Source organism: Perissodus microlepis, chromosome 1, assembly GCF_051167445.1.
Source record: "Perissodus microlepis isolate ML-2025 ecotype Zambia chromosome 1, ASM5116744v1, whole genome shotgun sequence".
NCBI lineage: Eukaryota > Metazoa > Chordata > Actinopteri > Cichliformes > Cichlidae > Perissodus > Perissodus microlepis.
Genome location: NC_140461.1, coordinates 14,957,805 through 15,070,578, shown reverse-complemented (window position 1 = coordinate 15,070,578; position 112,774 = coordinate 14,957,805). Strand labels below are relative to the sequence as shown.

General features: G+C 41.6%; 6 protein-coding genes across 7 annotated transcripts in view; 3 read left to right on the top strand and 3 right to left on the bottom strand.

Moving 5' to 3' along the window:
- Positions 1-10,111: 10,111 nt before the first annotated feature.
- rab4a (RAB4a, member RAS oncogene family) lies at positions 10,112-20,296 on the top strand. 2 transcript variants are annotated; one of them, XM_084931495.1, is made up of 8 exons: positions 10,112-10,282; positions 12,217-12,297; positions 14,302-14,416; positions 15,066-15,128; positions 15,359-15,513; positions 15,637-15,732; positions 16,015-16,160; positions 17,447-20,296. In XM_084931495.1, the coding sequence occupies exons 1-7, from the start codon at positions 10,267-10,269 to the stop codon at positions 16,128-16,130; spliced, it is 642 nt and encodes a 213-aa protein (XP_084787621.1). In that variant the 5' UTR covers positions 10,112-10,266; the 3' UTR covers positions 16,131-16,160; positions 17,447-20,296. The 2 variants fall into 2 exon arrangements, with proteins under 2 accessions (XP_084787621.1, XP_084787613.1); XM_084931487.1 differs by lacking the exon at positions 10,112-10,282 and adding an exon at positions 10,829-11,738.
- A 760-nt stretch (positions 20,297-21,056) lies between these two features.
- On the bottom strand, positions 21,057-27,506 carry ccsapb (centriole, cilia and spindle-associated protein b). The gene is made up of 5 exons (XM_084931475.1): positions 27,396-27,506; positions 26,094-26,497; positions 25,181-25,240; positions 24,708-24,928; positions 21,057-24,626 (listed from the first exon to the last, which is right to left on the bottom strand). Exons 2-5 carry the CDS (start codon positions 26,470-26,472, stop codon positions 24,444-24,446), a joined length of 843 nt encoding a protein of 280 aa, XP_084787601.1. The 5' UTR covers positions 26,473-26,497; positions 27,396-27,506; the 3' UTR covers positions 21,057-24,443.
- An 879-nt stretch (positions 27,507-28,385) lies between these two features.
- Positions 28,386-32,386, bottom strand: acta1b (actin alpha 1, skeletal muscle b). Its single transcript, XM_084931461.1, has 7 exons — positions 32,258-32,386; positions 31,291-31,427; positions 30,463-30,787; positions 29,942-30,103; positions 29,347-29,538; positions 29,048-29,229; positions 28,386-28,886 (listed from the first exon to the last, which is right to left on the bottom strand). Exons 2-7 carry the CDS (start codon positions 31,417-31,419, stop codon positions 28,743-28,745), a joined length of 1,134 nt encoding a protein of 377 aa, XP_084787587.1. The 5' UTR covers positions 31,420-31,427; positions 32,258-32,386; the 3' UTR covers positions 28,386-28,742.
- A 5,952-nt stretch (positions 32,387-38,338) lies between these two features.
- On the bottom strand, positions 38,339-52,157 carry abcb10 (ATP-binding cassette, sub-family B (MDR/TAP), member 10). Its single transcript, XM_084931449.1, has 14 exons — positions 51,124-52,157; positions 49,245-49,451; positions 48,216-48,418; positions 45,507-45,641; positions 44,839-44,985; positions 44,099-44,234; positions 43,910-44,005; positions 42,388-42,597; positions 42,218-42,297; positions 41,898-42,078; positions 41,323-41,366; positions 41,132-41,166; positions 40,909-40,967; positions 38,339-40,808 (listed from the first exon to the last, which is right to left on the bottom strand). Exons 1-14 carry the CDS (start codon positions 51,557-51,559, stop codon positions 40,615-40,617), a joined length of 2,163 nt encoding a protein of 720 aa, XP_084787575.1. The 5' UTR covers positions 51,560-52,157; the 3' UTR covers positions 38,339-40,614.
- Positions 52,158-53,585: 1,428 nt separating this feature from the next.
- Positions 53,586-75,687, top strand: urb2 (URB2 ribosome biogenesis homolog). The gene is made up of 12 exons (XM_084931436.1): positions 53,586-53,759; positions 55,375-55,525; positions 55,614-55,790; positions 56,021-57,147; positions 57,246-57,384; positions 58,478-60,920; positions 61,647-61,807; positions 62,048-62,158; positions 64,855-65,097; positions 69,800-69,896; positions 71,577-71,710; positions 75,273-75,687. Exons 2-12 carry the CDS (start codon positions 55,400-55,402, stop codon positions 75,468-75,470), a joined length of 4,956 nt encoding a protein of 1,651 aa, XP_084787562.1. The 5' UTR covers positions 53,586-53,759; positions 55,375-55,399; the 3' UTR covers positions 75,471-75,687.
- An 8,398-nt stretch (positions 75,688-84,085) lies between these two features.
- galnt2 (UDP-N-acetyl-alpha-D-galactosamine:polypeptide N-acetylgalactosaminyltransferase 2) overlaps positions 84,086-112,774 on the top strand; it is a 77,331-nt gene continuing 48,642 nt past the window's right edge. Inside the window, exon 1 of the mRNA XM_084931405.1 lies at positions 84,086-84,627. Coding sequence (XP_084787531.1) covers positions 84,532-84,627 — 96 coding nt within the window. The 5' untranslated portion in view covers positions 84,086-84,531. The remainder of the gene's footprint in view (positions 84,628-112,774) is intronic.

Below are 112,774 nucleotides of genomic sequence, written 5' to 3'. Positions count from 1 at the left end.
CCTGAGCCTGGTTCTGCCGGAGGTTTCTTCCTGTTAAAAGGGAGTTTTTCCTTCCCACTGTCGCCAAAGTACTTGCTCATAGGGGGTCATTTGATTGATGGGTTTTTCTCTATGTATTATTGTAGGGTCTACCTTACAATATAAAGCCCCTTGAGGCGGCTGTTGTTGTGATTTGGCGCTGTATAATTAAAATTGAATTGAATTGAATTCATTATCAAGGCTTCAGAATCTTGAGTCCAGAAACTCTTTTGTCAAGAATAGGAATATGGCAAGCAGGATTTCAATTCAATTAAATTTTATTTATATAGCGCCAAATCACAACGGTAGTCGCCTCAAGGCACTTTATATTGCACAGTAGATCGTACATACATAGCCGATTGAAGCATTAATTAATGGCAGGACTTCTTTGAGCAGTTTTGTAGGAATGGCGTCTAAAAGACACGTTGATGGTTATTGAAGTTAACTAAGAAAGATCAATTGGAGAAAAAGAGTCTAAAAATGAATATCAATGGTACTAAATGTAGCTGTAGATAATATTGCATCTGTGAGATGATTATGGGTAATTTTTTCTCTAATGATTAAAATTTTATTTGTGAAGAAGTTCAAGAATTCATTACTAGTTAATGCTAAAGGTATAGTCGGCTCAACAGTGCTCTGACTTTTTGTCAGCCTGGCTACAGTGCTGAAGAGAAACCTGGGGTTGTTCTTATTTTCTTCAATCAGTGACAAATAGAACATGTTCTATCTTTACGGAGGGCTTTCTTATAAAGCAACAAACTATTTCTCCAGGCTAAATGATGATCTTCTAAATTTGTGACACGCCATTTCCTCTCCAGCTTATGAGTTATCTGCTTTAGGCTACGTGTTTGAGAATTATACCATGGAGTCAAGTACTTCTGATTTGAGGCCTTATTTTTCACAGGAGCTACAGTATCCAGAGTCATACGTAGTGAGGAGGTAAAATTATTAACAAGATAATCGACCTCTGTTGGAGCAGCCTTCAGGTAGCTGCTCTACAACCTGGATTTTATTTAAATCCAGGTTGAAGACTCACCTATTCTCAGCTGCATTTGAATAAAACACCAAATCCACACTTAAGCTTAAATTTCAAAACTTAAATTTTAACTACTGATTTTATCTGTTTTTTTTTTTAATCAATTTTAAATCATGCTTTATATTTGTTTTTGTTTTTAATGTCTCTGTAAAGCACTTTGAATAACCTTGTTGTTGAATTGTGCTATATAAATAAACTTGCCTTGCCTTACTCTGTGTTGGTACAGGGTATTGAAGATGATAACAGTGGGTGGATTATATTCTTAAACTTAGTTACAGCGCTTTCAGAAAGACATCTACTGTGATGAAGTCTACTCCCCACTGCTGTGTAATCAATTATCGTAAATGTTATTAGGAAATGATCAGACAGGAGAGGGTTTTCAGGAAACACTGTTAAATGTTCAGTTTCTATTCCATATGTTCAAACAAGATCTAGAGTGTGATTAAAGTGGTGGGTGGGTTCTTTTACATTTTGAGAGAAGCCAATTGAGTCTAATAACAGATTAAATGCTATGTTGAGGCTGCCATTTTCTTGCATCTACATGGATGTTAAAATAACCCACAATAATTATTTTATCTGAGCTGAGCACTAAATCAGATAAAAAGTCTGAGAAATCAGAGAGAAACTGTAAGGCCCAGGTGGACGATATATGATAACAAATAAGACTGGTTTCTGAGTTTTACAGCTGGGGTGGACAAGGCTAAGCATCAGGCTTTCAAATGAATTAAAAGTCTGTCTTGGTCTTTCGCTGATTAATAGGCTGGTGTGAAAAATTGCTGCCACACCGCCCCCTCAGCCTGTGCTTCAAGATTTCTGGTAGTTAGAATGACTGGGGGGTGTTGATTCATTTAAACTAACATAATCATCCTGCTGAAACCAGGTTTCTGTAAGGCAGAGTAAGTCAATTTAATGATAAATTTGTTGTGAGAAGAAAGCATGGTATTTATACAGACAATAATTGCTTTGAAGTGTGTGCATACAAGCAAGAATTCTGAGAAATCCCAAGATGAAACTAAAACTAGAGGTGAGCAGATCAATCAAAATATTGATGGTATTTATACTAATGCTGGTGTTAGTATTGGCTCTATACTAGCTTGATAGAGGATATAAGTAAAGTACCAATTCTATGTTCACCATGTAGCCCAGTGTGTTCAATCAGTTGTAGGACTTTGAGGGCTCAATAGGTTTACAGTAGCAAAAACCCTAGTGTAGTCCATCTGGTTCAGATCACTTATGTGGCCTGAATTGATTTCCTGTGCTACTAACAACATTTAATCTTAAAAACCAAACAGGTTATGTTGCTTCCTATTGGCCTGCAGGGTGCAAGGCAGACTGTGCTTCCTGCTTCAGTGAGAACTTCTGCATACATTGTGATCCAGGTAACTTCCTGTTCAGAGGCAAATGTTAACGTGCCTGTCCGAAGGGGCAGAAAACAATTCTGTGCGTATATAAAACAGGTCTGCGGCTCCAAACACTAGTAAAAGGACCTCTGGCCAATACGTTGGGTTCCGTGTCGGGCTCGTAGCCGAAAACTAGCTTTACTTTGTTGTCTGGGTCAACTTTGCTAGTGAGAGAGAGGCATTGAAAGGCTGCTCCGATAGAACTTATTGTTTCGGAGGAAAACAAACACAGTGTACAGTCGAGTCTTAATAGCTTACTTCAAACTGGGCTCACAGGCACTCTTTTTGGCTGCAGTGGTTATTATTATATTTACATGCGTCCATCTCCCGTTTCTTTGAATATTTCTTTAAAAATGTTCAGTTTTCTAGAGTACGGGTTGCGCCAAGCAAAACACACAGTAACTACAATGTCTAATTAAAAGTGGAAATTTTATACCTGAGCTGGACAAATCTATTTTTTCAAGGTTTATTATTTGTTTTAACCAAAACTATGTACAGGTTTAAAGAAGCCCTCTTTTACTGTGAAACACTCCTTTCATGCACACGGTGTGCAGCCACACCAGATCTGCCTCATTTGCACATAATGCAGAACATTTAAAAAGGAAATACATTGATGAACTTTCATAGTGTTATCACTTAGTTTGTTTTTCTTTACCCTTTCCTGCTTTTGTTTGTTTTTTTATTTACTATTAAATAATGTGTTATTTATGCTGTAAGGGCTGATTTATAGAACATTTCTATGCCAAAATGGTGGAAAGTGATTCATTTCTTATGGTGTCTTGTAATTGTTTGTTTGCTTGCTTCTTTAATGGAAATGTATGCACATTTGTGTGTTTTTACACAGAGGAAACCTCATTTGTAGAGGTAAAAAAAAAAAAAAAAAAAAAAAAAAAAAAAGGGAAAGAAAATGTTAAAATTTAAAAAACAAACTAATAGAAAAACTAATACAAAATACAAACAAACAAAACAGGGTTTTTTTTGTGACAGGTGAACACACCTATCAGGACATAATTTTCTACACACATTTACAAATGTGTTACACAGTGAGGGGCGGTGAGGGAAACATCAGACTTCACTCCATCTTAATTAAAGTAATTGTTTTATTGTCTCTTGCCAACATCATGCACATACAGACAGCAACTTCTCAAAATGGCTCCCAATCCATTTCCTGCTCCCTTTAAATACTCTAAAGACACGCCTTCTTAATACAGACTGGCCTATAAAAGAGCTGCAATTGAGGCAGGCTTCCTCTTTACTGGGAAAACAAGATGGCCACCACAGAGGTAACCTGCAAAACACTTTGTTACATAAATGCTTCCCAACATTACTCACTACCCCCCCTTCTGGTCGACACATCTCCGGCAAACGGGAAAGATAGTCAGCAATAAGATTGTTCTTACCCGGACAATGCTGGACGGTGAACTGGTATGGCTGGAGGGCTAGGCACCAGCGCAGTATCCTCGCATTCTGATGTTGCTTGGAGTGCATCCACACCAGGGATCGGTGATCCGTCTGAAGAATAAATTCTCTTCCAAGGAGATATTTCAACGAATCAATTGCCCACTTAATTGCCAGTCCTTCTTTTTCTACTGTAGAATAGTTTTTTTCCCCCCTGTCAAACAGCTTCTTACTTAAGAAAAGCATAGGTTTTTCTTCACCAGCTTCTCCTTGAGCCAGCACTGCTCCAAGTCCAACATTAGAGGCATCTACCTGTACAACAAATGGTTTGGAAAAATCCGGGCTTTGCAAAACAGGCTTCAGAAATCTGTCTCTTTAAACATTGGAAGGCATGTTCACAGTCGTCATTCCACATCACTTTAGAAGTGTGTTTCCTCGTGAGATCTGTAAGAGGGGCTGCCAAGGTTGAGAAATGGGGAATAAACCTCCGATACCAGCCAACCAAGCCCAGAAACGACCTCACTTGCTTCTTGGTTTTAGGTCTGGGAATTGTTTGTATAGCCTTTACCTTTTCAACTTGTGGCTTTATTTGCCCATGGCCAACAATGTATCCTAGATACTTCACCTCTTCTTGTGCCCAGGCACACTTGCTCACATTCAGAGTCAAACCAGCCTTCTGGATCTTTGCCATCACAACCTTTAGATGCTGCAGGTGTTCCTCCCAAGACTCACTAAATCACCACATCATCCAGGTAGGCAGCTGCAAACTTTGAACAACCATTAAGGATAATGTCCATCAACCTTTGAAAAGTTGCAGGTGCCCCATGAAGACCAAAGGGCAACACGGTGTACTGAAATAAGCCCATTCCTGGAATTTGGAAGGCTGTGTATTCTTTACAGGATGGCTCTAAGGGCACTTGCCAGTAACCCTTACACAAATCTAAGGTTGTAATGTATCTAGCTTTTCCTAGTCTTTCCAGTAGCTCATCAATCCGTGGCATTGGATAAGAATCAAAACAGGAAATACTATTTAGCTTTCTCATGTCTGAACAAAATCGTAGTTGAGGGGAGTCTTTCTTTGGAACAAGTACAATGGGGTTTGACCACTCACTCCTTGAGGGCTCAATCACTCCCAGTTCCAGCATCATCTGAACCTCCTTCCTCAACGGTTCCACCATCCGTTCTGGTATCCTGTAAGGCTTAAGACGAAGAGGTTTTGTGTCTTTCAAGATGATGTTATGTGTTATGACATTTGTTCGCCCCGGTGTGTCTAAGAACAAAGATGGAAAGGATTGCCTCACCTCATTCAACTGTTGCCACTGATCTTCAGTCAGATGTTCAGGAGGGTCTTCAGATTTGGGCATGCCTCTGAATGGGCTCATCTCAGCTTCTCCAACCTCCAGAATGCCACTGTCTTCAGGCCGAACATCTTGTACCATCAGGATTTGCTTCACACCTGGTTCTGGGGCGTTTCTTTCATGATACTCTTTTAACAAGTTTACATGTAGCAGTTGCTTTGATTTGTGTTTCTCTGGACAAATGACCTCATATGTCACTGGGCCGGTTTTTCTGGCCACAGTATAAGGTCCTTGCCACTTAGCCAGCAACTTACTTGGTCCAGTAGGCAAAAGTACCACAACTTTTTGACCAGTCTTTAGTTCTCTCTCACAGGCATGCTTGTCATACCATACCTTTTGCTGCGCCTTCTGCATATGGTCTCTAACCTGTTCTCTGTATGTTTCCAGTTTGTCTCATCTGCAATATGTAGGAAATGATGTTCATCGTCGAAGCCACTTCAGTAGACCCCGGTGCCACTCCAGCCACCCAGTTCTCCCTCAGCATATCCAGGGGGCCTCTAACCTGTCTTCCATAGAGCAGCTCAAAAGGGGAGAAACTAGTTGAAGCCTGTGGTACTTCTCTGTATGCAAACAACAGAAAAGGCAACCATTTATCCCAACCTTTGCCAGTATCATCAATAAACTTTCTCAACATTTGCTTTAATGTACCATTAAATCGTTCCAGACCGTCCGTTTCTGGATGGTAGGGAGTAGTTCGAATACCTTTTACACCAAGTTGGTCATAAAGAGACTTTATCAAATGTGACATAAAACTGGTACCCTGATCTGTCAGGATCTCCTTTGGAATGCCAACTCTGGAAAAAAGGTCTACTAAGCATCGAACAATGTGTTTGACCTGCAGAGAACGCAGTGGATAAACATCCGGATATCTTGTGGCATAATCACAAATGACTAACGCATATTTATGACCACTACTGCTCTTAGGTAAAGGACCTATGATATCCATAGCTATTCTCTCATAAGGTACATCCATTATTGGTAATGTTTGCAACGGGGCTCTGTCCGAAATTTTGGTAGGAGCCACTTTCTGACATTCATGACATGTTTTGCAGTAGTCAACCACATCTTTGTACAATCCTGGCCAGTAAAAACGTTGAGCAACACGATTATAAGTCTTTGCCTGTCCTAAATGTCCTGACCATGGTACAGTGTGGCCCAAATGCAGGATTACTGATCGGTACTCTTTTGGTACAACAAGTCTGGGTTTCTCCATGTCCGCTAGATACAGAAGTTTATCCTTTATTATGAAAGGCTCTCCAGTTACACTTTTAAGCCCTACATCATTTTCTTTTCCATCATCCACGTTACATGCTTTCTTAAAGAGGTTTTAAAGATGAATCATTTTCCTGTCTTTCTCTGAAATTATTGGGAAACTCCCACTGAAGATCAATAGGTGGAGACATTGGTAAGGTTGGTTCCCGAAGTTTTGCCCTACCACTGTTTTTATTTTTCTCCTGCCTACGTTGTCGTTTTGTTTTCCTGAGTTTACTCCCTCCTTCAAATAAGTCTTCATCTATATCAGGCAGTGGTTCTAAACCCCTTTTCATTGAACGAGTGACCACAGTACAGGAATAGGCTTCAGAGTTATTATGAACCAAACTGTCTAAGATTGGCAAGTCTTCTCCCAGAATGACATCATATGCTAACTGATCCAACACTCCTACAGTTAACATAAATGCTTGGCCCTCAAGTTCAATAGTGACATCTGCTGTTGGATAATCTTTTTGACACCCATGAACACAAGTAATATTTACAGGTTTGTTAAAGTCAGGTAATACATTGCTCAACATAGAAGATTTAACCAAGGTTTGTGAGCTACCAGTGTCAGCAAGAGCCTTTACTGTTCGGCCATTTATTGAAACATCTACCACATGTTTATGTGGCACTAAACCATCACCAGTAAGTTCCCCCTCAAGACCTGTGGAGGGAACTACACACAACTCTACTGACTTTGGTTTTCTTAGGGGACATAAAGAAGCTTTATGACCAGGCTGCTGACAGTAATAGCAAATGAGGTTGTACCTTTGACTGCAATGTATAGGCTTCTTACCACCCCTAGTGTCCAAGCTTTCAACACTAGTCACCCCTGGAGGTTTTACCTCCCCAAACCTTGGTCTCCCCACAGTCATCTTTGACTTAGAAGGTTCACAATGAGCAGCTAGGTAACATTCAGCCAGATCTGCAGCTTCCTCTCCTGTCTTTGGGTTGTTCTCTTTCACCCATGTGCGGACGTCTGACTGCAGCACGCGAAGAAACTGTTCCAAAATAATGGTTTCGCCAATCTCTTCTTTGCTCCGACTGTCAGGACGCATCCATCGCTTATAGAGTCCCTTTATCCGATTGTAGGTTTCACGCACACACTCTCCCACTGGTACACTGGTGCTCCGGAACCGGTATCTGTAGGTCTCCTCTGTTACATTAAACTTGGATAACACTGCAGCTTTAATGGCCTCATAAGAGTCAGACTGTTCTTCATCCATGCCAGCATAAGCTTCAAGGGCTTTTCCAGTCAATAACGTGACCACTCTAGCTGCCCATTCAACTTGCGGCCATCCCCACATTTTAGCTATGCGTTCAAATCGTACAAAAAAAACTTTCAGGATCCTCACCTTCCCTGAAGTCAGGTATTCTTGGCTCACCCCCACGGTGTATTTCTGCTCTCTGCACTGGAGCAGGTTGAACGACATGCATTTGAGACTGTGCATGCAGTGGTTGAGATGGAGGAGGCAGCTCAGCTTGGTGCTCAGTGGCTCCGTGAGGTGGCTGCACAGCTGATAGTGGAGCCAGTTGCCCAGCCTCTTGCTTTGGACAAACAGCCGCTGTAGAAATGTCACTCTGGACAGAAGGCTGAAGTTCAGAATGTACAACATGTTGCAGCCTTGGTATATTGTCACTCAGTTGTTTTATCTGTTCAAACAGTATTGCTTCTGTTCTTTTGGAATGCCGCATAAACTCTCTAATTTCATCAAAGATATCCGGTTCAGAAAGGTCTTTACTCACGACACCAACTGCAGTCTGCTTAGGTCGTACTACTGGTTCAAAATCATCCTCATCAGCCATTGCTCCTTCAGGTGGTGGACCTGGCTCAATTGTTTGTCCACCTTGTCTTTCTTCCATGTCAGCAAGGGGGTTTTTCCTTGTCCAACGGTTTCTTCCACATCCTACACCCCTCATTCAGCGTGTTCTGTCCCTCATTCCCAGGCGTAACCGAATCCCACTGCTGCCACCAACTGTTACCCGGTGAGGGAAACATCAGACTTCACTCCATCTTAATTAAAGTTATTGTTTTATTGTCTCTTGCCAACATCATGCACATACAGACAACAAGCGCCTTGAGGCGACTTTTGTTGTGATTTGGCGCTATATAAATAAAATTGAATTGAATTGAATTGAATTGAACTTCTCAAAATGGCTCCCAATCCATTTCCTGCTCCCTTTAAATACTCTAAAGACACGCCTTCTTAATACAGACTGGCCTATAAAAGAGCTGCAATTGAGGCAGGCTTCCTCTTTACTGGGAAAACAAGATGGCCACCACAGAGGTAACCTGCAAAACACTTTGTTACATAAATGCTTCCCAACAGTATGTATTATATCTTCTTGCTGCTGTTTCCTGTATTGTACATATTATTTTTATGTCAATCTTTTCACTTACTTTTAAAAAAATCTTTAACTTCATTTTTTTTATTATGTTATTTTATTATTGAATGTAAAAAAATTCTCTACATCAAATTATGAGATCTCCAGCATGGGCATGTTACTTTTACTTTGGAATGCCTGTCTGACATAAGAAGAGTTTCTTTTTGGGGGTTTATAAAAACTCATTTTTGGGTTTATAAAAACTCAAAACATTTACTGTCATGCAATATCATGTCTTGTTTTACCAAAGACGTGATAACATAACAGCAATATAATTTTATTATATAAACATGTATAAAATTAGTACTGTTAAACATTGTCGTCACTTCTGTGTGAAGTCAAGAGGAACACTCTTGAGGAACTTCATATGGTTTCTGTTGCTAGACTAGGTGAAATTGTAAATCATATGAAACCCTCAGTTAGTTTTGTGGTCTAATTTCTGCTTTTTTCTGCTTAACCATTTTGCTCTTAGTCTCAAGTAGAGCTTCCACAGATTGATTGATTTAATTATTTTTGTATTGTTGCATTGTTAACTTACGTTGTGTACTATGCTTGCAGGTGCAAAGCACTTTCAGATAATACACTTGCATTTATATAATGCTTTTCTGGTCTTATTGATGATTCAAAACACTTTCAACTACACATTTATGCAGGACTTTATTCTATAAACTTCAACTACCTTACATCCGTGATCTGTTTAGAATCACCAGTGCACGAACATGCATGTCTTCAGAGTAAGGGAAGAAGCTGGAGTACCCAAAGAAAAATATGTGAACTCCACACAGCTAAGCCCAAACCAGGATTTAAGCCAGCTGTGAGGCAACAGTGCCTCTTTACTTGGGAGTGAAGAGATTTGGGACAGGAGTGATGGGAACACATAGTTTTACCTTTATTACCACTGCCCCATTAATAATGCAGACAGGTATGACATTTTCCTTGATTTGACCTTCACTGGTGGATTTAAAGTTAATTTCAGTCGGGACAGGTCAAATTTGATTGGAGCAGTCTCAGTGTACAGAAATATGTAGCACATAAATTTTAAAAATATTTATTTTTTATGTTTTAGGGATCACCTTAGGAAAAGTCATCCAATTTCAAAATAAAAGAATTTATATTTATTCGTTTAGTCACATGTAAAAAGTGACCCAAACAGCAGTCTGTGTCAGAAGTCTCAAGCAGACACAGCGCCACCCTGCGGCTGCCTGAAGACTTTACAGTGATCCAACAGTTTTTCGGTTAGGAGCACAGACGGCTTTTATTTTGAAACAAACCGCGTACGGGAAGTCGGAGGGAAAAATCAGCTGGACTCCGCGGAAATCACCAACAGGAGTATTTTCCTTTTATTTAGCTAGCTAACCATCTGTCAACTCCCATTTCTCCCTCCCTTCTTTATTGCTGTCAAACCGCCACACTGGCGATGTCGGAGTCGTACGGTAAGAGAGCACTTTTGACCGGCGACCACCGTTATCATCCTCCCGTAGCCTCAGAGATGGGATGGGGCAGGTGTGCCCAGAGAGCTTTTTCTCATCGTAAACAGATAGCTGACAGGCTAACCGAGCCGCCGCTGAAGGCTGCTGGCCTTAAAAGTTGCCTCGTCAGCGTAAGGAAACCCACAAAGGCTGTACAGCAGAGTTTAGTGTCGCCGTGTGCAAAAAATGTACCCACGGTACAAGGTTACAAAGCTCCCCGGAGGGTATCGAAAAAGACAAGGGAAGCTGACACCTGGCTGGGGCTTGGTGCAGCTGTAATATCTGACTGAGCTGCAACATTACAGTCATATATGAGGCATTGTTTTCTTAGCTTGACCATTTTACACCAAAATAATGATTATTTTGCTAGTTTAGTGGTTTAATAGTGGATGAATTCCTCCGCTGCACAGAACAGCTGACTGTAGTTTTTGTTTGCCTACATCAAAGCCTCCACAATATTTTTTTTGTGAGGGGGGGGGGCTTAATTGTTTGTTTGTTTTTTATTAGGATGATACCTATATCAATATTTGAAAGCTATAAAATCAAGCAAGTAAAGCCATGCGCTGTTTGTTGTTAAACATCAGTTTATTATGGCCAAAGCATCACAGTATTGTGCAGCATATGCTTGAGCCTGACTGATAAATTGATTTTGGGAGCCGATGTGCAGTTTGTCACAGTTATATATCTGAAACCCATTTAGAACACCTGCCAAGAAAATTAAAGACAAAAATCAAATTTCTAGTTTACTACTCTTAAAATCATTCTATAATCCACAATTTAGTCTGTGCTGGACTGTGGTGATGTGGTGATATGATTTGTCTGCATCTTGATTTTGCATTGTACTTTATCGCAGGTGATTCTTTTCTGTCTTGTATGAAAAAATGTACTTGTCCTCTTTAGCTATAATAATACTACAGGAGTATATGCTGGTAAATGCGGGTGTTTGCAAGGCTACTGCAGAGATTACTGGATTTACTGGACTTCATAACAGTGACGGTAACTCTCCCCACTCAAGTGGGGGAAAACTAAATTTAAATGAGCTACAAAATATATGAAGCTACAGTTTCTGATTTCTCTGGAATATTTTGAAAGGTCATGTTTACGGAACTTGAGCCACACCCTCATTTGTTTATATTTTGCAAGGAAAATAAGAAATAGGTGCAGCACTTTCTTTGAAACATGCAAAAATATATGGAAATACAGAATATAAGGCAAAAACAGAGTTTGTAATGAGTGTGAAAGTCAGGATTTGGTATTCTGCCTTTATTTCTGATTTCTATCAGGATGATCCCAAACTGCCACTGAGTTTCAGTCCAGTTCTTGTGTAATTTGGCATACCTCAACCTTTTCTCTGTTTCCTTTCCTTAAGAACAACTGAGTTTGTAGATGGATCAACTGAAGGATGAGTTTTATCTCTCAGGTCAAGTTATTACAGTTCACTAAAACTAAACTAAAAAATAAAACTGATTTTTAAAGATGGACTAACTGACGTGACATTGACTAATTAAACTAAACTTGTTTAGTTTGTTGTCACATGTAGCTTCATTAGGCCTTGGTACATTTGGTTATTAAGGCTTGGAATGACTGAGCTAACTGCCTGTGTTTGTATTATGTGTTCTGAACCCCTGAAAAGCACAACCCAGATTACAATAAATAAGAAAGCTAGCACTGAAGCTAAACACTAAAATGAAATGAGCAAACTCACTGTGGAAGTGAAACTAAATTGACAAGAAAAAAGAGCTGGATATACCAAACTAAGACTACAGTAACTGAGCTTTTCCCACATTTTTCTTGTAATTTCCTGTCATTTTAGCTAGCGTCTATAGCAACTAGTTTCATATAGTCTGATAATAATAGCCCAACTGATGTAATGTGTGTCTTTGCTTTTCCCTTTGCAGATTTCCTCTTTAAATTCCTGGTGATTGGGAATGCTGGAACGGGGAAATCCTGTCTTCTGCACCAGTTCATAGAGAAGAGGTGTAAGTCTGAAAGATCATCACGCTCCTGACTGTTTACTGTAAACTACAGCACTACATCAGGGAATTTCTTCAGGCAAATGAGACAGTAAATATGCCAGTAATTTCCACATGTTAAAGATTCCTAGGATGGAAATCAAGTTTTCAACCTTCTAAGTCAATATTTCATGAGTGAAATAAACAGTCAAATTAATGGATATGACTGCATTCTTAATCCATGGATTTAACTGTGTGCATTTATACTTGCATTCTGAGTTTTATAGGCAAAACTAAGAAATCTGTCCTGTTAACTTTGGGTTAAAGCTAAGCTTCTCAGAGCTGGCAAGCTGGAAAGGGGGTTGTGTTAGATAAGAAAAGCATTTACATTTCTAATATTGTTGAGGATGATCCACTGTAATGACAAAACTATTTGCTCGTCCGCCTTCACACTCATATAAACTTGAGTCTCATCCCATTCTTAATCCATTGCGTTTAATATGTCAGCCCACCCTTTGCAGCTATAACAGCTCCAGATCTTCTGGGTAGGCTTTCCACAAGATCTAGGTGTGTGTTCATGGGAATTTCTGATCATCTTCCAGAAGTGCATTTGTGAAGTCAGACACTTATGTGGTTTGAGGAGGCCTGGCTTGCAGTCTCTGCTCTAATTCATCCTAAAGGTGCTCTGTCAGTTTGAGGTCAGGACTCTACAGGCCAGTCAAATGCTTCCATGCCAAACTCACTCATCTATGTATTTATGGACCTTACTTTGTAAGTAAACATGTGCAGTCATGTTGGAGCAGTAAGGGGCTATCCCCAAACTGTTTCCACAAAATAGGGATCATGAAATGGTCCAAAGTGTCTTGATATGCTGAAGCATATTTGCAGAGTTAGACAAGTGCTGTTCTCTTGGCAACCACCAAACTCATACTTGTCCACTGCTCTAGTGTCCAGTGGCAGTGTGCTCTTTACACCACTGCAACCGACGCTTTAAGTTGTGTTTAGTGATGTATCGCTTGGATGCAGCTGTGTGGCCATGAAGCTATCTATGCACTGTTCTTGAGCTGATCTAAAGGCCACATGTAGTTTGGAGGTCTGCAGTGATTGACAAAATTGACTTTTTTATTTCTAGACACTGTGTGTCTGAGTTGCTGTTGTTCTTAAATGCTTCCACTTTGTTATAATAGTAGTGAGAAAATTTCAGACTGGACCTGTTGGGCAGGTGGCATCCTATCACAGTACCACGCTGGAATTCAGTGAGCTCCTGAGATCAACCCATTTTTACAAATGTGTGTAGAAGCAATCTGCAGGCATAGGTGCTTGATATTTATACACCAGTGGGATTTGAAATGACTGAAACATGTACATTCAATGATTTTGATGGGGGAGTGAATGCTATCGGCAATATAGTGTATGTGAAATTTGCCAGTCTGAGCCAATCTGATATATCGACATGTGGTCAATTTCCCCTTGTTTTTCTTCAGAATGACTTTCCAGTTCAAACATGTAGAGCTCAAATACTCCAGTGTCAACTTGCCGTTGTGTAAAGTAGAGCAGTGTTAGTGTGTGAGCAGAGTCAGAGGTGAACCGATTTGCTGGAACTGCACAGCAGCAGGGGAGGAGTGGGTGTCAGTAGAGATTGGAATGAAGTTTCATATTCACAGATGCGAAAGGAGGCAAAAGTGTGAGTGACATCAAGCTACATCAAATTTTACACCAGGTTGAACCACATTTTAAGGCATGAAGGGATACATTTATGAAAAAACAACTTCTAAATGTGTGATTTTTATGATTGGTTCTGTTTTTTAAGGGTGAAACCAAAACCTACAACCAGACTTCAGGAGAAAAACTTCAAAGAAAATCATTGTCTCATCCACAAATGCTGAAATTGGTTTCTTTTTCATTGAAGTGCAGAAGCAACAGTTGTTTTTCTTACAGCCACACAGTGATAATCATATCATCACTATTAATCCCACTTATTTAATAATATTAATGCATTTACATGTTTTATTTTTTATTTTTTTTTCCTAGTCAAGGATGAATCTAACCACACAATCGGAGTCGAGTTTGGCTCTAAGATCATCAGCGTGGTCAACAAAATGGTCAAGCTTCAGATTTGGGACACCGCAGGACAAGAGAGGTTCAGGTAGGAAAAAAGCCCAACGTGAATATGCACTTTGCACACAAGTCATCTCTGTTATGCTGCAGACATTCAGCTAACAGTACTATAGCTTAAAGACCAGAGTAACAGACACAGGAGTTTTGGAAGGTAACGGAGAGCTCAAAAAGCTGCAGTTATTAAACTCTGCTGCCTAATTGATGTCCTGAGTAAAACAGGAATAGTTTTGTTGCTTCTGATTATTTTATTTATTCAATTTTCTGCTATAGCTGCTATAACAATTTAAGGCGAATCTGGTGAAGATATTTTCCAGAATTGCCTTTTTTTTGAGGTAGCGCACGCCAGGAATTGGTTCTGTTGTTTTGTCCTGGCTGAATGCAGCTGTCTGAACAGAGGGTGCACTGAGCAGCAAACATGACACCCACTCACTAGTGATGCATGCCCCAGACGGTTAGGTCTGTCTGTGCGTTGCCACAATCCAGCTCACGTGGACTGTAGAGCTAGCAAGTTAAAGACCAACCTGATTAAACTGCAGCAGACATTTATGTAGGTCTCTACAAAGTTCAGGAGTTAAATGGTTTTCACACATGCATTGATGTTTTTTCTTTTCTTCAGGGGGAATGTATTGTATACTTCCTGATTGTTCTCAATGTATGTCTACTAATCTGTGTGTTAGGTCTGTGACCAGGAGCTACTACAGAGGAGCAGCAGGAGCCCTGCTGGTCTATGACATCACCAGGTATCACACAATGTGATGCTAGGCTTTTCATAGTTCTCTAATTTGTTCCTCCTCCTCTCTCCACCCTCTTGCCTAAGACTAAGAGGAATTGAGGATGCACAAACTGAGAAATATGATAGGCTCTGTGTTTCAAGCCTCTAATTTATTTTTGTTTTCTAATTAGCTTCCACATCTATTCCAAACTGTAACATGTCATTACCTGCCATCCTTTCTATTATTTTTTGTTGCAGTCGAGAGACGTACAACGCTCTGACCACATGGCTGAGTGACGCGAGGATGCTGGCGAGTCAGAACATCGTCATAATCCTGTGTGGGAACAAGAAGGACCTGGATGCTGACAGGGAGGTCACCTTTCTGGAGGCTTCCCGCTTCGCTCAGGAGAACGGTAAGACCAGCAGCTGATTATTGGGAACGATTCCTGTTGTTGTTAGATGTGTAGACCATCAACTTCAAAGAATTATTGAATTGTTATTTATTATAATGTGTTCATTGTAAACTGATGTAACAGAACTGATGTTCCTGGAAACCAGCGCTCTAACAGGGGAGAACGTCGAAGAGGCCTTTGTCCAGTGTGCTCGGAAAATCCTCAACAAGATAGAGTCAGGTATGAGCTGTAGTCAACACCCTTAACTGTGTGTGCCCCAGCGCTTATTCTGTCAAACCACATGATTCTGTATATCTCTTAACACCACTACCTCAGTCAGAAACAAAATATTTTTACATCATTCAGAAGCCCAGACAAGGGCTTTTGCTTTTGCAAAGGGACAAACTCGGTGTACTTATATAGATGATTAAAGCCTTTTTTTAACTGTCAGTAAACTAAGCACAATAGGTGTAAGTTGGTTATCTCGCTGACTGTTCACTCATGTGATCTCTTGTGTTTCAGGGGAGCTGGATCCAGAAAGGATGGGCTCAGGTATCCAATACGGCGACGCTGCTTTACGACAGCTTCGCTCTCCTCGTCGTGCTCAGCCACAGGGCACCCAGGAATGCGGCTGCTAGTGGACGTGTCCTGTAACACATACAGACAAGGTGAGGGGGTCCTGAGTCTGTACTGTCTACACAGCATTAAAAAGAAAAAGGTTTCTGAGGGCTTTCAAATAAGGAGAGCCTGTGTTTAGAAGCTGAAATTATGCCTTCTGCTCCCTGCAGTGTCTCTTAGATGTGCAGACTCAGTAATTCTATATTTAGCCAGTGCCCATTTTTGCTTCTGCGCACTTGATCCACCCATCATTTGAAAGGAAGCCTTCATTATGATTGTCCAAGACAGTAATCATGAAGGCTGTAATCATTAAATCGTGTCATAAAGTAAAAGGTGGATGCTATTCCATTATTGTATGTTATTACCTACATATTACACAATAAGATGGACTTAGAAATTCTGGTGTCCATAACTATGTGCACCAGACTTTGGCTGCACTGATGCCTGATCGCTGATAGAAAGTCGTTACACCACAGTTCCAGCTGCAGTCTGACAGTTTTCCCTGTTTACATGTCAGATTATTGCTTTTGCCTAGATATTATTATTATTGTTATTATTGTTTTTGTTGTTATTATTATTAGCAGCAGAACACTATGAAGCAGTTTTGCTGATTCCTACATGAAGTCCAGTAAGTACTCCTCAGGGCGCTAAAAACCAAACCAGCAGCAGATATTTAAAATAGCTTGATTAATTGTGATGATCTCATCTATAACTCTCGAGTAAGTGGAAATGTTTAATGATTCAAGTTTTTTTGTTTTGTTTTTTTAATTCTCATTCCAGCACATGTATTTACATGAAGTGAAATTACAGTTTTAATTTTTTGGTCCCTGTTCAGGCCAATGAGGATAAAACGCATCAAGAGCGACAGATACAGAAACAAGAGCAAGAAGTATATTTACAGTGTAAATGACAAGTCAGTTTCCAAGTGTCAGAGTTGTGTGCGGTGGATTGTAGCTGAGGATCACCAGAGTTGAAGGGACTCGAGGGAGAAACGATCACTGAGTCTTGTGGTTCTGCTCCGCGGGGTCTTTAAAGTTACCGGAGACTCTTTTTCTGGAACTGCTGGTGTTTTACAATGAGTCAAAAAATAATTTGAGAGAATAACCTTAATTCAATTTTGACGTAATGTTTTTTTTTTTTCAGTGGCAGATTCAATTTTTTTGTAATAGCTAGTTGGTCAAAGCTCTGTAATTCTTTCTTGCTTCATAATGATGAGAGATGATTAAGATAACCTTTATTAGTCCCACAAGAGGGAAATTTGTTAATTACTGGGTGGACAGCCTGATATTGATAAGCTTTTGTGTATTTCTGCAACATCTGTGTGTTTTATATGCAGGTTTGTGAAGACCAGGAGAAAAACAGCCATGTGAGACCTGATAACGTGGGGTTCAGATCGCTACGCTGGTGACTTCTCCCCGACCTTTGACCCCTAACCTTTGCACGGACCCCTCAGAACCTTGTTGCCATGCAGATAGCTCAAAAGACTTCCCTGTCACGCCCCCTCCCAGAACTTAAAGATCTTCAAGGTAACCAGAGATCAGCCAACAGTCTGCTCTTCTATTGGACCAAACTGCCCCTCCAACCAAGACCACCCCCGACACTTCTCTCGTCCACACACCTGCCAACCCAGATTACCACATTTTAGATTTCCCTCTTGCTCCAGTCGACCCTCCAGCTACTTAAAGATTTTTGGAGCAAGCTGCACAGACCTTTAGATTGAGCTAAACTAACTGCCCCCTGGCTCCAGCTTGATACTTAGTGCACTGATGCGTGGTCTTGATTTTCTCAGAAAAAAAAATTTCTCGTCTTGTGGAAATATTCCTTCAACCACTTGCTAATTTAAGTCCCTTCCCTTCCACAGGTCTTCTGCTTCTCTTACTCTAATTATCTGCTAACTCCATGCTTGCATTTGCAAACACACCACTAACAGTCACCTGTGTAGCTGTGCAGTTTGCACTTCTTGTGTGCCACCTCCACTCCCTTTCTTCACCTGATATCACTGTTTGTATTCTTCTTAAAATATCCAGACCATCATTGCAACTGAATAATTATGCATAGGATGTGATGTCATAGGTTTGATGTCACAGGAGAAAAAAAAATGAGGTTGTGGTGGATGAATGGCTCAAATCTGAGTGTTGAAGTGGATGGGATGAGAATTGGCACCCTCAGATCAGACCCCAGGCTGTAAAAGGGTGAATTACCTGCTCTCAGCTGAGACTGAAGCAGATTAATCTACCTGTCCTCACCTGTGGCCACAAGCTGCGGGTGTTGAACTAAAGAATTAGTGGACGAACAATCCCCAGCTGTAGTGCATGGGGTCTGTTAGAGATAGAGTAAGGATCTCAGTCAGTAGAAACACTGCTCCTCCATGTTGAGGTGTTTGATGCATGTCCTATGGGCTGTCCTCGGACAAGCTGTTGAGATTGCATCTCTCAGCTGGACCATTAAAAACTGTGGATGCTGGGAACAGGCATCTCTGCTTAGACTGCTGCTCTCATGGCCTTCAGCAGGAAATGAGTGGATGAGAAACACTTAATTTGTTTCTTTCAAGCAAAAGCAAACATGGAAATATTTGTACTTCCATGACCTGTTACATTTTCATTGTAAAAATGTGTTTTGAGAAAGGGGGAAAAATACTGTATTTTATTAGAATTAGCAGAAACATGGATCTTTTCCTAAAACTGAGTCTTTAACGATGTTATTTCTCTATTAAAAAGCATGACTAATCAGTAACAGTGATGGTCCCAGGGCAACACCTTAATATTGATATGATATTGCAGGAAATACACACACACTTTTACATCCCTTTTTCTCTCCTCCTCTCCCCTAAAGCATCCCTGTACCTGTACAGTGTTTCTGTAAATAGATTGATGCATGTTTTCTCAAACAAAATATCAGAGTATTTCATTATGAAGAGATATTACGTGTATATTATAATAGATATCATATTCAGCATCTGCTTCGTGCCCCACTGCATCATTATCATTTGAAGCAACTATACACTGGCAACTTGTAGCAGGATACTGGTGATGGGCAGTACTCAGTATTTTTATTTATTTTTTTTTTTGTTAAACAGGACAAGCTGATTCAGATTTTATTATGAATTATGAGGGAAAAGATTCTGGAACAAATTTTTATTTGTTGTTTTTGGGTTTTTTTGACAAGCTCACAGATAATAAACAGAGGTAGCCTGACATGTTCTGAGTAGACACTGGGCTTTCATTTGTGTTAAATGAAGGTACATCTTTGAATTCACAAGTCAGCATCCGCAACTGAGTAAAATGTTGGTGTAACACTTTCTTTATCCAAAGTTTTCCACTCAAGTCTAATGACTGACCTGTCGTATATAAATGTTGCCTGTTTACATGAGTGCTGACTGCTGCCAGATGTGGGGTCATACTAATGTGTTGGTTTTTAAGTTTTAACGATGGTTTGAGGCTTATCCAGTGTGTGCTTTACTCCTTGTTATCTCCTGTTGTTAACTTTGACCGTGTTAAGTCGGAGGAAACGATTATGAGGCGTGTTTTGCATCAGAGCATTCACGCGTCGCATCAGCTCAGATATACTTTAGATCAGGGGTATCAAACCCATTTTACATTTTGGGCTACATATAGCTCAATTTGATATCAAGTAGGTCAGACCAGTAAAACTATTGGCTAATAACATATAGGCTTACAGTTGAAAAAATAAAGGTGTAAATTACAGGAAAACCACTGGCAGTTCATTACCTCCCAGTTATCTACTTATCATTTAATTAAAAAAACAGACATTTTCTGTTAACTTACAATATGTTGAAAGGAAGCATGAAAAAAGGTTTTCTGTTATGTGATGGAATCGAACAATAATAAGAGTCCAAAGTTTATGCCCTTGTGAAGATTTCACATTTTCCAAAGCCATACGAGGGGCCTTCTCTGGCCCCCGGGCCATACGTTCACCTTCCCCGCTTTAGATGATATTAGCCGTTTTAAAATGAGGATTTTGAATCAGACACTTCAAATGTTTCCCATCCTTCGGTGTTTGATATCCGATGGTGGCTTTGGTTGTTCTGCATCATGTGTTTTTCTCATCGGGTCATTTGTTTGTATTTATGTGTCCTTTTTTCCTGTCATTATGAATATCATAGATTTATAATTTATTATGTATGATAAAGGCATATGTTTTTAAAATAAATACTACTACAAATCCAGCATTGTCTTCACTAAACAAGACTTTTTTTTTCTTTCTTTTTTTTACCTACAATCTTTGACCAAGCGGAAACCATTTCAATGAGCTCTGTGAGCTCTGATGGATGGAATATAGTCAAACGTAAAATCAGAGGATTCCTTTTATTTGCAACAGTCATAGATTCGGTAAAGGGTCATTCAATATAAAATCAAATATGAAAAACGTTCCCACTTTGACAAACTTGTTTTGGATCTAATCTTAAATGTTGCAACAACGATATAGAACGTGTGAATACCAGTGAAGTTTCTCAGTTTCACAGCTGTAATGTACAGTACTGCATGTGCATATTTACTGCATTTCAATAGCAGTCCTCTATCTTGACCAATTATGGCACTTTAGATGTCCAGTGTCAATGTTGAAAAGCCTGCTTAGCTTCTGAAATCAGATGAGAGAGTATGTCCAGAGCAAAGCTATGAGATGAGCCTGGTTATCAAACAGTAGGTAAAACGGATCTTTCATGCGATCCACCTAACCCAAATGGTAATAAAAGCCTTGAAAATGTATTTATATATATTGTATATATTTGCAGGACCTTTAAAATTGTACATGGCCTTATTAAATATGCTAAATTTATTGTACAAAAACTTAGTGTAAACAGACTTATACAGTATACAGCAGGTGCTTGATAATGTACTGAGAGACCACACCATGTCACTGCAAGAATCAGGATTAAGACACAATGAAAATAGCCTGTTAATATTAAATAATAGTCTAGAGAATAATCACAGATGTAAATGTATTTTATTAAAAGCTCAGCGTAACACCACGTAAGCCCACCTGTTTTAAATCCTTTAATTATGACAATGAAGCTTATTCAAAGCTCAATATGTAAACAAAGAATGTACAGAATTAAGCAGTTTTACAGTGTCGTAGTTGTTACATCTGTTGTGAGTAAACTAGACCAAGTACATCAGTTATTTGTCATGCAAGTGCCTTCACAATCACGTGAAACTCATTTTTCACTAACATCCTGCACTGTGAAGCGTGAATGAGTAATATGTCAGGAATGTTTTGGCTTGGTGGATTTCTGCCACACATTATCATGTAAACCTAAGAAAAACACACAGTGAGTAAAATATCTCCTGACTAGAGGTACACGTCTAAACAGTCCAAGCGGGAAGTCGACTATAAAGCTTTGTCCCAATAACTAACAAAGAAGTAAGGAATGTATCATCCCGCTTCCCTCCTGTTTTCTGAGATTGTCAAAGTTCATCACATCTAAAATCACAATGGCTCAAAACTGACTTTTAAAGCATCAAAATATTGCACCAAACTGCATTTCATTATAACTTAAAAGCAAATCTTAACAATGTAATACTGAACTCAAAGTTTCAACATTCGCAGAAATCAAGTGTTAAAAAGTAAAAACAAAAGTAAAAGGGGGCCACTAACCAAACTATCATCTGCAAAATATTTACACCAACAACAGCTGAAAATGTTTGTTCACCAAGTCTTAATGGCACAAAGCTTATTTTATCTTTGTTACATTACTAGATCTGACTTCTTGTGGTTTGAACAGTCATTATTTGAGTTTACATACTTTTGTCTAATGTTCATAAATTAATTACATGAAAACAACACAGTGATTAAATGATCAAAGCGCTTCTTGACAGGCTGCAAACCAAACAGTACATCAGCATAATGTGTTTGTATGCATTTCCTGTTAATGGTTATTTAAGCTGTAGCTGACTCTAAATTAATAACGATAAAGACGTTTGGCCTCAACAGCAAACCAAAGGGAGCTCAACACGCTCTAGTTTAATGAAATGCATGCAAGTAGCAATTAATTTTTTTAAGTATCTTCCATCTGCCAGCGCATCAACTGTAAATCCAACACTCGGACAGGTTTTAAATACAGAGGCTTAAAAAAAGAGCCAAAGCACGTAGATTAAAATATTCTGATATTTAGTTTTGCTAAATATTAAATTGTTGAAAACAACAGGACAACACAGATTTTGGTTGCCTTTCATGTATGTGCTAGTCAAACCCTCACAAAGGCCTATTCAAAAACTGGAAATATTTCTAGAGGACACAAAGAGGTGATCAACCAAACTATAAGGAAGCTTTTTTTCCCACCACACCAAAAACAAACAAACATACATTTTGACTAGGACTCTCAACATTAACGCATTAACGTGTCATCATGATTAATGTGATTAAAATTTTTGGGGTGCAGAATGGACAAACTTTGGACAAACTGCCCGAAATGCATTGACAGAGACATTTCAGGGATTTTGAGTCATTCTGCAATTCAGATGGGTTAATTGCATAAAATTTTAATCGCGTTAATTGTGATGACGGATTAATCTGCGTTAATGCGTTAATGTTGACAACCCTAATTTTGAGCCGTAAGTAAAAAATGTATTTATTTCAATTTCAAGTTATTTTCTCAGAAGTTAGTTAGTCAAAGATTTTACTCATGGATGCCAAAAAATGTTTGTTGTCCATACAGCTTCCATACATGCTTGTTGTTTTTGTGACTTAAGTTATTGAAGTCAGCAGCAAGTCGATAGACTGTGCTCCGTCAGCCAAACACAGTCTATCGTTTTTGCGTCCCCTGTAAATCTTTCAGGTGTTGTCTGTGCAGCACTTCTCTGTAGTTGGTTATTTTCTCTGAATGTTTCTAAATCTGCTTGTGTTTTTTCTATTTACCTGTGCTTTTAAAACAAAAAACTGCAGTGTGTTCAACTCTCTCTGATGCTGCTGCTACTTGCGTATGTGGATGTATGAAGGAAAGTCCGCAGTATCCACAATACCGTTGAGACCTTAGCACCAAAATGATTAAGAACAAAGCAATGCTATCAGTTATAAAACCACTTTAAGTCACTAACGCGTGTAATTTTCACTGTCAGCATAAAGTGAGTCACTACCTATCAACCAAGTCTGAACCATCAAGAGGGACACAAACATGAAGCAGCTCCCAGCATTAAAAATCCACTCTTACATATCAATATATCTATACATCAATTAAATGTACTCAGCTGTACTCTGCACAAATAGGAAAATATGCACATTAAAAGTCGAGTGAATTTGAAATAAACTTTCATCTGATTAAACTACTCTGATTGAACTCAGAGTAGTTTAATCAGATGAAATAAACTTTCATCTGATTAAACTACTCTGAGTTATTGGCATAAATTTGTGTGTCTGTGTGCACACACAGGAAATGACGTATTATTATATACGTTCACACCATTGTTCACTTTACCTCAGAAGAACGAGGCTCTATCTTTTCGACATGTCCCACTGTGGTTTGAGATCTATGTATAAAAATATGGGTACATCTTATACAGCATGTATTTAAAGGGGCTGCATCAAAGTATGGCTTTGACATACGTTTGGGACTCCTCATCCTCAACTAAACTTGTGTATTACAGACGTATCCATTATTTTTACATTTGTTATAAAGTATCTTACTCTGTAAAATACATATTATTGTACTGTCTTAGTAAAAGCGGTTTATAGAAACATGGAGGAATAAGCCACACAGTGAAACTTAACATTGAAGGAAAGTCAGCTTCCATCCTGAGAATCTGTTTGAATCCATTTCATGTTATCATTTACATGGGTCGGTGTTTAACCCTCAAGTGACCATGCTCCTTTAGCCACTAAAATGACCAAGTGTGGTCATTTATGACCCTATTATATTACATGCAAGAACTCTTTTTTTAAAGGGCTCTGTTAGTGCTTATCATACCTATGCTCTAATATCATTCAATAATGCTTTTTTATGCTCTTTTGCATTGTTTATGCAAAAAACAGACCTTATTGTTTGTCTGTTACTTCTATTGAAACTATTTTCTTTGTTTCAATAATACTAGAAAAAAAAATTTCATTTTAAACCTTGAGGTATGTTTGTTTTACAGCATGCCAATTTTAACTCTAAAATATTGGGGAAAAGGACATTTAGAAAAGGAACTGCAGAAAACTCTAGATGAAGTAACTATCAAATTCATAGTAGGGAACATTAAAGTAATCCCAGTATAAATATAGTCCTACTCGGCCACTTGAAGTTTAAACTTTAGAGGTGAGAGGCAGTGATGGCTTCAGTTTTGTGTTTGTTGTCTAGAGTCATCCTGACGTAGAGGGTCTTTTTTCCTGTTTGTGTCCTATCGCGAGCGAGCCGAAAAGCAACGCATGTACTCAGTTAGCCAGGGGTTGAACTCAGGTTGGACCACTTTTCTGGCCTTGTCCAGGTCAGCAGACTTGGCTCTCCGCCGCTCAGACCGCTGAGTCTGGATATGACGCTCCACCTCCCGCCTGGTTTTAGCACGCAGAGCCGATTCATGGATCTATCAGGTAAACAAAAATCCAATGTAACAACAAGCTTCTGTATGTACCTGTCAACAAATCCACTATGACAGTAAAATAACCTCATTAGTCGAAGCCACTGGGCCGACGTTGTGCGTCTTCCTTCCTGCAGTGTCTGCATCTTTCTCCCCCGACCCATACAAGGCGAAAGGATGTCTGCTCTCCTTACTGTCCTCTCTGGGCAGTCGAGATGGTGCAGGCCTGACCCGCTGTGATCGTCGGGGTTGCCTCAAGGACTTTGAGGGTTTACTCTGCTGTGGTCGGGGTCCTTCAGAGTCTCTCTCTATAAACAGAAGAAGCAAACGGGCTAAAGCACCACCAACATGGAAGAGGAACTCACAAAATAAACCAGAGGCACTATAAACTATCTATGGACATTGCTTATAACAGAGAGTTGTTTGCTAAAAGCAAAATACAAATTGACTTAACTTTAATCAACTTTCAGTTCATCATTTCATTAACAGTGTTTATTATAACGCTTTTTCATTTATTTATTTATTTTTAATTGACTCAGCAACTGTTAATTACTTATTACCTCTGTTGCTGGCTCTCTGCTCCTCTTGTAGTACCTTTGTCTCCCTCATAGCATCAGACGCTGGGCCAAAAGAGCAAAGAAAATCGTAAGTTACAGTAAAGTATCAAGCATGTATCCCTACAATGCAGTAATAGGGCGACTGAATGAAAAAGAAATAAAGGAGCTGGACAAGAGGGCTCAAATTTGGAGAATAAACTTGACAACCAAAAACTTTGAGTCAAAGACTTAAGAATTTTTCCGGGAACATTATTATTATTATTATTATTATTATTATGAACAACCCACATCACCCACTGCATGAGTATGTGAGTGGGCTGAGCAGCTCCTTTAGTCACAGACTGAAACACCCTCGCTGCAGGAAGGAGCGCTTTCGCAGATCATTTATCCCAACAGCAGTTAGACTCTATAACTCCTCAATCACAATGTCATAAGTCACTGGACACTGTGAACATCCACGGTCACCACTTCATGCATAATGGACCTTCCATGTGTATGGACATTTGCAGGTATATACATATGTATATGTATACATATGTATATTTAGTGTGTACATGTGTGTGTGTGTACATGTCTATAAATAGGAATAGTAGTGGTACAATAGCTATATCAAGCTATATAGTTTATGTCTTCCATATTTCCAACCATATCCATAATCACATACTGTGTATGCTACCATTGTATATAGTGTATTATCTTACTTTTTTCATTGATTATACTTATTTGTATTTTTGTATTTCCTTCTGATATCTGTACCTGAGCTGAGGTGACGCAAAAATTTCCCTGTTGTGGGATCAATAAAGTCTTATCTTATCTTTATTATTATTATTATTATTATTATATTTTCGGTGGCTTTAATACATAATATTTAAAATGATACATCCCAGTATGTTATTAAGGGTTTTATACAGGTTACCATGAAGTGCAGACTGTGCAGCAGGCCCTGTATCCTCCTCTTCTTGAATAGGAAGCCTGGGTACGGGCCCCGAAGTTCTGCTCTGCTCCTGCTGTGTGTCCGTCCTCGCACCCCCACACTCCTCTAGCTCAGCCTCCGCGCGGCCACCGGTATCCTCCTGGTCCCGTACCTGGTTCTTGCTTGGAGGAATAGGAGGACTTCTACCTCCCGAGTCCGAGTCAGTATCGGAGCCACTCCAGAACCAGGGGTTGTGCGTGTGTTCCAGCAGCCTGCGGGTCAGCCTGTACTTCAACATCTCCTCGTAACATTTAGTGTACGTGTCCCATTTGGGATCTTTGAACTTCTTCATGTACTCCGAGCGGATCCTCTTCGCCACCATCTTGCTCCTCTGAAAACTCTATAAACTGAAAAAACAGCTTGTTGTTACTCACGCAGAACACGCCTAAACAGCCTCCACGCCCCTTTACACACAGCTCCGTGTTTGTTAGCACCGCCAGACATTTAAAAGACAATGGGGAAGCCGTTAAAACCAATGACGGAGCAGCACGAGGGGTTCCCCCTCCTCTAAGGAGCCCGCCTACATCCTGTCGAAGGCGGATGCAGGCGGGGGCAGTTTGCCTCCTTGTGTTAGGAAAGAGGACAAAAGACAAATCTGGGGACAATTACATAGTAAATGATCCATTTTTCATTCATTTAATCGGCGTTTCATTTTTTTTAAATGGCCTCCGGTAAAAACTGTTACATCGTTAAGAGCAGAAAATTCCTGAACGCGATGACGTAAGTGCCACCTTCCCCTCTGATTGGCCGCAGAGGTGTAAACTGCTCTTGAGTATTCCAATTTACAGGTCGGATACAAATCAGTGTGAAAAAAGGAAACAAGAAACAAAAAAACACGACAGGCTGTGAAACGCATTCAGCTACAGCTCTACAAGCCTGTCCTCACTGCTGAAAAATGCTGTTCCGTAGTCCAGCTAATCAACACATGCGTACAGAAAGCACAAGTGTACCATACGCCATTAGGCTGTAACTGAGAATCAGTGAGCTGGCTATTTATTGCCTGTAGCTTTTATAGCTATTACCTCCTCATGACAAATGTGTTATTTATAAACCTCCATTATTAATCATATGGCACTAATACTGACACAGGGCAGCGATAATCGCCTGTCAGCGCCCGCAGGTGAAGCGCAGTAAATGTTAAATGTCACAGACCATCCATCGTCACTACTCAACAGCAGTGCGCGCCTCGCACGGAGAAATTCGGGGCTGTAACTGTCTAATTTTGCGTACAGTAAATATACTCACACCGGGGTCGGATTTCGCGGAAGCAGAGCAGGACAGATGGCGTTCACAGTGCCGCTGCTGTAATCACACCCGGGACTGCGTCTCCGAGCTTAGCTCCGCCCACCTGAAGACGTTTTTAAAAAGCCAAACACACCCGCAACAGGTGGCCCCGCGCCGGGGTGTCAGGAATGCCGTCTGTGCGGCCATGGAACTTGTACAAAATAGCAAAAGAGGATGGAAATACAGTTTGTTTTTGTCGAATAAGGTATGAGCTGTTTAGGCTTCAGTGATTACATCTAGGCCGACTTGTTAATTAAGATAAATGGTGCTCTGTAGGGGGGAAAACAGGAAACATGTTGTCTTACAATAGGCTACTCGGGTGCTATAAATGATGTGCGCGCCTGCAGCCTACTCCCAAACCTACATCTACATAACCTGTGAGCTTATAGGCATATAAGGTATAATCCTGCGGAGATGACCCACTGTACCCGGAGTCTGGTTGTATCTAAAGATGGTCTGGGGGCCGGTGGGTGAGCTCCTATGGTCGTGCAGGGAGGGTGTCAGGTGTCGGATATGCTACTAATCCAGTCAGTCTAAAAGGCTGAGCTGCTGCTGCTGCCTTTGCGCATTCCTGGCAAGTCAAACACCGACTGTCGGCAACTGCTCGAAGGCGTCGCCCTTCAATACCTCTTTCACCTAGCAGCCCCTCCTCCTGCCTCTCGTCCATCCAAATATGATCCAGACATTAGTGCCAGCTCGCATTTAGGTGTCCATGAATGCGCCCTGCACCTGGTCTTTCGTGGAACAATTAGCCGCACTATGTTTCGTTTAGTGGTTATCCCGGTTTATTTCCCACAGTTCTTGCAGGATTTGTTGAATACTGAAATATTGCATTGTTGGCTTAGGGCAAATTTATCTTTTAAGAGATAACAATGTATTTATCGTCTGATTTCCCTGCGCTTTTGTTTGTCATCCTCTGCCAATACCGGAAAAACAAGACCAGGGGCAAAGTTACCAAATAATGGACTTTAATAAATTATCAATATGTATATACACTTACATTCACATGTGTTGGGCAACATGTTGTTCTTATTTTTTTTTATTAAAGTTTTTTTGGTGGATGCATGGTTCAGTGGTGGTTTTCACAGCCTTTCTCCGTGCAACACAGACAACAGACAGCCATAAAATATGCACATTTTTGAAAGGATTAAAAAATGCATATGAATGTCAGCAGCGCGGACAGACAGTCCATCGACAGCAGAGTGTTGTCGTGCCGCAGAGGTCGATCTTCCTCTTTGCTTGATCTCCAGACGGCTGATGGTAAAAATGATTGAGATGATGGAGAAGCTGGAGAAAAAGATGAAGGATTTAGAAGCACTTCCTGTGGACAATGCTGGGGCCGGCCTCGTCGTACTCCTGCTTGGAGATCCACATCTGCTGGAAGGTGGACAGGGAAGCCAGGATGGAGCCACCGATCCAGACGGAGTACTTCCTCTCGGGAGGAGCAATGATCTGGAGGAGGAAAGAGTGGATTAGTAAAGTGCCGGTTTCTATAAGTGAACAAGTGTTCAGTGAAATCGGGTGCGTATTTGCCAATTTATGCAGAAAATATTTCAATCTTCCTGTAAACTCTGAAGCTTTTGCTTCTCTGATTTGAGTTCAATTTCAAGTACCTTGATCTTCATGGTGCTGGGAGCCAGGGCAGTGATCTCCTTCTGCATACGGTCAGCAATACCAGGGTACATGGTGGTACCGCCGGAGAGCACATTGTTGGCGTACAGATCCTTACGGATGTCAATATCGCACTTCATGATGCTGTTGTAGGCAGTCTCATGAATACCAGCAGACTCCATACCTGTTCAGATGAGATGAAAAAGTGTTAAGAAATGAGTACCCGGTATGTACCAGTAGCCTCCATAAGTCTATTTGTTGGCAAAAACTTTTTTTTTAAAGAACTGATTCTTTGAAGTACCGATGAAGGAAGGCTGGAAGAGGGTCTCGGGGCAACGGAACCTCTCGTTACCAATGGTGATGACCTGACCGTCGGGAAGCTCGTAGCTCTTCTCCAGGGAGGAGGAGGAGGCAGCGGTGGCCATCTCGTTCTCGAAGTCCAGAGCCACATAGCACAGCTTCTCCTTGATGTCACGCACGATCTCACGCTCGGCTGTGGAGTTATAAGTTGATAAGTTATTATTCAGAGTGCCAAAAGCGTGAAGCGTGAAATACTAATGTGCGTAATAACACGGATTTAATGGGGTAAACTACACAAATTCTTCGCTGTTGTGAACATGTACACATCTTATTTTCACTCTATTTAAAACAATATCTTGCATTAATAGGCCTCACAAAGTGTGACAATTATTTGCTGCGCCTTTTTATCTGTATGGGTAAATCTTTGATCAAAGCATGTCATAGCAAATTATCCCAAACACTGCTAATAAAATTGAACGCTAACTGACAATTTAGACTCGTCTTCGCCCAGATAATGTCTTGCTAGAAAATGTTAGTTTCCTTCTTTCTTTTTCCTCTTTCTTTCAGGCCGTGTTGATTATTGTTCAATTGCTCACCAGTGGTCACGAAGGAGTAGCCACGCTCAGTCAGGATCTTCATCAGGTAGTCGGTCAGATCGCGACCAGCCAGGTCCAGACGCATGATGGCGTGGGGCAGGGCGTAACCCTCATAGACTGGGACGTTGTGGGTCACACCATCACCAGCATCCAGCACAATACCTATAGAGAGCCACGGAGAAAATTTAGTAAAGTCCGAGCGACAAAAAAGGAAAAAAAAAACGGTTAAAAAATACATTTTGTGCGTAAAATTCTGGGTAAAGTAGGTGCTTGGGGGTGAATTTACGAGATAAAGTCAAATAAACCTACATGAACAGTTCCAGAAAGGCTGGTCGAGTGTGCGTAAAAGTTGTGCGTAAAAGCGTTTTGTTGTGAAATTGCTCCCTCAATAGTTATTGTCATTTATGTTAGATCGATTGACTATGTCAGTAACATATTATTAAGTAATAAGGTAAACTAGCTATATGTGTTTTATGTGTTTAGTAAGCTATGTTTGTTTATTTGTTTTATGTCAGTCTTACCAGTGGTACGGCCGGAAGCGTACAGGGACAGCACAGCCTGGATGGCCACATACATGGCAGGGACGTTGAAGGTCTCAAACATGATCTGGGTCATCTTCTCCCTGTTGGCCTTGGGGTTCAGTGGGGCCTCAGTGAGCAGGGTGGGGTGCTCCTCGGGGGCCACTCTCAGCTCGTTGTAGAAGGTGTGGTGCCAGATCTTCTCCATATCGTCCCAGTTGGTGATGATGCCGTGCTCAATGGGGTACTTCAGAGTCAGGATACCCCTCTTGCTCTGGGCCTCGTCACCGACGTAGGAGTCCTTCTGACCCATACCGACCATGACACCCTGAAGGGAGGAGAGAGGGGAAGATAAAAGGAAGGTTAGCCGGGGACGTCAACTGATCCATACAGATGTGCGACCTTTCCTGGACAGATTAAAGTCTTCGGACAGACATAGTGACCATTGCGTAAATGTGCCACATATCAGTCACAGAGACAGACAGAGCAGTTGTGAAGTTGGCACTTCATCTGTTACTAATTTAAAGGCTGCTCCAGGTAAAAGAAGCCAAAAATATTGTGACTGCGCTGATATCAGCTGCGCAAGCAGCTGAACTTTTACAATAATTTTTAGCAATAAATGTTAAATGTTTTAACAATCCAAAATGTTAATTTATTGTTTTTGTTTATTGCATTTTGATTTTAATTTATTTTTTGGAAGGTTAATTGTATTTCTTGATATTGAACGGTGTGATGGGTGAGGTGTGACAATTAGTGAGTGTGAAATAATGACTGCCGCCAATTAGTCCAGGCTAATATCAAATCTATCGGTTAATTTTCTTCGCTGTTTACCTGGTGGCGGGGACGGCCGACGATAGAGGGGAACACGGCCCTGGGGGCATCGTCTCCGGCGAAGCCAGCCTTCACCAGGCCGGAGCCGTTGTCGCACACAAGGGCGGTAGTCTCATCGTCGTCACACATGTTGGCTTCTGTAAGAGAGGAGAGGAAGACAAAATATTTGAGTTTAAATCACATCAAATCCATAATGTATGTGACAGAAATGAATTACACAGTAAGGCGTTGATTAACTGTATCATTATTTTGTATTCTCATCCTACGTGTGGCTAAAAAGACTAAAAATAATTTCACGGAGCATGAACCTGTTCAAGTCCACTGCTTGCGCTATATAAATCTATGGTGCATTAACAAACCAACGCGTGATGAGTATCCTTTGTAAACGTCAATTAAATCTTATTAAAAGTAACTGATATTGTTTTTAAATTTTCTATTGGAATTTGGACGGACTTGTCTAAGATTTACTTTTTATTTAATCTTAGAAGAAATCAAGGCTCTAAAATAAGCTAAAGTTGAACCAAAATCCCTAGTATTCCCATTGTCTCACCAATCCTCTCTCAGGTAAATTTCTCTCGTTTTTAAATTGACATAAAGTAGAACAGCTTACGATCAGACCAGAAACTCAGTCCAAATGTTTTATCTACCTATCTATCAATTTATCAGTTATTTAGTCTATTTAATTACAGATCTGATAGTTTAGGCTTCTCCTGTCAAGCACAGTGTTTGTGTTCTGCCTCCTCAACTGTAAACAGTTCTTCTTCCTTCAGGTCTCTCCTATGGTCTAGCTATCCTCCAGCAGTCGTGTTGCCCCAAATCAGCCTCAAGTCCTATGCCTCCTGTCCCCGGTGGTCCTTCCTAATTTTTTGCCCCTAAGTAATTGCAGTGGCTCCCCGGTTAAGGCTTAGTCTAGTGTCCCAGCCTGGATGAGTGGCTTCAGGAGTGTCAGGTCCTAGCAGGGTCTTACCTTAGGGGTGTGTCTGCGGCTCGGAGAGAACGACCCAACCAGTGCTGCTGCTGAACCAGCTACAGTTCTTACTGCTGCCTGTCCACCTTTTATACCGAACGTCCACCATTCACAAACCTCAGCACTGCCCCCCATCCCGGCCCTCTGCCATATTAGGATACTGACAGGCCGAGGCTGGGGAGTGGGTGGAGGTGGGGTGCCGACGTGAAGGCAAGGAGGGCACTCCATCAATCGGATTTCAGGAGGGGATCACAAGTGACGCTGCGCGCCCCCGACGTGGAGAGAGCGCGCGCCATATATGGAACTGTCGCTCTGACCTCCCATCAAGGCTCGCGGTCCCACCTCGAGGGCCGTATAAGGACCATGCGGACCACTGGGGAGTGTTTCTAGGGGAGACGCCAATTGCTACCAAGCAGGGTTATAGATTTGTTGCTAGTAGGCCTCATCCAGCCTTAAAATGGGAATATGCTTCCCTCATCTGAACAGATTTAGGCCACGGTGAGGGCCAGGGCTTGAAGCAGTGACTGACAGGTCAACCAGGAAGAGAGCTGTACAGGGCCAATTAATAACTCAATTAATACAGGTTTATTAAAGGTCAACGGACAAAAGCTGAAGTTGGAAATTCTGTATATAACAGCTAAATATGTACTGCATTATTTCAGCCATCATATGTCAGAATTAACGCTTTATTTCTAATTAATCACATTAATTAGAGTAGAATTAACTTACAGTGTTGCTATAAAAGTGTACTTTTTATTCATTGATTGCTAGTTTAAATATACTCTTTTTAAAAAACAACACTAAATACTAAACATATCAATGTACAGAGAACCAATCAGAATTGGGAGATTGCAAACGTACACCCCCCCAGTTATAACTGCATCCACGAATGTATTAAGATGCATTAAATCGTGTATCAAGACGTGCAATGAATTAAACTCAAAATCGGATCCTGCAGCCCACGTGGCTTCAAATTCACGGAGCTCTAAGTTCGAAGTAGCCAGCAGCTGAAACCTTATCTGAAGGGGCTACTCTGCTCTGTCAGTGAAGCAGTTGGATTAATTATAACTCTAAAGGAGGAGGGGAGCTGGTGCGTGTGTGACAAATGGAGAGTGTGTACATGCATGTTAGTGTGTATTACTGACGGATACACCGAAAGGAATGAAAGAGGAGGTGCCAAGGTGGTTATAATAACTCCATAGGAGGAGTGAGAGAGGATTAGATTAGAGTAGAAACAAAAAACAAACAAAACAAAAACAGAGATGGATCTAAAGCAGGAGAGAAGAGAACCATATTTATGGTGAACTGATCAATCAGACAGAAAAAAAAAAATCACAATGGGTCTGGCAACTCCTGGAATTCCTACCTGAAAGCAGCATACGCAGAAAGCAGGACAGCATTAGCATGACTAATTATTCATTTATTTATTTTTTTTAATATTCAGATCTTAGATCAAGGATGTCTTTGCAGATTATTTGTGTTGACTGTGGCTGTTCGTACACATCTAATTGCAAATATTTTGAAATATATCATGAAGGGTAATTTATCAATAATGGACATATTGACTGATAAAAAGGGGTTGCTCTATATTTTACTTATCCAGCTCGGTTTCAATGATAAGAGGGAAATATTAACACATAGTCTTACATAACCTGGACTGTCATTACAGCTCCTAACTATGGCCTGCAAGAGGTTGGAGGTAATGAATTGATTGCCTGTGTAAACAGAGGACTTAATCAGGTAATTTTTAATTGCATTCAGTGATTCAGTGGTTCCTTCCTGAACTTAAAATGAATTTCCGCAGCACCTGTGCTCACTGATATGTCAATGAAAATAGGAAAAGAGGAGGTAGGCTGACAAAATCTTGGATGCCTTGGTGGATGAGAGCAAATGGGCAGGGCCTCCTTGGGTACAGGCCGAAAGTAGAGAGAATGTGGATTAGGGAATGTGTTTGCGTGTGTGTGGGGGGGCTGAAGGGGTGGAGGAGCTGCAGAGCAAGGTTGAGCTACTTTTATGCACTTGCTGTGAACCATTTTGGATCCGGGGGCCAGTGAAACACCTAAAATGTAAAGGGACTGGCAGTTGTCGGGGAGCGCGAGAGGGAGACGCGCAAGAGGAGGTCAGAGGGGCCGAGGGGGAGGAGATTAGAGAGAGCAAGCCTGGAGCATTGGGGGAGGAGGAAGATGGAGGTGAAAGGGCGTGTGCAGCAGGTGGCAGAAAAGATGAGTGCAGTTGGTCGGAAGATGTGTGACCGAGGCAGCTGAAGAGAGACAGAGACTTTGGAAAGGGTAGAATATTTTTTGGGGGGGTTGTGTGTTTTGAAAATTAGATGTAGTTTGGTGACAGAGAGCATTTTGGACACTTTTTAGACGTGAATAGGCTGAGGGAAAAGGGTATTTTCTTTGTAAAAGCTCCCTCAGTCTCTGTGGCTGCCTACCTGCAACTTTTCTAGTGAGGCTTTCTTCAGCTGAAAGTTTCAGGACTATCATGGGAGCACAGAGGGCGAGAGTGACAGGGAACGTGTAAGAATAGCACAAGCTCAGGCATTCAGTAGCTGGAACCAATACTCTTGCTGTACATGAGTGTGCTACCTTTTAAAGTGTGGCAGCATGCTCGACATGTACAGTAGATCTTTCTTTATTTTAAGAGCGAATAGGCAGGACTTGATGTTGGAGATTTAAATGAACTTGCTGTCCATTTTGCTGCTGTGAGGAGTGGCTGAGGATACTGAGGATGTTGTAAGTGGACAGGTAAAAATCGAACACAACCATAAAATATCAGCTCTTTTATCAGCTCTTGTTTCCCTTCATTTTGATTCAATCAGCTCATGGAATCACCCTCCAGTGCTCGGTGTGAGCATAACATGAAGATGGTAAAATGTCACCATGTGGGCAGTGTTATGGAAGATGATGGGCAGTGTGACATGCCAAAGACAGGCAGAGGTTGATGCATGGCTATCTATTCTGTGGATTTCTCAAAATTATATTGAGTCTTCTCTGCTTTATGTGACTGTAGAAATTCTCCTGAGATTCCTCCATATGGTGCTTTGGCATGACTGAGATTCAAAACGCAACGTAAATTATTCTGGTTATTTAGTTATATTTATTATTATATATTATATAGTTATATTCCTGTTTTTTTTTTTGTTTTTTTTTAGCAATGTAAGGCTCTGTGTGGTGTTTCCAAGTGACAAATAAAGACTGAATGCTGCTGTGTAAGGCCAAGAAGGGTCAGGACCTCTTTTCTTGGCGTTCCTCAAATAGCTCAGTGTAGTCACGTGGGGATCGGTGAGGGGAGCTGCAGCACATGGAGCTGGAATTGGAGACCTGGTCTGGTGCAGGGGAGAACCCAAAGTCTATAGTCTTAAGCTTAATGCCAACTAATTGAAGGAGCAAGACATCTCAGTAAGACATCAAAGTCTTGAGCAATATGTCAGAAATATTCCAAGATCAGATATTTAGACTTTAGATTAGATAGTCTTTTTTACAGCATTATTTGGTCACTAAGTTCAAGAAATAATAAAACTATTCATCAAATCAATCATTGTTTTATTCCAGATGTTTTCAGTGTCGTTCAGTTTTGTGTATATGTGCTATAAAACCTGTCATTTACAAAGCAGAACTGACAAATTTCAAATTTTAAATCCAAGCCAATGCAGACTTGATTCATCTTGATGGACTTTTAAGCTCCCCCCCCCCCCCCCCCCCCCCCAGGTGTAACAAACGTTTTACAAGGATAAATATATCGACTGCATCCCTTCAATGCCACGACCTGTCTGTGTGCCAGCAGATGGGACAACGGTCTATTTGCAGCAAAGCTCACAGCACTGTCATCACAACCTACCAGCAGCTGAATACACATTAGTCATATCACAACCATGAGGTTTCAGTCTGGTATGAAGGACTGAACCAGAAACCTGAAGTGAGAGCCTCACAGCAGGAAGGTAGCTCAGTGTATGAAGCAGCAGTGCCACCTAGTGAGAGCCTGAAACACTGCACAGGCACGCATTGAAACGCGGTTAGGTCCATAAACACGAGGAGAATTACTGCCGTTTTGCACAAAGTAGTTGGACAACTGAGTTTTTTCATGACAAATTTAGCTGATAAAACATCTGGATTTTTTCCCCCAAGTGTTAACAATATAGAGGCTGTTCACCTGAACTCTCAATATGAAGTGAAGTGATGTCAATGCAAATGAAGGAGCTTATCATTAACCAAAATAAACCAATCAGAGAGACTTTAACAGTGGTCAAATCACGGACCGGATACATTCAAGAATAAAGGCACTTCTCAGTCAGCAACACCAAAAGCCCTGAGAGGCACCTATAGTGGAACCTATAGTGGATAACTACAGAATTATTTCCCGTGGACATTATATTGCAAGTTAGTGCAACACTTTTATTAAACTCCTTGAATTGAGGCTGAAAATGTAATCATCCAGATACTTATGTAATATGGATGAACAAATGTGATATAATGACAGAGAACGGCAGAGCAGCTGGGACTGCTTGATTCATCATCACATGGTTTTTGCTGGAACTGTAGTGGAAAGTCAATTGAAGAGTGGGAGTGTAACAGCTTCTTTGTAAACTGTTTAAATACTAGTGTGATGACCACTCAACTCACTCAACTCTCTCGGTTTGGTTTGGAGGTGGGCAACCCGTGTGACGCGGGGCTTAAGAGGAAGCACACCTGTCACCACGTGGCTGATTGTTTAAAATATGTCTCCTCTCTCCTCTATGCTATGCATGTGGTTTTGTTTAGATTTGTTTCTGGGAGCCAAAAAGGTCATCTTTATGTTTCATGCATTTTTGCCTGATGTTTATTTGAGGATGAAGACGACTATTTCACCATTTTGATGTTATTGTCATGATTGTAGAAATATAAATCAGTTTCTTTATTTGGTTCACATTCAGAATTAACTTCACGATGGTCTTCATCTGCAGACAGATCCTCCTCCTCTATGATCAAAGTTGAATTTTAGAGCTTTCAGGGCTATGGCCCTTTATTCTGCTGTTCATTCGGTAAAACTCTGACAGGAGAATGTCTCATATGTAGCTGTGGAATGTTGTTAGGACTCCACTGCAGAGGGCGACCGTGGCTCAGTGGGTTGGGAAGCGCATCTGTAACCGGAAGGTCGCGGGTTCGATCCCTGGGCTCTCTGTCCTGGTTGTTGTGTCCTTGGGCAAGACACTTTACCCTACCGCCTACTGGTGTTGGCCAGAAGGGCCATATGGCAGCCTCGCTTCTGTCAGTCTGCCCCAGGGCAGCTGTGGCTACAACTGTAGCTTGCCTCCACCAGTGAGTGAATGAATAATGGTATTGTAAAGCGCTTTGGGTGCCTTGAAAAGCGCTATATAAATCCAATCCATTATTATTCTTTACACGTTTTGCTCTTGCTGGCGAGTGTCCCCTCAATGTGGGTGGAGGAAAAAGTCATAACGCCACCTGCATTCATGCGGTTTACACATGAGGTCAATAGAACCTCATGTGTAGGGAGTGTTGTGTGTGTGGTGAAATGTGTCTCACAGTTGCACATAAAACAAATAGATTTTGACCCCTTTAACAACCACTTTGAATGCCAGGTCGAACTGACCCAAACACTATCTATGTGATATAAACATGCGGGGGTTAAAAATACTTTAAAAAATTTTTTCCCTTCGATTCTTTAACTTTAAAACAGGTCAGTTTGACCCGCAGCATAAAAGGCAGGTTAATCATTGGTTATTGATCTCTGGTTCTCTTCACAGTGTCTTTTTGTCCCATCTCCCTCCCCAGATCCCCAAACCTGTCGTAGCAGACGGCCGCCCCTCCCCAAGCCTGGTTCTACAGGAGGTTTCTTTCTGTTACAAGGACGTTTTTCCTTCCTACTGTTACCAAGTACATAGGGGTTCATCTGATTGTTAGGGTTTTCTATGTTTTTTTTTTTACTTTACAATATTAAGCACCCTGGGGTGACTTTTGGTGTAATTTGATTCTATGGGGACTAGTAGCTGTGTATGATAACAAACCACTTACAAAAAAATTCACATAAAAACTCACACACACACACACACACACACACACAGAGCAACTTATTAGTATTTTACTTTATTTATCTTTACATAGAAGTATCATAATTTATTGACCACAAAAAAAAAAAAATCATTAAAACCCACCGTGTCATATTTATATCTCATTATTTACAAGTTAGAAAAAGACAAAGAAACTTGCAGCTGTGAGTTGTGTGAGCACATAGACCTGCTGTCAGCTGGACGTTCAGCATTTACTTTAGTGTGGAGTGAATTTACTCTGCAGCTTCTTCAGTTTAGCAAAAAGACATTCAAGGCAACTTTTCAAGTAAACTTAGCTCTAAAATGTGGACTAACATGTCGCAATGATGTGAAACTAATGTGATTTGAGTAAAATTGTTTTTCCTTCTAAAGTGAAAAAAAAATGATAAAGAAGAAACGGGTCCACAATAAACCACCTTGTGTTCAATATACTTAACATAAAGAACACACAGATAAAATCCACCTGAAACACAGTCTACACGCTGCAATGAATACATAAATAACTCTAAAAGTGACACACAAGATAAGTCACTGCAGATCAATGCCGGATTAATTTCCCCTAAAACTACATCTGCATTAGTGTCACTTATGAGCCACCTCACATCACTGCCTACAAACTGTGAGCTAAATTGATATTTTAGCCAGTTGTCATAGACAGTTTCCAACGATTAATTAGTTCAAAATGGACCAGAGTGTCCAAATGTAACAAACAGCAAGTATGTGTAAGACAGCACTATAACATCTATATTAATGATACGTGATAAATTATTATACGAGTCCTTCATGTTGCTTGTTTTTTCCTCACTCACTGAAATATAAAAGGAGTTTAGTAACTAATGCAGACTTGTAATCAGTAATGTTCCCAGCTACTCGTTACAAAGGTTAACTGGGCTCTACAGCGACAAATCAAAAGGAACTGTTTCTGATAGAGAAGCAGGGAATTTGGCCTCAGGACATTTAAATGTCTGGGTTAAAAATTAAGGAATATCCTCTCAAACAGAACCTCAGTGAGATGTGAAGAGGGCATTTATGAACCTAATATTTATGCAGGAGTGTCATCACTTCTGAGTCTGTGTCTCTATGCAACTTGATTCAGCACTGTAGCTACATGTAGATGGTTGCATGTTTATAGAGAACTTAAAGCCAGCCAAGTGCACATCCAGTAAACACCCGGCTGTGCACAGAGGAGACGATTGTGCCACATAGGCAGTTTTAAGCAGCGTCATCTGTGCTCACATGTACACTCACATGTTTAAAGGTGCAATGCCGTTTTCGGCTTTTCCAAATTGAAAGGTTAAACTCTCATCTGCACTGCATAGCTTTCTGAAAACTATATAAGATGCTGAAAATGTGGATTTCTGACAGTGAAATAGACTTTTTGATGATACGCAGACTCGCACAGACGTTATTGACTTGACTCCAGTGTCCTTCCTCCTTGAGAGCAGCAGATCTCCAAACATAAAAGTGTCTGCTCAGCAGCCTCAGTCAGTTTTACCCTGCATCTGAACTCATTTGTATTACATTTGACAATCAAAGACAGTAGAGTTCAACAGTTTCAAGGCTGTCAGTTAAATCCTGAACACAAACAGTTACACGAGTGTAACTGAACTAACTGGTTTAGGCTAAAACTGACAAATGTGCTTACATTAATCAAAATGTATTAAAATAGTGTTCAGTCCTGTTTTACAAGGGTGTAAACACCACATACGTATATATAAATATATATATAGCTGCTCATTTGTTTCATTAGTTCTTTAGACTCTAATATGACAGTAAAACGCTTCAAGTCTTTATAGAAAAAAAATCAGCTGTAGAGAGACAAAAACAAATATACATTTAGCAGAGTTGTAAAAATCCATCTGGACTGTTTTGGTAACTTGACCAAAAAAAAAAAAAAAAAAAAAAAAAAAAATATAATAATAATAATAATAATAATAATAATAATAATAATAAAATCCAGACGCAGACACAGTGTCACATTTAAATTCTTCAAAATTCCTCCTGAATGTCTGAATGATAGAAAACAGGATTTGAGCTTTTCCCTTAAAACTGTAGTTATAAGTCCTTTCTCTTAATCTCACCTTCTTCAGCATAAAATGAGATATTTTCAAAGTACTGAGTGATCCACATGTGATGCTATGTACGGCAGTCTTTTCAGCAACGAGACAGAAAGAAAAGCTTCAGCCTTAAATAAAATTAGATTTTTTCCAGTGGCTTCCCTTCAACTGGAGTTCAAAGGTTATCACAGACACTGACCTCACCTCCCGATTTCTCTATCATTCACGCGTCCGTGCTCCCTGTCCTATCAGATAAGTGCTCGCTGCTGCTCTTCCTGTAGAAACGCCTGTTTCTCCATCAGCTTCCTGAATAGTCCTTGCCTGTTTCCTAGCAGCTCAGTGGGCTGGCCACACTCAGCTATGCGCCGCTGGTCCAGCACAGCAACAGCGTCCGCGTTCTTAATCGTAGAGAGACGGTGAGCGATGATCACGACTGTCCTCCCTGTTAAAAGGACGACAACAGCACGAAATAAAATAGAAGTGTGGTTACGTATGTGTGACGCAACAGGAAAGGCAGGGAAAGCAAAGCGGGTAAAGTGTACCTTCCATCAGACGCTCCAAAGCCTCCTGGACAAGAAACTCATTCTCAGCATCCAGCGCACTACAGAAAGATGAAGATTAAAATAAATTAATATTCATCTTTAAACTAAGTTTCTATCACAGGTTACTTACAATCCGTATTCATGTTCAGATGAGCAAACAATGACAAACAAATCAACAAAGTATGATGAGTTATAATTCTTTAATCATTCCTCCGTCTCTCACCTGGTAGCCTCATCTAAAAGCAGGATCTTTGGATTCTGTGGAAAGAAACCAGAAATATGATTAAAAGACACCATTTCACACAAAAAGGAAATCTGGAAAAAAAGTAAAAGATTCTAGTCTAAATAAATCTACTCAAGTTTTTCGGTGAATGCAATGATTATAGATGCGTAAAACAATTACGGTCTATTTACCTTGAGTAGAGCTCTGGCTATGGCTATCCTCTGCTTCTGACCACCTGACAAACAGACACAAGGTAATTATGTGCACAGTCAGAGTCAAGTTAGTCAACAGCAGCTAAAAACCCCAGAAAGAAATAATGAAATGATGCTCTGATAGCGCGAGCTTTCAAAAAAAGAAACCTGCGCCCATTTAAGGAGTTTAAAGTCTAAAAACCAGCTTCTGAACAGGTAGTATCAAATATTAAAACATAAAATGATTTTGGAGTTTAAATCCATCCATTCATGATGAGAATTTTGAACATGCTTCCTCAGTAATTAAAACAAATTAAATGAGGTCTATTGTGCTCATGTTCAGCTCCATATTTTTACTCTTAAATATTTAATTCATGGCGCTAAATAGATATTTTTTAAATTGATCTTATACTGGGAGCATTTAGAGCAGTCTAAGGCACTACACTGAACTCAGACAGGGAAAACACAAATAAATGTCTAAGGAATTGGACAGATGAAAAAATAGTTCCTATTTAAGTCTCACAAATAAAATTTTCTGTAGTGTCGGCTCATAAATAGTTGATTTGGTTCCTCACCTGACAGCAGCACTCCTTTCTCCCCCACCACAGTGTCAAAGCCTTTAGGAAACGTCTGGATGAAGTCATAGGCGTTGGCTACTTTGGCTGCTCTGTAGATGTCCTCTGTGGTTACAGCATCTGGATCCGTCGCTCCATAGGCGATATTCTCTCTGATAGAGCAGGAAAAGAGCACCGGCTCCTGCAAGAGGGAGGCGAAAAGTGCAGCAGGGGTGAGAGGTCATGTATTGTAACACATTATGCATTGCTTTTGCCGTATTTAACTTGTGTGGTGTGCGTTATATCTGCTGTATAAAACAAGTTAACCATTAAAGTATTACCTGGCTAACAGTTCCAATGTGACTTCTGAGCCAGTAAGGATTTAAATCCCTGATGTCATGACCGTCTATGGTGATCACACCTGAACAAAAACATCCATGTCAAATCCACTTTATCAGTAGCTTCAAGTGTTACAGTCACGGCGGAGAGGACAGAACGAGCTCGTTCTCACCAGCATCGGGGTCGTACAGCCTGAGAAGAAGTGAAACCATGGATGATTTCCCAGATCCACTCGCCCCCACCACAGCCATGATGCTACCGGCCGGGACCAAGAGATTCAGATTCTGGAATATGGGGGCTTCTTTACGTGTCGGGTAGGCAAAAGAGACATCACAGAACTTGAGCTGGCCTTTCAGCTGGTCTGCTGGGAGGATTTTACCTTCTGTGGAGGAGCAGAGGATTTTATTGTATTAAACCTTAAAGCTTAAAACTCGACTCGAGATTGATTTTAAACAGAAATCTTACATTTAAACACGTAAATTTGAGCTGAATGTTTCTGGGAGAGATGTTTGAAATGTTAAATCGACTTGTGTTTTATAGAAGCAACTTGAAACTATCAATAAAACTTCTGAAAATTAATATACAGCGTAAACGCACTTCTATGCAACAAGGTCATACTTTGCTTATAAAAGCATCTGTTTCTGACCTACAGTTTGTTCTGGTTTGAAAAGAGTCTGAAAACTTGCTTTAGGTTATTTATTTCATTTAGGAAAAATGAAAGCAAAATGCTAAACGTGTCAGGATTTGCATTTCTGACGCTTCTCCATCTGAGAAGTTTTACTGTACTTGAAGCTCAGTTGTGGCCTGTAAATAAATTAGGGACCTGTGTTTTCAGTTCATACAACAGTGAGAGAAACATTAGCACAACTAGGCAGGTTGCTACAAATTGTTTGCTCCAGTTTGCCCCAGAATTTAAAGCACACCCGGCAACAGGAGCCGTTTAGCTCAAACTCGAGGAGCAGACCTGGTAGTCGGATCAGTTCGATGTTAGATTAAGTTGCGGCCACAAACAAAACCACTCGAGAGTTCTGTGGCCAGGCTAAGATCACGTACTCAGGTTTCAGAGCAGTTATTGCTCAGCTCCCCAAACAAACCAGAGTCCCATTAAATTGATCGTCCCTCCTCCCCGCTCTCCTGCTGACCTGCACTTCGTTAACCACCCGAGGCCCAAAGAGGCAGCGGTTTGTCTGAGCATCTCAACTCCTCTCTTTCCACGCACACACGATAAGACCTCCCCATGGCCACTGATAGGGAACCAATGTAATTAAGTAATAGATAAACAATATAAACAATTAAGTTCCTGTTTTTCACTATCGACATTGGGTCCACAATGAGGAAAAAAAAAAAGACATTTTCTTTATGATTTATAATTATAGCACAGTCTGGGCTATGAACTACCAGAGCCTTTTCTTTTATTTGTATTTATTTCTTAAAACTTTAAGCACAAAGAGTCATGCTGACTCTGACTTTATAATGTAGGAAAACTGAGAGGTACTGTTAAATTGCACTTCTTTACATTTCACTGGTCGGTATGTGGCATCTCTGGTGTAATGGACCTGGTCCAAGACTCACTTGAACTTGACTTTAGAGGTAAAATTTGCTCGGGCATTATACAAATACACTTGGAGTGAGTAGTAGTACAACATAACACGCGCAGGTATAAATCAGAATAATAAGATGTTGCGTGTACTGACCATTTAGAGGAAACTCAGGCTTTCTGTCCAGCAGCTCCCAGAGCCTGGCCCCGGCTCCAAAACCCTTCATCAGCTCAGAGTAGAACGAACTCAGACCTGCAAGTAAAACACAAAACCAGCGTGCTGTTAGCAACTGCACATCCACATGCTACATACACTGGTATGTATGTATGAATATGTACATCTTACCTGCGATACTGATGCCCACCCAAAAGGTGTACATGAGGAAGGATGAGAGCTCTCCCACAGTCATGTGCTGACTGGCCATCAGAAGGCCTCCTTTGTAGAGCACCGACAGGATCATCATGTTACCACTCAGACCAGTCTGAAATACACACACACACCGATCACATGTTATCTAATTAACATAACATTTGGGACCACTGCTCCTCAATTACACTGATAATCATCTATTAGGGAACCAGCACAACAAGCTAAATGTTGAGTTTTCTCACCAGTCTCTGTCTTAATGGCTGTTACAAATATTGCACATTTATCTGGTGCCTCACAACAAACAAACTCATCAGCCCTGCAATAAAAGGTAACACACAGTGCATGTTTGTTGTTGACAGTGCATCACATGGTGTTGATTAAATGTTTTATATATGATCACGTTCATAAAAGAAGGAGAGTAATCCAAGCTATGAAAAGAGAAGACATGTGTGCAGGTTTTATAGACTACGTAACTGTTTAAAAGCTATAACGCTGGACATGCTGCGTTGCGCTTTATTTAACTTTTAATGCACACAGGCTGGTTTAAATATTCTCCGTCGTTGTATGGAGAACTGAATCAAACGGCAATTATGGTGCAACACCTCCTTGATTGTGACAAGCTCAAACTATGGGGGCAAAAAGCAGAAGCTTGAGTGCAACACCTCATTTGCTAACGTATTTGATTTGCATCACTGAAAGGACACAAACGTACTCACCACTCCAAAGAAACCAGCCCGCATCACAGCCTCCTTCTTAGCCAGGCCGAGGACGTCGTCAGTCTTCTGTGTGTATTTGTCGACTTCTGACAGCTCCTTACCGAAAGCTCTGACTGTCCGCATGTTGCTGATTCGCTCCTCTGCCAACTACACACAAACATGATTTTATTAGGACTTCACTGATTGAAAATCAAATTATCAACAAGCAAATTTACTCTGTCTGCCCATTTAATTAAGTTACCTAAGGAAGCAAAGCACTTATATGACATGTACACAAAACTAAGGATCTACTGCACAACACTCTGTTATACTGACTGCCTTCAAAGCCACTTTGAATTACATTCACCACACTTAGTAAACTATTTAAGCTATGCACTATAGTCATATATTTACATGGCTCTATATTGTAGTTTATCTTTATTATACATTTTCAACTTATTTTTACTTTTATTGTATCTTTTTATTATTTAACCTATCAAATTATTGTTATATTTAATAATATTTATTTTGTGAAGAATTGAAAACTTTATTTGTAGGACTTACATGGGATCTTTTTTGAAACACTGGGTAACTACCCTTAAAAACCAAAACACTGAATCATAACAATAATCCTAGTAATATAAGTTCAAGTTGTTTAACCCAGATGCGGTGTCGGTCTGTTTGCGTACCTGTGTGGCTTGTGCGAGTGCGTCCTGTGTGCGCTTGGAGATTGAGCGAAGGTATCTGCCATAGATGACAGCAAGACCGGCCATAGGAGGAACAATCAGCAACACAAAGCTCGCAAGACTGGGCGAGACGTAGAACTAGAAGAAGAGAGAAAGAAGCGAAAACAGGAGTTCTGGTGAAGGAAGTTCATAGAAAATGGTTTCACAGTAACAACACGGCTGATGATCTTTAAGAGTTTGATAAAGATGCAAAACATGAAAGAAAATATATTTATTACTTATTTACCATCCTAAGTTGGTAAGTAAAAGTTAAACTTGTGTTAAAATTTTAAAAAGTTGCCGGTTTTGCTCTGATCTGATTGAATCCACTGTAGAAGCCACTGTGCAGAAATCTGGGTGTAGCAGTTCATTTTTGTTGTTAAGCGTGAAAGCATTTAAATCAGTGAGGTCACAGTGACACATCACAAGACTTAGACAGCTAATGGAGCTATTGTCATCTGTGATACTGTGATCCACCCAGTTTAACAGCTGATTACGGTAATTACTTCCATACATTTCCTTGACCATTTACGAAAAGTGGAAATACATTTACTTCCTTACAAGAAGTAAAAATACCTGTTGTTGATCATAAACACGTGTCATGTTTTCTTTTCTTTAAAGGGGGAAGAAGTTAAACCATGAAGAAAATCTTATTAAGTATGAAAATGGGTAGAATGAACTACTGATAAACCAGTTCATTAAAAGGCCAGTAAGCAAGCAACAATTTAGCAACCTCTCTGTCAAAACTCTACATGATTTATATTCACATATACACATTTTGTGACTTTAGTAATGAGCATTGTTTGTCAGAGACGTGGCAGCTCCTCACACTCATTTCCTCATGCTAATAATTATTTTGGTAAACCTGCTGTACAACAGTTTTATAGTCTAACAATAGCATTGTGACCACAAGCACGCAGCAGAGAATGAGAAGCTGCAGATCAGACACAGAAAAAATAATAATAATAAAAAAAATAAGTCAAAATCAGACACTTCCTGGTAGTGAAAAAACAAAAGCAGACATGCTCTGCTCCAGTGCTGCTCGATGACTAAAACACAGAGCTTTAATGTAAGCGAGAGCATGAGAGATATACAAGGAAGGTTTTTTAAACAGGAACTATGTGACATTTCAGCTTGAAGATGACATTTCCAACAATTCTTTGCTTCCAGAAGTCACATGGATAAGAGCAAAATACTTCACCGCTGTGTGTGTGCCTTTTCAAAAGGCTCATTCTGAGGAGGATAATTATCTTTGTGGCTCCAGGACACTGACTTTATAATATTTATGTCCATAGTAATCATTACACAGTTATTTAATCAGCAATTTTTTATGCTTCCTCCCTCATTCACAGGGTTTTTCCAGGTTCCCAGCTGGTCTTCATGTAGACGTACAGTATTTTTTATATTATTTAAAATACACTTTAGCATTTTTCTGTTGTTTTTGGACACTTTATGACAAAAAATATTTATGACTGAGCAACTTAAAACCTATTTTTAAAACATCACATTGTGATTTTCCTTTGGTGGAAGCCCAACTGTTTTACGTATTATTTTTTTATATACCACTGGATTTGGTGCGTGCACTAGTGGCATATAAAACCTGACTTATAAATAATGTACAGATCTATGGATCAAGGTTCAGCTGAAAGTCTGGGATATTTTAAGAAGAGAAGATAAACTAGAGGATAAATTACAAATACATGCTGAGGTTAAGCCTAATGAAATGGATCAAGTTTGAGGAAGGTCTGTCACCGTGAAAAACAGGACTTTTTCAGATATTTGAACACACCATTAGACACAGACTAGATCTTAATGACCCAATATTGAAAATATTCCTTGATGCTTACCAAAGTGATTCAACTAAGGGCAACATCTCTAAAATTTATAAAAAAAAGCGTTTGACCAAATAATTAAATAAATAAATATATTCACACCATGGAATCATTAAAGAGAAATGCAGGGAAAAAAGGAGCAATTTCTTAATATCAAATGAGAACTGGTTGAATGTATTAAATTTCAGTGGAAATATACATATTCTCGGATAGTGAAAGAATTTGAATTGGCATATTTAATTTGTTTGTTTATCACACCACAACAGAAAGCCCATTTTGCAGGAGGAGATTCTCAACGCGGCTGTGTGGGTTCCAGGAAACCAATCACTGGCATATATTCTGGGAATGTCAGCTGATGAGGCCCTATGAGGCAGACATTCACTAATTCACTTCTCACAAAGGGCTGAAACACATACTTAACACTCATCTACCTTTGCAGCTCTCCTCTGATACACTCTAATGAATACATATTTGATATTCTGATATCTGCCTGTAAAAAAAAAAAAAAAAAAAAAAAAAGCACTCACTAAAGACACTGGTTGCTCCCTAAAGCACCCACAATTCATGAGTGGATAGATATATTATATCATCACTTCGAAGTCGCTCTGAAAATTCTTCATAACTTTGTGTGTGCACTTCATCTCTCCCAGAACAGATTACATGAGACTTTCATATTTCTGTAAAAGCCAACAGAAGATATGAGATCGTACTGGCTCCGAATTTGCATTTATGAATATCAACTGCAAATAAAGAATTAAAACAAACAAACAAAAAACAATAATAGAGGGTTCCGATCTGACCTGAGGGACAAGAGCAACACACTCTGAGGGGATGTACTCACCATCATGCTGACACCAGCAGCTGCCTGGGCAACGGCTCTCAGCCCATCTGACAAGTTGTCTGTGATTGAGCGGCCCACCACGGCCGTGTCAGCAGAGAGACGGTTTATAAGCTCGCCAGTCCTATTCTTGTCAAAGAATGCCACTTCCTGTCTGAGAATGGAGGAGAAGACGGAGGCACGGAGATTACGAACAATCTGTTGCCCTGCAGAGAGACGGGAAACGTGATCAGAGAGGGAGAAAGCAACTGCTGCTGTGCAAAATTACATGCACTTGGCCATGCCAGAAAAAAGTCTGGTTCACACTTGATTATGTTTGGGTAAGTATTTGGCCAATTGTAAATTAAATGTTTACAGGTGTTATTAATTAACTAAAGAGATAGAATAACATTTCGGGAGATTCCCTCATTCATGTCCATCCATCCATTGAGAGGTTGGGTAAATCCTGTAACACACATGCTCACATCTACAGCCAATTTAGATTTCCATATTAACCTGACATGTCTTTAGAATTTGTAAAGAAGTACGAAAAGAAGCCACACAGCCTCAGCCAGACAGGAGGTTGGGACGTCCTGCTCTTCATCCCACCCCCCAACACTCTAATGTTACTCTTGGCTGAGAAAGAAAAAGAAGCAGAGACTCCAGGAAGTCTCTGTGCTGGGATAATGGCTGGCAAAAGTAACTAAAGCTTCTAAGTTTTCCATAAAACCACCTCTTTGTAGTTGTGACATTTATGTTTTTGAATAAATAAACAGGGCAAGACACGAGGCTCTCTGTGGTAACACAACCACATCAAAGCCTTCAGGTCACACTGTAAGACTGACCTTTAGATCCAACTCTTTGCAAACAATCTCTTAAATAAATAATTCCTTAAATGGTTGTTTGGATTATTTCCCTGAACTATGAAGATTTATGCACAGACCATGAGGAGAGAGCTCAAATTTAACTGTAGTCTCAGCTGTCCAGTGTTTTTAATTTTTTAATAGTTACCCAATTAAGTGCCTTTGTTTACGTCAGGTGAGTAAATCTCACCTGAGGACTGCATGAGGTAGACTCTGGCGGCATTACACGCTCCACCACACAGAAACACCCCCGCCAGCATGATACACAGCGACGTCAACGAGGCCGTCATCGTCTCGGCGTCTGATGCACTGGCGTAAATGGTGTCAATCACTCTGCCCAGGAAGAAGGGAGCTGACATCGTTACTGCACTGGAGACAGTCAGGAAGCCTATAGCAGCTGTGGTGGATAAAACAACAAAAAAAGAGAGAAAAATCAGAACCAAAGCAAAAATGTGACATTTTAAATATGTGTGAAAAATAAAAACCCAGGGCTAGAAATTATTAAACAAAGTCTTATCTTCTTCTTTGAAAGAGTTATACCAACACAACTACTATGGGTGGTTTTTCTAATGTCACAGATATTTTAAACAGAGCAAAGAGGAGCAAGAAAGGTTTATAGTAGGCAATGAATACCATTTGACTTCAACATGTACAGCCGCAGTCTCGACATGAGATCAGATGAGGTTAATGTAAGCCAGAGATACTAAAGAATTGTGAACCCTAAAGAACTGCAACCCTAACCTAAAAGAAAATACAATGACCACTTTGTAAAGTACAGTGAGGTGACCTGTTGTGACTGATTACAAAAAACATGATAAAAGTTTAGACACTGTTTCACTTCAACTGATTGTTACGCTTGCATGCACATGACATGAGGGTTGGGAAACAGGAGGACTTACGAAAACCTTATAAAACTACAAATGAACTTCCACAGAAACAGGAAGTAACCTCTTGTTTAATGTGTGAGGTCAGCTTTGGCAAGCAGAAATAGATTTGTGATTTTCTTTTTTGTAATATTTGTGCCATCATCAATCCAGAGAACAGAAGAAATGAAGTGTGCCAGAACACCATCAGCTCTGAAACTTAACCAGACACGCAAAAACCTCCAGGGGAGCTTGAAGGTTTTCAGACCAATAATAATAATAATAATAATAATAATAATCCACAGCTATTTACACAACATAAGCGGGGTTTTCCAGGCTTAAAATGGACCTAAGGGTGTCAGCTATGCACATAAGCATGAATGAGCTGTGTATGGTTAGGACAGTAAGTCTATATTGCCTTGGTTAATAGACATCTGTCCATTTTCTGACATTGCTGCCCATTTTGTGAACAAAACTGAAATTTAAACTGAGCAGAAGGCTAACACGTTTTTTGTGGGCATCAGGAAAAAAGAAGAAAAGGATCAACTTTCATAATGCTGTAAATATCCTAAAGGTAACTGATAAAGTGTGTCAGCAGATAGAGACACTATCAGCTGGGCACCAAAATCATTGTTTACAACGCTTTAGGACTCTGCAGCACATGTCACAGAGCAGCATCACAGCTCACAGACGGTGATCTAGAGTGTGGGGTTTGTCATGCATATAATGTATTTGGCACTCAACTTAACTAAAAAAAAAATTAACTGATTCCACAGTAACACATTTACTTTGGGCACCTGTTTTATTTGAAGTCTTTCCTACTGTTCAAGCCTACTATTCTTTTAAATCCCTAGCACTGCTTTTTTAAGTTTAAAAATACATTCACGTCATGTCTGGTTTAAAAAAAATTTTTTTAAAAATTAAATGATTATAAATCACCTACAGCAGTCCACATTTTGCGAGTCAGTGATATTTAAATTATAAATGCAAAATCAACGTATATTTCCCACAAAAGGGAGTATCAGACACCGTTTTCTAAAATTACAATAAAAGTGACACCTTGTTTTTATTAAGGTTAAAGCACTTTAAAAATAAGAAATGCTTTTTACTCTGTCAGTGAAACACCTAAAGTTAATGATCCAGTTATGTTGTTGATGGTTTTTGTTAATGGCTACACCTTAAGGTAAAAAGTCACATAAAGTTTACCTGCCAGTCTCCCTCTCTCCGGGTGAGCCAGTCTCAAAATCCTTTTAACATCCTCCAGGGGGACCGTGGTGGGGGCCTGGCTTCTCTCTGTGTCCGCCTGGGTCTTCACTGATCCGGCAGGTGAGGGTGTAGAGGCCGCTGAAGAGCTAGCAAAGGCAACAGGTGTGCGAGCGAGAGTCTGGTTGTGTGAGCAGAGCACAGGGACACCCGTGAGGGGGCTGCGCGGTAAGACCGTAATGTAGGGCCTGGGAGCCCACACAGGGAATGCCAGGGTCGGATGGAGTGAGGATTTGAGCCCGGATGACTGCCTCGTCCTCCGGAGGGCAGCTGAGAAGGTCGGACGATGCTCCAGCCATAACAACCTAGAATGCATTAGCTTCAACCTGGATAGATGCACTTTGTGTGTGCAGCCTGGCACGCGTATTAAAAGACACATCGTCCTATTTCACAGCTGTTTACCAGATAATATATGATACTTGATGATTCCGTCAAAAAATAAAAATAAATCTCTTTGTATTTCTTTCTCCGGACTCAGTCTTTGAGGGTGTCGATATGTTTCTGGTTCAATAAGTCCACCAGGAGAAACATTTTTGGACATCCAGCCGGTCTGCCAACACACCGTGTCCTCCCGTACAGCTTGTAACCGCTACATTGTCGCTTTTAGACCGTTGCTGTCAATTTTATCTGTTCCTGACAGCCACCTTTTACCCACTTTATCTCTTATCACCGAACAGCTACCAAAACCCCGCCTGTCGCTGTCATCTGCCGCTAAATGTCCGTTTGGCAGGCGGGTGAAGTGAAAACACCAGCTGCCAAACACTGACCAACAGAAAGTCCGCTGGAAAGGATAGACCTACTTTAACGAAGAGGGTAAAAGATATAAACAGGAAAGGTGACCCTGATTTGTCTCGCGTACACACGATACCTCTTCCAACTCAACGCCGACTTCAATGGCTGACGATATAAACTTTCCCAGACATAACCAAACAATCCCAGATCACTCACACATGGTAGCAATCTCATAAATTCACCCTTTATAGAACATAGAAGATGTATAAAACGTTTTGGGGTTTTTTAAAGAGACATTTTACTATTCTGTGAATATGTTTCATCTTGTCAAAAATTAGAGGTCATTTTAATTTTGAAGGCAGCAACAGGTTTCAATATTCTGGGATAGAACCGTATTTATCACTGTGTAGCATCCCCTCTACTTTTAACAACCATCTGTAAACATCTGGTAACAGGAGACCCACTGCTGGGCTTCTGGGAGCAGAATACTGTCCTATTCTTGTCTGATAGAGGTTTCTACCTGCTTAAAAGTCCTTTTTTGCTGTATTCTTCATTTCATGATGCTCCAAATGTTTTCAGTTGGTGAAAAGTCTGGACTGAAGGCAGGGCACTGCAGCACCTGTACTATTCTACTATGAAGCCAAACTGCTGTATAGATGCAGTAGGCAGTTTAGCATAGTATTTGCTGTAATATGCCAGTTTACCTAGTGACAGCTCCACCTCGTCCATTTCCTCTCGTACCCACATTTTCCAGTACAAATTAATTTCTCTCCCCTTCTCTTCTAGGCAATAATATAGTGGGGGTGCTTTGTATAGTAAATCTGACTGACTGTCAGAACTGAGATTATGTAAAACAAAACTTTTCTTTCTGTGAGATTGTTCACCATAGTAACATGATTATTGCTGTCATATCTGCTTTGTATGGGTAAAACAGTCATCTCTTGTGTGCTTTCTGGTAAATTGCATCATTTTCATTTTCTCCAGAGAAAAAAGGAATCACCACATAGCTGCCCACATCTGTATCTGCCTATTTCCTGTAATTTATTTGCAACCTGCTGCATGCTCCCTTCCTCTCTTCCAGGTGGCTGTGTTGTCAATGAAAACTGATTTATCTATGTCCTCTGATACCTGATCAAATATATCATTAGTCATGATTAGAACGAGCAGTGGGTTGATTAAATTACCCTGAGCTATTCCAGCCAAGTCTTTGATTTATGCTCATCTTTTTAAGTGATTTTTTTTTCACAGCAAAACAGTGCTGCTTACTGTTTCTTTACTTCCCTAAGCTTTAATTCTCAGCTACATTAGCATGGCAGAGCATACTTGGATTTTCCCACAGGAAGTTATTTTGTGCCTTTGAGTGCTGCTTTACACATTTAAACTATGCTCATCTCCAAAATTTACTCATTTAACAGTTCAGTCTCATTTATTTTAGTTCTTTCTCGCTCTCATTTAGTTTTCCCTTAGTTTAGTTTTAGTTTCCCTTGTATCTCAACAAATTAATTAGCCAGCATTTCTATGTTGTCTTTATCTGTAATTGCTTTTTCCTTGACTTAAAAGTGAAAGGACCCAAAACAATTAAAGCTGTATGCATATTGATATTATGTTTAGTTCACACAAACGTATGTGTTGCCTGAAAATATAGAGACATTAAAACTGTCTTTGAGGGGCGAGTGTACAGATAGACCATGTGGTTGGCGCCCAGGGCTCTGTAGTCACTGTCTCTCCAGTCTCCGTTGGCCGACAGGTTCATATCGTCTCTCGATTGCTTGTGCCTGAGCCGGCAGGGTGAAAGTTGAGGGGTCGTTCAAATCAGAAAACAGGCGACACGTGCGGATTCCAAAGCAGTAAGTTTAAAGACCTAAATTTGTACGGATGTGGGTCGATGGTAATAATCAAGTAAATCAGACGTTCTGAGCTGATTTGTATACGTGCAGGCGGCTAGCAGCACCTGGATTAGTCCATGTTAGCATCAATATATGCTGCGTAGCTAGCCGTTAGCATTAAGCATGTCAGTGTGTGTTTCTCAGATTGATAGGACTTCTACTGGTTTATCATTCTTATAAGTGATTTTTTTTACTTTATAAGTTAAAGTAACTCAGACAGATGGGCAAATAAACTCGGAACAACAAGTACTCTATAATATAAAACGACAGAATGCATAAAAACGATCAGTTCTAGATTATGAATTGATGAATTTTGTTAAAAACGGTAAAGAAAAATTAATCACTGCTGTAAAGACTTCTGGGGCTGCTTTTAAATAGTGCAAAGCAATACACTCACAGGCCACTTCACTAGAAGCACCTTGCTAATATCGGATTTGATCCCCTTTTCCTCGAGAGCTTCGTTAAATCTTCGTGGATTCATCTTGAAAACATTCCTCAGAGATTTTGATCCATGTTGACATAATAGTATTACACAGCAGCTGCAGATGTGTCAGGTGCATTTCCTCACCACTGTGTGAATCTCCTCTTCCACCACATCCCAAAGGGGACCATATTGAATTGAGAGCTGATCACAGCAGTTCACAGCAGAAAATTGAGACTCATCAGACCAGCCAGCTTATTTCCAGTGTTTTTTTTGTGCTCATAAGTAGTTTAATAGATATAAATAGTCAATTGTTTGATCAATAAAGTGAAAAAACCCCCCACCTTGAATGTAGTCACATCGGGTTGTAATCCAGATCTTAGACAGATGGGGAGCAGTATGTAGTGAGAGTTTGCAATGATGGGGATAACTGATGTCTGATAATTTAGATGAAGCCTAACACAACTGTTTTGCTCTTTGTTCATAGGTAAAACTCACAGTGTCATTACATATATATGTGTATATATACATTACAACATATGTCACAAATACTAAGACACGCATTGGTGCTAAAATAAAGTCAAGCAGCCACTTCTATAAAAAAACCATATCCCCTCACTCTTCTACACTGTTTCCTGTTATTTAAGTAGGAGTAGGTGAAGTTCAGGGTATTGACAAATACATATAAAAAGCTTTGAAGTTAAAATGATGTGGTTAACTGGGTCAGACAGCTTGTTTAAACACTGTGCCAAACTTAATTTGCTTGTCAAAATGCCTCAGAGACTAAACTACCTCATGTGTAGAGTAATTCTTTTCATTTTATCGCAGCTATTTGGAGGATGCTAATAAACTAAAAAAATGGATGGAATAGTTTTTTCCCTTTTGTATAAAAAACAGGATCTGAATATTACTTTATAACTGACAGACAGTTAAATACTTCTATAGCATCTATTTATAAAAATAAAATGAAGCAAAACTTCCAATTATTGTTGCATAAAATAAGAGTCAGGAAAAGCCTTACTTATCTCTTTCTGTTTCCTTGTCTGTGTCTTATATAATCTCAGCTAGCTGGTTTGATTATCAGGAATATCCAGGTTTCCTCTTTCTACTCCTCTGTGTAACTACTCACTCCTTGTCTTCTTCCTGTCTTCCCAGACCTTTTGCATCAGCAGCTGCAGCGATGGCTGCCATCTACTCGGGTATCCACCTGAAACTAAAGAGCCCACAGACTCCATGGGATAACAAGCTGAAGCTGGCACGTTTTGCCTGGATCTCCTCACAGTGCCTGCTGCCCAACAAAGAACAGGTAAAAGTGGAAGCTTGTGAATGTTTGTAGCGCGGTAATTTCTTTTTTGGCGTGTATTAAGCAGCAGCTAACCTAAATCTGTCTGTAGGTGCTGTTGGACTGGTGCACCCATGCCCTCTCACTCTACTACAGTAAAAAGGTGGAGTTTTCCCAGGATTTCTTGGAAGCCCTGTGGTGCTACCTTGATGATGTGCTTCACAGCCGGAAGCTCCAGTCTTTTCTCAAGCAGGGAAAGACCATCACTCTCAAGCTCAACATGGCACAGGTACTTCAGCAGTTAAATCAGAAATCATGTCTGTGATATAACAGCACATGTGATCTCCTCTGACTCTGTCTTGTGTCATTAGAAGATAGTAAGAGCATGTCCTGCACAGTTCTGGGTTAATACTACAGTTGTAGCATGAATTGATAAAGACGCAATTATACTAAAAGATCCCAGAATTACTAACTTGACAAGTGGAAGTTTTACTCACAGCTTTTTCTCTTTGCTTCCAGCTGCTTGACCAGCTGCAGAAGTGCGCACACGTTGGCTCCAAGTCGTCGGGGTGTGTGTCCTATATACTGAGCGTGTGTCAGTGCATTTTCTCTTCTCCTGCACTCTCATCTGTTTTTACATCTAAGTATGAACTTATGGTTGATCTGCTGGCCAAGCTCTGCTCACTGGCCTGTCGTGAGCTGCAGGAGCCATTGCCCATGGAATACCTAAAGAAGAAGCCTGTCACAAGTCATGATGAATCGATGGCCGAGTGCCTTCAGACTGAACCTGCAACAAATATGGAGACTTCCCAGATGGACATGCTGAATGGCAGTCCACTAGATCAGCCACAGTCGGACGTTGACAAATCCTCTTCCAAGCCGAAGGAAAACCTCCGTTCAGCTAACCTATTTGAGGTGTTGCTTCAGGTGCTGTCATCGTATTTGTCAGTGCAGCGACAACAAGCCAATCCTAGCAGAGTCTCTAGTATGGTGACAAACCACCTACTCCAACCCTTCGTCCTGCTCCGGCACCTGCTGACCTCGGGAGAATTTGCAGCGTGTCTCGCTCACCTGCGTCTCCGTCAACAGCTTTGTAGAGACATCCGCATGAAGATGGACTCCATCCTTCAGTTGGCACTCTTCCCCTCTGAGCACCTGAACTCATACAAGGAGGAGCTCCTTCCACCTAAAGAGGATTCTGGGAAACGTGGTTCAGGAGGGACAAAGGGGCCTTTCAAGCCTGTCAACGCTGTACTTTCCAAACTGAGCGACCGGGGTTACTGTGAGCCATCACTACATTACCCTGTGAAGTCCAGTGCTTTGTGTCTGTTGTTTAAGTTTTTTCTGGAAAAGTACGGGAAAGCGAGGGTAGAAGATGAGGAGGAGCAGAGGATGCTGTGTTTCTGCTTTCTAAGCAGATTAGTCCCAACTTTAGATCTTCATCTTGGTGAGCAGAAGTCACCTCCAGCTTCCATGAGCTCCCCAGAGAACTGGAACCTGGCTCTGCTGGCTGTGGAGTCCCTGCTAAGCCAGGCGCTGTCGGCCGGTATTTATAATGTGGCCGCAGACAGGATACGACACAAAGACGTCCAGCTCAACTTTTACAGAGCCGTGGGACAATTGCTCTTCAACGAGGCCCAGCCGAGGTAAAGAACAACTTCTCTGTAAAACATTTTTATTCCAATAAAATTACAAAATAATTTTCTTTTCTTATGATAGAAAAATTTCCCATCTTGACTTTCAGCATTCCATCGTGGTACCGCTGTTTGAAAGTGCTTTTGAGTCTCAATCATCTGATTCTCGAGCCAGATCTGGACCAGCTTTTATCTTCAGCCTGGATTAATGCCGAATGCATGGAAGCACGAGTGCAACGCGCCAGACAGGTCTTCATTTAACTTTTATATTTTACAAATAAAAAAAAAGGACAATAAATCAGTGTTTTTAATTACAAACTCAGTTCTTAAAAGTTGAGATGCTGTGATCTGCAAATGTCATAACCCCATATTTTATTTACAATAGAACACAGAAAACATATTAAATGTTTAAACTGAGAAAAAGTACCTTTTGTATATCCTCATATTGGATTTTAGCTGCTCAACAGTCCCAGCTTTTCTTTGTCATATTTTTCATTTCATTATGTGCAAATGTTTTCCCTTAATGAAAGGTGTGGAGTGCAGGCAGGCAGGCCAGCTCAGCACCTGGACCCTCTTCTCCTATGAAGCCATGCTGCTGTAATAAAGTTGTAGCATTGCTAAACTGCATATTGCAGATTGACCTGCTGAAATATGGAAAGAAGACAAGGAAGTCTTTCCCTGAAACAGATGTCACCTAGATAGGTCATGCTTCTCTAAAACCTGTATATACATTTCAGCCCTTATGCTGCCTTTCAAGATGTGCAAGCTGCCAATACTATAGGCATTAATGCACACCCATATCCTCAGAGATGGAGGCTTTCGAACTGAGCGGTGATAACAAGCCAGATGGTTCCTTCTCCTCTTTAGTATAGAGGACGCAGTGTTCGTGTTTTCTAGAAAGAATTTCAAATTTGGATTTGTTTCACCGCAAAATGGTTTTCTGGATTTCTGGAAGTGTTCCTTATTTCCATGACAGAATGATGGCTAACTGACGGTCCAAAGTTCAGTCATCCAGTGTTGATTTTTTAGCCTTGCGTACAGAGATTTCTCCGGAATCCCTGAATTTTTGATATTATGTATTATAGATTATGAGATTAAAACTCTTTGCTTTTTTAATGTTTTAATAAGCTAATGTTTGTCATGACATGTGAAAATGTCTAAATGTAAGCATTTGATATGTTTTTGTGTTTTTTCTGTGAGTTTATGAAATCTGCAGATCATTGTGTTCTGTTTTAATATACATTTTATACAGCACCACCAACTTTTTAAGAATTGGCTTTATTCATTTTAATATATGAATATTCAGATGGTGATGTTTTAATGAAACTTTACTTGCCAACAGCTCATGGTGTGCAGCCTCCTCCAGACCTACACTAAGCTCCGCCAGCTGCCTCGTCTCTTCTCTGAGCTCGTGTCAGTGATCTGCCAGCCTGCTCTGGATGACCTTCGACCTCCTCTTCTGCCTGAAAGCATCTCCACCTCTCTCAGGACCTGCCTTCTGGACACACCTCCATCCCAAGTTTTAGAGATCTGTTCATCAGTGATGGAGGCCATCAGGAAATACATACTGCCTGACCTGGTGAAGGAGAAAACAGAGGGAGAGCGAATGGAGACTGATGGAGAACATGAGGACCAAGAGAGAAAAGACGCTTCTCTCAAACTCCTCCCCTTCAGTCAGCTGCTTCATGCTGTTTTATTCAATCTGAAGACTCTAGACAATGCCTCTCCTGTTCCCTTAGTGAGGCAGAGTCAGGACCTAATGAAGGGGTTTCAGAGCTTAATAAAGGAGTTACTACGTGTGGTTTCAACAGAGAAGAAGAATAGAAATACAAGTTCAGTTCAGAAGGCCTCAAAGAAAGGCAGAAAAAGTCTGAACCTCAAAGAGAAACCTTCAGAGTCTAAAACTGGAGCACTGTGGGAGCAGAAGACCCTGGAGGCAGCTCTCCTGCTCAGATACACCTGGGTGGAGGTGGATACACTCTTCCACATGCACTGCTACAAATATGCATCTCCTGATGAAGCTCCTTCTAGTTCTCCAATCTCTGACATAGAGAGTCTTTTATCAGGTGACATCTTACCTGCTTGTCACCGCCCGTCCCCCTCCTGCAGCCCAATGAGCTGCATGCTGCTCAAGCTCCTCACTTTACAGCAGATGAAGAAGATTTTGCTGGACGACGTCTTAATAGGCGAATCCAGCACTGCGGCACTTCTAAAAAGGTCAGCACAGTTTATTTTAGCTACATCTGAGCTGGAGGTGAGTCTGGATGGAGAGCAGGCGTGGGACAGGCAGATCAGCAGCGTGACCACCAGCTCCTACTTTGCAGCGCACTGGTATCTTGTTACGACCAACTTACCTTTGATCCTTTGCCACCTGAGCAGCGAAGACGTGCGCTGCATAGCTGACGTACTTATCAGCTCATTTCTGAACAGACGGACAGACGGATCAGAAGACTTGCCGCCCGACTCTCTGACCGTCTCCCTCATATCTTCGCAGCTTCTTCAAAGCCCAATGCTTGCTGAGTTGCCTTCACTGTTCTCCGCCACAGTTTGGTCGCTCACACAAAGGATTATCTGTGTGCTCGGGGCAGCACACACACCCGAGGTTTGTTCCACACTTCTGACATTTCAGGAAAGAAAGGCAGTCTCTTCACAGAGAGATGCCAGTCAGCCTCTGCCCACGCTGGTGAAGAAAGAGACTATGGTTGAGGATATTTTGACATCCTCTAAAACTGGAGAGATTTTTGTACTGCTGACTGAAACAGAAAGCAGGGAGCTGGTAGGCTTACTTCAAATCTTAACAATCCTACATCCAGATGGGATGAGCTCTGAGGATCTCTCCCGTGTGTTCCTCCTGCTTTTCTTTATGCTCACCTCCACCTCCTGTAAGCCAGAGCGGATGACAGAATCTGGAGGTGATGCTCTGTTCCTAAGAAAGCTGCTCGGGGTTCTCGCTCATCTCCTAGAGAGTAAGAATTTCCAAAGTGTTCTGAAGCTCATGCACGGTAGTACTTTGCTGCAGGCCGCTTTGTCGTCTCTCCTGTGGCATAGAAGTAGTGCGAGAGCTCAAGCCACATGCAGCACTGATTGGTTGGATTTTATCAAAGCGGTGCAGGTCTTCATACAGACCTTAGTCAGTTTGATAATTATCAGAAACAGTAGTGTTCGACTCAACCTGGACCAGTTTGCTTCCTATCTTACTAGCGAGGAAGTGACAAGCAGACAAAATGCTGAATCCAGTTCAGGGGCTTCCTTGTCATCAGTTCATCTTTTGCTGGCATCTGTGACTTCTTTCTCCCAAGTGATGATCTCCAATTTGGGAAGAAGCAAGGCACTGGATCAGATTTTAACCCAAATACTTGCAAAAATAACTGCTTCGCTGGTACCAGCTGTCGAGTTTGTCCTAAAGCCCCAAACTCTCAGTGAGGGGGTGAACCAGCCCGCCAGCATCCTCAGTCAAGCTTTTCTAGTAGATGTTGTAACAGTCATGCTGCAGTCTGAGCTGTCCTCACTCTCAGTGGAGGATGAGAACAAGCACAGTGGCACCAGGCTCACTCATATGAGCCTTTATCAGGGCTTCTGCCAGCAGATCCTTAAAGAAATAAGCTCTGCCCCCAGGCCCATGGACTTCCTGGTTTCCTCTCTCCGCTTCCTGTCCTCCTTTTACCAAGCTGTGCAGATGGTGGAGGAAAAAGACACGGAGGAGGAAGGAGGGATGAAGAAGAGAAGAAATGAGCTGGATGACCTTTACATTCAGATACTGCAGAATGTGCACAGGCTACTGACAGGTATATGCAACCATATTAAAAACAAACATCTCATTCACCTGTGCAATCAGTCAGTGTTGTCCTTTCAGTAATTACCTCTGCACATCGCACACATTGACACAGGAATACAACTAAGGGAGTATTTCATGCCATCTGTTAAAGAAAATGAGCTTTTCTCTGTCGCACGTACGACAGTCAGATTCAACCCAGCTAGTTAAATTTAAAGTGGTTTGAATTTGAATTCTGTTGCAGAGGATTCTTGGGCTCCACTAGAGCAGCTTTACACGATGCTTAGTTCAACAACTTATCCTGGGGCCTTGGTGCAACTTTCTTCTGATTGGCTGCTCCTTGCAAACAGAATTAAGAATATTTAATTAACAATATCTGTTCTGGTTGACATCACACAGATCAAAAAGTAATAAAATAATAAAAGAGAAAGCCTGATAAACCCCTTTTTATGAAAACAGTCTCCCTGGTGCCTTTGTCAGTTTTAGTGGCAGTTCTCTATTGTTAGCGTCACATCAGGCACACAGACATTTTGAAAACATTTCTGTTTGGATCAGTATATTTTATGTATACTTTATTGTTCCCTGTGGGGAAATTCCTCTCTGCATTTAACCCATTCACTCAGTGAAGCAAACATTGCTTGCATCCACCGTGTTATTGAATGGACTGATTTATTATTAATGCAGCACATTAATGATTCTGTATCCTTTCTAAAATCTCTTTCGATCTCTTTGATTTCAGCTCCCTGGCTGCCTTCAAATGACCTTAGTGAGCTGGAGCCGACTGTGCAGGAGCTGTTGCGCCACTTGGTGGCGAAAAGTACTACAAGTCGATTTAATCTACTGCTGATGACAATCAGGGAAGGACTGGACATTAGCAAGCTGAGGGCAGGAAACTGCAGGGTGAGGCTGAGACTGAGTTTTCCTATTTCAGATTTCGTGATCCTTAAAACCTGTAGAATCTGCACAATTTAGATTTTTCTGTGCTGTTAATACAATGTTTTAGATGAGAGACTTTCTCTTTATCTTACCTGATAAATGGGAGGTTGTGATTTTGGTATTTTTTCCCACAGTGAATAAGAATGTTTAATACTCTGTGTTAACTGTTTTTTCAAACTCTTCTATCTGTTTGCTGCTCTCCAGGAGGCGCTATCTGCAGTAATCACCATTAAGCTGCTGTCCTGTTGTCAGCTGCCTGAAACCTGCTCCAGAGCTCTGTGGCTCATTGCACCACAGATTATATCTGCTGTGGTGGTGAGAAAACCAAACACTCACACTCGAACACATACAGGGTTTAATGCAGTGAGAATACACACACAGAAAAGCACCACTTTACTCATGCACATATATACAGTACTTTAAGGTACATAAAAGGGGCCCCTTAAATGTACAATAAAGACAGTAAGAGAGACTGTAGGCAGCTTGATATACTTGAACCTCTGGTAGGCTTGTTAACTGTTGCCTGCAGCTGCCTTTTTCTCTGCATTGCCTGTGTCAGTCGACTGGACTGCCTCTGGCGGCGCTCGGTGTTAGCTACCGTCAGCTTTGTTTCCCAAGTGGTTTCCATGCAGGTCTCTTGAGGCGTGCAAGTCAAATGCTGCCTGGGTCTCTTATTGGCCCCACCTGCACCTGCAGAGAGGCTGAGGTGGAAGCTGTAAACCATCAGGAATATCAGTTGATTACATCATGGTGTTTATGCTCCAAAACATGTGCTTCTTCTGATCCTTCTGTCTAATCTCAATCATATTTAAAGTTTAATCGCATCCCCTGTATGTATGCACATTTTTCAGTTCAATAGCATGCTGGTTTGAACTGTGTTTAAAATTATTATGATTTTTTTTTTTCCCCTAATTTTAACGACCTACTTTGGGTTACTGCGGTAATTTTTAAAATTGGTATTAAAATCTCTGCCAGACCACCAAAATGTCCCAGATCATCATGAAGAGAGTGAGGACAGTGTTTTAGAAACAAAATGCATTTCACACTCGTAGTTTCCCTGCCTGCCTGTCGGGAGGAGCTGCTCTCCAAGCTAAAAGAATATAAAACCTTTTGTGTTATTGCGGGAATGCTGTGTGTCATTGTTCAGTTGTTTATTTCACAAAAAAAGACGGTTAAATCAGTTTGCACACCTGGTGTGGAATCACTGGAATGATGACAAACGGGGTTATGGGTGTGGGACACGCCTCGAAATGAAGCCAGCTTTGTTTTGAGGCCAGAGTCAGAAACTGTGACTGGAAAATGAACTGGCTTCAAACTACAAGTTAAATTACTGCTTACATGTTTAGGATTTATGGGTTTTTTATTATTATTTAGGTAAAAGCCATTAAACAAGAGTAATCAGTTTAACATTCACATTATAGTGAAGACAAGCAGATACTGGGCCACGATGATGAGACGTGACAGTCCGATCTCCGGCTCATCATCTGTGATGGTTTTAGTGACCATGCGCTGGAAGTACATGGGACTTTTTTTATTCTTTTATTCAATAAAAATGTCTGTAATTTTTTAATGCTTGACAGCCACCAGCGCCTAAAGACAGCCACAGCCTTTTGTTCATCTTCTTTGTAATTTTCACTTATGCTCTTTTGGCCTTTTCATCAAGACCCCCACCCACTCACACGGAGTGCTCTGATAGACACACATCCCCTCACTCACGCTTTTGTTATCTGTCAAGTCTGTATTTTTAGACATGTGAGAGAGAGCCTGTTCAAAAGCATAAAATATTCTAATTAAATTCTTCTTTTAAGTGAAGAGGCATAATTTTATTAAAATCTTTTTTTCTTCAGCTCTTTAATGGTGGTTACTTGTCACGATTTCTCTTTGGAAATACACAAACTACTTTAATTTACATGCCGATTGTTATATTTTTGTTTAGATTTATTTAGTACAGTATTACAATGCTTAACAAATGTATTAGACCACCAGTTAAAAACATAGGAAACACAAGTATTTTAGAAATCTTAAAATTATATTATTTATTATTTATTTATTATGTGTGTGGTAGGTAGAAAGCTCTTAATGTCATACAATAAAGTGCTGTGTAACTGTGTGTGAATGTAGGCTTGTAAAAATATGGAAAAGTGCAAAATAACGACTACTCCAGTGTTTGGAAAACATTTCTCCTTCTTAAACCAATCCCCAGAGCCCACCAGTGAGGCGTGCCTGCATGCATGCACTGAGTTGTTTCTACAGTTATGTAATCACCGTTAGTCACCTATAACCACGTGATCAAAATCTTACTGCATGAATAGTTCATGAGGTCATCCATCTCTCCAGCCTCATCTCCAGCTCTACCTGTCTACACGGTGGACTGTGTTTTTTGCATGAGCTGACACCATGAATCAGTCAACAAATGCAAACTGCAAATATGTAATGTCCTTGCTAGAAGGGGGGGGGGTTGCTGTGGCCGTGTCCTTTGCTCTCTTAAAAATCATCCTCAGTACTCCTAATGGTTTTTCACCTTAAGGGCTTTCCTGGGTGTTTGAGATATTTGTAAATAGCTGTTATTTTTGCAGGGTTTAGTTCAAACTTTCAGTCCTTAGAAAACATATTGACACTTGGAATTTCAATTCTGGGAGCTACTCTGAGCCAAGTACTTGGAAACGTTGTGAATGTGGACTCTGTTGCTTTGCATGCTGGCTCATTGTCACTGACTTGATTTAATGGGATCTTAAAATACGATGAACAGGTCCATTGTTAATGTTGTTAGGCACACCTGTGCTGCTGTGGGAAGTCGTGTCTGCTGTGAAACAGCCTTTTGTTGTCAGTTTTGTTAAATATGTATTTTCGGTATTCATTACATCCAGAAAGCTTTAAAAAAAAAAAGATGAGTTGTGAAGGAAATACCTTTAATGTTTGGAAGGCTTGGATTTTTGTAGCTTCTTGCTCTCATTGTTTGTACATGTTCATCTATCTAACCTTTACTGTGTCTTTGTCTTCCTGTGTTACAGTTCTTAGTGAGATTATCCAGTCAGGACGTCTCGCTGACCCTTCCCTTTACCATTCCCACGATAACGTCGATGACATCACTGCTTCGACAGGGGGAGGGGCAAATCACCAGCCCTCATCATGTGACTTTGATCCTTGGAGCTCTCCAGTCAGTCCCCCTTGATCACATGACCCCAACAGTCTATCATTCAGCTTTCTTGGCTGTTCACGAGGCGCTGTTCGCCATCATCCAGTGTCATCCTCAGGTATGAAGGGACAGGTGAAAGAAGTGGTGCAGGGGTGTGAAACATGCAGTGTGTAAGAGGGTCCAGTCTGGCACAGGGGATTGCTTTTTAATAAGTGAGAACTTATTCAGTTAAATTATATAAAATGTGTTTCAATGCTGCTTAGCTCTAAAATAGTTGACCATGTCAAGGTGTTGTGCGTGTAAATAGACACTGCAAATTGTAATGCACATGACAGTGGCTTTGGAAATGTGGAAAAAGTATGTTCTTTAAACTGCACTTGCCTACAGTTCCTGTACAGGCGTGCCAAGAGCTTTGTTCACATAGTGCAAATCTCTAGTTGCAGCCGAGCAGCAGAGGGTTTCCACTTTGCCACCCTTGGGACCATATCGCTGCTGTATGCAGATGACATGGTTCTTCTGGGCTCATCAGGTGATAACCTTCAGTGTGCATTAAGGCAGTTTGCAGCAGAGTGTGAAGTGACTGGGACCAGAATAAGCACCAATCTGAGACCATAGTTGCCAGCTGGAAAAGGGTGGAGTGCTCACTCTGGGTCAGGGGAGGGGAGAATGGAGCAGGAGATGGATGGATGGATTGGCACCAGTGATACTGACGCTGTGCTGATCTGTTAGGGACTGGAGATCCCAGGATCTCACGATGGGCTTGGGAACATCTTGGTGTCCTGGGCAGAGACATGCGAACAGTAATGAAAGTTTCTCTGGAATGTCTTAAAGGGAATTTTCAAATTGCGAACAAACTTTCTCTTTGACTTGAGGATGAGCTGATTAGATTTCAGTGTCCACAGTTCAGGATCAGTTTAACCTGTTACAAGATGTTTTTAGCCTTGACTCAAGAGTTTATGTGCTCCTGGTGTTTTATGCAAAAAGACGAGCAGTTAATTAATTTACCGCAGATCGTTTTTCAGCCATAACTCAGCAGCAGGTAAGGTTTATGTAAACTGCAGCTGGACTCCAAACACTGAATGACCTCCTTGATGTGAGGCCACTCTTCGCTGCTGATCTACTTTAGTACCGACAACAAGATCAAAGTGTCACACCGCTCTGATATCAAATAAGGCTTTATTTCAAAGTTTAGGTGAAAAAAACAGCTATTCATTCTATAAAGGATTCCACTGGGAACATTACTCATGATCCACAACAAATAAATAAATCTTTTAAAGACTTTTATGAAGCTTTATACTCATCACAGATTAATCCCACCGACGCTGATATTTCAGAATTTCTTAACAATATAAATCTACTGAAACTAAATGATGAACAGATTGCGGCTCTGGATTCACCTCTTTCAATATCTTAATTCCACGAAGCTCTACAGCATCTCCCAAACAATAAATTCCCAGCAGCAGAAGGTTTTCCAGTACACTTCTACAAAGACTTATGGCCTAAGGTAGCACCTACTTTTTTTTTTTTTTGAACGGTCACTCAAATTCAGAACCATCAGACTCTGTCTCCAAACATGAACTCTGCCATCATTGGTCTACTTCATAAAACAGGCAAGGATCCTGTGTAACCATCCAGCTACCGCCCAGTTTCACTCGTAAATCTAGACCTTAAAATACTTTGCAAACTCCTTGTCACCACATTCATAATGCATTCTGACCAAACAGGTTTTTATTTGGCTTTGCTGGGTGCGGCTGCTCGCTTACATTATTACAGGGAGTGCAGAATTATTAGGCAAATGAGTATTTTGTCCACATCATCCTCTTCATGCATGTTGTCTTACTCCAAGCTGTATAGGCTCGAAAGCCTACTACCAATTAAGCATATTAGGTGATGTGCATCTCTGTAATGAGAAGGGGTGTGGTCTAATGACATCAACACCCTATATCAGGTGTGCATAATTATTAGGCAACGTCCTTTCCTTTGGCAAAATGGGTCAAAAGAAGGACTTGACAGGCTCAGAAAAGTCAAAAATAGTGAGATATCTTGCAGAGGGATGCAGCAGTCTCAAAATTGCAAAGCTTCTGAAGCGTGATCATCGAACAATCAAGCGTTTCATTCAAAATAGTCAACAGAGTCGCAAGAAGCGTGTGGAAAAACCAAGGCGCAAAATAACTGCCCATGAACTGAGAAAAGTCAAGCGTGCAGCCGCCAAGATGCCACTCGCCACCAGTTTGGCCATATTTCAGAGCTGCAACATCACTGGAGTGCCCAAAAGCACAAGGTGTGCAATACTCAGAGACATGGCCAAGGTAAGAAAGGCTGAAAGACGACCACCACTGAACAAGACACACAAGCTGAAACGTCAAGACTGGGCCAAGAAATATCTCAAGACTGATTTTTCTAAGGTTTTATGGACTGATGAAATGAGAGTGAGTCTTGATGGGCCAGATGGATGGGCCCGTGGCTGGATTGGTAAAGGGCAGAGAGCTCCAGTCCGACTCAGACGCCAGCAAGGTGGAGGTGGAGTACTGGTTTGGGCTGGTATCATCAAAGATGAGCTTGTGGGGCCTTTTCGGGTTGAGGATGGAGTCAAGCTCAACTCCCAGTCCTACTGCCAGTTTCTGGAAGACACCTTCTTCAAGCAGTGGTACAGGAAGAAGTCTGCATCCTTCAAGAAAAACATGATTTTCATGCAGGACAATGCTCCATCACACGCGTCCAAGTACTCCACAGCGTGGCTGGCAAGAAAGGGTATAAAAGAAGAAAAACTAATGACATGGCCTCCTTGTTCACCTGATCTGAACCCCATTGAGAACCTGTGGTCCATCATCAAATGTGAGATTTACAAGGAGGGAAAACAGTACACCTCTCTGAACAGTGTCTGGGAGGCTGTGGTTGCTGCTGCACGCAATGTTGATGGTGAACAGATCAAAACACTGACAGAATCCATGGATGGCAGGCTTTTGAGTGTCCTTGCAAAGAAAGGTGGCTATATTGGTCGCTGATTTGTTTTTGTTTTGTTTTTGAATGTCAGAAATGTATATTTGTGAATGTGGAGATGTTATATTGGTTTCACTGGTGAAAATAAATCATTGAAATGGGTATATATTTGTTTTTTGTTAAGTTGCCTAATAATTATGCACAGTAATAGTCACCTGCACACACAGATATCCCCCTAAAATAGCTAAAACTAAAAACAAACTAAAAACTACTTCCAAAAATATTCAGCTTTGATATTAATGAGTTTTTTGGGTTCATTGAGAACATGGTTGTTGTTCAATAATAAAATTATTCCTCAAAAATACAACTTGCCTAATAATTCTGCACTCCCTGTATTACAAAAAGCTGAATGAGCAGTTTAATTCTCATAGATAATTTTCTAATAAATTTCTACAAGATGCTTTTGTACAGCTAAAGAACATTGAAAAAGTACTTTTTAAAAGCTGTTCCTGCACTCTCCCCCCGACTTATGAAATCAGACCTACACACTTGTATAATGAAGGTCTCTGTAGGTCAAGGCTGCTGGTTTGAATCCTTGATTTGAAGAAAATGTGGTATGTGGTGCCGCTGAGCTCACAGGATGCCTCGAAGGAATTCCGCTTTCAACAAAAGGATATTGCAGCTCACCAGCTGCATGGAAAACATCACGATGTCTACTTTTTCTGCCTTGTACTGGGAGTGTTCACTTTGCACCCAAAAGGTCGTGAAAATGAATTTTTTTTTTTCCTGAAGAAATGGAGCCATCTACATCCTGGCCCACACGCTTTATTCTGCTCCGGCTTTGTTAATGCGATAATTTTTCAGTTTTTCTGAATCTAAAATGTTGACAGTTTGTTGTTCAGTAACAGCGACAAAGCCGGGCTGAAATGGGGCAGCTGTGTTAAATAAAGCCAGCCATGAACGAGCTAAGTGATATCAGATGTTTGCAAGAACAAAAGACGACTAAGAGAAGGGGGAAGAGGGGAGGAAAAAGGAGGCAGTGAAGGAAAGCAGAGTGAGAAAGAGACAGGAGTAAAAGATAAGCGATAAAGAGATTAAAGGATAAAACCGGAGATGGAGAACGTGATACATGAGGGAAGTTTCAAGACAAAATAGAAAAGAGGGTTATGTCAGAGAGGTGTGAGGGAGGAGGCTCAGCAAGGAGAGGTCGGAGAGCTGGCAGGCCGGGTAGGTTGGCATGGAGCAGGTTTAAGTCGATGGAAACCGTTGCTGATCTCCAACCAGAGCTGATGACATCATCCCTTCCTCATTTATATTCTTCCCGTCTCTCCTTCCCTGCCTCAGTCTCCCCGAAGGGAGCAAGGTACAGACAAAAATGCATACGTAGCTCTCGCGGGAATCCAACTTTTACCTCAGTCATTTTGCGAGCTGTAAGTTTATGGCTGCTCCGTTACAACTCTGTGAAAGCGATGTAACAGATGGATCTGTCAGGACTGTTTAGTCCATTTTTTTTAACCCTCTTGGATTCAGTTCTCTCTCTCTGTTTGTCAGATCCTAAAAACATGTAACATTTGTCCTCCTTTGAGTGTTTTACCACACTTATGACAGTAATTCATGAGTTTAGGTCGGGTTGAGCACAATTCATGTTAATGCTGTATTAGTGGTGTGAATGAAATGTAACATAATCCAAAGTCAGTTGCAAATCCTCAAGAATAAATCTAATGACTCTTCTGGGAATTTACGAGTCTACAGTTTTCTGCCAGGATCTATTGCTTTTCAGCAATTGCAGTATAACAGTGTTTTATCAGGCAGAAGTATGACCTATTAAGATATATATTTATATATGTTACTGACTGTTTACTTTTTGTGTGTGTTTCCAGGCGATGTTAAACGCAGCTCCCTCGTTCTTAAATGTCTTCTACCGTCTAGTGGCTTCTATTGTGCAGGAAGGTCGGCAAAGAGGAGACGGTGACGCAGGTAACATTAACATCATTCACTAATGTGGCCAAACCAGCTCAGTCAGGCTGTTAGGACTGCACAGTGTAAAGTTGTAGGTGAAAGACATAACAGGAAACGTTATAATGTCTTCAAGGCCCAGAAAAACAGTCTGCTTTACTCTGATGAAGGGGACGGGTCAGTGCTGTACTAGCGTTCACTGTTCACTACAGATGTGGCTTGTGTTTTGTTACCGTCCTCCCAGCGAAAAATAACACTGCAGATTACTGAAGAATAATAAATTGCATTGTGTAATCTGGAGCTGACACAAACTTTGTGTTATGCCCACACATGTTTCAACACTTCTGGCAGTAGCCTCCCAGAAGTAGAGAAGGTTACAGGCTCATTTTCTCATTTTAAATCCACTGTAAATTTAAGACCTCTGTTTGCAGTAACCTCTTACTTAGTCACCATAGGAACTATTCTCTGTACCAATAAGAGTGCTGCATGAGCACTCTGGGGTTTAGCTTTAAATTTTCAGCTGTCTTAATGCTGCAATCACACCATGATGTTTCTTTTTTTTTAATCTAGTGCTCATTGATATTGTCCTCAGGCTCTTGTATCTGTAGATATAAACATGTATGATTGATTAATGCTTCACTGTGTAATTAAAGAAATGGAAAAAAGGCTGAAGCACAGACTGTATATAAGAACTGGACATTTCTAGGGATGTACCTATCCAGCTTCTTTCAGTGTGATACAACAATATACTAATCAGAGATTTTAAGGGGACACCTGATCAGTTAGGTAACATAAACTATTGTGAATCCATTTCCCTGCATTGGTGGCAGACAACTCCCCAAAAAAGGCTTTAGTGTGCGCACAGGTTGATGATCAAGTGTTTCCCTTAATGATTTTAGCTGTGTGAATGAAACTGAACAGAATAACAGAATAGAAAAGCACATAGATTGGCTTGTTGTCACCTTGTTTTCAAGTTTAAGGTGCGGGTACACCACCGGATTGGCCGCTTTGTGTGGTGCGCAACATCATCACACAGTCACTTCTATTTACGCCGCTGTTAGCTCACAGGAAGTCGCTGCAACATCCTCTGTATAATTTGTCACTCTCTGGGCTTCTGCACTGTTACGCTCGTGTCTTCAACCATAATATGCCAAGTTGCAAAAATTGAGAGGTGCACGATCGGCCACCAAAACGACGGGCCACGTCAGCAAAATTTGACGACATTTTCGGCGTGCTCTCAAATGTCCTTTTGGCTTTTTTGGTCATTAAACATTTTCATTATGAGATTATTGAGTTTTGTAAGTGCAACGTGGTGCTCATTTTGCAAATTATGGCCCCAGTTAGAGTCAAAATGGAGGATAAAGTACTGCATGTCCCTCTATCATCAAATCTGCTTTCAAGACACTAAGAAGGCAATGCTCTTAAAAGATCACCAAGAAGCTAAAACAGCTCAATTTGCTTGTGACACGAGCCATTGCTAATGTCCATCTTTTATATACAGTTCATGGATTTGCAGCTTTGTATCTCCAGCTTTCATTGAAAACATCCGGCCGGTCGATGCAGTGTTACGCTCCAGTTTATCTATTGATCATTAGTTTTGTTTGGGTAACATAAAATAAGAATCTTGTAAAGTAAAGAATATCTTTACATTCCACATATGAACATCTGAATAACATGAACACCTTTCTCTGTTTTCTGAAGGTCCAGACAGTGATGTGTATTTCCAGTGCTCCAGGCTGGTACAGAGGATGTACTCTCACATTGCTGCAACCGCTCAGAGCTTCACCGCGCTCTCAGCCTTCATGGTGGCTCAGTACGTCACAGAGCTGCAGAAGGTATACACACACACACACACACACACACACACACACACACACACAGTATGAATGTTCTCTGTGTCTCGATTTACTAATATTTGTACTGGAAACATATTCTTTCTGATGGTTTTTACAATTTGGTGACAGAGCAATGAAATGCCAGACACACACACACACACACACACACACACACACACACACACACACACACACACACACACACACACACATAGTATATAGAAAGCCAAGACAGTTCCTCATCTGAACCCATCTGTCATCCCCTGTGATTTTCTACAGCTGTGAGTGACACACACACAGACATTGATGTATGGAAGAGGCAGCAGGATCTCAGATGATCCTTTGATCCAGCCCAGTTTGTCTGGTAGCCGCTGAGCTGAGCGATGGAGGCGCTGACGCTCAGAAGCGGTGATTTCCATTGGCCAAACTGTAGATGTTCACAAATCTCAGTGAACAGGTCCAGGATTACTGTAACTCTGAGTGCGGGAGTGAAGCTCCCTCAGTACAGTGAGTCACGTCTGGCTCCTGAGAGTGGCTGCTCTCAGCTGCCAGACTGTATTTAACATGACGCCAGCCTGACTCAGCAGTTTCCAGTCGAGTCGCATACTGGGAAAAAGAAAATGAGCAAACCGGCGGGCAGACAGACAGACAGAAATAGTGTGGAAGTCATATTTGGGATTTACTCCGTAAATCATCTAATAATCCTAAAATTGGACTTATGGGAATACTTTAAAGACTCTGTGCTCTTTGTAATTTAGCTGCCTCTGTGTCAGAGCTTCTCCTCGTGGCTCTTTGAAGCAAACCTCCTGTGCAGCAGCAAAGCAACATTTTATCAACAGTTTATTAAATTAAATCACCGAACATGGAGTTTTTATGAGTGGGAAAGCTATGATTTCATATCACCCTGTAAATATGCTTTTTAATACTGTACCGTTAAGGCATTTTAATACGGGAATCTATGGGGATTGACTCGCTTTTGCAGAAAGCCTCAAGTGACACCTGGAGGAACTGCCGTTTTGACCACTTTTCGGGTTTCCCCTCAGTTAGGACCAGTGAAGATCGAGACAGTATTTGCACAAATGTGCAATCCACTGTGAGACTACTCGTCGGTGTGCAAAGTGCTGAATTGTAGATCTGAGCTAAGCTCCAAACCTCACGTGATGAGCAAAGGGCGATTCGAACTTATCAGTCACAGGGTAGACTGATTCAGGTTTAAACAGATATTTGCATGCGTATGAATGCATAAAATCTGGTCACAAGGAGCATGATTTTGGTGATTTTCTGCTTTGTGGTTTCTGTTTGTTTGCCCTTCTTCTATGTAGAGTTATATGATGAGTAGGATTTGGTTGCCAGTAAACAGTCCTGTGCTGAGGCCAAAAGAGGCAGTTTGTTTGCCAAAATGCAATCTCAAAACCATCGGTTGTTTTGTGCAGTTGTCACTCTGCATGTAGTCGTTAACACTTTTATCTTATACATGAAAGATCCCCGGTTTGAGGCTGGGAGCGCACACGCACACCTAGCCATCAGCTGGACTCTGTCAGGAAGTAAAATAAAACATATAAACGAGGAGCCGAAAGTACCAAAAAAAATTTCGTATTTTGAAACAAGGACCAGAAAACAGAACAGGAAATCTTATCCTATCATCACCTGAAAAATAAACACATGTTGGGGGTTTTTCTGTTACTCTTGTTGGACCATAAAAAATTGAATATAATTTTATTATTTTCCCTTAGATGTATCTTACAGTTGGGCTCTTTTTTTTGCAGACAAAGGAGTCGCTCCCTGCTGATCATTAACCTTAAAAAAGGTTTTAGGCACTTTAACATTAACTTTAGTTTTCAGAATTGATAACTACAACCATCTTTTATATACAGTTCATGGAGCTCCCACTTCAGAACTAGAAATGTTTTCTTTTTTACCCAAAGTAAAACTCAACCACAGACTGATGGAGATTAAGGATTTGGACATGTTTTAGATATACTTTGACACATGCATTGGGACTTTTGTTTCCTTGTGTGTACAATTAGTACAGCACTGCTTTGTTACAATTTTATTTTATTTCAATCTTATTTAATTTTAGTTGAAACTGCTCAGGAGTGCAGTTGCATCTCCGTATGTGCAGCAGCAGACCAGACTGGCAGCACTCTGTGTGTTGAAGGAGTGTCACTGTGCTAAACTATGCAAATGTAAAAGAAAAGGTAATCGAGCAAATACAAGTAGCCCTGTAGTGCTTTATAAGTAAACCCTGAATGTAAATATAAAAAGCGGAAATAGACGAGTGCTTTACATAGCTTCGGTTATCATGTTAATTTTCTGCCTCTTCTGTCTCAGTTTCGTATTTTTCTGCACACAAAGCAGTTACTATGTGCTGCTGACTGCTTTGTTTGCAGAAATCCCCACGGTGGGTTGTTTCCTTCATGTGTGAAGCCTATCATTATGTGACTCAGGTTTTATCTAATCGTTAAACTGGTACAGTCAGCAGCACAGAGCAGCCATCACCTCCTCGCTCATTGTCAGAGGTCTGTAGACTGCGGTCACCGCTGATAGCATCAGGTCATGGTGTGTTACACCTGTGCGTCTGTGGCGGTGTAGTGTAACAGAGATGAATAACCAGACGATATTGAATATCCACTTGGCTCGTTGTGCAGGGTCCACTGAGCACAATCATTGTTGTTTGACTATTTTACGTGTTATTAGAGTAAAACAGCTCCACCCGTCGTGGTTTGGGCTATCTCGCTGGCTGAACACGTTGCTCTGCTTCTGTCACTCAGGTGCAGATGAAGCGTGTAAGACCTTCCTATTTTCAGAAAACTAAAAAATCCTCTGCAGCAGTGTGACGCCACGTATGCTAGGCAAAACCCTGTACTGAATTTCATATGTAAACTACAGCGTGGGATTAAAAATACAACTTTTTACATTTTTAGCGCATTTTGGAGCAACAGTGACACAAACTGCTGATTGTTACTATAAAATCTGCTGTCATGAGGTGTCAAACTGCAAATTAATGTAGATCATGTTGATTTTTTATGTTGTGATGATCCTGTTTGAGAAACTCTTTTTGGGATGCACCTGGAAGTTTGAATCTAGGTTTGTGGACCGTTGCTATGGACTGCTCTGTATTTAGATATTTTCTGGGTTTCTGGGGAATTAATTGATCTTCATTGTTGAATTTTTGTAGTCCTACTCTGAGCATTTGCAGTAATATAGTTTTTGTCAGTATAAATGATTATATCTGTCCTTTGATGTCTCTCTAATTGAAACTTATGGCTGAACTAAAGACTTAAATGTGTATTTAACTGTTTCGGCGCATAATTTCCGGTTTGAAATGTTGACATCGGGTTGATGGATATTGCAACATACGGTATCATATTTCTATGGAAATTTGACCTTGTTAAGTGCAAGGAGAGGAAGAGATGTGTGTACACAGGATCATCATTTCGCTGGAACACAGATGTGATTTATGAAATGAGCAAATGATGTCTGACCTCAGATTCATATAAATTCTTCTTTTATCTCTTGTTGTCTCTGCTGTCTCGTCCTCTTTCATAAATGACCTCTCCAGGTTACTCTGCGACCAGACGTGAAGCTGCATCTTACTGAGGGCATCTATCTGATACTGGATCTGTGCAAGGAGCAGGATATCAAGTTTCTGAGGGCAGGACTGCCGATGGGAGTCAGGGAGGTCTTCAACGAGCTGTACGGCAGCTACACCCACTATCACAAAGCACAGAGGCAAGGAGAGGAAAAGTACACTGTTTAACTGCCGAAATCGCCTTTGGTTTCAGTTTAGGTTTCAGTTTAATTACACAAAAGTAGATTTTCTGCTTATGTTTGATTATTTTTTAAATAGAAAATCAGTTTTGGATACCATATGATGTCACTGTTGATGTTCTTGCTCCTCTGAGTTTATTGTAAAATTAAGACGGTGTATTTTGTACCTAAGACAATAAATATATGATTTATTCAATTTTGTTAAATGTTGTGAGAAGTCCCATCTTCAAAACCAAGACAAAATACACTCACTGTCCACTTTATTAGATACACCTCCACTAATCTAATCAAGCGATCACATGACAGCAGTTCAATACATTTAGGCACACTTTGGTCCCCTTAATACCAACTGAGCATCATTTACTTATTATATCCAGTATTATCCATCTCTTTATGGAGTTCAGCCACTGAACAGAGACCTGCCATCTACAGAGGTTTTCTGATGACTGTGGTGGTTGGATGCATCAGTGGCAGTGATGTGACAGAGTACCGGGCTTTGGTGGACTCCTTTGTCATGTGGTGCAACAAAAACCAAGAAAATAATTGTAGACTTTAAGTAGACCAGAAATCCAGAGGGTCAAGGTGGACGTAGCGGACTATAAATACCTCGGAGTTCACAATGACAATAAACTGGACTGGGTATAAAACCACCACTGCACCCTACAGGAAGGGCCAGAGCCGTCTCTATTTTCTGAGGTGGCGGAGGTCATTTAACATGCTCAGGATTGTCTACAAGTAATGGTCAGTCCCATTTTCTATACTGTTGTATGCTGCGGCAGAAGGTTGAGGGTGGCGAATGCCAACAGACTCAATAAACTGATCTGCAGGGCATTGTGGGGTGGAGCTGGACTCTTTAAAGGTGGTATTAGAGTGTTGGATGTTTTTCAAGATAAAGACAATGCTGAATAATACTTCCCAACCACTCCACGAAGTGCTGACCAGTCACAGGAACACATTCAGTGATAGACTGATTACACCCTCCAAAAAACTCCTCAGGAATCCTTCCAGTAGCTTGTTGAAAATTAATATATATGATAATGTATCTGACAGTTGAATTTAGAAGACATGTTCTTGCACAATAGTTCACATCCATTGATGATCAGATAGTTTAAAGTGTCCAGTTTTATAAGTATCTCTGAAATTTCATGGGGAATGTGAAGCCGTCTCATACTTTATGTTTATGTTGGTTTTATGGTTGGATACCTGCCTGTAAATCACATGTACAGATTGTTAGCTCAAGCAAGCATCCCTGGATACCAAAGAGTTAACTGACTCACTTTAACGTCAAACCTTTGAAAAGTTAGATTCAGCTGCTTTCTTTTGGATGAAGGTTTTTACTCAAAAAGTATGAAACAGCATGGTATAGAAACACCTTTAACCTCCAAAGTCATCAATCAGATGTATAAAATCATACCTTTTATATTTTAGAGGACAGAGAAGAAACTTTCTTTTTTATTTGATCGGCGTCTCGAGTGTGTGTTGGCTCCATGATGTATTATGCACCACCACAGCTGACTACCATCACCTTTGTGAACATTTAAACAGCTCGAACTAGCAGAGTTACAAGGAAGTATGTAAAATAAAGCAGTTGCGTGGAGTGGCCTGAGGAGGGTTGTAACCAGACCTGCAGGTACCACAAACACAGTTGCACCTCATATAAATATCTGTTTAATGCATACAAAACTGCAAGGAGATCACTTTAGTTACACCCTGAACCCTAAAGACAAAGCACATGTGTGATTGCAGGACTTTAAATAACTCCTTTGTCCTGTATTCCTTTTACGTTTCAATCATTGCATGGTAACAAATATATTAATTTTAAGTTTGTAAGTTTATTAAAAATGTTTCCTCAAAATTCTTCCACCCTTCAGCATCTTTATGAGCAATGACAGGAAATATGTTGCTGGAGTTTTAAACTTTTAAATCACCACATGCAATTTTTGGATATATTTCTACCATTTTAGAAAATGTATTAATTTTCACAGATCATATCATTGTGTTTTGCAGCTGTTTCGCAATGGTAACAAAGCACCGACACTGAAACATAGAAATCATACTGGTGCTGCGGCTTACATGGCAGATGATGTTTCTTAATATAGTCTGCAGATCTTCAAGCCCCTGCAGCAGTGACTTTGCGTTGGTTGCCGATTTGACCCTCTACTTCTGAAACCAACCCTGTGTCCTCTGTGGCTATTAACCGCCGGTGTGATCGCGTCAGCACAAGAAATCTTAACACCGTGTTTGAAAACCAGAAGCTCATTAGCAAAACCACCTCCCACTGAAAATGTAATTATAAGCCAGTGCACCTGCTTCCATTTTCTTCACCCACTTAGCCTGAGACTTCCTGACTGTAAGCCCTACATAAGAAAGAATAAATGAATGAATAATTAATTAATTAGAAAATGGAGAAAAAAAATCCCTTTTTTTCTCTGATGGATATACTGGGCATGTTGCTATTTTTCATCTGCTGCACTTACTCGTAGCGGACAACAGCATATGTGTAATCAAAATATGAAAGTCAAAATATGACATTGTTGCAGATTTTAGGGGGACAAATACTTGTGAAACATTCAAAGGGCTCGATATTTCATGTGTCGCAAAATTTTGTGCGCATTTTTTGCCTTTATTCAGTTGAATATAGAAGCGGATCAGACAGGAAATGTGTGGGAAGATCTGAAAGGCTGGTATTCTACAGAGACAGATTCAAAGGGGAGATGCTGCAGGTTATCCGCGTGTCTTTCAGACTGCTAGGCTCAGTGTTGAGCCCACTTTTTATTGTTGTTTCTAGTGTAGAGGCTTCAACTTAGTGCAATAAATCTACACACTTCACAGGGTGAGCCAGAGCAACACATGCCTGAATGAAAACAGACACAAAACTGGGCTGGATAAAAGAAAAGACGCAAAGTGAAGGTCGGCGTCAAGAATGTTGATTGTCAGGTAGAAATTGGCTGGATAAACATCCAGAATTTAATAAAGAGTAAAGCAAGAGAAAAAGGAGACGTTTCAGTTATACATATAAGAAGAGCTCCAGGAAAAAAAGCTGCCTATTGATGGAAAAGCTGATGAATTAACTGTTTAAAAAAAGGCCAAATGTTGATTCGATCTATAGGATTTGTAGCTGTTTTACAATGGGGAAAAAAAGTGATACTCATTATTTGGATTTATAGTGCACGGTGGGCACTTTTTTTTGGCAAGACAGATATTGCTATTATATGATCGCAGCTTTCATTTAGACACACGCTTTCATCATACATGCTCTGTTTGTTTGCAGCTGCTGCTAAAACTGTTAATCTAACGATGAAAGCATGCCTATTTACCATTAAAAGTGTATGAAGAGCAGTTTAAATCTGCCATTGTGTGACCCTCCCTCCTCTTAGAAACACTGATCTAACAGTTTTTTTGTTTTGTTCTTTTAATATTTCTATCTTTCAATACATCAGCCGCGCTACAAAGACTGGCAGTAAGTGACAGCTGGGATTTTCATGCTTTGGAGCGAGTGTAAACTGACAGTGTTTGTAAACATTAATGCAAAACTGTCAAGAAAAAAAGGGTGGGGGGGCTAGAGTCGAGCTCTTTCAGTATTTACAGAGATATACTGTACATATTGGCGTGACTTGTGCTTGAATAACAGATCTGGAGCTTTGATGTCTATTAAAACTGGAAGTGCTCAGTCATTTACATTTTTTAAATGTTGGGGGAGAAATTAATCGAAAAAATTTTTTCTTACAACCCTAAGTAGTCGTTGTCGCTGTCAGATAAACGTGTTTTTAAAAGTACTAAATGGACTCGTCATCACTGTGCGTGTACAGAACTTACCCTCTCATAATGCATCGATCAGTCTGAAAACTCCCGTCTTCCAGGTTCTGCGTTAATGGCATAAATGGAAAACGTTTTTATTTACAGGAGTGTCACAGCACAGATCAAGAGAATTATTTTTTTTATGAACCTCGTTCCCTTGAGGTGCCGCTTGCCTCGGTAAAAGCTTCACAAATGAGGCATAAACTGCAGGTAACAACGGAGACAGGAAATGGCTTGTTAAAGGTTTTCCCGTGCACGTCTTCAGCTATTCTCAGAAACACTGGATGCTGTTGTTTTGGCTCTTTCTGACTTCTTCTGGCTCCTTGAAAGCTCTGAAGGTGTGAGGTATGAAGTCTGAAGAGGCCACACCTTTAAAAAAAAAAGTGGGTCACTAGATTTTGCAAACCAGCAGAGTGTCAGAGCAAGTTTGCTTTTAGGGTCTATATATAGAACAAAGGTGTTTGTGCAGAACAGAAATGATTCGCCCTGGAGTAAAGGTTAACTGTATGACCCCCACAGCAAAAGACAGCCACTGGATCGCCTCACTGTAGGATTCACCACATCTTAATATACACTCAAAAGCTGCTTCATTAGGTCATTAGGGTTAGGTTGTACCCTCGTTTTCCTTCAGAACCATAAATGCAACATACTAACATAACAGCATCACACAGTTGCTGCAGCTCTGTCAGCTGCACAGCCATGATGCCAATCATGATGCATGGAACGCCATCCTGCTGGAAGCAGGCATCAGAAGATCGGTACACTGTGGTCGTAACAGGATGGATATGGTCAGCAACTATACTCAGACAAGCTGTATATGGTGCTCAATTGGTACTATGGGGCCCAAAGTCTATCAAGAGAATATTCCTCACACTATTACACCACCACCATCTGCCTGAACTACTGATGCAAGGCAAACTAGGCCTTCAAATCAAATAGGCATTTTCACCCAGAGAACTGGCGCTAACAAGATATTAACCATCTCCATAAACCTTAGAGATGGTTATGTTGGAAAATCCCTGCAAATCAGCAGATTCTGAAATACTCAGACCAGCATGTTTGGCACCAACAACCTACATTCAAAAGGCACTGACATCACCTTTCTTTCCTATTCTTGGTTTGAACTTGAGCAGGTCGTCTGGACTATGTCTGCATGTCTAAACGCACTGAGTTGCAACCGTGTGATTATCTAATTAGATATTTGAGTTAACAAGCAGTTGAAGAGGTGTACAACATGGCCTCGCAGTATGTGACCTCACTGTGGGAGTCAAGCATTCAGGTTTTTCGTGTAATCGCTGTCTAAATACTGCATATATGTCTGGAAGAAAAGCAGACTCTGTAATGACTCTAGTGATGGCCAAAGAGCCAGCTGACACTGAAAGTAACTGATGGCCTTAGTTTATCTCTGGCAAGTCAGCTTGAAGGATCGGTACACACTAATCGTAAAGTACGATGGATCTAGAAACTTTGTCATCAAGAAAGCAGTCCCCGGTCACCACAGCTTGAAAATAGTTGCACAATTCATCTCTGAGTCTGACAAATAGTTGGCAGTTCCACTGGGATATTTCAAAACTGGATCCATTCCTCCATGTTCCAGACCTGGGGAAGAAAATCCCTTTTTTTCTTGGCAGCAGTAAGTTTTAAACAGTCCTCCCAGCTCAGCTAATGTTGAACCACCTGCACTCTAAGTGAATGAGCTCATATTCCGCTGCCACTTCACAGCAGGTTTAAAAGGCATGTGAATTAAAATCTGAGGCTTCTTTTTCTAAACCATGAACTACACCAGTGTGTTCGCTCCATTCAGCACTTATTTATACAGTGTTAACAAACACAGGGGTGTGAACTTGTGGAAACAAAAGAGCTCTAATCATAGAAACAATGAACAAAATTAGTCAGCTGTAATTTGGTTGCACTTAATCCTCTGACTGTTATTCTCTGTGCCACTCTTAATCCTCTGTGTTTATAACATTAGATTTAACTAACAAATTTGCACAGAGTCTCAGAAAGCCTGGGATTCTACTTCCTGTTATCATATTGTTGCCATCTTTGGAAATTTGCCCATTAAATGTGGCTTATTTTGTAAAATTAAAAACTTCCCTCAGATGGTTTCGTCATGTTTCACTGACCCTTTAATTACAGTTTTTAGATTTCAGCTTTAATCCAAAAGCCAAAACAGACTGTAATTTGCATATAATTAAGTTCCTGTGTATATATATTATCATAACATAAAATGATAAAATACACCACACTTGTTCTTGTTTAATGGCTGCTGCACAGGCCTTTAAAAAAAAATAAGACCAAGAAGACAACAACATGATTTAACAGAGTTAGACATGACATTTTCTTGCTGCATAGCAGCTTCACAGCCATGATCAAAGCCAAAAAGATGTCACTTGTTGCTGCTGATCTTTATCTGAAATCCTAGAGCCAAACTGACCCCTTCGGGGGTAACTTGAGATTCTCATAAGAGCTAATCAGGGCATCGGAGGCAAAAGGGCAAAACATAAAACCTCTTTTACTTCAGTGCTGCTAAATTTGCACATCTGTTTCTGTGCTTCTTAGTCCTCCTCCCCGTTCTCTCAGTTTGACTTCCATCCATCCATACTTTAAAACTACTGTAGGTAACATAAACACACCGAGTCTCTTCTCAGACCACCATAGCGAGAGCATCGCTGAGTAAATGTGTGTTTTTCTGCATGTGCGTCTGTCTCTGTGTGTAATACTGCTGGGACATCTTTGGAGAAAAGCACAGTGTGTGTATTGATAGCATCTCTTCCTTTTTTCTTTTTCTTTTTTGCTTTTCTTGGACCGAGAAGCATTTTGCTCTCCAGTCAAAATCTCATTTTGTCACCATTAAAATGAAAAATGTCAGAGGCAGATTGAACCACGCAGAACATGAGCTAGACCTTTTAGTTTAGCCGGGGGTGTTCCAGCTGAGCTTGATGTCAGAGAGAGTTGGTCTGAGTGCTGCAGACCATAGAAAAATCTATTTCAACTGTGTTTTAAAAATGTTAACAATTTTAGGCAGGACGAATGTTTCCTTTTCTTTGTGTCTGAAAGTTTTGCAGTTTTATGGATTTCGACTGCTTAAAGCCTCTGAAAGCGTTTTACTGTGAGCAAAGGAGTCTAAGCGCACGATTTTCTTCCATCATTGTCATGTTTTTCCACTGCTCTTCTCATTAGTCTAAAGATACTGGGGAGGTGATGACATACTGCACGTTTGAGGAAATTTAAAGGGAACCTATAATACTCATTTCCAGATCCATATTCTTGTTGTTGGACTCTACTAAAGCAGCTTTGCATGCCTCACAAAACCCTTATTCGTCTTGCTGGGCTTGGTGCAGCCGCTCAGAAGAGCTTGTGAATGAGGCATGTTGTATAAAGTGCTCTAAGTGCTCAAGTAGATTAGAAAAGTGCAACATGGGAACCAATACATTTACCATTTCAGAATATCTGACATGCAAAAAAGGAAAATATAAAAGATTGAAATTGTTCTTCCTATTTAAGAAAGACCATACTGAAAATCATACTGTACGTGAATCGTGCTTACAAAATAATAAGACGGATGAATGGATGCATGAGTGGATGGATGAGGTCAAGTTCCTCTAGGACACATGCACATGCATTAGCTGCACAATACCTCCGCTCCTTAAACGAGGAAGAAAATAAATTAGTCTTTCCTGCTTTTCCTGCCCTTGCAGGGGGAAAAAAAGAAAGAAACTCTGGCTAATACAGGAGACAAAATTTATTAGGTTTTTCAATAAAACCAGTTAAGCATGATTTATCTTTTGTCACTGAATGCATGGATGATCTGATAGTCACTTTATGAATGCAGACAGGCGTCTGAGGTTTCCATGGACATGTTTATATTTATAGTACATGTCCTTTGGGAAGCAGCCAGGCCACTATGGGCACTGATTACTGATTTAAAAGAACCGATAAGTTGTTTTCAAACACCAGATTTTAACTTCAACAGCTTATCAGGACCAACCAGCTACATCCAGACTGGTCTGAGCACAGAGGTAAGACACAGCTAACAAGCTTAGAATGACTGTGACTGTCTGCTTTAACGTTCTACTTAAACTCATTAATCTCTTTATTGATTAATCAGTGGATTAATTGATTGTTTGTCTGCAGTTCAAAATCAAAAACCTATTGTTAGACCAAGAGGCGTCAATTATGAACTTTAATGTTCCTGGGAGGATCAAAGGTAGGAAGATCTTAACCACTTCAATATTGTAAAGTGGCTCCACATGTTGAGGAACTCAAGATTTTTGCTTTAGGATACAAGTGATAGAAAAGCAGTAAATAGTCACAGTTTAAGTTTACAAAGGGAAGAAGTCTGGCATTTTTAATGGAAAAAATATTATTAATAATTAATTTTACTGTAAAATAGCTCAGTATTGTTATTTTCTGACCATTCATTAGATTAAATACGAATATGAGTGAGAAATGACACGAAAGGTTTCACTGTGGGATTCATTTTTATGGATTTCACACCAATCTAAAGGAATGGATGCAGTTCCCATTGTTCCTTTGCTTTCCCAGATCTTTTTACTGAAATAAACCTATTCCGATGTGCAACATCATGGGCAGGAAGGAGACGTGGAAAAGAAGTAACTCTGCAACCCCCCCCCAAAAAAAACAACAACAAACAAACAAACAAAAAAAACCTCTGCGCTGTTTAATCCGTCTCTACCTTTAATGGGTCGGTTCATGTCAGGGCAATGAAAGGTTTAAACGGGAAGCTTTCGTTTTCAGTTTTTATACCCGGTTTGCAGCAGGGAGGATACCTCTGGCGCCCCTACCGTCTCCTTAGAGCGCATGCGGCTCCACACAGAGTGAAATCACGATGATCACACGTCCTCTCTCACAGCTCCCACAGACACATAACTGAACGTTTACAAGTCATTTCCTTCGGGGACTATCCAGCCCCTGTTTCTCGGTTTCAGTAAGGAACCGCTCGGTACAGCTTGACTCGCTGACGGCTCCGGCCCTCTTCCAGGCCGGTGTTTTGATTGGATTAGAGTCGGCTAGCCTTTGCCCTCTAACCTCGCTGATGTTTGCTTGCTGCTTCCTGGTCGCTCCGCTCCGCCTGATCGACTGACGAAGCCAGCCGAAGCCGCTCGGCGAAGCGCCCTGCACGGACACAGCAGACCGGGACAAGCCGCCGCTCACAGCCGAAAGGAGAGCCGAGCAGGGGGAGCCGCGAAGCGCACACACGGGCGGGCGGACGCAAAAACCAGGCAGCCATGCGGAGGAAATCAAGGATATTGTTGTGCTTTGCTGTGCTGTGGGTGCTGGGGATAGCCTACTACTTCTACTCGGGGACAGCGTTGAGTCGAAAGGTAGGATTTCCTTTCCTCGACTGCTTTTTGTGTCCGTGTGGAGGTTTTCTTCCAGGACAAAGCGAAGATGGAGCGCTGTTGAGCCTCTTTTCTTCCTTTCTGGGGGCTCGGGGGGGTTGCGGCTGCACGATGCGGAGAGGAATTAGATTTTTTTAAAGAAAAAAAGGGGGGAAAAGGCCTGCTTGTATCAGTGGCGAGGCATTGATTTGGTTGGAGATGAGTGTGGACAAGGGCAGCGGGGCTGGCTGGCTCGCTCACTCGCTGGTCGGCGTACACAGACCTCCCGCTGTGCCGGGGCTCGGAGCGCGTCTGCACCAGGCAGCCCAGCTCACCACTTCACGGTGCCGGTGCCGGCTGATGTGACAGCGGAATCAAGCATACAGGGGGGGTTGTAATTAATATAAGGCTGCTGGCCTGTCTCGCAGGGCCGGGGGAGGTGGAGGTACCGGTGGTGGTGGGGGTTAGCCTATAGAGCACGTCAGCACAAGCTGCTGCTCCGATAACTAGGCAGAGATCAGGAAGTGTGCAGATTAACGCCGGGTTAAAGCTCTACGTGCACTGTGCTGTCAGGAGGAGATTTTCTTTTAAAGCGGCGTCTTTAAAACACATTTCTTCTTCTGATTTTAGACTTTGCCCCCTGTGCTGCACAGATTCCCCCTTGTTAAAACATTTTTATACTGAATTAAGCCGATGCAGCGCGGTCTATCAGCCCTGCGGTGAATCTCCAGAGATTTATCTTTATGTGGCTCATATTCTGTCCACCTCTTGCCTATCAGAGAGGGTTAAATATTAGAGGTTGGAGATGAAAGGAGATATTAAATATTCTGACTTTTCTAGTTTAAAAATCTTAAAAGTTCCTCAAAATTCTCTTTTTCACGTCCTTGTCCTGGAATGCTGTCCGGATAAAGTCACTAGATGCTGTGACAGTCCAAACTTCAGCAGGTTAATCAATAATGAAAAATAATATTTAGTGGGAAACAAATATGGGAATTTGCTGCTTTCTCCTTTTCCTAACATATTATAAAAGGTTTGAGTTCTTGACTTGGGCAACAGCATAAAGACATCACCTCTCCAACTGGCCAGCTCAGGTCTGGTGTTATGGATCGGAAGATTACTTGAGAAATGACCTGCCAGATTAATCAATAGAGAAGATTATTGGTATTAATAGAAGCACCTCTCAGTATAAGGCAGTGCAAATGAACCCAAACTGCCTCCTCCAAAGTGACCACACAGTTGAACTGGCACACTTCTACACACACTTTGATAAAAACCTGAACATTATAACCTCCATTAGAGCAGCTATTAGACTAGATTTTCTATAATAACCTGAAGACATGTAGCTGTCTGTTCAACCGGACAATAAAGGTGAAACATCACAGCTGGTGGGGTGACTCTGTGCATGTTTAGGAGCCATGGATTTCAGTATCTGGCCCGTATATGCAAGCAGTACATAATCCAGGTTAAATAACCTCCAGGTGTTCATGAAGAGTAAGGCACGGCACAGCTAAACTTACACCTATCTTCTGAGATAGATGTGAGACACTGGGTTTTGCCTTGGGAGAGCACCTAGCGTGTGTGTGTGTACCTGTGTGCTAATGTAAGTCAGTGAATTCTGGTGTGTGTGTGTGAGTGAGTGAGGTGTGGTCTGCATGGGTGGTTGTGTGCACAGTACACTGCCTTTATTACCTCTCCAGGCTGTGTGTGTGAGTATATGTGTGTGAATGTCCTGTGTGTATCCCACCTTTCTCTTGTCTTGTCCTATCTGTCTCTCTGTGTTTGCTTTGCATCAGTCAACCCTAGCAGCACTTTTACTTTTCCATTAGGCTGATAGCTTTCCTCACTCTGTGTGTGTTTGTGTGTATTTGAAGTTCCTAGAGGGGTCAAAGTGACACTCCACAATAAGCAACTTTCACTGGCGTTGGGTTGCAGGTGGCATTAATATGGATGATGGCCTCCACCTGGTTGGTGTCTTTACACAGAGGGACATTTAATCTGGTTAAACAAAAGCGGTGCTGCGCAACAAAGTGTTGTTTTTTCCATCGCACCCCCCCCCCCCCAGTCTGAGAAAGCGGAAGCATTTAATGATCTCTCTCCCCCGCTTTGCTGTCATGGAATAAACTCCATAATAAATGGACTCGACGCTTCATCAAGACTCTCAAAAAATTGACTAAATTTCATGGATGTGCTTTTTGTAACCAACTGAATAACACATTCATAGATTTTACAGTTACCGACCGGGGTGCAATAATTCCCCAAATCCACAGTTAGGTTTATTAGTGATTTTTGGGCACCGGTTTCAGTCCATTAATGGAAATAAAGATGGAAAATCAATTTTCCGTAGATGTAATCAATTATTTCAACTCGGGGCTCTCCTGATGTCAGTATTTGGCTTCACAAAAATGATAATGTAGCCACATGTGTAGAGAATTTATCCAAGTTAAACCTTAATATTGTTCATTAACTCTCTTTTTTTAAGATCAGGCTTAAAACTTTCCTTTTCGATAAAGCGTATAGTTAAGGTTAGATCAGGTGACTCTAAATCATCCCTTAGTTACGCTGCAATAGGCCTAGGCTGCTGGAGCCTTCCCACAATGCAGTGTTTCTTCTTCACTCACCCTTTTTCACTCTGTATGTTTATACACCACTTTGCATTTCCACAGTGTGTCTTTTGTCCTGTTATCCTCCCCTCATCGCCAATTGGTCTCGGCAGATGGCCGCCCCACCCTGGTTCTGCTGGAGGTTTCTCCCTGTCAAAAGGGAGCTCTTCCTCCCCACTGTCCCCAAGTGTTGCTGACGGGGGTGGTAATCGTCTGATGGTTGGGGTTTTCTCTTCGGGGGCATTTCTATGTGTTAATTACTGTGTGGTCATGTTTCATATGCAGTGCCAGCAACAATACATTAAATAGAAAGCTGGGACGCTCTTGCCTTCTGGGTCCTCGCTCTTTGTTGTGGTCATTTTTTTCTTAGAGAAACACATTTGTCCCTCAAGTTTTTCCACATCTTTGTACATTGCCTCACATCTATTCTGATTTCTATTCTGCTGACACATGTGAGTCCTTGTACTGGTACTTTAAATATCTTTTCTTATATATGAGGCATTGATTGCTGTTCTCTACTAATCAATTCAAAAACTGTGATGAAGAAGTATCCGGAAATGCACAGGAAGAATCGACAGTTTCTGGTGTGGTGCACGTGAGGTTAAGGCGCAGAGTTTCAGAGGGTTTTGCAGTTACAGTGTACCTATGGTGTAAATTTACCACAGAGCTGTAAATCCCCGGTTAAGGCTACTTTGCAATATGCAGAGGCTTGAGGTGACGTTTGTTGAGATTTGGTGACATTTAAATAAAATGAAATAAAATAAAATAAAATAGAAGAATTGAACTGGGCTTTACAAATTTATACAAAAAAGTAGTTACATTATATGTACATCAATGGCACTTATCTTTTAGTTTCAAATATCATGCAGTACACAGCTATCGTGACACCTCTAACTTGACATATCTCTTCAGTATTATAGCTTTAATCAGACTAGCATGCTGTAACCCGGAGCCAGCAGCTTCTCATGGTTAAATAAACAAAAGCTAGATGGACACATTGCTAATTAGGTAAATGCATTAAAATCATATGCTAAGGCTATTATTCAGCCTATATTTGCTGAAAGGCTGTTTACACCAATACAAAACAGACCCTGTGTTAAACTGTGTATATAACTACAAAGTAGTGCCCCTGAAGGCTGCAGCTATCAAGCCTTCTCCTCATTTCTCCGCCATGGCCATAAAACACTTGTTCTGGTTGGTGTTTGAGTAGACTCATGCAGGGAGTGGCTAAACCTGTATGTCACCTCTTTGTGACATAAGAGACTAATGGAGGTGGCAGCAAATTGTTAACAAGACCATGGATGTTTTCTTAGCTGTGATTTTGAAATTTGTAACTACTCTTATTAACTTTCAGGATCATATAATTTTTTTTTGCGAGTGAAGTGTGTTTAAAAACACATAAAATGCTTAATAATTATGATCAGAGAGCCCAAAGTGCTGATTGCAAAGTGTTGCCAATTAACCTGCAATCGCTTTATAAAATGTCACAGTGACTTCCTCGGTACCTGCTGGTGTTTCTTTGGGTCACGTTTTTAATTAAATTGAGATAAGGGCAACCGGCAGATGTCGATGCAGTGTTGAGTGGTGCAGCGTGAGACTTCAGAGCAACCTTTCTAGCTCACAAAAACACAAGATATTTATATGCATCTCACCACCCCCTCTTATTTGTAACACATACTTCTTGCATCCAACAAGCTACACGTTATTGTGTTATTGGTGCTCACAAACACCTTGAGGTGAATTCAGCATCCTGCCAGAATGAAGAGTAGGACTCGGACTATCATGGCAGCTAATTCAAATGCCCACTCTTGAATAATCTGAAAGACCACGTCTCTGCCAGAAGAATTAGTTCAGCTGGCTTCTTCAGCTCTGTCATGATACTGTGGTGTAGATCAAAGCTCTTGGCAAATAGCATTTCCTCTATTATCAGCTGAAAAGTCCCGTATTTGGAAGAATGTGTCTCTTGTCGGCTCGTGTATGACAGTTTAAAGACTTTCTGAGCACAGTATCAGTGCCTGTAAGCTAATATCACGGTGTTGAAGGCAAAAATTAATGTGGCCATCTCTGACAAATTGTCTGCATTATTTGATAGAGCAAAAAAAAAAAACCCTGAAATTTCACAGTGTTCCAATAGAAAAACCTTTGGACAAAATGTTCCTGTTGTTTTTTGATCAAAGATATTGTGGTCTATCTTAGGGAACATTGATTTTTCTTTTAATATTCAGCCATTAGCGAGTCTGCTCGTATTGAGCCGAGTTGTTTGAAGGGAGAGAGGGAAATACTCGGCGTCATCACAGCTGATTATTATGTCTGAGGCACAGAGCAGAGGAAAAAAGGGGGCGTGCATGTGATTCAGGTGTGCACAAACTCCACTTCTATGTGTCTGACGTCTTTGTTTTGCAGTGTGTAATCAACATGTCAGAAAAGTGTCAGCACTGAGGAGCTGACAGGAAGCTGCTACGTGCTACCCTCCCATGAATGTTGTACAACCTCATTTGTACTTTAAAAGTATTATCCTGTTATTTCTGGAAAAGTGTAGTAATTTGTGTTATCAGCCTCCTACAGTTGGAAATGTAAAAAAAAAATCTGCTTTTTCTGTGATAATAACTGTGAAATCTCTCTTCTCCTAGTTTGTAGCATAGTGGGTCCTCTCTTTTCTTTTCCCATACTCGCTCACTACAGTATGTACTATGGCGGGGAACCTCAGGAGTCTCCTAGCAGCTGGATGTGGTACAAACCCTCATATCTGCGAGCGCATTGTTGCACACAGGAGGATAATGTTGCAAACACGAGCCTGCTGCCTCACCAGGATACCCCATTAAAGTCTTCTCTGTTGGACAGACCTAAGAAGGTTTTTCTTCCTGCCAGCTCTCGAGGAGCCAGCTTCTTACCGAGTCTTGTTTTCCTGCTAATCAGTGGGGTGCGAGCAGAGCTAAATGGCTGATAGAGGAGGGTGGCACCGCACTGCAGGAAAAAGCAGCAAACGCAGGCTTTATTAAGGAAGTTATTATCTGTTGGAGAAAAGCTCCAGACAGACGGTAATTGGATTTATCAAAGAGTTGTTCTTAAGATGAAGTCTGTGACCCGCACCTATCGAAACGGTTCAACCTGTGTGTCTTAAATTAGTGACAGAACAGGGGAAAAGCAGAAGAGGGACTGTGTGGGAGCAAATCACAAACACATGCTGTAAACATTAATGCCAGATTCATTCATCCGCACATCGACACAGTTGCTATGGAGCTCGGTTTTTACCCAAAGGTGCATCTGGCCTTGAGATGTGCAGGTAGCCCTTTGGAAAGAGTTATTCCTCCAGCGAACCTAAATGAATTAGCTCAGCGGGGATCGCGGCTGACTGAAAGTTGCAGTCTCTGCTATCTGCAGCTGTAGGCGTTCAGCCTCTGCCTGTCTGTGCCTGTTTCAAACTTCGGCTTTATCAATGCGTCTGTCTCTCATCGAGGGTAAGCTTTGCTTCACTCGCTCTGAGTGCTTTGTTGTTTTTAAAGCGGGAAATGCTAGAAGAAAAAAAATGGAGAAGAGGCAAATCACGCTTTCGGCGAGGGCGAAGATGGCGATGATGTTGGATCGCACTTGTGTTTTGTCTTCATATACAGATGAAAGACGCTGACCTCTGCTCCGCAGCGCACGAGCCCGCACCGTCTGCTGAAGACACAACACTGTACGCACACGTAAACAGACCAGCATCTGTAACATAAGATTTAGGGAAATCTGCGTGACACACGCTGCGTCCCTCATAATAATGATAACGCGTTGGAGTTCCTGCTGCTTTATAGAACTGCAATACAATCATCTAGCTTAAAGACCTGTGGATTTGAAACCACTTGAGGCAGCTCGATATTTTTATAATGCCAAAATACAATGTAATTTCAGCCAGCGTGCAGATCTGTTATTGCTAACTAACTAAATGCAGTTCCATAGAGCAATCGATAAAAGGCTTAAATTAAGCCGGGAATCCCTGGGTACCGAATGCTTTTCAGATATACGGTTTTTGTTTGAAGTATTGACTGAGTGAGCTCTCTTTTTAAATAATGATCACTTCTGACAGGTGCTCAAGTGATTCGGGGTGGAAATAGAAACACCAAAGAAGTTTTTTGTGGGTTTATTTTCCGAGGGAACCGTCAAATACAAACACTCTTTGAACCAAAGCAGTTTTAATCACGTTAAGCTTACACGTTTAGAGTCTCAGGAGAGAAAGTGTTGCTGTAGCAGAACACATCCACAGATACAAGGATGTGAAAATGTATTTGCCCCCTTCCTGATTTCTTAGTGTTGTTACTTTTTTTTGTATATTTGTCACACTTACATGTTTCTGAGCAAACAAATGTCAAAAGTGGTCAAAGATAACTTGAGTAAATACAGTGTATTTCAGTGCAGTTTTTAAATGATGATTTCATTTATTAAGGGGAAAAAGCTATCCATACCTACCTGTCCCAAGAGCGTTAGATTCACTCCCTGAGAGCTCATTGATGCATCCGGGAGGTCACAAACAGAACCCAGAATAACATTTAAAGAACTGCAGGCCTCACTCGCCACTGTTATGGTCAGAGTTCACCATTGAACAATGAAGAGAGAGAGAGAGCATAAAGGCTTGTCTTACAATTGCCCAAAAACACTTCAAACAAAATGAAGTTTGGTTGAGATGCTTTGGCGTGACCTTAAGCAGGTCGTTCATTCTCAAACCCTCCAGTGTGGCTGAATTAAAAGAATTCTGCAAAGAAGAGAGGGCCAAAATTCTCCATAGTGATGTGAAAAACTCGTTGCCAGTATTCACAAATGCTTGACTGCAGTCGTTGCTGCCAATGGTAGCACAATCGGTTATTAAGTTTAGGAGGCAATTATTTTTCCACACAGGGCCAGGGAGGTTTGCATATTCCCCCCCCTTAATAGATGAAATCATAATTTTAAAAACTGCATTTTATATTTACTTGGGTTTTCTTCATCTAATATGAAAATTAGTTGGATCTCAAACCTTTGAGCTGTGCAGTACACTCTGGTAGCATCTCACTGTGCTTGTAGGCAAATTTTTGCAAATCTGAGGTTTGCATTGCAACACGAGGATCCAGAAACTCTGTTTGAAACCAGCCACAGTTGATCAAAAACAAAGATGATCTAGCTCCAGCATAAACGGGCATAGTTGTAGATAGTTGTGCATTGATTGTAGGGAGAGCTTTGTGGACTGTTACATGCATACTATATCTGTTTAGTGCCATCTGGGCCACATAAAAATATGTGGAACAAACAGTTTGTAGGCTACTTGGCGATCGTAGCTCAAGAGTTGGGAGTTTGCCTTATAATCGGAAGGTTGCCGGTTTGAGCCCCGGCTTGGACAGTCTCGGTCGTCATGTCCTTGGGCAAGACACTTCACCCGTTGCCTACTGGTGGTGGTCAGCCTCGCCTCTGTCAGTGCGCCCCAGGATGGCTGTGGCTACAATGTAGCTTGCCATCACCAGTGTGTGAATGGGTGGATGACAGGTTGTGTAAAGCGCTTTGGGGTCCTTAGGGACTAGAAAAGCGCTATACAAATACAGGGCATTTGTAATAGAGTAGAGCAAAGTTATAACACACAAAGAGCTGAGGTGAAACTCGGTGTATAAAAAAAATGAAAACTGTGTGCTCTGTGCTGTTCATGATGCTTTTAGGATCTCAGATGTTCTTTCACGCTTCACCCTCTGCTCTCACTGCCTTTCCTGTTCCAGCCCACTCTTCAACCAATCAGCATTTGACCCACGCATCCACACTAAGTGCTTCTGGTTCTTTGAAGAACTGAACACAAGCACCCCTGTCTTCCTTCACCCTGTGTAGCTAAGTACCTACACAAACAGACGCCATGAATCCAGCATAACACATCAAATGTTTCCAGAAACACATTTCGGTGTGACCGTATGGCACCACTGTGCGTCCTGAGTTTGAACCTGGGCCATTCTGGGTGGAGTTTGCGCGCTCTCCTCAGGAAATCTGGTTTTTCTCTCTCCATTGAAAAAACACATTAGATTAATGTTCCCCATTTTGGAGCAGGAAAAATGTGATTTGAAGTTAAACTTCCTGTTTAAATAAAGGGAAAACTACTTTTCTAATGAGATGGAAAGTTTGTAAATAATAAGGTACTCCATTTGGGCCAGAAATGAAATTTAGGAACAGGCAGCCCTCTTCAAGCATTTGTCCAATCAGGTGAAACTGCCTGTTTGTGTGTGTAGATGATGGAGAGCACTTACAGTCATCTGTTGTGATGCTATCTAGTGGCACGCCTGTGAAGTGTTGAATGATGGGAAACATCTTTGTCCAAAAATAGGCGGATACACCTGTCACGGCTGTTCTGTCTCGCCTATTTATCCTTAAGTGATAAGTATAAAACATGCCACAGAAAGGAGTGAGCAGCCGGACTTTTAGTTGAGCCTCATTGACTGAACCAGGTCCACTGTCTGTATTATTCTGCCACTTCTTAGAAGCTCCACCACCTGGAGTTACTAGACTGGAGTTTACATTAGCTTCCGCTCGTTAAACACAGTTAAAAAAAAACTACGCCTCCCTTAGATAAATACTCAAAGTCTGACAAACACACAAAGCTCCCAACAGCTTTCTTTGGAAACTTCTCCTCATAAACCTTTTGCAGCATTCACCACAGCAACAGTTGCCTTTCTGTCAAACTCTTCCGTCGTCCCATAAATGCCCACGGCTGTGTTTATGTTTATTTCCTACTGTACGCTACATTTACCGTCTGACAGTTTATTTGTGTGTCTGATTTCTGATTGTGTAATTCCACTCAAATATTTCAGAATCATATTGCTGAAGCATTCAGTAAGATTTCAACTTACCGATCGCTGCTGACTGCCAGTTATACATGGAGTCAAGTAAACTGTGGTTTTCATTTCCCAAAAGCCCCGAGCCAGCATAAATTATTATTTGAAGTTGCACATGTGCCACGTGAGAATGGAAACTCCTGATAGGCGTAGCATTCATAAAGAACGAGCTTAAATCCTTCCCAAAGGACAAAGAAAAGGGAGTGATTATGGAGAGATGGAAGAAGAAGACTGATGATACAAGTGGAAAAGCAGCTTTTATTTTATCCCACTCAGAAGGGGTTAGTCATGACGTGTAAACTCTGAAAGCCTGACTAAAGACTGCAGGGAATAGCCAGACAGCTGTGATGTGATACAAGGAGAAAAAGTGATGGCCATCAAAAAAAGTGAAAAAGCTTTCTTAACAGAACTGCAGTGGCAAAGCAGTTTATATCTGTCGATTTAAAGTGGTTATTCGTCTGTTGGCAGATAGCTTCATTACAACCTGATCTGTGGCATAAGGTCTGTTATCATCTTTTTGTATTGCCCCCTCGGTGATTAGTAGGGTCCTGTGATTCAGCACAACAGCATGTTGCATCTGCGTGTGTGCTCCAAAACTGGATTGTTTTCTCCTTATGATGATTTTCTTTTCGCTGGCAGACAACGAGCTTTTACGGAAAAGTTGAAAGGAATGAAGATATCCATTGTTCGGGGGACCAGCTCTGAGACGAGAGCTTTTCAAAGAGCTGGTTTTTATTTGAACATCAAGAGAAAAGAGAACAGCCCCCCCCAACCCCCCCTCCTCTTTTATTCAGTATGTCACAGAGAGATTGAAGCTGCGTCACAACGTTAAGTTGATGTTTTCAGGACCGCAAGTCTTTAATGTGTAATCTGGTTATCTGGCTATGCAATCCAAACAGGCCTGATGTGGAGCTCAGACGATCATGGCATTTAGCCTTTGCCCATATTTTTGTGTCAGAGATATTCAAATATATTTTACAGGTATTACATAAATGGAAATGTAACAAAATGAACCCTTTATGGCATTTTAGCTGCTGCACTGGACTGTAATAATGTTTTAATGATGCTCCGTGTTTATATTTTTGCATAAATTTGCAGAGTAAACGATCAGGCGTATGGACTCAGATCATCTGTAAGCTTTCTGATGTTTCTGTTTTAATGTAGCTGCTCTTTAACCCTGTTGAATTAAATGCCTTCCTTTCCTGGATTCAAACTGAGACACTGCCCAAGTGAAGCGCGCTACCGTTTTGACATGTTTAGTTTGACTTCTCAACCTGTAATTGCCTTTTTAAGAGTAAAGAACTTCCGTCTATGATCTTATCCATAAATTCATTCATGTATGCATCTCTGACATATTTAAAAATTGAAGGGAATAGAAGAAAAACTGCGTTCTTATCAGGGAAGTGTGTGTCAGGTTTGTAGATTAGATTTTAGTTTTGGGGTTTTTTTCTTTGATTTTGGCTGTTAGTTTCTGTCTATTACAAATCAAATTTTAAATGCAACCCAGGTTGGATTGAAATACAAGCAAACTTTTATTGTAGCCATCCAGCTCTTCCTCATCTGTAAGCGTTTACAGTAGATGTGTGTGGTTTGAGGTCTGTCACATTTGGGCGACAGGATCCCGATGCTGCCATTGTTCCTCAGCCCCAAATGAGCTGCAGGCAACTTTTTTTTTCAAATATTTTGGGAACATCTGGAAAACTAATATCACAGTTATTATAACAGTAAATTAATTTTGTTGTAAAGACTACTGACATGGAGATTAAAAATCCAATTTGATGCAAGAAATACTGTCTCCAATTTAGATCAGATGTTTTTTATGCCGTTAATTAATAATAATGCTAAAATGTAATATTGCCCAATGATGCATTGACCTCAGTGAAACACAGAGAAGCGGTGAGAGAGAGTCAGTGGGTAGCTGTGGTTTATCGTGAAGAGGGGCCTCATGGTGGGGTCAAAAGTGGGACTGACTATGCAGGGCGTCATTGGTGGGTGGGGCCATTGCAGGCCTGGAATGAAAAGTTTGTTTTTATTTACATTTTCTTATTATTTATTTTTCCAAGTAATTATTGAGAAATAAACCGTCTAAATAAATCAGTTGAGCGTCTGAACTTTGATCCCCAAAACTAGTGAAGGCTGTCTGATGGTACTTTCACCCCTTACAAATGATGTACAATGGTTTAGTCTACCTAGATGATGAGTCATGTAAGTGACTTTTAATGTGCATCTCATCATAAAGGGAAGACAGAAAGGCGACTGAGAGAAAGCAAACTGGGATGTCAGCTGCTAACAACTGCTTTCAAAAGCAAGAGGAGAAAACCACAATTGGCAGATTAAGAATGGTTTAGCTACCATCAGTTGTTAAAGGAAGTGAGCCAATGAGGATGTGGCACTTTATCTATCAAAGTCAATAGCACAGCTTTACACTGTGACCCTGTTACAAGCATGACTCTTAATATCAGAAAAGCCAGAGAGTGAAGCAGCAAGTCACTCTCCGGATCATGTGACACGAGGTGAGCTGATATTACAGTAAATAAAAGTTAGTCCAAGCAGTTGTTTGCACTAGAAGATTAAACTGAAATTATAGCAGCACTAACATAAAGTTGCTTTAATCTTTTTTGCATATTGGACCAGTGAGGCTCTGGGCATTTTGAGGAAGCCGATGCAGTAAAAATAATGTAGGAAGTCACTTAAATGGCAATAATGATTTGGTTCTAATGAGACAGCCAACACGCCAGCATACCTGTGTACGCTCTAGCTGTCACTTTCAGGTATTACTAATCTATCTATTCATTTCCTGCTCCTTTCCTTGGGTTGGATTTCTGGAGGCAGCAGTCTTAGTAGGGAAACCCAGATCTCCCTTGCTCTGGGAACCTCCTCCAGCTCTTCCAGGGCGGGGACACTGAAGGATATCCAAGCCAGCCAAGAGATATAATCTCTTGTGTGTTCTGGGTGTGCCCTGGGCCTCTTCCCAGTAGGACAAGCCCAGACTCCATCATTCAGGAGATGCCCAAACCACCTCACCGTGCTCTTTTTGATGTGGAGGAGTAGCGGCTCTACTCTGAGTCTCTCTCCTCATTCTTTAAGTACTACCCCGAGCTCATTACCACAGAGTAAGAAAGTGACACTTTCACTTTCATGCTTGGATCTTTCTTTATGACTACAGATCAGTACGGCACCCACATCGCTGCTGATCCTGCACAAATCTGTCTGTCAGTCTCCCGCTCCACTCTCCCCTCAGTCGTGAACAAGACCTCCATGGAGGTTTCTGCACTTGGTGCAGCACCTCATCTTAGACTCGGGAGTGCATACTCCACCCTTTTCTACCTGCAAACCATGGCCTCAGAATTTGAGGTGCTAACTGACACTTTACCACCCCAGTGAGAGCTGGAGATCACCATGTGACGGTGCCAAAAATAACCACATCATTGGCAAAAAGCAGAGATCAGAGGTCATCAAAGAGGACACCAAGAACATTAGACTACAGTATATGATATCTGTAAGTTTTTGGTTCAGTAACATCCCAACAACACTAGAAAAACTGTCTTTTATCATAAACTTAATTCAATTAATGCATTTTAATAAACTCTTAACACATTATTTTCATTTATTATGGAATACACTGATGAGCTGGTGATGTGCTGTAGCTCCAAAAAGCCTGAAACCACATTAGGGTGCTAATGTCAATCCTGTATCCTTCACCCTTGTAGAAGTCTCTTTCTAGCAGTTAGTGAGCAAGAAGATGTGATTGAGCCTGATGGAAGTGAAAAGATGAAGGAAAATGAAGGATTTCCTGAGGGTGACGGGAAAGAAGACTTTTATTCAGTGCACTGTGTGAACACTTTGTTACGAGCTGCTCTAACAAACCTTGCAGGTTGTTGTATACAGATGTCAGCACAATTATTTCTTCATTAAAAGAAAGAAAGAAAGAAGTGACCGAGACCCCGACGATACCTCGAAGAGCAGAGAGGCTCCTCCTGCGCTGAAACTGATTTTTGAAATGGACCGAGTGTCCAAATAATGTCTGGCCACCTGCCAAAGTGGTGGGTAGAGAGATTTTTTTTATAACAGTGCTTTGTAGGAGGTGTTAATTTCTCACTCTGCATCACATTATGGCCATTTAATAATCAACTGGCATTTGTTTTAGCTGTACTCACTTAAAATATTGTTCTCTTAAAAGTGCTCATGATGCACTCTGGCCCTCAGATGTTGCATTAATTGATTTTTCTTGTTTTAATCTGCATTTTATTTATGCTTTTACTCTCTTACTGCTGTCTTCAGTTTTAGGGTCTTTACCTTTACACTGTAAAGCACATTGAGGCGACTGTGATTTGGTGCTATATGAAAAAAATTGAACTGAAAAGATATGTTTGAATGAATGAGGCTTTCTTTCGTGTTGCACATGGGGAAGGAAATACAGACATGACCGGTTTCCTAACTGTGGATGAGAATAGGGTGCAGCTGCTTGTGCAGCTTGCAGGTAGATTACAGCACTTTGTCAGAAGTGCTGCTGCTGCTGCTTCTCATCACCTCTCCACCCTCGTGGCCCTGTCTGAGAGGCTGAAGTGAACACACTGCTGAACAGAGACGCTTATAAAAAAGGATCTGCTATAAAGTTTGCTGTGTTATTGGCCAATAGTAGAAGGTTGTAAAGTGTCTTTTTGCAGTATGTTGAAATGGGCTTCAGGAAGCAGAGGTGCTGACTCGGCTCTACCAGCTCCTTCTCACTGCTCTTAACCAGAATAACAGATGTTAACGACTGTCGGAAAGATTTTTCCCGCTGTCCAAAATTAAATTCCTGTATTTACATCATGTTAGAATCTAATACGTTCATATATAAAGAGTCTTAAAGTAGTTTTCGGGCAAAATGACAAGGGTGCGTTAGTAGATATTTGTTTTTACGATGTATTACGCAATCTGATTTTTATTTTTTCTTTCATAAAATAATATTACCACTCATCCCTGAAGTTAAGTGTCTGTATCTGAGCTGGATAATCCAGGCTCCCAAAGTAAAACAGTGAAAAGGGAGCTCAAAAGTAGCAAGAATAGGAGTTATCCCTTTAAGTGGTTAAAAATCTGAAGTCTGAAAATCACATCATTTAAAAAATAAAAAGCCCACAGAGACAGCGGTGCTAGTCGGGTGTTTAAAAACAGACCGTACGGCATGCTCCTCTGGTGATGCATACCTTGGTCGGCGGTCCTGTAAAAATAGCTGCATTTAACATAATGCTGAAGTATGCCTCTGTTTTAACACAAACCCTCAATTTTAACACAAACTCTGTCCAAAGTTCATGCCAGCAGAGGTTTATATGTAACAGCTTCTCCCTCTAGTTCTGCTGACTTAGGACTGTGGAACCTGCGCCAATCGTAACTGTGTGTTCATGCGCAGTGATTCATGGTAGGAAATTCTTTGTTGCTGCAAATAAGCTGCTGTATCCGTCAGTTCCAGTCAGGAATATGAGCATTTCTGGAAAACATTGTAGTTGAGTGGCAAACAATAAACCTGAAGAATCCCCCCCTTTACAAAAGCAGACGCGTCAGCTTGGACTGAATACGTTAAACTGTGTCTAATGTGCACAGTAGCATTACTGCCTAGTTCATACTATATCAAACGGGGCTAAGTTCGCATTGCTGCATTAATACGGTGCAATGTATAGAATGACACTGTAGTTCTTCAGCTCAGTGTCACACAGTATTCTCCAATCGTTATCTTTTTAATTGTGGTTCTCAGCTGAAGGACACTTTGCGTCATATCATGACATTTGAAGTTTTTAGCTTTCATTTTATGCCTTTTTCTTTTTTCTAATAAATTTTGTCCACCGTGAAGAAATCAGTTTTATCCTCTTTCAACTCTTGGTGCTCATTTTAAACTTGTTGAAATAATGAGCTCTGTACATTTTGTAATCCTTTGAAGCAGAAGCTCAGGCTTCAGACTCGTCTAAACGCTTTCTTTTTCTCCTCCTCTCTCTGCAGCATGTTATATAGAGGTGATATACTTATTAAGTTTTATAATAAGTGTTATATACTTAATAAGTATATCACCTCGGAACCTATTCATGCAGGTCTAGAGACCAGTCAGTGACTCCCTGCTAACCTCCGCTCATTAGGGAAGATTGTGAATTCCCTAAGTAACTGGCAAGTGATTGCTGGCACCCTTTTGCAACCAGTTTCATCCAGTGACAAACCAATACCAGTCTCCAGCCCTGTGTGGCTGGGGTTGTGGAGTAAATTTCAATTTGATTGCCAGCAACCAATTGTCAACTAATCAGGGAATAAACATTTCTTCTTTGCGACTGGAGGTTTTCAGGGCGGTCACAGACTATTCTGTGTGACTGAGACATCAGGCAAGAATGCAGGCCCAAAGGAGGACAGCCTTAATGGAGCTAAAATAGCTCGTTTTAGACAGTGGATAAACTCTGGGGCTCTACAAAAGCCCAGTACAAGATAAATGAAGATTATTTTTAAGTGAATTAATCAAACCTGCTCTACTAGAGTCCAGAATTTAAAAATATGATTGAATGTGGGCTTAAGTGATTGAAGTCATTCGCCGAATCCCACTCATGACTTTTTATGTATTTATCTTGAAATTTTATGGGTGAAAATGAATTGAAACCAACCTGCCAAGCTAATTAATTTCAGCCATCAATAATGGATTTACTGTAAATCCTCCACAGTTGTCATGGAGGACTGAGGTGACTAAAGGAGAGCCAGTAATCAGCAGATTGGTGGTTCAGTCCCTGTCTGCACCAGCTTCCGTGTAGAAGTGTCACTGAGAACTCCAAACTTCCCCCATGTATTGCTCTGTGTCACAGACAGTGTATGAATGTGTGTGTAAATGTGTCAGTGTGGATTGCAGCGTGAAGCTCTTTGAGTGGCGCATAAGTCTAGACAAGCACTATTGTGATGCCAGCCCATTTACTGTTTATCAGTGTAAACTGACTCTGTGTGTGTGAGAAGGGTGAACTGTGCAGGCTGAGCAATAATGAGAAATATAGAGAGAATTGTTCTTATCACAATTTAGAGGTAATTTGTAATACTTTCAGCAGTCAATGTTTCCTTTATCCTGTAAATTTGCAGGCTGAGCTTTGAAACATTCTCACAAAGATGTGTGTATGTGTGTGTTTGTGTGTGTGCGTGCGTTGTCCTGACTCGGGCCATATTTCACTTTCCCTCCAACAAGCCATATGGGAGTGTATTCATTTCCCTTGGCCTCTAACACCCTCCATTTCTCTCCTTCTCCATCATTTCTTTTCCCCTCAGGATTATTTGCTCTTTGTGATTCTGCGTTCTCACTCTTATCTGTCCGTATGCATGCTTTCTTTCTCGTGCCATTTGTTTTAGTTTTTTATTTATTTCGTTTGTTTGTTCTTTTGAAGTATGCCAGAATTTCAGTAAGTCACCCTGGGAGTCAATTAGACAGCACGATACAATATTTCAAGCGTGCAGAGACCCACCATAAGCAGGCTTGTGACCCACTTTGGGGCCTTCACCCAGAGCTTTGGAAACCACGGTAACAAAATACCCCGAGCTCTTGGGCCAGCAGGCATTGTGCCTTTTTTTTTCTGTCTCTCTGTGCGTTTCTGCCTTAAAAGGTAGGTTTGATTTATCTGTGCTTTCAGCTCGGTGGGGGTGGAGCAGACGTGATTATGTCAGACCCCATCAAGAGTGGCTAAGAATAGCTGAAGCCATCTCACACCTTAGCTTAGGTTTAAAATGGATTGTTTAATGCCATCTTGCTCGCATGTTATGAAGCTCTGGAGTGTAACGTCATGTTTGAGACGAGGCCAAATGTGCTGTTAGAGCTGCAGGTAGCTGCCTGGTGCCAAGCTCTGGGAAGCGGTTTGAATACTTGTTTTTTGGGTGGTGTCCTCGTTGAAGCTGCGTCTGCGTCATCCTCTTTCCATGGATACGTGGACTGTTTCCTTACAGCAGCATCCACCTTTTGTCCATCAGCTTTGTTTGCTCCCGATACACACGTCTCACCTGTCAGCTATTAACAACACGGCAGATGCGGAGTGAGTGACGTTCTCGAGGGCTAGAGTTCACCGTCCCACCCTGCCAGTGAATGATTCACTCACGGGCACAAGGATCTGCGGCCGTAAAGAGCCGGCAGCGAAGTCTGCGTGCGCAGATACTGTTAGCTGACTGATTAAAATGTATGAGCACAGCAAAATGGAATTATAGTTTCAAAACTCAAATGGGAAGGATTGAGATAAATTGTGGCACCCGAGAATTTTTTACTTTTTTTTACTCTGGCTTTCTATTGTTGGCAGATCACTGAGGTCTCACACAGCAGCACACTAGAAATGAAATTAAACTTGTTATTGCTCTGCTGTTGGATCTTGGTGTTGAAAGTAAAATGTCTGTACGCTCGCTGACACTGAATTATTTAACTTGTAGCTGAACTTAGACTGTCGACCCTTCCCGTGTAGTTCCCTGTTTTCTCCCACATCTTCATGGATTCTTGCTAGAAAGGAGCACAGCAAACAACATTACGTGGCCAAGTCCAGAATCCTCCCATGGTCTTCAACTTACCAGGGTTCTGAATAAAAGCTAGGCTAATTCATGTCATAATAAATCGATATATTTGCCACCATACAGCAATCTCTGCTGTGTAAACATGATGGGTTCATGTTTTTCAGTTTGGATCATCAATGCGGGTCACGGTAAAGTGTCTGGCTATGCAGATTGAAGTATTTTGCAAATACAACCTACGTGCTCCAGCGAAGTGCTTCACAAGTCAACGGTGACCACAGTGATGATTGTATGTGCAGATCAAATGCTGATTGGCTGAAAAGTGGGTTTGCACAGGAACGAGAACGATAGCGGAGTTCACCATGAAGAGGGAGAGGCGCGAAAAATTCATCGAAGATAAAAAGGGCAGCAAAAGGAGGCACGAGGAGCTCAGTTCTCTCACTTCAGTACAAAGAAGTTCTTTGTCTGTTTTGACTTTGGGCAGGAACTGAAAATAAGGACCAACAACAGCACAAACATAAAAGGGAAGCCATTTAAAAAGCCCGCAGGTTGTTTTTTAAATGCATTGCCTCCTGGTGAAACGAACAATAACAAACAACATGTTAGATGATGGTCTGCAAAGCTGCGTGTAGACTCTGCTTTGAACCAATGCACAACCTTGCTGGCCTATTTAGGTCAAAGAGATGGGACAATTGACATCTCTGCAGTTAAGCAGGACTGCTGACTTCCTATGAGCCTGGCTGCAAGCGTGGCCTCGTCATAGGTCCCAAAGTTTTGTCTAGTCATTAAAAGTTGTAACTGTATGACAAAGTTGGGAAGAAAAAGTGATTGATCGAGCCTTTGCAGGTTGTGCTCCGCGATGGTAAAACTCACAGATGGGCAAACTCTGTAGCCTGTTTTAGATTTCTTCTTAAAACTGATTTTTATTGTGTTTCTTTTCATGACATCTAATGTTTTTATCTACCTCTTGGTATTGTGTGTGCTGTTTTTAATTCCCTTTTAATATATTCAATTTTTTAAACTTTTTTTTTTGTAGCATTTAAGCTTTGTTTGGAAAAGTGCTACATGAATACAAATAAAGGAAAGGTAAAATGTGATGTAATGGGTGTGATTGGCTCATTTGGTGCAGTTGTTTCCTTCAGTGACTTTTCTGCTTCCAACATTTTTCCAATCAACTGGAAGAGAGCGTATCAATCCAAAGAAAGAAACTCCACTGCCAACTAGTATTTTTGGGCCCAAAATTGCAGAGCAGCGCAGGCACACCACGCACACGCAGAAATGCCGGCTATGGCATCAACTGTTTGCGTAGGCGACTTTGTAGGATCTATAGAGCCAACACGGAAGAATAAATGAAGCTCGAGAGGATTCTTTGAGTTCTATTTTATAATGTCTTTGCTGATGATCAGTTGATGGTGAAGTGGTTTTGGGGTTGTTGAGCAAAGCCTTGATTAGTTTTGTTGGTCATGCTGGGAGTTATTGTCGTAACCCCATCATAATAATGCTGTTATAAATGAGACTTTTGAAATATAATCCCTTTACAAGATGCGAAACTTTCTGGAGGTTTGGTTGTACTGTTAGTGTCACGGCTGGCGGGGTGAGCCGTGTGGTGTTGGAGAAAAGGAGGACCCAAAATGCGGCAGTGACTGATGTTTCGAGTGACGTTTATTTACAGGTGGCAGAACAGACAACGAAGCATGAGAGATTAACAACGGAAACCTAAACTGGGAGAACTAAGGAGCAAACCTGAAATCTTAACAAAACGGAGAGCAGAGCAGAGAGACGCAGACTAAGGAACAGGATACCAAGGAACACAGACGAGCCGTCAACGAACACAGACCGACACCCACTAAATATACACACACAAGGTAATCGGTTAATCACACACAGGAGGGAAGAACAGCTGAACCCAATACACATGAGGACCGGAGGAGACAAGCTGAACACAATGACAACAGACACAGACCTTCAGAACAAAACAGGAAATCTAGAACCCGAACCGGACACAAGGGGGGAGGACACAGAATAACTAGAACAGAGGGACATAATCATAAAACACAAAACGCTGGGCCAACGACCCAGCACCATGACAGTACCCCCCCTCCAAGGGCTGGCTCCAGACAGCCCAAAACAAAAACAGACGACCAACCCAGGGCGGGTGGCGGGGGGCCCAGGACGGAGGGACCAAAACCAAACAAAAAACAAGCTCCAGTGATCCAAAAGAATTGTCCAAAACACAACACACACTGGAGTCCCTGAACAGGGTCCCAAAACATAGTTCAGGAGGCCGGCCCGGAGGCTGACAACTCAGGAGCCTAGAACAGTTCATCTCCGGGGGCCGACCATGTGGAAGGCAGTGGCGGCGACGGGGAAACAGTTCAGGCGGCCGACCGTACGGACAGCAACGGCGGCGACGGGGAAACAGTTCAGGCGGCCGACCGTGCGGACAGCAACGGCGGCGGCGACACAAGTCCGGCCGCGCGGAAGGCAGCGGCGGCGTTTGGGAGGTCGTCCATAACGACGATGACGCCCAACAAGCGGCCTGGCAGATGACCGCCGATGTCGAGGCGGCAGTTTGGGACCCAAAGGCTGCGTGGCCCCCGCAGCACCAGGCGAGGCTGAAGCAGAAGACACGGAGGCTGCAGCTGGCGAGGATGAAGACACGGAGGCTGCAGCTGGCGAGGATGAAGACACGGAGGCTGCAGCTGGCGAGGATGAAGACACGGAGGCTGCTGCTGCTGCCGGCGGCGAGGATGAAGCTGCTGCTGCTGCCGGCGGCGAGGATGAAGCTGCTGCTGCTGCCGGCGGCGAGGATGAAGCTGCTGCTGCTGCTGCCGGCGGCGAGGATGAAGCTGCTGCTGCTGCTGCCGGCGGCGAGGATGAAGCTGCTGCTGCTGCTGCTGCCGGCGGCGAGGATGAAGCTGCTGCTGCTGCTGCCGGCGGCGAGGATGAAGCTGCTGCTGCTGCTGCCGGCGGCGAGGATGAAGCTGCTGCTGCTGCTGCCGGCGGCGAGGATGAAGCTGCAGCCGGCGAGGATGATGAGGCTGCAGCTGGCGGCTGGACGGGCTCCTCGGGCCCTCCAGCTGATGAGGCTGGAAGCTGGCTAGGTTCCCCTGAACCACCAGCTGACGAGTCTTGGGGCTGGACGGGCTCCTCGGGCCCTCCAGCTGACGAGGCAGGAAGCTGGCTAGGTTCCCCTGAACCTCCAGCTGACGAGTCTTGGGGCTGGACGGGCTCCTCAGGCCCTCCAGCGGAGACAGGAAGGTGCTGGCCGGGCTCTCCAGAACCCCCAGCGAAAGTAGTCACTGAACCAGGGGGCACAGGGGCCCCTGGCACACGCAGGGCTGAACCAGCAGGCACACGGGCCTCTGGAAAACACAGATCAGAACCAGCAGGCGCACGGGCCTCTGGCAGGAATGGATCAGAACCAGCAGGCGCACGGGCCTCTGGCAGGAACAGATCAGAACCAGCAGGCACGGTGGCCTCTGGCAGGGACAGATCAGAACCAGCAGGCGCACGGGCCTCTGGCAGGAACAGATCAGAACCAGCAGGCGTACGGGCCTCTGGCAAACACATAGCAGACTGCAGCTGCACAGAGCATTGACTCAGCTCAGGCAGCGACAGCCGGGTGCGGTCCTTAGCTGGCTTCTTAACCTCCAGGGGTCCAGAGTCGGCTGGGGGCTGAAACCCAGCCTCTGGGGAGGCCCTGGAGTGCGTCTCAGTCTCAGAACTGGTCAGCTCTTGAGGAATGTTTTCATAGTTATTAGGTTTGTCTCTCTGCTTAGAATAGGAAGTTGTTGACCTGTCCTTTATGGGTTGAACTGTCATGGCTTGCTGTACCGGAGGAGTTGGTGAAGATGACGGCTGAATAGGAGGCTGAGCTGATGATAAGGCTGATGAGTCTTCTACCAACTGAGCTATTGACTGGGCTATGGATTGTAACATAGTGTCCAATAAGTCTGGCTGTGACTGTAACTGGGCTATGGGTCGTGAGGCTGAATGGGATGGAGGTGACGACTGAGCGGCTAACTGAGCTAGCGGCTGCTGGGCAGCTAACTGAGCTACCGGCTGGGCAGCTGACTCAAAAAACACAGCCCCGGTATAAACAGTCACACGGTCTGGCGAAACAGAAAAAGTGTCTTTTCCACTCACCACAGCCGGCAACTCAGAAGTCTCGGGACCCGGCTGTGGTGATGGGCGTCGGCGGTGTGAACGTCGCTTCCTTCTCGGGGATAGCTCCGACCGGCCGGGTAATTCCACATCCGGCGGGCCGGGCCGCAGATTGCCCGGCGGGCAGTGCAATACATTCACCGCCGGGCTGGGTCGGGAAGCGGTAGCAGCTGGAGGGTGAAGGTGAAGGTGAAGTTCGTTCCGAATAAAGTCCTGTGCAAGCGGGTGAAGAGAGTCGAGTAGCCAGGAGTGAGCAGACAGTAATTGCTGTAGCCTGGCTTCTACAGCGCGGTGAAATTCCTCTCCCTCACGTTCGAGCCACAGGTTAACCAACCTCGAAACGGAGTCAATCACTTCCTCCCGAAACTCCTGGGAAGGTGCGGATGCTGCTGGGTCCATGTTTGGTCGGCTCGTACTGTCACGGCTGGCGGGGTGAGCCGTGTGGTGTTGGAGAAAAGGAGGACCCAAAATGCGGCAGTGACTGATGTTTCGAGTGACGTTTATTTACAGGTGGCAGAACAGACAACGAAGTATGAGAGATTAACAACGGAAACCTAAACTGGGAGAACTAAGGAGCAAACCTGAAATCTTAACAAAACGGAGAGCAGAGCAGAGAGACGCAGACTAAGGAACAGGATATCAAGGAACACAGACGAGCCGACAACGAACACAGACCGACACCCACTAAATATACACACACAAGGTAATCGGTTAATCACACACAGGAGGGAAGAACAGCTGAACCCAATACACATGAGGACCGGAGGAGACAAGCTGAACACAATGACAACAGACACAGACCTTCAGAACAAAACAGGAAATCTAGAATCCGAACCGGACACAAGGGGGGAGGACACAGAATAACTAGAACAGAGGGACATGATCATAAAACACAAAACGCTGGGTCAACGACCCAGCACCATGACAGTTAGATAGTTTACATTTCAAATATCAATTTATATGATCTTTAAAAAAGAAAAAACTCAGCTCAAGGGCAGTTTTAAGCTGTTTTACCTATTTACACACATAAGAAGGGATGATGAGCACTCTTCCACGAGTCCTCGGGCAAATTTTCATAATAACTGAACCAAAGTGTGAACAATACACTCTCAAAGCAGAACAACCCCCAAAAACCTCCACAGCAGGTCATATAAACGGTTTGATAAATGTCTGTAATAAGTCACAGTCCGGTTACTAAAACTATAGGTCATCACTCAAAATGAGACGCATAAATGTCCTCGGGGAGAGCCGCACGATGAGAGCAGCAATTTGTTTAGAAGAAGGGAAAAAAAGTTTGTGTGTGTGCCAGAAAAAGCTACAGAACAAGAGCTGGGTGTGTAATTAGCCTTCATTAAAGGCCTTACATCTGTTCCCCTTCTGTAACTCCAGCCTGTTGAACTTGTCGGTACAGTTTTACGGTAACACAAGCCGGAGCTGGTGTCACGATCCTGCCGCGTTTAGGACTCGCACAGAAACGTGACGCGCATACATCAAAGAGGGCACATCAGGGCTACATGTGTCAGTGACACAGATAGAAGAAGACATGTGTCACATTATACACGAAAACTAGAACAGACACAAGGAACAGGGCGGCATGATTACACACTTTACGAGGAAGTTTCACCAACAATTTCATTTTACATTAGCTATGCCGAGGGTTTTACTGGTTAATAGCACAGATTTCTAAACTCACCAGTTACTTTATTTAACAGTTACACCTGTTTGAGTACTTATAAATGGAAGCAAATCATAGGGCAGCAATTTGGGTCAACACAACCTCCTAAAGTGTGATTTAAGTGGCTCTGAGCATGGTGTGGCTATCGGTGGAAGATGGGCGAGTCTGAGTATTTTACTGACAATTTCCTCACAAAATCATCTATTAGATGAACTATAGCAGTTTACTGGGTCAAAATGCTTTATTGACGTCAGAGTAAAAGGGCAAGAGCAAAAAAGAGGCAAACAGATAACCGCTCATTACTAACAGACAACATGTCAAACCTTGAAGCAGATGGCCTACAAACCACAGAAAACCACACCAGGTTTCAGGAAACTGAGGCTACAGATGATGTGCAGCCCACAAATCTGCAGGAATAGTGGAATGCTGTCACGTCAATATGGGCTAAAATCAGAGGACTGTTCCCAGCACCAAGTTGAATCACGAAGAGTTTAGCATCACAGATGAGCGGAAGATGGTACAGATTCAAGTTGCAGGGCTCTAGACTAACTTTTTGCCATGGGCGTACTGGTACGCCTAACTTTAAAAAGTTAGGCGTACCGGCACAAAAGTTAGGCGCACACAAATTTTATAATAATTTATATAATATAATGTGTTTTTCTGGATACACTGTGCTTTTTCAGCATTCAAAGATTGATGACACCGTGTCAGAGCACTGGCTATGAATTTCAGAAGGATCAGGCCTTAACTTAACAGAAAAGTTAGCAATAGTTCTTTTCCTATTACAGCTACATCCACTTCTGTCGTGCCTAGGCTGCTCACTAGGGCTGGGTATCATCACTGATTTCTATAATCCATTCAATTCCGGTTTTCAAAGTCCCGATTCGATTCAACTTAGCCTCAGACAGTCAGAAATATTATAATTCTGATCATTTATCAGTACTGACTTCATCAGAATTGTAAACATCACAGCAGATGCCTTTGTGTGAAAGTAACTGAGAATAAAACACAGAAAAACATGAAGGAGATTTTCCTGGTCTGGCTTTTTATAGCAGATAACCTTAAAAATATTCTACAATGTTCTGCATATAAAGTTTAAATTTCTTCAGTATTGAACAACAGAAAAAATAGGCTTTCTTGTCCGAGGTCATTTAAGTGAAAAAAAGAAAAAGAAAAGAAAAAGACAGCAGCCGACAGCGCTGTAAACAACGGTAGACTGGTGGGTAATAAGCGAATGAATAATACAGAAAACAGAGATTGGAGACGGGAAACTGTTCTTGAAGTACAGAGAGAGATAGAGAGAGAGCTAGCTGTGCATGAAGTGTGATTTTAATTGTTGTGGAAGCAAAACAGCAAAATTCATGACGACATTGATCAAATGTGAAGCGCAGTTTGCTGCTTCTTTTGCTGCTGGCTCGGTGAATTTTGGTTGGAGAGAGACAAAACCTGCAGCTCAGAATCAGCGCAAAAAGACGTAAACACAGCGCGGACCGGACGCATCAGAATCGCTAAGCTCCGACAGCGTGTCCGTCTACGGGCCGTCGGGTGAGAAAGCCGAGAAAGACAAAGTTGATTCTGATGCGTCGGTTCCGCTCTGTGTTTACGTCTTTGTGTGGAATCCGTGTACCTGCTCTCATTTGCTGTTTGGTTGTTGTTGAAATGGTTTTGTGAGCTTTAATCTGAGAATCTGGCGTTTCTGACAAAACACAGTTATATTTAAAAGTCGATTCAGGATTTAATGAATTGATATCGCTTTATTCAAGCTACTCACCTCCCACTTCCACCTGCACTTTCAACTGGACCACGGCCAATCAGAGAGGTCCCGCCCCTTACTATCTCTGATTGGTTTAGTCCACGATAGGGGCAAAATGTTTGTCTGTTGTTGACCACAGGGAAGGTTGCAGATTTATTTTATTTTTTTTCGCTACCCGAACAGTTGGTCGCACAGGTGCAACCAAATATTTTTTTTTAGTCGCACCACTGAAAAATTTGGTCGCATTTGCGACCAAATTGGTCGCATTCTAGAGCCCTGAGTTGTGTTGATGGTCAAAAATCATACATCCAACAAGAGCTTTTAAGTCTTCTGCCTAAAAGGAGCATCTTAACTTCAATTAATACATCGATGTAAGAGAAAACCTGCTTTAAAAAGCTGATCACTGAGTATAGGATGTAATAGAACATACAGACGGTAAAGAGTAATGTGCACACTTCTATGCTCGCAGTAGATGTGGCAGCATAGCCTTATAGAGGGACCTGATGTTGCTTTACTTTGACCTCAGCATGCACACTGAACAACATACACACACTCTTTATGTGCCGCTTTTTCTAACATCCATATGTAAGCCACATCCACAAAAAGCACACCTTTCCCTTCTGACTTTAGGCGCAAACTTTTCTCCTTGTATGGCAAAGGAAATATTTATAGACTTAAAGCTCCTTCTTGTTCCCTTACACACACACACACACACACACACACACACACACACACACACACACACATACACTCCTATGGTATGAGGTAACGTGCGATATCAGTTGCTATCAGCAACGTAAAACACGGATTGCTCGAACATACTTTGAGGATCTTACTGTAAATTCATCCAAAATTACTTTGACAGTAAAATTCTGCATTTTGTGCTGCAATATATCTTTAAAAAACACGCCAGGGGCTGCAGTTTTCACTGATTTCTCATAATGAACATGGTAATGAAGGGCAGATTTGCTTAACGCAGTCTGAAACCCTTTTTGGTGGCAGTAATCACAGACCTCCACTGGTGGTAGAGTAGGAACAATCAATTACTGTTAGGAGGGAGAAGAAGGAGGAGGGGTCATAAAAGACACGATGGAGGAAGAGGGGGGCAGTGAATGGAAAGAAAAGAGAGGAAACAAGTAGTTGATGAAAGAGTTACTACAAGTGAGCTGGAGATTTTAACATCCCCACCCGCTGCACCCAACCACTCTGACCTACTTCCCCCCCCTCTGCTGAAACACACTCAGATGATTCAGCACTTCACTCCATCTCCCTCCCCGCCTCATCTTTCACCCTCACGCTTGACATTTCTCTCCTTCTCCCTCTCGCTGTCTTTGTTTTGTTTTTTTTTTTGCTTCCTGTCTTTCGGTGTCTCCAGCAGCGCCTTCCCTTTTTTCTGAAAATTGAACCTGAACTCGCCCATTATCGGGAGTCATTTGTTTCAACTCCTACCAACTAACAGCGGGGGAAATAAGCAGCTTTCACAACGCTGGATAATCACTGCCGCCATGTAGAAATGTGACATTTTGAAAAGATTTCATGGCTTGGAAGAGAACATTTTGTTTTCAGACTGGTAATTGTGTGTGTCTGTGTTTTATTTATTTAATTTTGGCATTTTGCCTCTATTGTACAGCACAGAGAGAGCAAGGCAGAGGCAGGAAGGTGCTGAGAGAAGGGAGCAAAGGAAAACCAGAGAGGGCTCAAACCCAGGGCACGTATTCTACACGTCGAGCCACAGAGTAATGTCATAAAGTCGAGGTTGTTATGACTTGAGTGCTGCTCGGTCAGCAGATAAAGGATAGATGGTGCAGGGATATAAACCACATGGTTGTACAGGATGCCGCGGTTTGTTTTCATCCCCAGCCTTTTGTTTTTCAGCCCCAGCTGCTTCTGTCAGTGAGTGTGAATCACCTCTCCAGCTTTCTTTTATGTCTTCTTTCTCACCTTATCTCGCTCTCACTTTTTTTTTTTTATCTCACTCTTTTCATGTCCCGCTGTTATCCTGGACAGACGCACACAAGGTCCAGTCTCTGACCCCTCAAACACAGTATAAAAAGACTGTGTGTGTGTGTGTGTGTGTGTGTGTGTGTGTGTGTGTCTTAAAAGATAAAAGGTACAACAGTAGATTTAAAGAACACCTAAAGTCAAAGAAAGTTGTCAAAGGACTCTTTGCAGTCCTGTTAAAACTAAATTTAGTTGTAATGTATGATGTTACCAGAAACTCCTTTTAAACCTACATTGTAACCTTCCACCCAATCTCATGCACACAATCCACATCGGGTCGACGCAGCCTGTCACAAGTTGAATGAAGGATGCAGTGAACAGTTGAGAGGGGTTTCCAGTTATGTTGGAAGTTAGGACGTAGATTTCCTACAAAGTGGAAATCAAGGTTCAGCACACCCTTACTGCTTCCGTAGGAACTAAAAGGCCAAGGAGCCTTGTTGCTAGCATTCAAGTATATTTTAACACAATGCCACAGTCTTCCAAGGAAATTCACCCTAACATCAGACTGTGTACTACACTGTAGTGCCTCATCTCAGAGTCCACAGGCCTCGGTTAGCATGTTAAATGTTGGTCGTACAATTTAAAAAAAGACTTCTTCAACCGTGTCACCACGTGTCCAGAAGCTAAAGCTTGCCCAGAAATGGATCATGGAACAGGACAGTGA

What these genes read in the sequence shown, in the direction of transcription:
- urb2 (XM_084931436.1), top strand. Translation starts at nt 55,400, where the DNA reads ATGGCTGCCATCTACTCGGGTATCCACCTGAAACTAAAGAGCCCACAG. An exon ending in GAGTGCAACGCGCCAGACAG is followed by an intron (nt 57,385 to 58,477) that starts GTCTTCATTTAA and finishes ACTTGCCAACAG; the next exon opens with CTCATGGTGTGCAGCCTCCT. An exon ending in AGATTATATCTGCTGTGGTG is followed by an intron (nt 62,159 to 64,854) that starts GTGAGAAAACCA and finishes CCTGTGTTACAG; the next exon opens with TTCTTAGTGAGATTATCCAG.
- abcb10 (XM_084931449.1), bottom strand. Translation starts at nt 51,559, where the DNA reads ATGTGTCTTTTAATACGCGTGCCAGGCTGCACACACAAAGTGCATCTA. An exon ending in ACATTGGAACTGTTAGCCAG is followed by an intron (nt 42,079 to 42,217) that starts GTAATACTTTAA and finishes TCCCTCTTGCAG; the next exon opens with GAGCCGGTGCTCTTTTCCTG. An exon ending in TTTGGAGCGTCTGATGGAAG is followed by an intron (nt 40,809 to 40,908) that starts GTACACTTTACC and finishes TCCTTTTAACAG; the next exon opens with GGAGGACAGTCGTGATCATC.
- ccsapb (XM_084931475.1), bottom strand. Translation starts at nt 26,472, where the DNA reads ATGGTGGCGAAGAGGATCCGCTCGGAGTACATGAAGAAGTTCAAAGAT. An exon ending in TGCACAGTCTGCACTTCATG is followed by an intron (nt 25,241 to 26,093) that starts GTAACCTGTATA and finishes CTTTTGGCCCAG; the next exon opens with CGTCTGATGCTATGAGGGAG. An exon ending in GCAGAGAGCCAGCAACAGAG is followed by an intron (nt 24,929 to 25,180) that starts GTAATAAGTAAT and finishes TTCTGTTTATAG; the next exon opens with AGAGAGACTCTGAAGGACCC.
- rab4a (XM_084931487.1), top strand. Translation starts at nt 11,705, where the DNA reads ATGGATCAACTGAAGGATGAGTTTTATCTCTCAG. An exon ending in CCAGTTCATAGAGAAGAGGT is followed by an intron (nt 12,298 to 14,301) that starts GTAAGTCTGAAA and finishes TTTTTTTCCTAG; the next exon opens with TCAAGGATGAATCTAACCAC. An exon ending in GCAGGACAAGAGAGGTTCAG is followed by an intron (nt 14,417 to 15,065) that starts GTAGGAAAAAAG and finishes TCTGTGTGTTAG; the next exon opens with GTCTGTGACCAGGAGCTACT.
- acta1b (XM_084931461.1), bottom strand. Translation starts at nt 31,419, where the DNA reads ATGTGTGACGACGATGAGACTACCGCCCTTGTGTGCGACAACGGCTCC. An exon ending in TCGGCCGTCCCCGCCACCAG is followed by an intron (nt 30,788 to 31,290) that starts GTAAACAGCGAA and finishes TCCTCCCTTCAG; the next exon opens with GGTGTCATGGTCGGTATGGG. An exon ending in CGCTTCCGGCCGTACCACTG is followed by an intron (nt 30,104 to 30,462) that starts GTAAGACTGACA and finishes GGCTCTCTATAG; the next exon opens with GTATTGTGCTGGATGCTGGT.